The 109351-nt window shown below is 39.0% G+C and overlaps 3 protein-coding genes and 1 non-coding gene across 6 annotated transcripts; 1 reads left to right on the forward strand and 3 right to left on the reverse strand.

The window, feature by feature from the left end:
- Positions 1–16597: 16597 nt before the first annotated feature.
- ZBTB11 (zinc finger and BTB domain containing 11) lies at positions 16598–45446 on the reverse strand. The gene is made up of 11 exons (XM_069472561.1): positions 43353–45446; positions 35543–35778; positions 34623–34854; positions 24628–25460; positions 24216–24392; positions 22807–23052; positions 21033–21177; positions 20225–20342; positions 18252–18410; positions 17967–18142; positions 16598–17522 (listed from the first exon to the last, which is right to left on the reverse strand). Exons 1-11 carry the CDS (start codon positions 43660–43662, stop codon positions 17005–17007), a joined length of 3150 nt encoding a protein of 1049 aa, XP_069328662.1. The 5' UTR covers positions 43663–45446; the 3' UTR covers positions 16598–17004.
- LOC138388742 (U6 spliceosomal RNA) lies at positions 39420–39526 on the reverse strand. The gene has a single exon (XR_011234233.1). It is a non-coding gene; the product is annotated as a U6 spliceosomal RNA (small nuclear RNA).
- Positions 45447–47953: 2507 nt separating the features above from the next.
- Positions 47954–52797, reverse strand: RPL24 (ribosomal protein L24). The gene is made up of 6 exons (XM_069472562.1): positions 52723–52797; positions 52524–52599; positions 51853–51963; positions 49156–49292; positions 48693–48756; positions 47954–48073 (listed from the first exon to the last, which is right to left on the reverse strand). The coding sequence occupies exons 1-6, from the start codon at positions 52725–52727 to the stop codon at positions 47993–47995; spliced, it is 474 nt and encodes a 157-aa protein (XP_069328663.1). The 5' UTR covers positions 52728–52797; the 3' UTR covers positions 47954–47992.
- Positions 52798–67122: 14325 nt separating this feature from the next.
- Positions 67123–90947, forward strand: CEP97 (centrosomal protein 97). 3 transcript variants are annotated; one of them, XM_069472564.1, is made up of 11 exons: positions 67123–67165; positions 68963–69105; positions 69747–69905; positions 71252–71353; positions 73697–73810; positions 74362–74528; positions 81873–82037; positions 83005–83138; positions 83759–84356; positions 88191–88266; positions 90243–90947. In XM_069472564.1, the coding sequence occupies exons 1-11, from the start codon at positions 67123–67125 to the stop codon at positions 90945–90947; spliced, it is 2406 nt and encodes an 801-aa protein (XP_069328665.1). The 3 variants fall into 3 exon arrangements, with proteins under 3 accessions (XP_069328665.1, XP_069328664.1, XP_069328666.1); XM_069472563.1 differs by lacking the exon at positions 71252–71353 and having other exon boundaries at positions 83582–84356; XM_069472565.1 differs by lacking the exon at positions 71252–71353.
- Positions 90948–109351: the final 18404 nt, after the last annotated feature.

A 109351-nucleotide genomic window follows, 5' to 3' on the forward strand; every position in this document is an offset into this window, starting at 1 on the left:
TTAAATGTCTCCAATGTTTTACAATTAAGTAAGATGCTGGCTTCAGGACTAAGGTAAACATTTTATATTATTTATAAGTATCCACTGATTTCTATTTTTTAAGTTCTTTTATCAGGAATAGATGTTGAATTTTGTCAGAAGGATTTTCAGCATTGTATAAATGAGGGAAAACTACAGAATTGTTAACATGACAACTCTGAGGTGTAGCAGAGTGACCAATTGCAGGAAGAAACTACCTCCCGTAGGGCTGAGGGAACAAGTAAACAAGGAAAAGACTTAAAATCTTAGGGTAGGGGCCCAGAGGCTGAAATTCAGATTTTTGAGGAATAGGTTCGGCTGCTTCAGGAAAGACCAGCACACAAAGCTAACTCACCAAGATGAAGACAAATTTTGGAAACCACTGATTCAACCTCTGCATGAAAAAGCCCTGGTGATAACCTTCCATCTCCTTGGGAATCCATTTCATTTTCCTATATGTTCCAAATTTCCTACTTTGATTCTACATTAGTTTGATAACTGGGGAAATGTGTGGAGAGTACAGGTGTCGGCCGGGCATGATGGCTCACGCCTATAATCCTGGCACTCTGGGAGGCCGAGGCGGGAGGATCACTTGAGGTCAAGAATTCAAGACCAGCCTCAGCAAGAATGAGACCCTGTCTCTACTAAAAATAGAAAGAAATTAGCTGGGCGTGGTGGTGTGCGCCTGTACTGGGGAGGCTGAGGCAGAAGGATCACTTGAGCCCAGGAGTTTGAGGTTGCTGTGAGCTAGGCTGACGCCACGGTGCTCTACCCCGGCAACAGAATGAGACTCTCTCTCAAAAATAAAAAAAAAGAAAGAAAAAAGAGATTACAAGTGTCTCTAAATAAGGTGAATTAAGCTAGCTGTCATTCTAGGGCTTCAGATATGTTAGAACTAGAACTTACTCTGACCAAAGGCCTTGAGCCATATCACAAAAGGCATCCACTTAATTGTTGCACATAGAACTTTTTTTATTCATAACTGTTTCTTATGTAACATAATACAAATGTGCTGTTATCCTAAAACTTTGTTTTTTTCTAAGAATAAGTCCCCTTTGGGAGCATTTTATCTGCAATGTCTATCGAAATCACATTGCTAAGTATTTAGAAAAAAATAACAACTGTTGTGTATTATGTAAAGGATTAAGGATTACTTCTCTAACTTCAATGCAAGAAGAGTTACCTGAACTCTTGAAAACATGGGTCACTGACTACTGTGTGTGATCCAAATAAATTACAAATGAATTTCACTCAGAACCCAGCATTGTCCTGATATGCTAGTCATACACCTGGAGTTACTTATTTTATTCCTGCTATTAGAATTCCACATCTAACTTATAGTTGACATGAAACTGTGGATAGATCAGTAGAAACTATGAATTCACTCATGTAACGATGACTGAAACCTGACTATAAGGAAAAACAGAGATCATAACAAGAAGCTGAAAATTAAGTAATGCAAAGAAAGTGACATTCAAAGAATGCAAGTAATAGGTGTTGAAATATTTACAAATGATTAAAGCAAATCTAACTGAAGATGCAATTAAGAATGAAAATGAAGGTATGCAAATGTGGGGTCAGAGGGTATGGGAACGATGTACTTTCTGTTCAGTTTTGCTGTGAACCTGAAACTGTTCTAAAAAAAAAAAAAAGTTTATTAATTTTTTTAAAAAGTGTAAGCAATGGTTTGACTCAAAATATACAAGGTACTTCTCCTCACCATGAATATAAGTAATACTCAGTTGTATATAAAACTCCCAAAATATTCTGTTAACATTAACACTAACTACTGCAATGCTCTGTGTGGACATTAATCTGTGTCTAAAGACTCATATGTAAGTAATCACATCAAGGAATTTCCCCAAACAGGATTTAAGTATAGTCAATTATATTCTCATGGGAACACTTTGAGAAGAAAATGTCGTATTCCCAGCTGCTGCTGCTGGTGTTGCTGTTGTTTTTTTGTAGTGACTGAGGAAGTCTCTCAATGTTGCCCAGGCTAGTCTCAAACTCCTGGCCTCAAGGGATCCTCCTACCTCTCCTTCTGCCTCTGTCTCTCAAAGCACTGGAATTAGACATGAGCCATGGCACATGGCCCAGTTGATTTTAAATGCAGGTGTTTCTTCTCTTTCTATCCCATTTGAATTGTAGGCTAAGCATTTGCTATGTGATGCTCCAAGGGAGAGAATTGGGAAAGTTAAGTATGACTTTTATTAGATATCTTGCTTTCTCTAGTAGGAGTGATTTGAGAAGCAGCTGCTATTCTGTTAACTCTTACAATAATGGGGGGCTGGTAGTACCACAGCGATGAAATGGAGGATTGTGATAACAGCCATATACAAAGCTAGTGGTTTCTTTGTTATAGACATAGAACTATTATAGCTGGGGAATTCAAGCTGAAGGGTGGTTTCAAATAATCTGAAAATAGTGTGTGTAAAACAGAAAGGGGGGCATGGTGGCTTAACCCCTATAACCCTAGCATTTTGTAAGACCAAGGCTGGAGGATCATTTGGGGACAAGAGTTTGAGACCAGCCTGGGCAATATAGTGAGACCCCATCTCTGAAAACAAACAAACAAACAGGAGAGTAGGGCAAGTATTTTTTGTATGGTGTTGGATTCAGTTTGTTGAGTTTTGAGGATTTTTGCATCTATATTCGTGATATATTGGTCTGTACTTTTCTTGTAATGTCTTTGATTTGGGTATCAGGGTACTACTGGCCTTATAAAATGAGTTGAGAAGTGTCCCCTCCTCTTCTGTTTTTGGGAAGAATTTGTAAAGAATTGGAATTAATTTTAAAATGTTTTGTAGGCCGGGCGCGGTGGCTCACGCCTGTAATCCTAGCACTCTGGGAGGCCGAGGTGGGCAAATCGTTTGAGCTCAGGCATTCAAGGCCAGCCTGAGCAAGAGCGAGACCCCGTCTCTACTAAAAACAGAAAGAAATTATATGGACAGCTAAAAATATATATAGAAAAAAATTAGCCGGGCATGGTGGTGCATGCCTGTAGTCCCAGCTACTCGGGAGGCTGAGGCAGAAGGATTGCTAGAGCTCAGGAGTTTGAGGTTGCTGTGAGATAAGCTGATGCCAAGGCACGCTAGCCCTGGCAACAGAGCGAGACTGTCTCAAAAAAAAAAAAAAAAAAAAAAACCATCTAACACAAAACCTATTAAAAAAAAAATGTTTTGTAGTTCAGCAGTGAGTCATCAGGACGTGGGCTTCTCTTTATGAATAGTTTTTTTTTTTTTTTTTTAGACAGAGTCTAGCTCTTTTGCCCAGGCTAGAGTGCTCACAGCAACCTCAAACTTCTGGGCTTAAGCAATCCTTCTGCCTCAGCCTCCCGAGTTGCTGGGACTAAAGGCATGCACCACCATGCCCGGCTAATTTTTTCTACATATTTTTAGTTGTCCAGATAATTTCTTTCTATTTTTTAGTAGAGATGGGGGTCTTGCTCCTGCTCAAGCTGGTCTCGAACTCCTGACCTCGAACGATCCTCCCGCCTCAGCCTCGAGTCTTCTCTCTTTTTATCTTGGTCAATCTAGCTATAGATTTGTCAATTTTGTTGCACTTTTCAAAGAACCAGATTTTGGTTTCCTTGATTTTCTCAAAACAATGGTTATTTTATTCTTTTTTTTTTCCTTGAGGCAGAGTCTTGCTCTGTTGCCATGGCTAGAGTGTCATGGCATCAGCCTAGTTCATGGCAACCTCAAACTCCTGGGCTCAAGCAATCCTTCTGCCTCAGCCTCCCGAGTAGCTGGGACTACAGGCATGCACCACCACACCCAGCTAACTTTTTTGTATTGAGTGAATATTTTCTAATGTGGCATTTAAATTTCCTTAATGATTTTTGATGATATTTTTTGGTTTTGGTTTTGTTTTGTTTTTGATTGCACTAGGATTTATCAACATTTTAACTTACCAAAACCAGCTCCAGGCTTACACTAGCTTAATTTGTTATATATAAAAAAGTTGCACCAAAAGAGGCAAATTGAAATGGAGAGAAATGATCATCCCTGTGCTGATTATTTTGATAGTAAGTGCGTGGGTGTTTATACCCCAGTCAGTCACCAAGCGATGCAGGGGTCAGTGTGCACTGGCCCCTACACATCTGTACCCTTACCAATGTCTTAAACTTCTAGCCGTTATTTTTTCTCTTTTTCCATCAGGTAAAACCCCAATTGACCAAAGTATCACAGTAAGATTGCTGCAGTTTGCTGAGGGTCTACAGGAGATTGTAGATCATAAACCTCCACTTTGCTCAAATTTGGTCTCCCACCTCCCCCTTGTGCTATCACTTCATAGAGAAACTTGAAGCTATCACATGGGAAACCCTTAATCTCCAGCTACAAAAGCTGCAAGCCTTCCCTACACTTGTACCCATCTTAGCTTCCTTCTTCCTCTCCAAGGTCACTCGCTCCCCATGCTTTGGATCCCATCCCTTTCCACTCATAAATACCACACGCTAGCAGTCATCCTTGCTCTCTCATGTATAATCACCTATTCCTTCTCAGCACTTTGCCATGGCTTTTATTTTATTTTTTTATTTTTTATTTTATTTATTTATTTTTTTTGAGACAGAGTCTCACTCTGTTGTCCAGGCTAGAGTGAGTGCTGTGGCATCAGCCTACCTCACAGCAACCTCAAATTCCTGGGCTCAAGCGATCCTCCTGCCTCAGCCTCCTGAGTAGCTGGGACTACAGGCCTGTGCCACCGTGCCCGGCTAATTTTTTCTATATATAGTTTTAGCTGTCCATATAATTTCTTTTTATTTTTAGTAGAGACGGGGTCTCACTCTTGCCCAGGCTGGTCTTGAACTCCTGAGCTCAAAGGATCCTCCCGCCTCAGCCTCCCAGAGTGCTAGGATTACAGGTGTGAGCCACCGCGCCCGGCCTGCCATGGCTTTTAAACATGTTCGAGTCTCCCATCATGAAAGAAAGAAAAGAAAAAAGTCTCCCTTGACCCCACATTTCCCTTCAGTTTCCAGTTATTGTCCAATCCCTTATCCCCTTTGACAGGCAAACTTTAAAGAATTGCCCTATTCAATGCATCTATTCCCTGTCTCTCAGCCTCAACCAGTCTGGCCTCCCGCGTCATCTCTGCTAAAACCAAAACCACTAATCAGACATTTCCAGACCTCATCTTTGCTCAGTCTCAGCAACATTTGACACTACTTGCTCCCATCACTCTTAAAATACTGTCTTCCCTGGGCAAAAAAAAAAAAAAAGAAGAAGAAGAACAAAAGTAAAGCACCAATAGATGCTGGCATGGATGTAGAGAGAAGGGAAGGCTTACATGCTGTTGCTGGGACTGCAAATTAGTACAATCTCTATGGAAAACAGTATGGAGATTCTTCAAAGAAATAAATGTAGACCTATCACTCAATCCAGCAATCCCACTGCTGGGTACCTACCCAAAGGAAATGAAGCCATCTTATCAAAAAGACACTTGCACTCCAATGTTTATCACAGCACAATTCACAATTGCAAAGATGTGGAAGCAACCTAAGTGCCCTTCAATTCATGAGTGGATAAAGAAAATGTAACACTACTCAGCCATAAAAAGGAATGAATTAATGTTTTTTGCAGCAATGTGGAGCGAACTGGAGACCATTATCCTGAGTGGAGTATCTCAGGAATGGAAAACCAAACACCGTATCTTCTAACTAATAAGTTGGAGCAAGTAGCTGGGTACACACGAGCACAAAGTGATATAAAGGACATGAGAAACCAAGGAGTGGCGAGGGAAGGAAGGTGGATGTGGGATAAAAACTTACGTATGGGGTACAATGAACACTGTTCTGATGATGGGCACACCAAAAGCCCTAACTTCAGCATTACACAAGATAGCCATGTAATAAAAACACGTGTACCCCTTTAATATTTTGAAATAAAAAAAGACTGGATCTGTTTAACCGTTTGGGAAGAAAGTCTAATGGCAGTTAATGAGGGGAGGGCGTATATGCCCTCTGTCCTGTCATGGCTGGGAATTCAGTTTTAAGGTTTCTCTGGGGTGCCTGATATTTGTTCCCTCCAAATCTCATGCTGAAATTTGATCCCCAGTGTTGGAGATAAGGCCAGTGGGAGGTGTTTAGGTCATGGGGGTGGATCTCTCACCAATGGCTTGGTGCTATCCTCATAGTGAGTTCTGGTTCTATTAGTTCATGAAAAAGCTAGTTGTTTAAATATCCTGGCACCTCCCCTCTCTGTCTCTTGTTCCCTCTCTTGCCATGTGACCCGCCTGCCCCCCCTTCACCTTCTGCCTTGATTGGAAGGTCCCTGAAGCCCTCACCAGAAGCAGATGCTGGCACAATGCTTCTTGTACAGTCTGCAGAACGATGAGCCAAATAGACCTCTTCTCTTTATAGATTACCTGGCCTCAAGCATGCCCTTATAGCAATGCAAAATACAGTCCCCTTGGCCAAGAAGGGGACTTAAGGGGTTTAGGATTTTATTTTCATTTCTCACTCCTTTTGCTGTTTGCCCTTAGGTTCATCACCACAGGCTTTAAATGCTTGAGGTTTTGTTTTGTTTTGCTTTGTTTATAATTTTTACCAGTTCCACTGGGGAGCAGATCAGTGGAGCTCCTCATCTTTCATACCAGTCAATCTTCCAACTCATCTTAAAAATAATTTTATATTTAAAAATCAAACTACATGGCCGGGCACAGTGGCTCATGCCTGTAAGCCTAGCACTCTGGGAGGCCGAGGCGGAAGGATCATTCGAGGTCAGTTCAAGACCAGCCTGAGCAAGAGCGAGACCCCGTCTCTACTAAAAAATAGAAAGAAATTAACCGGACAACTAAAAATATATAGAAAAAGTTAGCCAGGCATGGTGGCGCATGCCTGTAGTCCCAGCTACTCGGGAGGCTGAGGCAGGAGGATTGCTTGAGCCCAGGAGTTTGAGGTTGCTGTGAGCTAGGCTGATGCCACGGCACTCACTCTAGCCTGGGCAAAAGAGCTAGACTCTGTCTCAAAAAAATAAAAATAAAAATAAAACTACCATCCATCCAGCAATTCTTGGTATATAACCTGAGGAAGTGAAATCAGTATCCAGCCTGATTCAAGTTTTTATAGTTTACTGAGCTACAGAAAGAAACAGGGGTTTGGGGCTGGCTCCATGGCTCACGCTTGTCATCCTAGCACTCTGGGAGGCCGAGCAGGAGGATAGCTTGAGCTCAGGAGTTCGAGATCACCCTGAGCAACAGCGAGACCAGTCTCTATTAAAAATAGAAAAATTGGCCGGGCGCGGTGGCTCATGCTTATAATCCCAGCACTTTGGGAGGCCGAGGCGGGTGAATCTTTGAGCTCAGGAGTTGAGACCAGCCTGAGCAAGAGCGAGACCCCGTCTCTACTAAAAATAGAAAGAAATTATCTGGCCAACTAAAAAATATATATAGAAAAAACTAGCCGGGCGTGGTGGCGCATGCCTGTAGTCCCAGGTACTCGGGAGGCTGAGGCAGGAGGATTGCTTGAGCCCAGGAGTTTGAGGTTGCTGTGAGCTAGGCTGACACCATGGCACTCTAGCCTGGGCAACAGAGTGAGACTCTGTCTCAAAACAAACAAACAAACAAACAAACAAACCGAAAAGAAAAATTAGCCGGGCATCCTGGTGCGCGCCTATAGTCCCAGCTACTGGAGAGGCTGAGGCAGGAGGATCCCTTGAGCCCAGGGGTTTGAAGTTGCTGTGAGCTAGGCTGATGTCAGGACACTTTACTCAGGGAAACAGAGTCTCAAAAAAAAAAAAAAAGAAAGAAAGAAAGAAAAAGAAAAACAAGAAAAAAGTCTTGGGGGAGGTGTTAACAGGTTATGGGAAGCTGAGGGAAGGAAATGCAGGGTGAACAAAGGCTGTCTTGTTATGCAAGTAACATCTTCCAGGCAGTAACCCTCAGAACAATAGGTGGGACTGACCTTTAGTTTTCCTGGGAGTTAACCTACTGTGATGAGATCCAGGGGGCATGACAATCGCATTCCTTCTGGAGGAAATTCTTTTAGTCACATGAGGGAACTTTAGAGAAAGCCTCTCCCTGTGCTTAGGGAGGGAAAGAAGGGGAGAGGCTGGAGGGAGGGAGAAGGTCAGAGAAATCTTGCTTCTCCTTTAGTTGAGAGCACTCAGCAAGCCAGAAATACCATACTTCGGGGCATCATTTTCTGAGTCCCAACAGTACCGTTTACAATTGTCTAAAAATACAAAATAACTAAAAATAAATCTAACAAAAAAAATTACACACAGATACTATAAAACACTGAGAAATTAAAAATGACGTGGCTGGACCAGGCGCCTCCCACCCCCACCCCACGCCCGGGGCACCCCTCTGGGCCTCCCCAGCGGCTCCGGGAACGTCCCTCTGCCCCGGTCGGCCGGGCGCGGCCCCCTCTCCTTTCCTCCCCACTGCCGCCCCCCCGCGGGCCTCCCGGGGTCGTCGGCCGGCGGGGGTCGTTGCGGGGAGCGGCCCGGGCCCTGCGGTCCCCACCCCGCCGCGAGCGCCGCCGGGCGGCCAGGGGCGTCCATGCGCGTTTAAAAAAAATGACCTACATAAGTGGAGAAATATACAATGTTCATGGAATAAAGAAGTCATATTATAAAGATATCCGTTCTCCCCAAATTGATTTATAGAGTTAACTCGATTTCAGTCAAAATCCAACGAGGTTTTTGTTTTGGAAATTGATAAACTGATTCTAAAATTCTAAAAGAATGCCCAAAATAAACTGAAATAAGAACAAAGTGGGAGGACGTACTCTATCAGATGTCCAAGTTGTTAAATCAAAAGCTGACATTCAGACAACGTGTTACCGGTTTAAGGCTACAGCAATGGAGTAAAGAGGCAGAATAGGGAGTCCAGAAAGAAACCCACGTTCATTATGTATGCACTCAATTTGTGACAAAGAGGGCATTGTTGAGCAGTGGGGATGTATCAGTATATTTAAAAAATTATGTGTGCATAATTGAGAATCTATATTAAAAAATAAAAAAAGAAGCTTGTCCTCTAGTTCTATTCCAGATGAATTATAGATCTAAATATAAAAGGCAAAATTATACTTTTTTTTTTTTTAATATACGGGGGTCTCACTCTGTCACCCAGCCTGGTGCAGGGCCCAGATCATAGCTTACTGTAACCTGGAATTCCTGGGCTCAAGTGATCCTCTCACTTCAGCCTCTTGAGTAGCTGGGATTCCAGGTGTACTCTGCCATGCCTAGCTAATTTTTTTTCAGAGACGGAGGTCTTGCTATGTTGCCCAGGTTGGTCTTGAACTCCGAGCAATTCTCCCACCGTGCCTTTCCAAAGTGCTAGGATTATAGGTGTGAGCCACCACACCTGACCCCCAAATTATAGTTTTTAAAAGATAAAATAAGGCCAGGCGTGGTGGCTCACCTAGTGTAATCCTAACACTCTGGGAGGCTGAGGTGGGCGGATCGTTTGAGCTCAGAAGTTCGAGACCAGCCTGAGCAAGAGTGAGATCCCATCTCTACTAAAAATAGAAAGAAATGATCTGGACAGCTAAAACTATATATATAGAAAAAAATTAGCCGGGCATGGTGGTGCATGCCTGTAGTCCCAACTACTCGGGAGGCTGAGGCAGGAGGATTGCTTGAGCCCAGGAGTTTGAGGTTGCTGTGAGCTAGGCTGATGCCACGGCACTCTAGCCCAGGCAACAGAGTGAGACTCTGCCTCAAAAAAAAAAAAAAAAAAACAAATAAAAGATAAAATAAGGAAAGATAATGAACTCTGGGGCAGGGAAAGACTCTAAAAAGGCACACATTTATAAATTGGGCTACATTAAAGACATTCATCGAAAAATACCATTAAGAGAATGAAGGCCCGGCGCAGTGGCTCATGTCTGTAATCCTAGCACTCTGGGAGGCTGAGGCGGTTGGATCGCTCGAGGTCAGGAGTTTGAGACCAGCCTGAGCAAGAGCGAGACCCCATCTCTACTAAAAAAATAGAAAGAAATTGTCTGGCCAACTAAAAATAGATATAGAAAAAAAAAAAATTAGCCGGGCATGGTGGCACATGCCTGTAGTCCCACCTACTCGGGAGGCTGAGGCAGTAGGATCACTTAAGCCCAGGAGTTTGAGGTTGCTGTGAGCTAGGCTGATGCCACGGCACTCACTCTAGCCCGGGCAACAAAGCAAGACTCTGTCTCAAAACAACAAAAAAAAAAGAGAATGAAAAGCCAGGCTCTGAAATGGGAGATGGAATTTGCAAAGCATAAATAACAGAAGACTTGTATTCAGAAAGAGAAAAAGATGTACAACCCCACTGAAAACAGGGTAAGATATTAAAAAACAATTATCTCACAAAAAGGATATCTAAATGGCCAATAAACATAGGAAAAAATTATTCAACTTTATCAATCATAAGGGAAATAAAACCACAATTGGATACGATCACACACCTCTCAGAGAGGCCAGTTAAGTAGGATTCACAGTACTTGGCGATCATACAAAGCAACCATGCAAAGCAACCACCACTGCTCAGAGTGTAATTGGCATAATTTCTTTGGGAAGTATTTTTGTATTTTCTGACAAAGTTGAACATTCACAAATCCAAATGACTCAGAAATCCCACTCTTAATTATGTGCCCAACAGAAATGTGTACACATATATAGCAAGACACGTGACAAAGATAAAAATGTTCTTTGCAGCATTCTTTGTGATAGCTCCAAACTGGAAATAACCCAAATGCCCATCAATGGTGTTATATGTTGTATATTCACACAATGTTTTAGCAGAGCATACAGAACAGACACAAGAATTAAAAATAAGCATAAGGAATTAAATCAGCAAGATAAGGTAAGATGAATGGAAATGGGAAGCAGGAATAAGCATCTATGAAGAACAAAGTGGAAATTCTAGTATAAAAATGCAATTTTTGAAATGAAGAATTCAACAGATAATTAAATAAAAAGTTAAAAAATCAGTGGCTCACGCTTGTAATACTTGCACTTTGGGAGGCTGAGGCAGGAGGATTGCTTGAGGCCAGGAGTTCAAGACCAGCCTGAGCACGATCAAGACTCCATCTTCACAAAAAAAAAAAAAAAGAACAATTAACCAGGTGTGGCAGCACAGGTCTGTAATCCCAGATATTCTACGAAGGCTGAGGCAGGAGCATCACTTGAGCCCAGGAGTTTGAGGTTGCAATGAGCTATGATGATGTCACTGTACTCTAGCCTGGGCAACAAGCAAGACCCTGTCTCAAAAAAAAAAAAAAAAATCAGCTTGGCCGGGCACAGTGGTTCATGCCTATAATCCTAGCATTCTGGGAGGCTGAGGCAGGAGGATCTCTTGAGGTCAGGAGTTAGAGATCAGCATGAACAAGAGCGAGACCCTGTCTCTACTAAAAATATGAAAAATTATCCGGGCATGTGGTGGTGTAGGTCTGTAGTCCCAGCTACTTGGGAAGCTGAGGTAGGAGGATTGCTCGAGCCTAGGAGTTTGAGGTTGCTGTGAGCTAGGCTGACGACACGGTACTCTAGCCTGGACGACAGAGTGAGGCTCTGTCTTTAAAAAAAAAAAAAAAAGAGAGAGAGTAACTAGATACTTTTAAAAACAGGCTAGTCCAATGCAGTGGTGTTTACAACTAATTGATCACAAGTTACAGATTTTACTGTTTCTTCTCCACTCCCACTGCTTCAAATTGTTAGCTAGATAGTGAGGGATTCTGGTTCTCCTAGGGACAAAGGCGGTGGCCAGTCTTGGTGCTGCTCCACCTTAATCTGGCCCCAAGCAACTGCCCCACGGTGGGGGCGGGGGAAGAGGAACCCCTGCTAATATGCAAAAGAACGCAGGGAATTCCCCAGCTGCACCTGGCAGCCCAGGCACAATAGGACCCGGAAGTGACCTAGAGTAAACTAAGGCTAATATCATGTCATTGACTGTATTAAAGTGGTTCAGTGGTGACTTCTGAACCCTGAGGAGGGCCCAATCCAGACACTATAAAAGAAGACCCCAGACCATTACCAGAGCCCTTTTGTTACAACAAGGGGTCCACATATCTGTGGCAAATGTATCTTGCTTTTGCTCTGTAAACCTATCTTGCCTTTCCCCACTAAATTTCGTTTCACGCTTGGCCTGCTTTTGGTGTGTCCAGTCATTCTTTGGCCAAGAGCACACCAAGAACTGAGAACAGACAACTAGGACTAGACAAAATGAACAGCTAAAAAATAAATAAAACAAAAACACTACGTGGTTTCCAGCATGTGGCAGACTAAAATACTTGAAAATCTCTGCTTTATAATATATAACAAATACCGTTTTAAAGTCAAGTTACTGAAGCTTTTGAGAAAGGCAATGTTGTATAAAAGGAAATAAGAGGAAACTAGTTGAAACTGTGGTAGTCTGTAGTAGATGAGATTGCCAATGTCAAAGGGCTGGCTTTGGACAGCCAATCCCAGGAAGGGATTAAGATTCCAGTCCACAAAAATTCAATCTGAGAACTGCACACAAAGCTGGGACCAGTGAAGAGCTATACCTTCAGTGAAAACACAAACCAGAAAAAAAATCGATTCACCAGCCCAGAGAGATAAGGGTATTTATGATAAGGGTATATTCTAAACTCCAGGTGGGCCAAAAGCCTCCCTTGAATATTTAGAATAGGCTTGTCCTCACACTGGTGTAGAGTTCAAATTTACAATTATTCATCTGTGAAACCATAGACAGAGAAGTTAATGTAAAAATAGGCTTTTGTAACGTAAAGAATCTAGCCATTGATAATCCTGGAAAAAACTGATCTGGAAGGAACCATCCTCAACCTAGATAGGTGGCATAGGATTCCCCAAAATGAGGCCCTGCCTTAGTCCCTTTGTGCTGCTGTAACAAAATAAAACAGACTAGGTATAATTTATAAACAACAGAAATTCATTTTTTCACAGTTCTGGAGACTGGGATGTCTTTAGATCAAGGTGCCAGTAGGTGCAGTGGTTGGCGAAGGCTGCTTTCTGCTTCCAGGATGGCATCTTGTTGCTGCATCCTCACATGGTAGAAGGGCAAAAGGGATAAAAAGGTGTTTAACTAGTACCTGCTCCAGCCCTTTTATAAGGCACTAATCTATTAACAAGGGCAAAGCCCTCAGACCTAATCTCTCCCCAAAGACCACACCTCTTAATACTGCCGCATTAGGGAGCAAATTTCAACATGCATTCCAGAGGGGACACACACATTCAAACCACAGTAGGCTCTATGGGAGATGAGCTCATACTCTAAAATTTACGAAACTCTGAGGAAAAATGTGAAACAGTAGTATTAAACTTCTAAACCTCAAATGGCTGGTCCAATTTACAACTAATTGATCACAATCAGTTACAGATTTCTTTGTTCCTTCTCCACTCCCACTGCTTCACTTGACTCGCCAAAAAGAAAAAAAAAAACCAACCCAAAAAACCACTTCAGATAATAGACTATAAGTACAGCATATTTAAAATGACTAAAGGCCGGGCGCGGTGGCTCACGCCTGTAATCCTAGCACTCTGGGAGGCCGAGGTGGGCGGATCGTTTGAGCTCAGGAGTTCGAGACCAGCCTGAGCAAGAGCGAGACCCCATCTCTACTAAAAATAGAAAGAAATTATATGAACAGCTAAAAATATATATAGAAAAAATTAGCCGGGCATGGTGGCACATGCCTGTAGTCCCAGCTACTCGGGAGGCTGAGACAGGAGGATCGCTTGAGCTCAGGAGTTTGAGGTTGCTGTGAGCTAGGCTGATGCCACGGCACTCACTCTAGCCTGGGCAACAGAGTGAGACTCTGTCTCAAAAAAAAAAAAAAAAAAAAAAAAAAGACTAAAGAAATTATGTATTTTTGCTCCATACTTAAAATTATTACGGATAAATTTATAGAATGGAGGAGACAAAGACTAACTTGTACTGTGTGTATTTCAAACATTAGAGATAAATGTTCCGTTAGGAACCTTCAAGGAGATTACAGGTTTGAAAGGAAAAATCATAAACAGAAAGCATCATGCAAAGATAGTTTATACCAATGCTATAATGATCACAATAAGAATAAAAACCTCCTGATGGTTTAGATTAGCTCTAACTCTGGTAGTTTAAGTAACCTGTGAAATTCTGCAAACAACTGCTGGCTTTTAATAAAATGAACAGATTAAAATTCATGTCAGAGAATTACTTGATTCATTTCTATTGACAATACATACATTTCAGTGACTAACAGCACTGATGCAAATTGTTTAATAACAGTAACAAGTGGGCAAAGGGCTTATAACCCTCAGACTTTTTTTTTTGAGACAGAGTCTCGCTCTGTTGCTCAGGCTACAGTGCCATGGCATCAGCCTAGCTCATGGCAACCTCAAACTCCTGGGCTCAAGCAATCCTCCTAACTCAGCCTCCCAAGTAGCTGGGACTACAGGCATGCGCCATCATGCCTGGTTAATTTTTTCTATTTTTAGTAGAGAAGGGGGTCTCACTCTTGCTCAGGCTGGTCTTGAACTCCTGACTTAAGTGATTCTCCCACCTCGGCCTCACAGAGTGCTAGGATTACAGGCATGAGCCACTGCACCTGGCCTAACCCTCAGATTTGATCACAAGACACCCACAGTTTTTGGAAGTCATCTGACAGTAACAAAACACTTTTGTGTTTCCAAAAAGGAATTTAAAAAATTTATTGTTTTAAAAAATATTTTTAGGCTGGTTTGAGACCAGGCTGAGCAAGAGCAAGACCCTGTCTTTACTAAAAATAGAAAGAAATTAGCTGGACAACTAAGAATATATATAGAAAAAATTAGCCGGGCATGGTAGCACATGCCTGTAGTCCCAGCTACTTGGGAGGCTGAGGCAGGAGGACTGCTTGAGGCCAGGAGTTTGAGGTTGCTGTGAGCTAGGCTGACACCACGGCACTCTAGCCTGAGCAACAGAGTGAGACTCTGTCTCAAAAAAATAAGTAAATAAATAAAAATATATATATATTTTTATATCAGGCAACACACACCTTATCCTCATCCACAGAATGAGTGTTCTCCTAAAAAGGAGTTGTTTTAAGTTAAATATAACAGTTTCCCCCATGGCAACATTAAAACTGTGCTGAATTTCTGGAACCTTCTTAACATTTGTTTTCACATGGAATTTACGTAATTCTACAACTTGAAATTATCCAAAGTTGACAGTTAATTGCACTGTAATTTTGTGATAAGATTGTATTTAAGAGTAAGAAGTTATATTATGAAGTGTTCCTCCAATAGTTATTTTTAATGTGTTCAATTCCTTTTCCCTTTAAAAACGGATTAACTTAATAACATACTTAATAATAGCAACTGATTTATGAATTAAAAATATTGGGAAAGCTGAACTCTAAAGCTTATGCTTTTAAACAAGATTCAATATCTTTTATTTACATATTTGTGACACACATCAATGGTCTTATACAATAATTAAATCTAATAACAATGGTAAGGATGAAACATAAAAGACAATTGCAAATTTTATTCCGGTTGAAATACTTTTTCACTAACTGAAAGATATAAACCAGCAGCCATTTTAAAGTTATCGGCTGTATGTCAATCCACTTCTTAAAATTGAAAGTCAGCCACACAGCTATTAAAACAATGGGAAATTTGCCAATGCAAATATTATATATACAAGTATAATGCATGCACAACTACCACATTTCTTTATCCTTAAAGCCATTTTTAAAGTAAACTGATATAAGCATTTAAATTAATATATGTACATCAAGGCACCTTCTTTTCTTGTGCTTTAGGAATGATTTACATGTGATCTGCCTATATCTTAATTTTATACCCTTATAACAGCTTCTAATACCTAAAAGCTTAATTTTAACGATTATAGCTTGAGTAATAGTTTCCTAGAGAGAAATGTGTCATCTCCCCATGGTTATTTTGAAAACCAGAAAACTGGATTGCTTAAAGAGGTGGGAATTGAAAAATCAAACACATAAATTAATATAATTTAGTTTTCAGGTAACTTTTAAAAATAAATTATCTTCAACAATTTGGTGGGACCATAATCAATTTCTTCAAGTATTACAATGAGGGGTGTACTGAAGAATTTCAATATTCTGAAATTACTTGACAATTATATGGTATCCACAAGACCACTGTAATGTTTATATTGCTATCCTATTTCTCAATTGCAGTTTTTCAACAAAATTAAACAATTAAACATGATACAAAAAATTAAACCATAGCAAACCTAACTTGTTCATTAACTTGTTCATTCTTCAGCAAAAGAATGAGATTTTTTTTTTTATTGTCCTACGTTATCAAGGAGAAATTTCCCATCAACAGTGTTTATTTAATAACGGTGTTCTTTTCTCATGGTCAAATTACTTGCCTTGAAGAGAGTATAGTAAGGCTTTAATAGGCATTTCATGCATTTTAATGGCATTTTAAAAATTAGCTATTCATTTATGGGCTCCCCATATAGATAAATATATTGTGCAAACTTGATTACAACATGTAACTCATTAAGTGCTTTAAAATAGAATAAAGAATCCCTGACTTAAAAGGGGTTAAAATAAATAGAAAGTCAAGAATCACAGATCTAAAGCATTTAAAAAGCATTAACATACCTATGTATCCTACTGAAATGCTTTATATTAGAATTTTTTAAATCCATAAACAGGGCAAATGAAATCACAGAATCTCTATATTTTGAGGAAAAAACAGAAGAAAAGCCAACTGGTGCAGCCTTTTAAACTCAAAATATATAATAAGATGTAAAAATGCAAATGGAAACTGTACAGTCTTAAATTTAGTACAGTCACGATAAACATTAATTCATAAAACGTATATCATGATAAGCCACTGCCATCAAATATATTTGTTTTCAATTTCTTTACAGTTAATGGACTTTTCTACAGAACCTATTGGCCAGACAAAAGGTTTGGAAATGTTACATCACCAAACAGGCCAGAGCTTTGACGTGTAAATGCTCAGTGGACAGTCACATGGTATTGTAAACAAATGTTCTGTGAGCTCAGTGTACATGAAATGTCACTTCTTTTTATCTTCATTACTATATTCATTCTGCTTCTGAAATATGTGCCACCTCTACTTCAACAGTTTGAATGGCTTCTGCAACTTCAGACAGCTTCTGTCCTTGCTGTTGTGCCAATACATAATTAACTACTTGCATAATACTTTGGTCAGAAAGCGTAGACACTGACGGGCACTCTTCAGTAGCTGCAACAGCCTCGAGAGCTTCAATAGTTTCTCCTGTCACTACCACAGTCTCAAGTTCTTGAGGGCAACTGCTTCCTTGATCCTGCATGTCTGCTGTTAAGATGCTAACAGCATGCTCCACTTGAGTTCCTTGGTTATGAAACTGAAGGGTATCTTTTTCCAGCATAATTTTGCAAGGCACATAGTCTCTGTGAAATTTAGTCATATGTTTCCGGAGTGTTCGAGCATCTATGTAGGCTTCGCTACACACAGGACAGACATAGGGCCGTTCACCAGTATGTGTTCTGACGTGGCGTTTTAGAGATCGGGCATCAGCCCAAGCTACTCCACATGTTAAGCACTCAAATGGCTTAACTCCTATTAAAAAGAAAGTACACATGTGGTGAGGTGCAAGTACCAAAATATATTTAAATTGTCAATTTTTAAAAATTTTAAAAAATACAGTAGCCCATAAGTCTTTCTATCTCGACTACGGATATCTTTTACTTATAACCTAATGGTTTTCCTTAGAATAAATAAGATTCTGAGCTATAATCTCTCTAACGACATTCCCATGGACAGAAGTTACTGAGAGACAAATTTTAGTTTCCATGCATAATTTCAGTTATTTCTTCACAGCAATTCTATAATCCTAGGGTAATGAAACAGAGGCTTCAAACAATTTAGTTCAGTATAACGATGTTAATATAGAAACATGAAATTAATTTCTTCTCAAGTAACGTAAGAGGGCTGGGGAAGGGAGAATCACTACTGGTTTGGCTTTTATTCTGTTTAGATACATACAATACTAAGTACACTCACCTTCATGGTTGTTCATGTGTCTTCTATACTCTCTTAGCTGAGTGAACTTTCTTCCACATTGTTCACATACCCGTTCCAGGTTTTGCTTTGCTCTCCCTTTTTTCCCATGGGTAGCTTTCTTTACATGCCTTCTGAACAAAGCTTTTTCATAAAATTCTTTACCACATATATTACACCTAAAATAGAGGAAAAGGTCAAATTATTTTTTCCCAAATCACCACAGCCATAAGAATCAATCAAAATACATATACATCTCAAGTTTAGATTCTTCTCAAATCTACCCACCTATAAGGCTCAGTGACAGAATGAGACTTCACATGGGAATACCAATCTTTCTTCCAACTATAGCACTTATCACAAAATTGGCACCGGAATGGCTTCACACCAAGATGTTTGTTCATGTGTTGGCGAAGATCTCTAGCTTCAAAGAAACTTTTTTCACATCTGCAATAAAGTTCAATTACCCAAATGGATCATCTTATTCCTTTAATACAGGTTTCCTAGAATTCAGTATGTTCTTAAGTTCCTAGAACTTCACAAGATGATCCCAATTTTAAACAAAAGAATTCCCGAATATTCCAATCATGCATCAAGGCTACAGAGTTTTAAGTTCTTTTATCTTTAGAGCACTAGAAATGTTTTAAAGAGAGCTATGCATAGGCAGGGTGTGGAGGCTCATGCCTATAATACCAGCACTTTGGGAGGCCAAGGCAAGAGGATTCTTTGAGGCCAGGAGTTCAAGACCAGCTTGGGTAACATGGCGAGACCCCCATCTCTACAAAAATTTTTTTTAAACAGTTAGCTGGGTGTGGTGGCGTGCGCCTGTAGTTCCAGTTACTCAGGAAGCTGAGGCTAGAGGATCGCCTAAGCCCAAGAGTTTGAGGTTACAGTGAGCTATAATCATGCCACTGTATTCCAGCCTGGGCAACAGAGTGAGTACAGAGGCATGTCTGTCCGTCTCAAACAAACAAAAGAATCATGCATAGTTCCCAAGAATTATTATAGAGGAAATCTGTGTGTCTCCCGTTCCCCCATCTGATCCCCTTTTTACAATCCCATTGCCCCCTCTCATTCTCTACGTATGGAGAGTAGGCTTTACTCTTGACCCTAGGGATGAAGCAACAACGCAGGCCTAAGTAAATCAGAGCACAGCATTCCTTTGGCCATAGTGACTGACCAAGGAATGACCAAATGACTTCTCTGGATGTAATCAGAGTGACTCTCAAGGCTTTTATAGGATCTACTAGAAAAGAAGCTTGACAATTTGGGATTTGAGAGGATATGAAGTTTAAACCACTGCCATTTTCTTGTCCATAAGAACCTGAGAAAAATCAAATGCTAATGAATCTAAACACAGTTTACATTAATCTACTCAGACTCCCAGACTTCAAGACCTGAAAAGACCCCAAGCTCTCACTTCTGGCTGACCTTCTGAATCTGCACAAACAGGAAGTGAAGGCTAAGTCAGAGCTGTAAACTGGCTGACTGTTGGAGGCATTCTGGCATTAGTGGTGATATTTACACAATACTGGGAATTTACTAAAAGCCCCTGAATTGTATATTTTAAAAATGATTAATTTTGTGTTATATGAATTTTATCTCACTTATAAAGAAGATTTTAAGAGGCTTCAGAAAATGAAAAGGGGGGACAAAGAAACTCTGGCTGGCAGTAGGACTCTTCTTTTTCTTTTTTTTTTTGAGACAGAGTCTCAACTCTGTTGCCAGGGCCAGAGTGCCATGGCATCAGCCTAGCTCACAGCAACCTCAAACTCCTAGGTTCAAGTGATCCTTCTGTCTCAGCCTCTCAAGTAGTTGGGACTACAGGCAAGCACCCTCATGCCTGGCTAATTTTTTCTATTTTAGTAGAGACAGGGTCTTACTCTTGCTCAGGCTGGTCTCAAACTCCTGAGTTCAAACGATCCTCCTGCCTCGGCCTCCCAGAGGGCTGGGATTACAGACGTGAGCCACTGTGCCCAGCCAGGACTCTTCTTTCCTACAGTTCCCACTCCCAGGTAAGTACCATTTGGAAAACCTTTTAAAATCACTCTAAATGAGTGATTTGTGTATGGTATATGCTTTATATCTCAAAAAATAGGAACACATAGGCCAAAAAAAAAAAAACCTGATTAAAATCAAGATTAAACTGAAATTACTATTTAATGTTAGCTTCAAATATTTTCTTTCTTTTCAAAACTTTCAAATAAACTGAATAAGAACATAATGAAATTAGTTGAATGCCTCACATATTAAACACTTACTGGGTGCAATGATAGCCTCGAACCTCAGGCTTTGGCTGGTGTTTCTTGAAGTGCTTGCTGAGTCCAGAGCCCCTATGAAAAGACTTTCCACAAACTGAGCAATGGTACTTGGACTCTCCTATAAAAACATAAAAACCATGTCACAAATCTAACGCTCAGTCTTCTTTTAACAGAATTCTTTAATGTCATATATCAGAAGTTATTTTATCAAGGAGATGTGGAAGCTATAACATTTAGCAGATATCTTCTAAGAATAACAATAAACCATGTCAAAATCCCTATTTTCTTCTCAACAACTATAGTACTAGCCAAGGCTGCTACCCAAAGAATGTGATATTCTTATATAACCTACGGTTTATAATCGTAATAGAAATGAATACAAGTTCTACAGCAGGTACATACCCTTCATTGGCCATTCCCACATTCCTGCTTTAAAGCATCTGAAAGTAAGTATGTGGGGACAAAAAAATAATAAAAGTATAAACCATCTACCATGCTGACATTTACATCTGCCTACCACTCAACTTTTTAAAAGCATGATCATTTCTTTGTGCCTGGATCTAAATTATGCATGATTTAACATTAAGTACACATTTTTCTATACTGAGGAAAACAATGAATATTTTTTATACAAATAACAGAGCTGTAACAAGATTTAAGAAAACCTTACAACTTTAAATACTGTCTCATTAATAAAAAACTGAACACACATATCAGCATATCAATTTCTGACATAATTACAGCATAATCAATGTAATAAGTTAATAGCATATAAAATCTAACTATGTCAATATAAATTTCTCATTACCTGTGTGAATACTCATATGTTCTTGAAGACTCCGTTTAGTAACAAATGACTTAACACATAGTTCACACTGGAACTGCTTTTGTGATTGATGGAGACTCTGATGTAATTTTAGACCATGTTTGTAGATAAAAGTCTTTCCACAGACCTAAGACAGAAAACAGGTGTTTAATTTAGTAAAACAAAAAGGGATCAGGTATATGCTATTTCTGAAGAATGAAGACAGAGAAAGTAGTTTAAGTAACTATTTAGTTATTTAACTAAAATTATAAACAAAATGACAACGTGAAAGTTTGAACCCCAAATGTCAAGGATATTAGCAAGCTAAACCCTCTTCTGATTCAGTACTTAACAAATATTGTTGCTACAAATTCATGTTATCACTGGAAGTGCTCAAAATAGCACAAATAAATGTTGTGCTATCCTTGACACTGGTAAACAGTACACCTTATATTTAAAGAGACACAGAAGCTTAACTTAGAACAATATACTATTTCCTGCTACATTAACAGTGCTTTTCAACTGTGATGAAGAACCAATTTTTTTCCTTTCCCCAATCCACTGGGGAAAAATTTTTGTTAAACGTGATACAAATGCTGTGACAAGGCCAGGCAAGGTGGCTCATGTCTGTAATTCTAGCACTTTGGGAGGCCAAGGCAGGATCGTTTGAGGCCAGGAGTTCAAGACCAGCCTGAGCAATAGCAAGACCCTGTGTCTACAAAAATAAAAATTAGCTGGGCGTGCCTGTAGTCCCAGCTACTCAGGAGGCTGAGGAAAGAGTAGTACTTCAGCCCAGAAGTTTGAGGTTGCAGTGAGCTATGACTATGCCACTGAATTCCAGCCTGGGTGATGGAGAGACCCTGTCTCAAAAAAAAAAAAAAAAAAAGTGTGACAACATCAAATTGCTATGAAACTTTCTACATGCTTCTTCTCTATTTTTGTACTTATCTTCTATGGACCACATATTTTGAGTAGTGCTATACTGGAAGACCAGAGGCTGAACTTATACTTGGTATTTAAATTTACGAATAAAATGATGCTTAGGACTTGGTTTCAAAGTAACTGGGGTGGGAGTAGGGTAGTGAGTCACAGTATACATAAAATACATCTGACCAAGAGCTGATAACTACTGAAGCTGGGTGAGGGTACATGAGGGTTCATCCCCTTCTAATATATTCCATTATTATATAATAAAAAGCTTCAGAAAAAGGAGAAATATTGAAAATCTCATTAGTTTCAAAACTGTTTAATAAAAATAGTGAGTCATGCTTATATGTAAGGCTACAGGTGCTCCTGGTAATTTTTCACTGTTCTAAATAGCCCAGAGCTGGCTAATCACAGGACTCTTTACCCAGAAGCCATATTTTGGCATTTAGCCATCCTCCATCTTCAGCTCTAGAGAAGGACACATAGCTCAGATGGGACTGTTACTGACCAAGGAGGATTAAGCCATGGGTTCCTTTCCAGTCCTGGTTGGTCCTACTGAAGGTTAAAGAATGATTAGGATGATAAATTGGTTATTCGTAGCCTGTACATCTTCTGGACCCTAGTAAGTTTCACAAACAACTTAATAAAGATTCCTTTCAAATTACAACTTCAGAGAACAAACTAAACACAAAGGCAAATCACCCTTGATCTAGGTAACAAACTAAAGTCATCAAATTTCTCTGATATCTTACAAGATGAAGGTGACTCTGGAATACCTAACCACCATTCTCATCCCCATAGTTAAGTTCTAATCTTCTTTAAGTAACAAACATAAACGTTATGGCTTTACCTGGCATGCATGTGGCTTTACACCTGTGTGCTTTAACATATGTATTCGAAGAGAATATAATTTAGGTAATGTCCTTCCGCATATGGAACATATAAATTCTCGTTTGGTTCGGCCCTTCTCAGATGATGTTCCTGATGCCTCATTAGATGTGGAATTGGATGAGGATGAACTGGGTGCATCTTTCCTGGCATGTCGAATAAGGTGTGCTCGTAAGGAGGCACTGTACTGAAACTGTTTTTTACACAACTAAAAGAAAAAGTAAACAAAATTCTGTCTAAATGTATTTCCATTACAAAATGTTAAGTGAAATTTGACTCATTTCAATTTTCCATTTCTGTTATAATTATAAAAATCAATGAACACATACTATGTAAAAGACAATATGCTAGGTACCAGATTATAGAAATGGAAGGGGCATGACTCAGGCCCTACTCTAGAGAGGCCTAAAATCTAACTACAGCACAGGATTTATATGTAAAAAGATGAAATATTTAAGAAGAGGGATAATCAGAGCAATGAGGAAAGGCAACATTAAGTATCATTAACAAGTTTGGGGCTTGAATTGTATCTTAAAGGAATAGGACACAGACAAAGAATAATACTATCATTAGTATTATTAGTGTAAGTAATAACAGTTGTTAGGTGGAGCAGAAATAGGGGTTGGAAAAAGTAGAAAGGTAAGACTGTGATGGTCCTTGGATTTTATCCTGTGGTTGGCTGGGGATTTATGAAAGCTTTTGTTCTTTTTGAAATCAAAGGAATATATGCTCACTATCTACAAAACCTATTTTTTGAAACAATAAATAAAACTGGTCTCCTGGCTCACCATCTCTACCATCTTTTGCTTTTAAAGTTAACTTTTTTTTTGATCCTCTCAATGCCTATCTTTGTAACTCTAAGTAACATGCATAATGAAGTTGATTCTCTCCTTCACAGCTCTACTCCCTGCACATATGTAAACAATTCCCATTACCCTACTTAATCCAAACAGTTACATTTTTGATTAGATCAATTTCAGTTGTTAGGTTTCAGTGCTTACATTACTAGGATGCAAATGCTGTTACAGCTGGACCATATATGATACACCATGATTCTTTTTCCTTTCTTGCTTTTTGTTTTATTAACTTATTTCTCTTTATATTTACTACTAATTCATCATCAAACCCTTCCCCCAGTTGTCTTCTGAGAGGAGATTCAAAACACATCACCTTATCTGAAATCTCCATCAAAACATGATGTCCTGTTGCAACCTGGGCAGGTTGTCCCCTAAGCTTGGTACATGCAGCTTCATCCCCAATCTCCCTTCACTATTGTCTTGAATGCAAGTGACATGATAACAACCTAGCAGGAAGATGCATTCTATTTATATGAGGTTAGAGCCATCTTCGACTAGCTTTCCAGATACTTACTGGACATTTATAATCTCTAGCTCTTTCATGTTTCAGTGTGTGCATTATAAGGGCATATCGTCTCTGAAAAACCATTCCACATTCCCCACATTTATGGGACGCTTCTTCAGTGTTCTCTTTAGCATCCCTTTTTGGCTGTTTTCTCTTTTTTCCTCTTTGAACTAACTTCTGGGCCACCTAATTAAGGGATAAAAAACAGAATATAAAAACATTAATTTTGATTTTTAAAGTTGAGTCATGTCTAATAAAACATTTCAAATTCACATTATCTTATTAATATTGGTATTTAAAACATTAAGTTGCTGTATCCATCTCCCCTCCCAAACAATGTTCACCATAGCTACAAGTTCATTAATAGAATGCTTTCAATCTAAGGCTAAAACTGCAAAGGTCAACCCTTTTTGCATCATACCTGCTGAACTGCTGACTTGGGAATGGCTTTCCGTTTCTGCAGCTTTTTCTCCATTCCTTTGTGAAGTCTGATATACCCTCCTTCATTAACAGAACGCTGTCGAAGCCTGCTTCTGTAAGAATCATTATCAGGGCCAACATCTGTCTTTGCTGTCGGTGCAACTAGATTTTCCTGATCTTTTAAAGATTGGCCAAGGTTTTGCCTATGTTTTGGAATGTCTTCAGCACGGATATCCTCAGCTGATACATGATTTCCCATATCACTGTTCTCTGGAGAGCTACTGATTACATTCTCTTTTGAAAGTTTAGGATGAACATTAGAAACAGTGCTGTTTGAAGTTTCTAGTTCTGTCTGGCTGTTTTCTGCCGTTAAATCAACAGACTCCGTTTCAGGAAGGGAATTAGTTATACATCCCACAGATGACAGGGCAGCTTCAGCCTCTGAAGAAACCTGGGGCTCAGACTGTCGTTCTAGCTCTCCATTCTGCTCAGTTGCTGGCAAATCTCCATTTACTAGTAGTACAAATTCACAACCACCAAGTTGAGGAGATAAAGTTGTTGTGGTTCCCTCATTGCTAGCCACAGGAAATGCTGTATCTCCATTATGTATTGGTATGTCCTGGGTAGAGGCGACTGTTTGAACTTCGCCCTTCTTATATACCGTTAGCTGCTTTTCTTCCATGAGTTTATGTACGCTTTCACAAATCTCTAGGACTTCTGACATGAAAAGATGACGAGCTAAGATGGCTACATCAGCCATGCTACAGAAGTCAAAACTTAGCACAGAAGTGTAGGCAAATTCTAGTAAAGGAAGGAAGCTTGCCTTACAAAAACCTATGTGAAACAAGAAAATGGGGACAAAAAAGTCAATCACCAAAGAAACACCTTATAAGAATACAGAATTATCACAATATAAAATATAATACAAAGGCAAACATGACCATTTGTTCTGTAATCACTCCTGGATTTGCTTTCTGTTCTGGTTGCTTGTTAAACCTTGACTAACTCACTTTTATGAGCCAAGTCTCTCAATATCTAATATAGAAAATAATATCAGACTTACTACCTCAAGAGTTGTTGTAAGGCAGCCATTTTCAAACTGTATTCCTTAGAACCCAGGGGGTTCCTCAAACTCCCCTCAAGAAACAGCTGCTGGAGAATGGAGGGTAAAAAAAAAAAAAAGAGGGAGGCAGGTGAGTAGGAGGGGTTCAATCAACCTGTCCCCTAAAACCTCACTTCAGTAAACACAGCTGTATTTTTTAATAGCAGTCCATATAAAAATTAGATTGAACAAAGTGTTCTATGACTAAAAGTAAAAAATCAAGATCTAAAACAAAGGTTGGCAAAACTTTTCTGTAAAGAGAGAATAAATAATGCAGGCCATAAGGTATCTTGCAACTATTCAGCTCTGCCATCGTAGCTGGAAAGCAGATGTACACCAACACGTATGGCTGTGTTCCAATACAACTTTCTTTACAAAAAGGGAAGGAAGGGATGATTAAGCCTATTGGGCCATAGTTGCTTATCCCAGATCTAAGGAGTGAAATTATTACTATATACATGAGGTATATAGTATTCTTATTTTATGTGGGAAAATAAGGTGAGTTTCTTTTTCTAAGTTCTCAATGCTTTATTTTCAAAAGCTATTTCTTAATATTCCCATGATAAAAAAATCAGAAAAGAGATTATACAGTGATAATTCTAACTATCTCTATAACCAGTATATTAGGAATTGATATAGTTTTTAGACTTTCTTTATATAATCAAGCAAATATTCTTACTCCCCCCTTCTTACACTAGGTGTCATATTACCCACAGTGTTCTGCACCTTGCTTTTCTCTAATAATTTATCTTAGAGATCTTTTTTTAAATATATAATTGAGCCAAAGCAACCTTTTAAAAACTCATATTTGCTATGTTTTTCAGTTTTGATTCAGAGTATGTAAAGTGTGTTCCTTTTACATAGGCAGATAGATGGGAGATGAACAAGCATACAGAGAAGCCTTAAACTGTGAGATGTTAGAAGTCAGGCTGAAAACTGAGAGGACCACACATCAACATCATCATCATGGCTGATTCAGCCATTCCTAGGAAAGCTGATAATTAAATAGTCTAAAACCACATTAATCCTGCTTCAAATTATGAGACCAAATTAAGCTTGAGGTAAGTAAGAATATTTCTTTCTTTTTTTTTTTTTTTTTTTTTGAGGCAGAGTCCTGCTTCTGTCACCCTGGCTAGAGTGCCGTGGCGTTAGCCTGGCTCACAGCGACCTCAAACTCCTGGGCTCAAGCAATCCTTCTGGCTCAGCCTCTCAAGTAGTTGGGACTACAGGCATGCGCCACCGTGCCTGGCTAATTTTTTCTATATATTTTCAGTTGTCCAGCTAATTTCTTTCTATTTTTTAGTAGAGATGGGGGTCTCGCTCTTGCTCAGGCTGCTTTTGAACTCCTGAGCTCAAAAAATCACATACCAACAAAATAATGTATTTTGGTCTGTTGCCCAATACCTTTTTAATTTCTAAGTTCAAAGTCGTAAGAAAAATTTCCCATGAAAAAATTAACACGTTTCTATCTAACATTTTAAATCATTATACCATTTTTAAATCACTTTAAACCATTTTTTTTCAAAGATATGACTCATGTTTATTGGAAAATACCATAAGACAAAAAGAAAATAAGAAACTAAAAAAAAATCACTTATAATCCTACTGTTGAGAATGGGCAGGTAATTTCATTATTTTGCTTTTACCTCTAACCTTTAGATATATACATACACACACTCCACAGAACAATTTAATCAAATTAAACAGACAGTTTTACAAGATGAAAAAGTTCTAGAGACCTATTACATGACAGTGTGAATGTAGTTACTACTACTGAACTGTATACTCAAGAAACTGTTAAGGAACTCGTATATACTGTTGGTAGGAATGTTAATTAGTATAGTCATTATGGAAAACAGTATGGAGCATTCTCAAAAAACTAAAAATAGAACTACCATGCGATCCAGAAATCCCAATATTGGGTATTTATCCAAAGGAAATCACCATATTAAAGAGATAGCTGAACCTCCATGTTTACTGCAGCATCATTCACAATAGCTAAGACATAAACCAACCTAAATGTCCACCAAGAGATGAATGGATATAGAAAATGTGGTATATATGCCATACATACACAACGGACTACTATTCAGTCATAACAAAACAATGAAATCTTGCCATTTGTGGCAATATGAATGAAGCTTGGAGGACATTATGTTAAATGAAATTAGTCAAGCACAGAAAGATAAATATTATATCACATGTTCTCACTCATATGTGGATGCTAAAAAAATTGAGCTCATAGAAATAGAGAGTAGAATTATCGTTATATAGTGCTCTACAGCACTGTAGGGTAAATATGGCTAATAGTAATCTATTGTGTATGTTCAAAATGCTAGAGGAGAGGATTTTGAATGTTCCAAACACAAAGAAATGACAAATGTTTGAGGTGATAGATATCCTAATTACCTTCATTTGATCATTACATATTGTAGACATGTATCAAAATACCATTCTGTACCCCATAAATATGTACGATTATTACGTGTCAACTAAAAATAAAAGGAAAAAAATAGTTAAGAGGATAAACTTTATATGTTTTTTAAACCACAATTTAAGAATTTTCAAAATCCTCCCCTCATCTTGAAATGGACAATTATCATAAATGGAAAAATTATGACAGGGACTTTACTTGCAGGAGTAAGGCAGACCAAGATACCTTCCCTGATTGACCCACTTACATAATTTTTTTTTTTTTTTGGCAACACAGTCTCTCTCTGTCACCCCCAGCTAGAATGCACTGGCATCATTATAGCTCACTGCACCCTCAAACTTCTGGGCTCAAGCGATCCTCCTGCCTCAGCCTCCCGGGTAGGGGGGACTACAGGCATGTGCCACTATGCTTGGCTAATTTTTTCTATATGTATTTTTAGTTGTCCATATAATTTCTATTTTTTTAATAGAGACGGGGTCTCGCTTTTGCTCAGGCTGGTCTCGAACTCCTGACCTCGAGTGATCCTCCTGCCTCGGCCTCCCAGAGTGCTAGGATTACAGGCGTGAGCCACCGCGCCCCGCCTCAGGCTGGTCTTGAACCCCTGAGCTCAAGATATTCTCCTGCCTTGGCCTCCCAGAGTTCTACAATATAGGCATGAGCCGCTGCACCTGGCCAATAAATATATTTTAAAACATTTAAAATATACTCAGTGCCACGGCACTGAGAAGAGGTACAATGGAGAAATCTTCCCTTAATATCCATGACCACAAACAAGGCTTCATTTGGTGTTTTTTTTTTTGTTGTTGTTGAATATACAGCACTATAACACTGAAACAAACCATGAGCTAGTGTTTAAAGTTGTTCTAGATTAAGTAATACCCTAATACCTAAGGAATCAAATGTTTTACCTGTTGAAAACATCTTTAACTCAGGACTCAAAGATTTTCCACAAAGTTCTAAAGAAGATGATTTTATTATACATAGATTAAAAAAAAAAACAAGGCACCATAAATAAGAGCTAGAAGAAACAAATAGCCCAAATCAAGTCTACAAAGATTTTAAGTATTGTTCTCATAAGGTATAGAAAATAAAGAATGGGTGGCACATAGTAAACAAAAATTATAAAAAATAGCTCCCCAAAGAGGGAGATAAAAAAAAAAAAACACTAAACCAAACCTCTAAAAATGGAAAACAAATTGGAATAAAAACCTCAGTAGATGAATTTCATAGCAAATTACACATAGCTAGAGTAAACCAGAACTTTCCAGAATAAATTACAAAGAAATAAAAACATATAAAAATTAAGAGACAGAAGATAAAGCAAGAATGACCATCTAATTTGAGTTTCACAAGGTAGAAGAGGCCGGTCGCAGTGGCTCATGACTGTATAATCCTAGCATTTTGTGAGGCCAAGGTGGGAGGACTGCTTGAGCTCTGGAGTTCGAGACCAGCCTGAGCAAGAATGAGTCCTCATCTCTACTAAAAATAGAAAAAATTAGCCGGGTGTGGTGGCATTTGCCTGTAGTTCCAGCTACTCAGGAGGCTGAGGCAGGAGGATCACCTGAGCCCAGGAGTTTGAGGTTGCAGTGAGCTATGATGATGCCACTGCACTCTAGCTGGAGTGACAGAGCAAGACTCTGTCTGAAAATAAAAATAAAAATAAAAAAAGGTAGAAGAGAGAATGAAATAGGCAATTTTTGAAATAGGTAAATTTTGGCTGAGAATTTTTCTCAGCTGATGAAAGACATCAATCCACATATTCAGGAAGTCCAACAATTTCTATGCAGGATAGTTAGAAGTCAAAGATTCTCATACTAGATTAAAAACAAAATCCAAAAATACAATGTTTAATGAGACATATAAAACATAAAGATACAAAGAGGTTGAATATAAAAGATGAAACAAAGATATCCCTAGGCAAATAGTAGCCAAAATATTATTCACATAGCTATATTAATAGTAGCCAAAAATAGACTTTAAAGTAGAAAGTATCACTAAAGAGGGTCATTACATCATAAAGGATGTTTTATCATAAATCCATAATTCTAAATGTATAATCATGTAATAACATAGCCTCAAGATACATCAAACAAAAATTGAAGAAACTCTGAGAAATAGATAAATGTATCACACTAGTTAATATTCAAAAGCACCTCCCTCTCAGTAACTGATAGATCAAGCACAGAAAATAATCAGTAAATAGAAGAATTAACAGTAAACAAGCTTCATCTAATACTGAACAGTGCATCCCAGTAAAATTTATAAGCCTAATTCTTAAATTGCATTATACTCACAGAAAAAAAAAAAAAAAAAGTTTGTCCAAATAAAGGAGGAAGATAATAAAAAGAGTAGAAATTAATGAAAGAAAACAATATTTGTTCTTCAAGAAAAATTAATCAAAGCTTAATAATCCATAAAAAGAATTATCAGATGTCCATTAAGAGGCTGAGCAGACACCACTGACTGCCTTCTATTGAGTATTTTACCACTATGTAAAAATTAACTTATAGAAAACTAATAGCAAATGCAAATGAACTCTGAACAACTGAGACGTTATTTCTATCAGAGTAGAAAAGATAATCCCCAAACTTACAGCCTATTATCCCAGGATATTAGTCAGTTTTATAGCTGTTAGTAAATTCATTTAAATATTCCTCTGGCCAAAAAACATCATAACTATTTTCTTCAAAATTCTATTAGAAGCAGTTTTAACATCGTAGTGGTTTCCTCAATCAATGATTTAAATAAAATCTTAGACTACATTTGCATGATAGGTTTTTAATATTAAAAAAACAGTTACGCTTTCGCACAGGGGTCAGGAAAGTTTTTCCGTAAAAAGCCAGAGACCAAATATTTTATGCTTTGTGGGTCATATGGCTTGTGATGCAACTATTCAATTCTGTCTTTGTAAGCTCCAAAGCAGCCACACATGACATGTAAATGAATGGGTGAAGCTGTGTTCCAATAAAACTTCATTTACAAAAACAGGTGCTGTAGTTTGCTAACTCCTGTTTTAGCAGGACTAAAAATAATGTCTGTAAACCTCTAGTAAGAAAGATTTAAAAAATAAGAATTTTTTCATTAAAATTATCAAGAATAAAAGAAATATATCTACAGTTACTGGAGACATTTAGAAGAGGACACTATGAAAAATTTTGTGCCAATAAACTTGAAAATTTAGATGAAATGGACAAATTCCTACAAAAATATAGCTTCCGGCCGGGCGCGGTGGCTCACGCCTGTAATCCTAGCACTCTGGGAGGCCGAGGTGGGCGGATCGTTTGAGCTCAGGAGTTCGAGACCAGCCTGAGCAAGAGCGAGACCCCATCTCTACTAAAAATAGAAAGAAATTATACAGACAGCTAAATATATATATAGAAAAAAAAATTAGCCGGGCATGGTGGCGCATGCCTGTAGTCCCAGCTACTCGGGAGGCTGAGGCAGGAGGATTGCTTGAGCCCAGGAGTTTGAGGTTGCTGTGAGCTAAGCTGACGCCACGGCACTCACGCTAGCCTGGGCAACAGAGTGAGACTCTGTCTCAAAAAAAAAAAATATATAGCTTCCTATAAATTAAGATAAAGTAGAAAATCTAAACAATTCCATAACCTTTAAACTTTTTAAAGTAGTAGTTAAAAAATCTTACCCCAAAGTCTACTACAGGTCCAGGCAATTTTAGCCACAATTTTACCACACGTTCAAGAAACAAATAATTCCAATCTTATAGTAACTATTTTAGTATACATAACAATTAGTGGGAACACACATTTTACAAGTCTGGAACTCATCAAAATCAGACAGAAACAATGTGAAAAAGGAAAACTACTCATGACTACAGATGCAAACATTCTAAACTGTATTAGCAAACCAAATGGTAACTTATACAATGGGATACATCATGACTAAACTGGATTTATCTCAGGAATGACAAAGTGGCTTAACATTAAAAAAAAATCAATGTAATTTCCTACATTAATAGAAGGAGAAAAATAAAGATGGTTTCAAGTGATACAGAAAAATTATGTGAGAAGTCAACATCCATTTCAGAGGGAATTTCCTTAATGCTAAACATTTACCAAATAACATACTTAATGGTTTGAATAGAAAAAAAAAAATTAAGCATCTTCTTCAGAACTAGGGATAAGTGAACCCTCTATCACCATTTCTACTCAATTGCCTTTTTTTTTTTGAGGTCCTGGCCAGCACGGTAAAGCAAGAACAAAAGATCAGAATATAAGGATTGGAAAGGGAGAAACAAAACCATTACTATTTGCAGATAATATATTTGTTTTATGCAGAAAATGATAAAGAATCTAAAAATGTTTGAATGGATAAGGGAATTAAGTAATATTACTGTATATGCAATGAGTATATACCAAAAATAAATTAGAAACTATACAATTTTAAGAAGGAAGAAAATCGTAATAGTACCAAAACGTATAAAGCACCTTGGGATAAATCTAACAAAAGACATGTAAGACTTTTACAGATAAATCCCTAAAAGTTTATTAATTCAATGTAATCCCTATCAAAATGCATTTTTTTTAGAAGTCAACAAGCTGATTTTAGTCTATATGTAAGAGCAAAGGGTTAGGAATAGCTAAGACCCACCTGAATAATAAAAGGTGGGCGACTTTCCTTATTATTATAATGCTAAAGGAATCAAGAACAAATGATAATAATGTAGGAAGAGACAAACAGAAATCTTTTGTAACAGAATGAGCACGGTCCATGGGTGGGAAGACGATGAAGTTTTCACTACCTGGTTCTAAGACAAGTAATGATCGACACAAGAAAAATAACTGAACACCTATCTCACACCAACAAAAGTAAATTCCAAATAGATTAAAAATTAAATGTAAAATAAAAACTATGAAACTTTAAAGAGACAAATTATGAAAATACCTTTATGATTTGGCACAGGGAAGAATTTTTTAAGCATAAACAACAAAAAGGAAAACAGTGATGAATTCAACTACATTAACTGGAAAATTAAGAAACAGATATACATTATATCATTGTTTTTTATACTTCACATATATTTTACAAATACTTAATATTTAAATCAAACATATTCTAAAAATAATGTCTTTTTCACCTGTGATTGGCTTACAGCATATTTGATGAACAATAAATAACAATAAGCACATAGAAGGAAGAATAAATGAAGTATTTTGTTGGGATACTAGAATGCTGTGCTGCCATTATTTCAGGCAGCCATTTCTTTTCATTTGCTATAAGCTGTTAAGCCGAAAAGAGCAACACTCACGCTCTCTCTTTCTGCTTCAGATGCATGAACTATAGGGGAAAAAAATTCCAAAGCTAACACATCAAACGACTATACCTATAATGAGTTTTATTATTCAGATGGCTCAGTATAAGACATATTTTCTCCTGTGTTACCAAACCCAGAAAAAAATACCACTGATCTAGAATGTAACGCAACTCTAAGCTACAAAAAGTTTTTGCTCACCAATGTATCCCCAGAGCTTAGGCTAATTCCTTGCACACAGTGTATGTTTAATAAATATTCTTCATAGAGAGAAAGCTATGGCTTCATATAAACATAAAGCTAAAGAAAAATGTATGTATTTGTCTTTGCAGAAAAGGTGAGCTTAAAAAATAAAGGGTTCTGTGGTTAAATGGTTAAGTATTTATATATCTGGGTAAAGTCACTTTTCTGTTTGGGAAAATGAAAACAATCATTTCATAAAGTGACGTCAGTAATTCAAAGATTACATCAAATTTATATTATCAGGAAATGTATAAGTTACTTTAATTCTAACTAAATTTTCATTTGTTGACTCATAAGCCAATATATAAATTCTAACGAGGCCAAAAGAAAAGTCAAACTATTCATTCACAGTAATAAAAAAACTCACCTGGAATTTTGATTTTTCTACAGTGACAGTTTGATTATTGAACTTAATGAATTCTAATGCTTAATCTTAAACAAAAACAACACACAACCAATTTTTATTTATTTATATTTATTTTTAGAGATAGGATCTCATTATGTTCCCCAGGATGGAGGGCAGTGGCTATTCACTGGTACCATCATTGCACACAACAGTCTAGAATTCCTGACTTCAAGAGATTCTTCTATCTCAGACTCCTGAGTAGCTGGGACTATAGGCATGCATCACTGCACCTAGCCTAAACACTCAATTTTTAAATATTATATTCATTCAGTAAAACCACACTGATGCAGTTGTGGATTTCTTTCAAACCACTTCTAACAGTTTACATCCCAGAAATAATTTTTCTGCTATAACAGAAGAAATGACAAGTCTTTTCCATAACTCTCCCACGGAAACCCTGCTAAAAAGAACCTTTTTGATTGAGCTTAGTTTGCTGCTATATAAGAGGGCTTCTCCTACTTTAGCATAAATTCTGACTTTGGAAGACACCCCTTCTAGAATGTAGTTATAACCAAAAAGCAAGAGTAATAGAAAATTCTTACCAGAAAGATCCACCACAGCCTCATGACTGGAAACAGCTCCTTTCTCGATAAAAAGATCTCGAAAATATTCGCTATTAGCTGACAAAACAGATTTATGAGCTTTGTACTCTTCTCCTTCAATTAACAAAGTAACATCACAGAACTGGTTGGAAAGTCTCTGTTCATTCAGCTGTTTTAAGACAGCCTGACAATGTTTTGGAGAAGTACGTCTTACCACTCCTTTGGTGTCAACCTACCAAAAGAAGTTTGAGATCAAGAATTGTATTATATATCATCTGTATTTTTTACCCTTAACAAGGCTTCGAAACAAGACACGCTAAAGGATTCCCTTTGAACAGATATGAAGAAATAATCTGATATTCTTTGTTACCTGTGTATTTAAATAAAAAGATATGTTGTCCCCACTTTTTCCTGCTATGTTCACTCTACTTGACCTAATGAAAACCTGTATCTCTCTTCTGGCTGTCTATTCTTACCAGTCAGAAATGTGATGATGCATGAAACTGAAGCAGGCAAAAAACAAAGAATTAGCCAGATTAACTTTATCTTGCTGCATGATCTAGAGACTGCTTCTAGAAATGTATTCTCTTCACCTGCACCAATATATCATTACAAAAGAAAGGAGGAGGAATAATTAACATTAAACCAACAGGTAACTAAGTTCATTCTGAAGAAAAGAAATAACAGGAACATGTATGATAAATGAAGAGGCAGTATAGCTTATACAGCAACATCCTACATTACCCATTTTGTCTGATTCAATAAGATCTACTTCAGGTCTATACCTCCTTAAATCTTCAATGTCATTGCCAATAGTCAAGCAGTCTTAATGGTCTGAGAAAAATAAAAGTCATCAAGACTGCAAATACTATTACACTAATAGCAACGAACGTTAAAGCTGAATGGAAAGTACCACTTACAAATACAAGTTCATGTCTGGATACTGGCTTCTTTTTTGAAGGCTTGGAGGCTGTAGTTGGAGGTGAAGTAAAGTTGCTCAGGTCATCTTCTGATTCATTACTTTCTTCTCCAGATTCAAGGTCTAGTCCCAATTCTTCCAACATTTCTGAAGCATCTGATATTGGACGGGAGCGATCCAGTTTCTCCTGGCATTTGCTACACTGTTTAATATAATCTTTGACTTGTTTTAATATACCTACAATGAAAATAAAAATTATCAATTTAAATATAATACTGTTCCTAATGGAAAATTGAAGAATATGGCATCTTAAAGTAAATAAAAAAATTGAAAAATATAGCATTATTTAGTCTGTATACACTAATGTATGTTCAAATATCTATGTGCAGACACACTTATGTCCTGTAAAGCTGTGGTCCCTAACCTCTGGGTGGTCCAAAGTCTGTTAGGGACTGGGCTGTAGGGCTCCGCCCACAACCCCCTCCAACCTGTAGAAAAACTGTCTTCCATGAAACCGGTCCCTGGTACCAAAAAGGTTGGGGACCACTGTTGTATGTGGAGTGAGTTCTTTAGAATGTAAAATATATTTTCAAAGACATAAGGTTACAAATGATGATTCATTTCCACACTGAGGTTCGCTGTCTTGTTGCTGCTTCCTAGTTATTCATTTCCCCTACCATAAGATGATTATATAGCCTCACCCTTTTACATATGAGATGAAAAGTATTAATTCATACAATAGAAACTATATGAAACTGCCAGGCCGGGCGTGGTGGCTCACGCCTGTAATCCTAGCACTCTGGGAGGCCGAGGTGGGCGGATCGTTTGAGCTCAGGAGTTCGAGACCAGCCTGAGCAAGAGCGAGACCCCATCTCTACTAAAAATAGAAAGAAATTATATGGACAGCTAAAAATATATATAGAAAAAATTAGCCGGGCATGGTGGCTCATGCCTGTAGTCCCAGCTACTCGGGAGGCTGAGACAGGAGGATCGCTTGAGCTCAGGAGTTTGAGGTTGCTGTGAGCTAGGCTGACGCCACAGCACTCACTCTAGCCTGGGCAACAAAGTGAGACTCTGTCTCAAAAAAAAAAAAAAGAAACTGCCAATATTCAACTGTTTTTGAATTTTTTTTTTTTTTTTTTTAAGACAGAGTCTCACTCTGTTGCCCAGGCTAGAGTGCTGTGGCGTCAGCTTAGTGCACAGCAACCTCAAACTCCTGGGCTCGAGCAATCCTTCTGCCTCAGCCTCCCGAGTAGCTGGGACTACAGGCATGCGCCACCATGCCCGGCTAATTTTTTCTATATATATTTTTAGTTGTCCAGCTAATTTCTTTCTATTTTTAGTAGAGATGGGGTCTCACTCTTGCTCAGGCTGGTCTCGAACTCCTGAGCTCAAACGATCACCCACCTCAGCCTCCCAGAGTGCTGGAATTACAGGCATGAGCCACCGCGCCCAGCCTATTCAACTGTTTTTGACCTACATAAATAACAATTTAATATGGCTCAAGTGAATACTTCTCCACCCCACTGTCGGCAGGCTTGACCATGCAATTTGCTTTGGCCAATGGAACATGAATGGATATGGCGGTGTGTATGGCCATGTCTGAACATAAATCTTTTATTTTTTTATTTTATTTTATTTTATTTTTTTTGGAGACAGAGTCTTGCTCTGTTGCCTGGGCTAGAGTACCGTGGCATCAGCCTAGCTCACAGCAACCTCAAACTCCTGGGCTCAAGCAATCCTTCTGCCTCAGTCTCCAAGTAGCTGGGACTACAGACACGCACCATCATGCCCGGCTAATTTTTTTCTATATATTTTTAGTAGTCCAGCTAATTTCTATTTTTAGTAGAGACGGGTCTCACTCTTGCTCAGGCTGGTCTTGAACTCCTGACCTCAAGCGATCCTCTGCCTTGGCCTCCCAGAGTGCTAGGATTACTATAGGCCTGAGCCACTGAGCCTGGCCTGAACATAAGTCTTAAGGGTGTTTCAACCCATTCTCTGATCTTTATCTCCTCTCCCAAAGAACAGCATGTCCCAGACGGATACTATCCTTTAACCTGAATTGCAGATGAAAAAAGCTGAAGCCAATCTGTAGCCTAGAACAGGACTATTACCAAAACTTATAATAATCAGATTTTGGCCAGGTACGGTGGCTCACATCTATAATCCCAGCACTTTCAGAGGCCGAGGAGGAAAGGTTGCTTGAGGCCAGCACTTGAAGAACAGCCTGGCAATATAGCAAGACCGCACCTCTAAAAAATATTTAAAAATTAGCTGGGCATGGTGGTGCTTGCCTGTAGTCCCAGCTACCTGGGAAGCTGAGGCAGACAGGAGGATTGCCTGAGCCCAGGCGTTGGAGGTTGCAGTGAACTATAATCAGGCCACTGCACTCCATCCTGGGTGACACAGTGAGATCCTGACAAAATAAAATAATAAAATATATTTTGTTTTTGAAAGTTATGAAATTTTAGGGTTGTGTGAAATAACAGCATGTATAATCTAACAAAAGTTGATTGTACACAGGCCACTCACAAAAGCCTACTTTGGATTTTAACTTCTAGCTCAGCATGCTGGGGTAGGAGTAAGGGGGAAGGGGAGGAAGGCTTTATATACATACACACCTGCTATCATCCTAGTAAGGCAAGAACAATTAATTCCCATTCTATAGAAGAGAACTAAACCCTAAGAGGTATGTAACTTGTCCAAAGTCACATCTAGTAAAATGGCAGAGCCAGGCCTCCAGAACCCATGTGATTTTCTGTATGTTAAGATACACAGGAACATGTTTGCTCATCCTTATGGCAGAAACTTGTCCCCCCCACTGCCTCCAAATAAATACAAATGAAAAAGTTTATTATTAACTAAAATGATACAGAGGTATGTTATTCCTGCAAAGAGTTCTAATATGTCAAATTGCACCAAGTTCCTTATACTCTCAATCTTCAGAAAGTACTCAAGCAAAATTCCCAAATTGTTTATGTCCTACACTTATTATAAAAGTATACACTGAAGTAATAAATTAAAAAAATTAAATTTTAGGTATATACAATGGGCATTATCATATGAGAAACTCTGACTTCTACCATAAAGAAACCTGTTTAACCTAGGCATTTGCCAAATTTATTGGTTCAAAGAAGACTTATTTTGGAAGGATTCAATAATGGGTCAGGGTTAAATAAAACTTATATAAGTAAAGCATTTACATGTACCCACTTTAGAGACCAACAGAAGTTATATTCTATTGTCTGAAAATATTAAAGTCAGTAACAAATCTATTTCTGTATGAGGTATAGTAACAGGTTTAAACAAATCAATAAAAAGGCAGAATAGATATACATTTTATATACAGTTAAAAGTAAATAGGATGATAAATTTCTGGAGATGAATAATGGTGATGGTTGCCCAACAATGTACTTAATGCCACTGAAATGTACACCTGAAATGTTAAATTGTGTTTGTATATTTTACCAAAATAAAACAGAATAAATGAGTATGTGAGAGGGAAATGAAATATGTAAACAAATACGTATTTGTGTGTACGTATATGTGTATATGTGTGTGTGCATATAGCGCTAGAGTGCAGTGGTGTCATCATAGCTCACTACAACCTCAAACACCTAGACTCAAAGCTATCCTCCTGCCTCAGCCTCCCCAGGAGCTGGGACTACAGGTGCACACCACCAAGCCCAGCTAATTTTTCTTTTTTTTTTTTTTTTTTGTAAAGACGGGGTCTTGCTCTTGCTCAGGCTGGTCTCAAACTCCTGACCTCAAGCGATCCTCCTGTCTCGGCTTCCCAGAGTGCTAGTATTTATTACACAGGTAAGCCATTGTGACCAGCCTATTTAAGTATATTTATTTTATTTTATTTATTTATTTATTTTAATATGGAACGCTTCACGAATTTGCGTGTCATCCTTGCGCAGGGGCCATGCTAATCTTCTCTGTATCGTTCCAATTTTAGTATATGTGCTGCCGAAGCGAGCACTAAGTATATTTCTAAGTGAGAAATACATTTAGAAAATAAGGAGTACTGCTATGGAAATTCCCACGTCCAAAATAAACAAGGACAAGATGAATCAGTTTTTCCTAGTTAATCTTGGATGTATTTATTTATTTTTAAGAAGCAGGGTCTTACTCTATTGCCTGGGCTGAAGTGCAGTGGTGCAATCATTGCTCATTGCAACCTTGAACTTCTGGGCTCAAGTAACCCTCCCACCCCAACCTCCTGAGCAGCTAGGACCACAGGCGTACACCACCACATCTGGCTTATTTATTTTTATTTTCATAGAAATAGGGTCTTGCTATATTGCCCAGGCTGGTCTTGAACTTCAGACCTTAAATGATCCTCCCACCTTGGCCTCCCAAAAGTGCTTGGATTACAGGCCACTGCATCTGGCCTTTTTAGATGTATTTCTGTGCATTTTATGATTCTACATATTAAGTATACTCTGGATACAACAGAGGTTTGATTAAAGTATTAACTGGCCGAGTTCAAATGGTATTGGAGAAACTACACAGAAAGCATTTGAACAAAGATGAAAAATAAATAAAAACTGCAGAAGAAATAATACAAATGTACAATAATCAACTGTCTCAAAAATCACCTTAGTATCACGGTTTATATCTTTTAAGTCAAGTGTTACTGTTTTGATGGGATCATCTTAAATATAGTTTTAGGGATTCAGAAATTTAGACCTCCTTAGTTCATCCAGAGTTGTGACTGATTCAAATTAACGACGCAAAAGATACTAATGTGTAAAAACAGTTACTTTACTATTTTAAGAGTGGGGAAATACTGCAAGAGGTTGAAATTATTTATGCAGAAAAGTGATTCACTAACTAGCTCTGTGACCATGGCGCCAAGTCACTGAACCTCTCACCTCTCTAAACCTCTTTGTGATCAACTGTAAAATGGAGATACAATATTATACTTACCTAATACCATGTAAATGCTATGTAAATAGTTGTTATAGTGTATCATTTAGGGAATAATGACAAGAAAAGAAAGTCTTTTCATGTTCATTACAGAAACAAGCATTCTTTTTTATACTTTCCATCTGTGATTGGTTGAATCCACGATATGGGAAACTCACAAATATGGAGGGCCAACTGTATATGCTTCTGCATTCCATCTATTGTCACATAAAATGTCATGTAGCTTCTAAAAAAGTACTGTAGTGATGGTTCTGACTTATGATGGTCTGATATACAGTATTTTCATTTTATGATGGTGTAAAAGCAATTCTTATTCAGTAGAAGCTGTACTTCAAGTACCCATACAATCATTCTGTTTTTCTCTTCAGCATAGCATTCAACAAATTACATGAGATACAACGTTCACCACTTTACGCTAAAATAGGTTTTGCGTGAAATGGGCCCAACTGTAGGCTAAGGTAAGTGCTTTGAGCACATTTAAAGTAGGCTAGGCTAAACTAGGATGTAGATTAGGTGTATTAAATGAATTTTCGACTTAACGATATACATAACCCCATCGTAAATTCAGAGAATGAGAGTGAAAAGACAAATAATGCTTTAGCTTTATAATGAAAGTAGTTTTAACCTTGTGGATACTCTGAAAGGATCTCAGGGGGCTCCCTCTTCCGGAGGTTCTTGCACGTTAACAACAGCTGCTCTAGATATTTAAGGATTTTGAATTTCTGCATAACTACAAATATATCTTTCACTTTTAAATTACGTTAACATAAACATCATCTCAGTGTTTTTCTGTCTTTTAAGGCTCTGCATGCTTAAAAAAAACACCCCAAACTAGATATCATCCATAGATAATTTACAGCAAGAAAATTCTGAATACTAAGCCCTATACAACATCATATAATAATGGTTAAGAAAAGTGTGAAATCACAAATGTGAGCTGTGTGACCTTTGTTGTATTATTTAATCTCCTGGTGCTTTTAGTTTTTCCTTCTGTAAAACAGAGATATAAATATTTTCACCTCACAAAGTTTTATGAAGATTAAATGAAAACAAAGTAGTTGCACAAAACTATGTGTGCATGTAAAAGGGTAACCAATGTTACCTGTATTTCCCAATAAAGCAATTATGCAAAAAAAAAAAAGAAAAAAAAAAACCTAAAGAGAAAAACCAATGTTACCTATAGTTATGTTAATAATTATCTTTAATATGTCCTAAAGTATTAAAACTGAGACATTTGTTCAACCAAACAGTATCAGATCAAACCAATCCTAACAAAATACAGCGATTACCCCATATTTTACTCTTCATAGTTGTGTCTCCTTAGAGGAATTTAATTCAAGTATTGGTTTAAACCAGAAAATGAATTAAAAGAAAGCATTTAAGAAAAATCTAGAACCGGACTGCTTTTGAAAACACAAAAGAATTCTCCAAGGCCGGGCGCGGTGGCTCACGCCTGTAATCCTAGCACTCTGGGAAGCAGAGGCAGGTGGATGGCTCGAGGTCAGGAGTTCGAGACCAGCCTGAGCAAGAGCGAGACCCCCATCTCTACTAAAAATAGAAAGAAATTAGCCAAACAACTAAAACTATATAGAAAAAATTAGCTGGGCATGGTGGCACATGCCTGTAGTCCCACCTACTCTGGAGGCTGAGGCAGTAGGATCGCTTAAGCCCAGGAGTTTGAGGTTGCTGTGAGCTAGGCTGATGCCACGGCACTCACTCTACCCGGGGCAACACAGTGAGACTCTGTCTCAAAAAAAAATAATAATAAAAATAAATAAAATAAATAAATTCTCCAAGGAACAAAAGGACCGTCAAACAGTTCGTAAATGAATAGGCTTGATGATAAAGTTTATAAACCAACAGGAACTTTAGAAACTGTTCAGTAGCCTACTATCTATATTCACAGATTAAGTAACCAAGACCCATGAATTAATTTCTCTGCAGCCATACAGAGTGTGGCAGAATCATTCCTAACAAAACTTCTTCTTATATGGGCCTGTAAGCTGCTAATTCTAAACCGAGCAGTGTGATTATTCGTCCACTTTGTGGAGAGTTAAGCAGACGGTTAAGCAACCAAAGGCACTTGCTCTCCTTCCCTAAACTAGTTCCCAAGGAGCCAAGAAACTTCAGAGCTGTATTTCCTGACAAAAAATGTCACGGTAAACCATTTTTCTTCTGGGTGTATACAGCGCCTCAGAGTTCCCAAAGCGCTTTTCACTGTATCAGGAGAAAGAATATTAAAACATTCAGAATTAGGAGTAACTTATCCTTTACGTTTAATTTTTGGTGTAAAAACGAGGTTCAAGACGAATGTTCACACAACCACTCCATATTACTTCTGCATGTAACTGTATTCCTCGCGCCCAAGTAGCAGAATTTGAGGGATACGGGCGAGGGGATGCAGAGAACCTCAAAGCTGCTCCTCAAGACCGGAGCCCGGCTTTGGGCGAACGAACTGTCCCTCCCCCAAACCGTCCGCACAAACAAGCCGCGCCTCCTCGGCCGCCTGCTAGAAGCTTCCTCCTGAGGAACGCGGTAACTGGCTCAAGGGCCGCGTAAGAAAGTGGGCCTGGCGCAGCTCAGGCGTCGGCCCCTCCCCGCCGCTGGCCCGGCCCCCGGGGAAGCCCCCTTGGCCCCACCCAGAGCCAGGGCCCGCCCCCAGTTCCCCTGGCCTCCTTCCTGTGGGAAGTGCGGCTCCCTTCGCGTCCCCCACCCTCTTGACTCCGCCTGGCAGCCGCTGCGCAGCCCAGCGCTAGCTGCCCGGCAAGGGGCGTCCGGGACCCTTGAATTCGTGAGTGCGCAATCAGGCCCCGCCAGCAAGCCTTGCGCCGGCAACAAGCCGCCGACCCGCCCTCTCGCCGCGGGCCAAGTCGTACCTCGCCACCAGTACGTCTTGGATAAGTCGTGCCAGGTCTGATGCCGGGTGTGGTGAGTGCCGCCCGGACCCAGGTGCGCCGCCTCGATGAGGTCCCGGCGCCGCTCCGGCTGCAGCACCACCTCTAGCTCCGCGAAGGTCTTGCGGTGCCGCTGCCGCCGCTGGTAATACAAAGTCCCGTCGCGCACCACGTAGCAAGCGGCAGCCTTGCGGATTTTACGCTTGACATTGCCCTCGGTGCCCGGGGCGTACGGCTCGCTCTCGTTTGTCAGGTAGCGCAGGATGGCCCGGTAGCTCTCCTCGCTTGACATCGCGGACGGCGGCACTGAGGGCGCCTGTCAGTGGCAGAGGAGGAAAAGAGCGCACCACCTCCAGGCGGATGCAACAGCACCGTAGGGAGGAACGGCTGCGCCTCTGGCGAGCGCTCTTAGACGGTGCTCGCAACACGAAGAGAGAACGGACGAGTCGGTAACCAGGGGGAACTGCACTTCTCAAGCGCGCGGGATCCACTGGCGACTGACAAAATGGCTGCTGCACCACCGGAAGTGACGCAAGTCAAGGGCGGGGACTGAGCCCTGATTGGAGCGTACTCGTTTTTTGGCTTGATGGAGCCGATAGAGTGACGTGAGGAATGCGGACGGACATTTTGGAAGTGGGTAGGCCCTTCCTGGGAAATCGAGGGTCTTTGGGCAGACATCTTAAGTCCTGGCAGTTTCCCTTTTCATTTTTCCCTTCTTTCCCACGCTAAGGAGCCACGTGTAGGAGGAGCCGGTGGGCAGTTGTGATGTCATTGGAGACACCCCAGGGGGTAAAGGAGTCTGTTTTTCCGTCTACCTTCTGAGACGCCAGACATCATAAAATAATCAGATTTTGAGGCTACTGTGAAAATGTTAGTCTTTGAACCCAGCAGCAAAGACAGCCCTATAGAAATTTAGGTTCCAGTTAACTAGCATTGTAAAATCTTAAGTCGTTCAATGATAGGAGTTATAGTTCCTAAACTTATCTGCTAGGTCCCAACTACCCAAGGAATAGTCGGGATTTTTCTGGAATGAGTAGCATAGTGAGGATTTTCTACAAAGGGCAATCATGTTGTAAAGGGGTGGGAAGGACTAACTAGTACCATCTTCTTAAAGCTTCATTTGCATGTATTTCTATATAAACGTAGGGGAAAGCGTTTTCCATTTTACACCCAATATGTTAAGAGCACAAGAGGCCAAGCCGACTAGAATTGCATTTCCCAATGTGCGCTAAGGTTTCTAATTCAGATATTTAACTGGCAGTCTGGAGCAGCGACCCGGGCGACCCTTCCCTGGGCTGAATCTGCAGTCTTTAAAAGAGCCCCAGACCAAGCATACTCTGTGGCGAGTGGGGTCAGACACTAATGCCGCTTTGCTGAAGCCGGAAAATTTCAGGCTTCCGCGCCCAAGGACTCTGGTTGCAAACACTGCCAACGCTCCCGTTTCCCACCAGGTAGTCTACAGTCTCTGGATGAGGCTCTTTGTCCCTTGTGGAGGCAGGTGAGGGGCAGACAACAGGTGAATACAGCAGACTCAAAAACAGAATGATGCATCCAGGCTCCATGGTTTTTGGGGCGCGCGCGCACACACTAATTCCTAGAGGGCCCAGAATCACAAGGAAATCACTGAAAGATTCCAGGTGTAGGGACTTGAACTCCCAAGGCCCAGAGAAAAAACAAAACTACCAGGCCTAGGATCTACTTTGGCTCAATCAATTTGCAGACTTTACGATCATAGCTGAAGAGGGAGGCATTAAAATGCGTGGTTGCCTCTCTCCACTAGTGGAGTGGGGCACTCAGAGAAGCCTAAATCCACCCTGTAAGGAGCTGGTCAACGTGTTGGGCCAGCCCCACCACTGGTTTCTGTTACCATGTTGATTCCTTTTAAAACTGAATTTAACATCAAGTGAGTAGATTTAAGTATAATTTAAAGCAAACAATACAGGTAGGAGTATACTGGCAAGAGTGGAAGTGACAAATACCACTTAAGAAAAGCTAAGTGAAAAAACATTTCTCCACCCAGTTGTTTCTGCCAAAACACAAGGCGTGAAAGCACTGAGAACCCCACTAATGCCTGGATTCCTCTTGGGACTAATAGAAAAATGTTTTCATTAAATGTTTCCTCGGTGGTCAGATTGTATTCCTGAGCAAAGCTAAAACTTGCTATACTATGAAAACGGGGACTTAGTATTTACTTCCTTCTGGGCCACAGGCTACCTAGGACTCAAGGATAATCAGAATCAGCAGTTACACTTTATTAAATGCCAACATTTAAACAAGAAAATACTTTTATTATGTCCAAAAATTAGCATTCATAGCTCTGCATCCAAGTTGGATATTTTCATTAGTTATTTTAAGCTTTCCTTGTTCACAGTGAAATTTTACTTTCCCTGTAATTTCATAAATAAAACATTGTCATTGCAATAAAAAAAGATTTTTTCCCCAAGCAAAATCTTAGGTTTTGACCTCCTGAGCAAAAGCCCGCACATTTCTTATATTGATTTTTACATATTTCAACTTTCGGGTTCCCAAAAAGAATGATTCATTTTGTTATCATCAGTACTTTTGAACAGTGCCTGAATTTAACATGCACTAGAAAGAAAAATTGCATTACCGTGGATAGAATGGGGATAAGAGGAAACGTTGCTATTGACTATACCTTCATTTAATATGCCTGTGTGTAAAAGCATGTTTCCCAAGAGGATTGTGGCTTATTCACTGTTGTATCCTTGCAAGAATCTTTCTGTACAAGCCTATTCTTTACATACATGATTATTTCTATATTCTAGATTCCTTATCCCATCTTATACACATACGTCTCTTCAATCAGCAGAATACTCAAGACACTTTTGCAATCTAACATGGCTCTGTCAAACCCCACAGAAGTTAGTTAAGGATACTTTGCTCAAGAAGCAGTGCTCTTCATTTAAGCTAACTTTCTGGGAGCAAGTTTTAAAAGGCATGTTCAACTCAGCTATCAGCTAATGGTAGGTGAGACACCAATGAACAGAAGGCAAACCCTATATATTAATAAAATCTATTAAAAATCATGGAAATGGGTACTTAAAAAAATCATTTAAAACATTTACTTTCTGCAAAGTACAGGTGGCTCCCAGGTTGCAAATGAGATGTGTTCCTGAGGATGTGTTTTTTAATTTTTTGAGACAGGGTCTCGCTCTCCCAGGCTAGAGTGCAGCAGTGTCATAGCTCACTGCAACTTCAAACTCCTGGGCTTAAAAGCAATCCTGCTGCTGCTTCCTAAGTTGCTGGGGCTGCACACGTGCACTGCCACACCCGGCTAGAAGAGGCAGAGTCTCCCAGTATTGTCCAGGCTGGTCTTGTACTCCTAGGCTCAAGGAATCCTCCTGCCAAGGGCTCCAAAAGTGTTGGGATTACAAGCGTGAACCCCCACACCTGCCCCCGAGTACATTTTTAGGTTGGATTTGTATGTAACCTAGATCCCTGATGAACATCACATATATGATGATACTACTAGTATAACGGCTCGTATGTGGTAATGATACAGTGTAATATTGTAACAGTAATAATACCCCTGTACTAAGTTACATAAACTTGTGTTCTTTTAAACAAAGTTTTGATAGAAATTTAAAAAAAAAATATTAAAGGTTAACACTCAGCTAATGTTGCATCAGCACTAGGCTAATAGGAATGTTATGCTTATTTTGATCTTCTAACCAAATCAGTAACCTTTCCATTTCAGTAACTAATCCACTACCTTGCTTAGTAATAATTGATGCTTTCACTGGAACACTGCCCTTGACATGTTCCATTGTTCTCACTTTATAATTGTTCTGATAGTAATGTCATCTGGCCTTTCTCTGAAAGGCTGAAGGCTTAATTATTTCTACTTCCGTTTCCATTGTAATCACCATTCTCTTTCGCTGCAGTCTCAATCTGGACTTTCACTGCAATCGCTTGCAGTGAAAGTGGACTTTCACTTTGGAGGCAGGGTCAGTCATAAGGGTAAACACACTCACAAAATCAAATTGATGTTGGGCTTACGTGACCATATAAACTGAGACTAGCCACAAACATAAAGATGCTGCGCCAACAAACCACTTATGTCATGTGAGCTTGCTTACATGTGTGGAAGAAACCAGTTCCCAAATCACTAATCTGATTAATTATTTCAGGATATTAATAATATCCTTATGGGGAGCCTTGGGAGGCTGTTAATTATGGAACGCTGTAAGTCAGGCTGTCCAGGTTGAATGTAACCCAGGGACTGCCTGCTTATCTTTTTACTAATCACTTGGATTAAATTTATGCAGCACCCTAGTACTTGCAGCCATTAAACCAAGAAGTTGACCACGCAGTCAGTCTGTGTCATGTGCCTGTACACCTCAGCTAAGCAAAGCCAACATTCAACCACATATATCTTATTTATTACATCATTTTGCTTAACATTTCTTGTACTAAGAGGCTTACTTTAGGGAGCATTATTCCTGAGAATGAACTTTAATAAAGGCCTACCTCTTACCTTCTCAACTCTATGAAGTCACCTAAGACCATGTAGGCCCACCATGCCTATTTTATGAGAGAAAAAAATCCAGCACAACCTAGAGTTAGAGTTGGATCTTTATTTAAAAACCTGATCTGTCAACTTAGCGTTTTCCACCAACTCGGGGAGCAGAAACCTTCACAGGCTTTACAATCTTTTGCTTAGGTGCTGCCTTTGTGGGTGCCTGTAAAAAGATGACATGTTATGTGACATCACTCCCCAAAAGTTTATTACCCTTCCCTTATGTCCAGATTCTTTATGTATCTTAGATCTTTATGTATCTTTCTTAATTTAACTACATTTCCAACACCAATCTTTTCATGTGAAACCCCCTAAAATATTAGAAGTCCGTCTTTATAATGAAAGATAAAGACTAAGATACTGTTACAGATTGAAGGAGTAAGGCGACACAACTTAGCGTGAAATTGCTGAATTTTATTAATAATGTTGGACAAATGTTAATTTTCCGGTTTTGAAAGTTTTACTATGGTTATCTAAACTAATAACTGAGAAAAACTGGGCAAACTGTGTACTGCTACTGAAAACCTTTCTAGTCTAAAATTATTTCAAAATACAGTTTAAAAGGCAAAAGCTACCCTCCCTTTCCCAATTCCTATCTAACATTAAGAAATGCTCTGGCTCCTGGAGAGGCCCTCTCTGGAGACCTATAACTGAAATCAGTTACAGTTCAGCCTTACACTAAATTTTTTAAAACCATGAAACTTTCTCATTTATCACAATTTGGATTAAAAATAAATTTTCCTGTTATATTATTTGAGAAATGCAAGAAATCTCATAATTACCTTAGCAGCAGCCATTGCAGTCTTTTTAGATGCTTGCTTAGCCTTTTTTGCTTCCTTTGCAGCCCTGTGGGGTTAAAAAATTAAGGCAAAGCACTTTACTCCTTAAGGGTATAGCTTATTAACAAGAAGCTAGAGAGTATTGCTCAAGTAGGACTATCATATTCCATCCGTCCCCATCTCCTTTTATTTATTTGTACGCTAAATCCAAGGGGTTTGTCAATAAGTTTCATTAACCCCCCCAATAAGCTTAACATATATATTATATGGTAACTTTAACTTCATACGGAATTTAAACATAATTAAACGATATTATAAACTGTTGTATTATTAAAACTAAATATTTATAACCAACAATCAAATTGCTTACTACAGATGCAAGTTTCAGAATCCTGAGCCTATAAATTCAAACATAACCTAAAATCCATCCCAATAGCTGAAATGGTCATAATGCAGTATGCCTCACCTGATAGCTTGTTCTCGTTGAGCCTTTCTAACTTCAGGTTTCTGATTTCGCTTGGCCATTATATCAGCAAGAGATGCACCAGTGATGGCCCTCTGGAACTTCACTGCACGGCGAGTTCGCTTCTTTTGAATTTCCTCCTACAAAGCAAAAAAATTGGGGTGGGGGGCAAACTTATGAACCCTCCTCCATGAAATAAAACATGCTTTCCACTTAGGGATTGTTGAAGCCACCTCTTACAAATCCTGGTCATTCTTTTTACTACCTTAAAAAGACAAAATACTGAACTGTAAAGAAAATGGCTGGTTATTTCATGAACTGGATGGTACTGTAAAACTGCCCCCCCCCCCCCCGGCCAACACACACACCTTTTGAGACAGAGTCTCGCTCTATTGCCCAGGCTAGAGCGCCCTCCCATCAGCCTAGCTCACAGCAACCTCAAACTCCTGGGCTCAAGCAATCCTTCTGCCTCAGCCTTCTAAGTAGCTGGGACTACAGGCATGCACTACCATGCCTGGCTAATTTTTTCTATTTTTAGTAGAGACGGGGTCTCACTTTTGCTCAGGCTGGTCTTGAACTCCTGACTTCAAGCAATCCTCCTGCCTTGGCCTCCCAGGGTGTGCTAGGATTACAGGCATGAGCCCCCTCGCCTGGCCTTAAAACTTATTTTAATAAGACTGTTTACACTTTTAATAATTTACTTATGGAAAAATAATCAGGCCTCAACTCACCTATTTTTAACTCAAAGGGCTGTCAATGGGAGAAATATTCAAGCTAAGGGAATGATTTATGACAGGAAAACCACCAAACTTTAGGGAATGTCCATGAGTCAAGACAAAGCAAAATTCAAACATTTCCTGCACATTCCCTATTGGAAACCTATGCTATAGTACTAGACCTTGACGTGTATCTCTCTAAGTCCAAGAACAATTAAAGTAAGTTTGTGGTTAAAACATACCCTCATTTTAAACTTTTCTGAAGGATAAATCTTACTGTAGAAAATGCCAGTATTTACCCGTTCCATTTTTCTTGTATCAGATCCATTTTTAAATATTTTCTTTTTTTTCTTTTTTTTTTTTTTTTGAGACAGAGTCTCACTCTGTTGCCCAGGCTAGAGTGAGTGCCGTGGCGTCAGCCTAGCTCACAGCAACCTCAAACTCCTGGGCTCAAGCGATCCTCCTGTCTCAGCCTCCCGAGTAGCTGGGACTACAGGCATGCACCACCATGCCCGGCTAATTTTTTCTATATATATATTTTAGCTGTCCATATAATTTCTTTCTATTTTTAGTAGAGATGGGGTCTCGCTCTTGCTCAGGCTGGTCTCAAACTCCTGAGCTCAAACGATCCGCCCACCTCGGCCTCCCAGAGTGCTAGGATTACAGGCGTGAGCCACCACGCCCGGCCGTAAATATTTTCTTATTGTGGTAAAATATATTAATTTGCCCCCTTTAACCCCCTTTTAGGTGTATAATTCAGTGACATTAAGTTCATTCACAATGTTGTTCAACCACCACCACCACCCATCTCTAGAACTTTTTCATCATTCCAAAATCTGCACTCATTAAACGATAAGCCCCCTATTTCTCCTTCCCAATAGCCTTTTGTAACCTCTATTCTACTTTCTGTCTATATGAATATGCGTATTCTATGGACCTTATGAAAGTGGAACCATGCAATATTTATCTTACTGTCAGGCTTATTTCACTGAGGATAAGGTCTTCAAGTTTCATCCAAGTTGGTTGGCTGTTAGCTTTTTAAAGCTGAATAAAATCCCATTTCATGTACATAATACATTTTGTTATCTATCCATCTACTCATGGACATTTGGATTGTTTTCACCTTTTGGCCATTGTGAGTAATGCTGCTGTGAACATTGGTGGAAATTATCCGAGTGCCTGCTTCCGGTTTTTTCAGATAAATAGCTACACCATGTAATCTTTATGTTTAACTTTTTAAGGAAACATCAATAGTTTTCCACAGCAGCTGCACTGTTTTATTATATTCAGCAATGCCCAAATGTTCCAATTTCCCCCTCCTCACCAACACCTGTAATTACTTTTTTAAATAACAGACACCCTAATGGGTGTGGCCAAAACCACTTTTAAATGAATTTCTCCTTCCTCTGAACTTCAACACATTTCATATCTTATGGTATTTATTTCCCACGATATCTAATGAAGTCTTTCATCCATGAAGTGCTCACTAAGTAGTCAGAAGCCTAAATATTCCAAGCCTCCCGAATACTAGTCCTAGTCCTACCAAGGTACTGGAACCTTCCAATTCCCTCATCCAGCTAAAATGGCACTTAAAAGAACGAGCACACAAAAAAATTCAGCTTAAGAATATACCAGTATATTGGAACTATGGTAGTCCTTCGTTATAATCAAAACCAAATTAACTACTCAATTTTGACCCACCGAACAATGCAAACCATTTCACAATGCCCTACTTAACACAAATGTGCTTAATTCAATCTGATTTGTACAAAGGGGTACTTCCAAATTTCAATTTGGCACCGCTATTATCCCAAAGTGTATAAGCAGACACTACATTTTCGTTTTCTTTTTACTGTTTGGTGTTCTACAGTTTTAAGAACACTTCTGCATATCGTCTCGTTTAATTACAATTTTACACAGCAGAAAACCAACGCTCAGAGCTTAAACTACTTAGCCGCAGAACATCAAAACATATTCCACTTACCGACTGTCCCTTTTTGTGCTTCCTTCTGTAGAGTACAGTCCAATTTATCTGCCGAGGATTTCTCTTAGAAAGGAACGCCGACTCGCATTTTGCATTCAGAAACTGAAAAACCTGGCGTGACAAATTCAAAGTAACTACCTACTCAGCTACAGAGAGTAGAAAACGCTGAGCTCGAAACCTTTGGAAATTAACATCTTTTCATTTTAAAAAATTGACAGTCACAAATACAAAAGGCTCATGTCACGTATCTGGCAGATAACTGGGTCTTTGCGTTTGGTCTTCTCTCGAGGGCAGGGAAACCTAAGCTCATAGCCAAGGAGAGGGTGGTATGTCAAATTCAGGGAGACATCCCGCTCTTGTCCCTCAAGGTGGGACTCCCAGAGAAGCTGGCGCCCATGAAACAGATACCTCGGTACTCCAGTTACTTCTCTTACACCGGGGCGTCAAAGTTACACAAACCCCTCCTCCTGTCCGAAGGGGCTCACAGAAGATCAAGGCTCGATGCAGATTTCATCGAGAGGTTTCTGATCCTAACAACCGTTCCACACAGGGTCCCCGAAGCTTGTCAGAGAACAAGGATGATGTGGGAAATGATCCCGCCTAGGCCGAATTAGACAGGCCTTCCATCCTCGGAGTACAAAAAGCTGCGTTAAGCCAACGCGGCCTTTTACCTTGCCGTCTGTCCTGGCGTAGCGTCTCCCGTGTCCGGGGTAGATCTTGTACCCGCTGAAACTGCACAGCTCGACCCTACAACAAAAAGTGAAAGCCCATTAGGTGGGGTGTCTACAGTAAAGGAAGCCATGCCCAGGACACCGAAGAGGCGCTTTGCCCCAGGATGGAAGCGGATTGGGAGCCACAGATCCTGCTTACTTCATGGCTACAGCTCCACTGAAAAAGGAAAGATGGCGAAGAGAAAGAGAGGATCATGGGAAGAGGCCTTATAAAATCGTGGGAGTAATCTCCTCCCCCAATTCCCTACGCTGAAGGCGCTTAGCGATGACGTTTCTCTGGGTAGGCGGCCTATCCTGGTTTGCGCAACTACCGACTTCCTCCGGAAGAATTCTGCTAGAGGCACTGAGGGCCAGAGGCGGGTGACAGCTATACTGGCAGTCAGGCTGTTTGTTTCTGAGTCATTCTGTCTCTCCTACTGTCAAGTGTTGTAGAGCCATGGTCTTGCTGCAGGGAATGTGAACTGAAGAGAAAAGTATCCTCTCTCCTCTCCCTCTTATAGAGACTCAAAGACGCATACTCCGCAGGTAAAAACTTACAGAAGTCACATTTTGCCTTCCATGTTGGCCCATTTCCTCAGCCAAACAAATTAAATTTTATTAGTTTAGCCCTTTGTAGGAAAGTAATGACATTTGAAGCGTTTCCCAAGCTGTACTTAATCGAACTGTGCACGATGGCGCTTAACATTCATGGAGCGCTTTCTCTGTGCCAGGAATTATTCTAAAGGCATTACATATATTAGCTCATTCAGTTTCCAAAATCCTGTTAAATATGTGCCAAAGCACCGCACTTCGGAGCTGCTGCCTAGTAAAACTTAGGGGCCATTACAACCCCACCTGGACGGCCAAGGCCTCAATTGCTTGAGCCCTTCTGTGATACTAGACACTTCATCTTTTGACCGGGAGTGGCAATAGGCAATCCTCAAATTCTGTGGGAAGCTGAAATAATGACTAGGAAACTGAAATGTAATGATTAATTTATGCTTTGTATATGAGCAACTAACCAAGGTTCTGTGAGATAATTGGTTGAAAAGATTTGGAATGCCCAAAAAAGTGGCTAGCTAATGTTAGCAATGCTGTGTAACCAGTCTCAAGAATGAGTTAGGAGGCTGGGTGCAGTGGCTCAGGCCTGTAATCTCAGCACTCTGGGAGGCCGAGGTGGGAGGATCACTAGAGCTCAGGAGTTCCAGACCAGCCTGAGCAAGAGCGAGACCCCGTCTCTACTAAAAATACAAAGAAATTAGCTGGACAACTAAAAATAGGTAGAAAAAAATTAGTCAGGAATGGTGGCGCATGTCTGTAGTCCCAGCTACTTGGGAGGCTGAGACAGGAGGATCACTTGAGCCCAGGAGTTTGAGGTTGCTGTGAGCTAGGCTGATGCCACGGCACTCTAGCCCAGGCAACAAAGTGAGACTCTGTCTCAAAAAAAAAAAAAAGAAAAGAAAAAGAAAGAAAGAAAAAGAAAAGAAAAGAAAGAAAGGAAGGAAGGAAGGGAGAGCTCTGCATAATTCAAAAGGTAGAGCAAAGAGGAGGAATTTGACAGCGTGACCAACTCTGACCAGCTGCTGAGAATACGTGGTATACTTGAAGATGTTCGCTTCCTCAGGCTTCCATGGCTTGATGAATTGAACCAACTCTGTTCTAAATCATGGCTGATTAAACAAATGTTTAATCATTAAAAAACCCAATTCTTTTTGAAATAACCCTGCTTCCACAAACTGTAATGCACAGCTGGGTTTGAGTAGGGGTTGGAGCCAAGATTCACCTGCAGGAATGTAGTTCTTTTTGCTCCACAGAACCTCAGAATTTATAGTCCCTTCCCAGCACTTTACAAATATTTTGTTTTATTGTTCTTTGAAATTACATTTGGCCTGACTAGTTTTGTGGAAGAAACTCAGGAAACTGGGTCTTAGGGATTTTAGCTGCATTTTACTCTTTACTAGAGGGCATTCTTGAGCTGGTATTTCGCAGTTCTTTATAGCACACTGTTATTACAATTTTAATTGTGCTCAAAATGCTCTTAGAATAGGAAGAAATTATATGGAAACCTCTAAATGAACTTATCTTATATAGTGTCATAAAGCACAGCTTTCAACACCATCCCTAAAGTTTTGCTGTCTTTATCCTTGCTTTTGTCTTTTATCACAGGCAAAAGTTTCAGCTGCACTCCATTCTTTTATTCATTTATGGAGAATTACTAAACCAAATTTGGTGCCCTTCTCTGTGTCTATACCTGCTGAGAACAGTGTTCTTCCCTTCACAACTTCTTTACCCATTTTTACGTATTTACCTGCTGTTTTAGTTTCTTATGGTTGCTGTGACAAATTACTATGAACTAGGTAGCTTAACACAACAGAAACCTATTCTCTCACAGTTCTGGAGGCCAAAAGTTCAAAATCAGTTATCACCAGGCTGAAATCAAGGTGTCTGTGTGGAGAATCTAGGGGAGAACATATTCCTTGCCTTTTTCAATTTCCACTCAGATAAGCCACTCTTAATTCCTTTTTTTTTTTTTTTTTTGAGATAGAGTCTCACTCTGTTGCCCTGAGTAGAGTGCTGTGGCATCAGCCTGGCTCACAGCAACCTCAAACTGCTGAGCTCGAGTGATCCTCCCACCTCAGCCTCCCAGAGTGCTAGGATTACAGGCGTGAGCCACCTCACCTGGCCTCTGGTTATGTTTTTTAACAAAGTTTTTATTGTTTTAAGATATATACTAAATATTTACAGATGGCATAACATTATGTCTGGGATTTGTCTTGAAATCTGAGGGAGGGGTTAATGGGCATGATGGTTAATCTTAGGTGTCATATTGACTGGATTGAGGGATGCCTAGATGGCTGGTGAAGCATGGTTTCTGGGTGTGTCTGTGTGGCTGTATCCAGAGGAGATTAATTTGTGAGTCAGAAGACTGAGAGAGGAAGACCCACCCTCAATGTGGGATGCTCAGCACTTGCTATTTCCTTTCTCTCCCTTCTGGATTGGAACACCTTTTTTCTTTTCCTGCCCTTGGAGATCAGACTCCAGATCCTTTGGCTTTTGGACTCTGGGACTTGTACCAGTAGCTTCTTGGAGACTCTGAGGCCTTTGGCCTCAGATTAGGGCCTGCACTGTTGGCTTCTCTGGTTCTGGGGCTTTCAGACTGAAACTGAGCCACGCTATTAGCTTCTCTGGTTCTCCAGCTTGCAGATGGCCTTTAGTGGGACTTAATCTTTATGATTGTTTGATCCCATTCCCCCTAATAAATCCCCTTTCATGTATGTATATCCTATTGGCTCTGGCCCTCTCGAGAGCCCTGTCTAATACAGTGGGTAAGGGCATGTGTGAAAAATGTTTGGCCAGGAGTGGATAATGGTTTAGGTTGGGTGTTAGGTACCAGGGTTCATCAGAATATTCTCTATATTCTTAATACTCTTTTAAATTATCTTCACATGATAAAAACTTTCAAATAATAATTATGTGCCTTGGGATTGAAAGACTTAAGTTCCACAATTCAGTCCTGAAAAATAGAGTAAACACTAAAATTATTTTGTAATTTACAAAATACTTTAAGAGGAAAAAAAACCACTCTTTATATAAGATTATTTATAGTGGCTTTATTCATAATAGACAAATACAGGAAACAGTCTAGGTGCCCATCAGTAGACGAATATATAAGCAAACTCTAATATATATTTATACAATGTATTATACCTCTAAACAATAAAGTGGAATGAACTTTGATTTACACAGTAATACGGATGAGTCTCAGACATTATGCTAGTTGAAAGAAGCCACACACTAAAAAGTACATACTTTATGATTCCATAGATGTCAAGTTCTACACCATGTGAAACTAACCTATGGTGGGGAAAAAAATAGTGGTTGGGGGATGGGGGAGGAGGGAACTTTTTTTGTTAATGGTTATGTTCTATATCTTGATGGATTTTAGATTAATTACAAAGTTTGTCAGAACTTGGGAAATGTTCATTTAAAATAGTTTACTTCAAAAGAAAGGAAACTATTGAGAACTAGCTAATGAAATACATTCTGAAGTATTTGGGAGAGGAGATACTGATCCATTAAAAAACAAGATTGATGGATGGATAGAGGAATAGCTAGATGGATAGATATGTGATAAAACAAATATAATCAAATGTTGGTTATAGAATCAAAGTGTAGGTATTCTTTGCAAAATTATTTGAATTTTTCTGTATTTTTGAAATTCATAATAGTTTTGGAAAATAAAGGGAGACATCTTCTGGAAGAAACTGGTATTACTGATTAACTAAAAAAGGCAAGTGCAACAAAGTATATGATTTGATATATAAAAATAGCCTATTCCTTTTCACATACCCTGTTGGTTCTCTCTGATGTGCCCAAGCTATCCTCTTTGATTTTTTTTTTTTCCTGCTTTGGTCCATTCTTTTGCAGAAAGAACAAGCTATCCTCTTTGGCTACAAAGTTTTCTTCCCTTCCACTGTCTAACTTCCCACTTGGATTTTACTTTCTGGGCTGGGCGTGGTTACTCATGCCTGTTATCCTAGCACTTTGGGAGCCTGAAGCAGGAGGATCAGTTGAGGCCAGGAATTTGATACCAGCCTGAGCAACATAGTGAGACCCCCTTCTCCACAAAAAATAGAAAAATTAGCCCAGTATGGTAATGTGCACCTGTAGTCCCTGCTACAGGGGATGCTGAGGCCGGAGGATCGCTTGAGCACAGGAGTTTGAGGTTTCAGTGAGCTATGATGACACCACTGCACTCTAGCCTGGGTGACAGAGTGAGACAGAGTGAGACTATCTCCATAACAAAAGGAAGCATCATCAAATGATCAAAATTTTCAAACTAACAAAAATGAATTCCATTCAGTTTTCAATAGAGTGGTTAAGAGAAATTCTCATTTAGAAAATTTGCAAAAAAAGAGGCCGGTCGCGGTGGCTCACGCCTGTAATCCTAGTACTTTGGGAGGCTGAGGTGGGCGGATCATTTGAGCTCAGGAGTTCGAGACCAGCCTGAGCAAGAGAGAGACCCCATCTCTACTAAAAATAGAAAGAAATTATATGGACAGCTAAAAAATATATATAGAAAAAATTAGACGGGCATGGTGGTGCATGCCTGTAGTCCCAGCTACTTGGGAGGCTGAGACAGGAGGATCCCTTGAGCTCAGGAGTTTGAGGTTGCTGTGAGCTAGGCTGACGCCATGGCACTCACTCTAGCCTGGGCAACAAAGTGAGACTCTGTCTCAAAAAAAAAAAAAAAATAAATAAATAAATAAAATAAAAAGAAAATTTTCAAAAAAAGAAAAAAAGAAAATTTGCAGTTTTGGTCCTGAGCTTAAAAAAATCACAATACAACATTTTCACTGCTAAGCCATCAAATGCTTTGTGGCAGGACAAATCAGGATATTCTGCTATTTTGACAAAAAATTCATGGACTGACAATGGTTAAGTCTGTGAGAGTGAATGCAGTTTATCATTGATATTGCTGATTCAGTAATATCTGTACATGGTAGATTTGAATGTTTTCCACAAGTTACTGTTGATTAATAGTACAATAATATTATAACCATAGGATATAAATGCCTTACATTTTCACAAGCATTGTAAGTCTGTCAAACTAAGCCTTTTTCTTACATCATAAGTTATAACACATCATAGCTGATTCTACTTCAGGTATACTAAATTAGTGTTTTCTCAGTGTCTTTAAAAATATTCTCAACTGTTTCATGCAGCAGCTATTCATGGAGGCCAATTCTTCAGTCAGTTCAAACATTAACTCCTTGAATAAACAGGAACAAATAAGCAGCATCAGTAACAACTCTCAACTTATTAAGAGCAAAGGAAAACCATTCAAAATCACTTGCCTTTTTTTTTTTTTTTTTTTTTTTTTTAAAGAGATGGGTCTCACTGTATTGCCCAGGCTATATTTGAACTCTTCAGTGGTCTTAGCCTCCCAAGTATCTGGGAGCATAGGCGTGGGCCACCTCAGGCAGCTAAGCTATTTCCTTTTTAAATTGACTATTGATGTTGTTCCTTGTGTCCTTAACACTTTCATCATCTATTCTCACCTAAAGGCTAAAGTTTTAAACAAGTTTTTTTCTCTGTGTGCATTTCTTCAGCCACTGCAATCAAACATCATTTAATTAATATGCCGTAAGTAAGTGACTTTCCTTGATTGGCTAACAAATGAAACATTGGGAAACTTACTTTGGTTGGAGCATCATTTTCATTTCTCATTTTTGTGAAGAAATTCTATAATGAGATGCTGTTTATTTTTTTAACTTAAAACTTTTTTACTTTAAAACTTTTTTTATTTTCTGTGATTTGGGAATGTTATGATGACTACCTAGTCTGGTAATGTCAACATATATAGTATTCTTTTAAGCATAGATATAGTTTCATTTGCATAATAAACACAATGCTTTGCCATCCAATTTGATAACAAAATAATCTTTTCACTGTACCTTAAATATGGGATATTTTAAGTTCACTTTTATTCCCCCCTCTTTTTGATCATGACACATATATGCTGGTAATAAAAATAAATAAAATGTCAAGATATGGCAATATACATGGCACTCGAAATGCTGTCAAGTTACAAATGTGTTACTGTGATTTGTAGTGCATAGCAGCAGTGCCAAATCATGAGGCCGCCACATATAGTCTAGAGGCATGAGTACTCTGTTGTAAAAGCAGCCATAGACAGTAGGTAAGTGAATAAGTATGGCTGTACTACAATAAAATTTTATTTATAGACACTGAAATTCAAGTTTCCTATAATTTGGGGTGTCAAGAAATGTTATTCTTTTGATTTTTTTCCCAGCCATTCAAAATGTAAAAATCATAATTAGCTGTGGGAAGTACAAAAGCAGGAGGCAGTCTGGATTTGGCCCTTAGGCCATAGTTGGTAAACCCTTGCTAGAGAACATCTGTATAAAGCACCCCTTTGAGTTTGTTCTTTAATTTGAGGGCATGGAAAGGAATAGTATTTTATTTATTTTTTATTTTATTATTATTATTTTTTGAGACAGAGTCTTGCTCTGTTGCCCTGGCTAGAGTGCTGTGGTATCAGCCTAGCTCACAGCAACCTCAAACTCCTGGGCTCAAGCAATCCTCCTGCCTCAGCCTCCCAAGTAGCTGGGAGTGCAAGTGCGTACCACCAAGCCTAGCTACTTTTTTCTATTTTTAGCAGAGACAGGGTCTTGTTCTTGCTCAGGTCAGTCTTGAACTGCTGAACTCAAGAGATCGTTCTGCCTTGGCCTCCCAGAGTGCTAGGATGACAGGCATGAGCCCCTGGGCCTGGCCAGGAATTAGTGTTTTAAAAGAAATTTTTATTCACATTCCTTCTGTGTTACAGATTTTGTATTGTGGGTAAATACAGAAATTTTAGTGATTTAAAAGTTTTAAAAGTCCAATTTCACAAGAAAAGTTTTGCATTCTTCAGTATATTAATATATTTTTGACTGGAAAGAAAGGAAAAGGTAAATTTTTAATAAGGGTATGAAATGACCAAAAATGGGTTACAGGAAAATGTTTAAAACACATTACTTGGAAATAGCAGTACCAAATCTTTGTGCAGTATGTATCCATTTTTGTTTAGACATATATGATGGGGAAGCACACCCAATCAATATATTCCCATCAATAAAAGACTGCAAGGAAACATTCCAACATAACAGTGACTGTCGCTGTGTAGTGGGTTTCCGGGAGATTTTTAATTTTTTCTTGTCTGTATTTTCTAAGATTTTTTTCAATAGCATTCTTTAAAAGAAACTAGGCTTCTATGACTTGGGCTATGTCAAAAAATAAAAATAAACAAACAAACAGAAAACTAGTAGCTAGGTACAGTGGCTAATGCCTATAATCCCAGCTGTGGGAGGCTGAGGCAAAAGAATCACTTGACCCCCGGAGTTTAACGTTATAGTGAGCTATGATCACACTACTGCACTTCTGCCTGGGCAACATATTTTTTCCTTGTATATTTTCTCATATTTAGTGTGTAATACCTACTAATAAAAAAGCATAGTTCTCCTAACCGGAACAATTGACTTTTCATTTTTATTGTGTTTTCTGATTGTATGAACAGTACATGAGTTTTTTTAAACATTCAGGAAAACAATATGTAAGATACAAGGTGAAAGTTTTGTTTTTTTTTTTTTTTTTTTTTTTTTGAGACAGAGTCTTGCTCTGTTGCCCTGGCTAGAGTGCTGTGGCATCAGCCTAGCTCACAGCAACCTCAAACTCCTAGGCTCAAGCGATCCTCCTGCCTCAGCCTCCTGAGTAGCTGGGACTCCAGGCATGCACCACCATGCCCGGCTAATTTTTTCTATATATATTTTTAGTTGTTTGGCTAATTTCTTTGTATTTTTAGTAGAGACGGGGTCTCGCTCTTGCTCAGGCTGGTCTTGAACTCCTGACCTTGACTGATCCTCCTGCCTCGGCCTCCCAGAGTGCTAGGATTACAGGCGTGAGCCACCGCGCCTGGCCAAGGTGAAAGTTTTGATAATCTTACCCCCTAGAGCTACATCGTCTAATATGGTAGCTATTGACCACATGTGGCTACTGAGTGCTTGAAATCTGGCTAGTTCACGTTGAGGTATGCTGTAAATGTAAAACACACATTGGATTTCAAAGATGTAGTTAAGAATGTAAAATATCTAATCAATATTTGTATGCTGTTTGTGTTTGACTACCAATATTTTGAATAAATTTTTTTTACTTTAAAAAAAGTAATAGCCATTTAAAATATGGCTATTATAAAAGTTAAAATTTCATATGAGATACTCATATTTCTATTGGGCAGTGCTACCTTAGTGGTAATAAAAAATGACTACATTTTATTGAGTGTTTACCACATTCCAGGCATGCTTTTGGGTTTCTAACATGATTTAATTGATTGAATTATCACAGTGGTGATATGCATTGGGAATTATTATTGCCATTTTTCAGAGGGCAGAGCCTAGTGTTTAAATTATAAATCCAAGATCACACAGCTGGTAAGTGGGTAAGTAACAACAGTGGAATTCATCCATGGTCTGGCTTTGGAACCCGGTGCTCATTGAGTGTTATATGCCTCTATGTTTGGGGTTTCCATGGTTCAGCCTTTGTTAAATTTTTCCATAGTTTTCCCCATATATAATTGTATTTCAAAACTGAGATCATAGTATACTTACTGTTTTGCAACTTGCTTAATAAAACAAAAACCAAAACCAAACTTTATGCCTCTACTATTGTTCCATTAACTAGGTGTGCTAGTTTGTGCCTAACAAAGCAACATCACCATTCCCATTCTGATTTAAACGTAATTGTTCACAAGCATTCGTCATCTTGTGGTCTTTTCCTATTGTCATGCATTTCAGCCTCTACTTTTCTTGGGCCTGTTTGTTAGCCATAGACTCCTGAACTGCTTAGAGTCTACCCATATTTTAATAGTAATAACGTCTTATCTGCTGTCATGGAAAACTGATTTAAAAATTTTTTTAATTTATTTTTTTAGAGATGAGAGCTCACTATTGTCAATCTTAAATGAGATTAAGAAAATATGATTAAGTATAAAGTTTATTCAAGGGCAAAGCTTGAGGATGGCCACCTGGGAAATAGAGACTCCAAAAGCATGGATCAATGTTCCAATGTGGGGAAGTTAAGGTTTCACTTATATAGGCAGTTAACAGGGTTGCAACACTTGTCATGCGAGGTCAGTACATACGTTATAGTGATTTGATTGGTTACAGCTTGCTACATTCCAAGAAAGATTGCTTTTTTAAATTTTTTCTTTCTTTTTTTCTTTTCTTTTCTTGGAAGAAAGCAAAGCAAAGGAAGATTGCTTTAACATGCCTTAAGAAGGGGTAGTGGTCTCCATGAGTCTTATCTCTGGCACCATTTGGTTTCTCTGACTTGAATGTGGCCACGTAGCCACATTCCTCTCAAGGCTCAAAATAATTTAAAATTCCAACAGCTTCAAGTTTGAATTATTTAAGTTTTCACTCTGTTGCCCAGGCTAAAGTACAGTGGGTATTCATAGGTGTGATCATAGTGCACCACAGCCTCAAACTCCTGGGCTTATGTAATTCTTCTGCCTCAGTCTTTGCAGTAGCTAGGACTGTAGGCACACACTTCTATGCCTGGCTTAGAAAATGGATTTTAATTTATTTTCTTATAAAATGTACTATTTTGAGGCTGGGTATGGTGGCTCATGCCTGTAATCCTAGCACTTTGGGAGGCCTGCGGGGGGGCGGGGGGTGGGTATTGCTTGAGCCCAGGAGTTCAAGACCAGTCTAGGTAATAGTGAGAAGCCTTCTCTACAAAAGATTAAAAAAAAAAAAAATGGGGTGGGGGGAAGTGGCCCTAGCTTGTAGCCCCAGCTACTTGGGAGGCTGAGGCAGGAGGATCACTTGAGCCCAGGAGTTGAGGTTGCAGTGAGTTATGATGATGCCACTGCACTCTAGCCTGGGCAACAGAGCAAGAGCCTGTCTCCAAAAATAAAATAAAATATACCATTTTGAATAGGCAATACATTGATATGATTAAAAATATTATGTAAATGTGTTCAGCAAAAAGTTTCTCCCCAACTCTGTCCCTCATCAATTCACTTCCCTTTCCCTCTTCTCTCAGGTAACTACTGTTAACAGTTTCTTGTGGATCTTTCCAGAATTCTTTCTAAACACACAGAAATGAGTATATTATATATATGTATACACACCTATTCATTAAGGCTATAACCAGAAAAATAAGATGTGCAGCTAATAATATTTTAAATCAATTATTGGAAATGTTAATATGTGGTTGCACATAGATTCAAAATTCTGTCTGTCCTTGAATAAATTATTTACCTGGTTAGGTTGCCAGAAATTAGCAAATTAAATACAAATGCAAATAAAAATGCAAATGAAAATACAAGATGCCCAGTTAGATTTGAATTTTGGATAAACAACATGTCTTTGTGTTGCTATAAAGAAGCACCTGAGGCTGGGTAATTTATAAAGAAAAGAGGTTTATTTGGCTCACAGTTCTGGCAGGCTGTACAAGAAGCATGATGCTAACATTTGTATCTGGTGCATGCCTCAGACTGCTTCCACTCATGGTAGAAGGCGAAGGGGAGCAGGCATCACATTCCAAGAGGAAGGAAGCAAGAGAGAGAGTAGAGAGGTGCCAGGCTCTCTTTAACAATCTGGTGTCTCTGGGAACCAACAGAAGGAGAACTCACTCATTATGGCAAGGGTGACACCAAGCCATTCATGAAGGATCCGCCCCCAAGACCCAAACACCTCCCACTACTCCCCACCTCTAACATTGGTAATCAAATTTCAACATGAGATTTGGAGGGAACAAATATCCAAATTATATCACAATATTTTTTTAGTATAAGTATGTCCTAAATGTTGCATGTAAGTATTGCATAAGATGTATATTGCAATATACATGAATATTTTGGACATAATTACACTAAAAAATTACTTATTTATCTGAAATTCAAATTTAACTTGGTGTCCTGTATTTTGTCTGGCAATCATAACATAACTACTTGGGTCTACTTGCAGGAATTTTGTGAAAATTAGAGGTAATATTAATATATATAAAGTAGTTATCACAAACTCTAGCACCCAGCAGGAGATAAATAATAATGAGGAAAGTTAATCTCATTTGGGGCTTCTGTGAATAGATATTTCATATTGGCCGTCTCTTCTTCCATGTCAGGTCATAGGTAAGGAAGCACGACCATAAGAGTCTACTAATGAACACTAACCAAGGAAGGAAATGTTTGATTTTATGTGCCTAAACCTTTGCATACAGATTTTTCGTTGTTTAAAAAATTGGCACATTTTCTAAATCTTTACAGTGCCAAAATTCTTTATATTAATAACTTCTTAGTTTTAAGATTCATGAAAACATCAAAGTTATATTTGCTTCTTTCAGATATAAGTTCAGTCCTAATTAGAAAACCATTTTCATTTTGTCAAGGTAAATTGCACCATCCACAGATGTTCCAGTTTCTTGTCTGCCCAGTCCCTTAACTTCATGTTACCTAAACTTCTTTATAAGACTCTCCTGAAACTTCTGTGTTGGAGGTTATCAACCACTATTACAATAGTTTCCTTCCTGCTACTATTCTACCTTTCAGTTCATCCTTGTTACAGGAGCTATCTAACCTTTCTAAAACACAAGTTTCATTGTGTCGATCCCTCAGTCAGAAACACCAAATGAAAACTAGTGGAATGAATGGTGGCACTTGAAAGTTGCATTTCAAGTGGTAAGTTTTTGAGGAGAGGATTAACACACTAAACTGCATAGTTTTACTTAGATCATGCCAGTAATAGTGGGCAGATGAATTGGAGATGGCAGAGATGAGTTAGGGCAACCAGCTATTGTCAGGATCAAGTATACTGTGCTGATAGAAAGGAAGTCTGTCCTGTTGCTCCTGGACCTGCCAAAGGAATACTACCTTACTGAGAGGTTCACAGTTTTAATCAGTAGAATCCTCTGATTTGGTCAGAGCTTGCAGGGTTTAACATATATACAAAATGAGGCAATTTAATTAAAGTGTAGCAATTTGGGCCGGCACAGTGGCTCATACTTGTAATCCTAGCACTTTGGGAGCCAAAGGTGGGAGGATTGCTTGAGCCCAGGAGTTCAAGACCAGCCTGAGCAACATAGTGAGAGCCCCCTCTCTACAAAAAAATAGAAAAATTTGCCAGATGTGGTGATGCATGCCTGTAGTCCCAGCTACTTGAGAGGCTGAGGCAGGAGGATTGCTTGAGCCCAGCAGTTTGAAGTTGCAGTGAGCTGTGATGACACCACTGCTTTCTAGCCCTGGTGACAGAGCAAGACCCTATCTCAAAAAAAAAAAAAAAAAAGGCAATTTGATTTTAGATGTAAAAGTTGTATTTGAAGCACAAAAAGTTTCTGTGCTGAGTTTAAAGGGTTGCTGGGTTACTTGGACATGGGGGACCTTGCCCCAGGAACATCTGGCCACTCTCTTAAACAATAATGACTATGCTTAGTTATCCCCATAAAAAGAAGTCCTTTGGTCCTTTCCTCAGGATCCCAGGGCAGACAAGCCAACAAAAACTTTGTTTCAGCTATTGCTGTGCTCAAGTACCCTCTTTGCTTCCAAGACCCCCTTCCAAGTCATTACCTTGTTAAATTGGAGAGAACTGTAAACCCTTTCTCCCTCTTTTAGCTGCATATTCTCAATCCTCATGGCCTATTCCAGAGGACAAGGGGGTTAGTCAGAGGCAGTGTTCAGGCTTGCTTTGTTCTTACACATATAGTAAGACTGTGTTCTCTATATAAGGGGGTCTCTTAGAGAAAAAGAATCCTACTATTAACTAATTTCCTCTTTAGAACTAGGAAATTTGTCTTTAGACTAAAACAGTGGGAAAGAAGAGTCAAGAGTTAAGGCAGGTGCAGTCAGAGATACAGAAAAACCCAAGAAGGAGGGAATGCTCACAGAATTAACTGCCTGGAAATCTAGAAGTGTAAATACTGCATTTTCCCCAAACAGAAATTATCAGAGATTTTGGAGATTTCTGTTTCAGAAAGAGAGTAGTTCAGAATAAAGGTTGCAAGAGGAAATGGAGGAGTTGGTAGTAGAAAGTGGAAGCTCTCTTTGTATATTCTGTGGTATGATCAGGTTAGTTTCTCACTTGATGTGAGCACAGCTTCATTACCACCTGCTTTCACCTGCAGTCTGTGCTCATGTCTTTTCATCTTCTACTCCTAAACTGCTTAGAGTCTACCCATATTTTAAGCCCTAGCTACAGTTCACTTCTTCAAAGTCTTCACTGAAGATTATAGTTTCCATTGCTTTCTTCATTCCCTGATATCTTAATGAGTTCAGTTACAATCACACCATTTAACATGTAATTGTTATATCAAAAGTGTGAGCCTGCTCCTTTCCAACTAGGTATTGTAATTCTTGAGTTTGGAGACTGTGTTTTAAAACTTCTTTTGAATACTCCTTGGAAAAACTCTGGGTTCATACTTATTAAATATACCCTCACATCAAAAGTTTTGTTAAATATTCAAGAACAACCACTTAAAAATACTCTATAAAAGTTTAACTGTATAAAAGTTATTATTTCAGTATGCTTTAAGTACTTTTACTTAATTAAAATTTCAAGTACAAGGTATCCATTTTGACTATCTCAACAAGATCGCTCTAGTCCTTCCTATAGCGGAGTTAAAAATTCAACTTATTCATAATTGTCAAAGGAAGGGGCAGCCCTCACAGAGACTTTCAGCAATGAGCTCTCAAATTCGGTCTGCGTTAAGCAGCATCCTTATCCTAACGGTAAAAGTGTCAAATTTCGCAAACTCCTGGACAAGGGAGTGAAACGATAATCTACAAAGCGGTTTGCTCATCTGTCAAATTAAGAGAGTGAACCAAGGTCTCCACCTCACCGCCACTCAGATTCTTACTCCGGTTTCTCCTGTTTAGGCTAGGCAGCCCATTGGGCAGTCTGGGCGCCGTGCATCCTGGGAGTTATAGTTTCCGGCTCCCTTTTCCAGCCCACAAGCTCCACAGAGCCGCCGGAGAACGGTTGCCTGGCATTAGCAAGCGGCAAGTATGGCGGTGGCGCGCGTGGACGCGGCTTTGCCTCCCGGAGAAGGTAAGGCGATCCCCACCCCTCGGCCCCAAGGTTTACTCCACGGAGCTGAATTAAAAAATAGTTGCCTGGAGAAAAGGAGAAGCTTGGGTTTAGAGATGCAGTTCTGGACCAGGTCTTTGAGGCGGAGCCCTGGGCATCGCCGAGTCGCGCGGCCTTCTGGGAGTTGTAGTTCTTTCGCGTTGCCCAGCTAGCTCTCCGGCGTCAGGGTGAGAACCGAGCGGAGGACTACAGTCCCCATAGACCTTCGCGCGGCCCGGCGCCCGGGATCCCGCGCCCCCCGCGGTTGGGTAGGCGGTGGGTTTCGGGCTGCTGTGACCTTGGCCATTATTTACTCTTGAGTTTCAGGTGCCCACGCGAAATTTCCAAGATCTCTCTCTTTCACTTCACGAATCCCACTTCCCCCTCGGTCCCTAGAACGTTCAGGAAACCTTCCCTCTGAGACCACTCGTTAGACTGGCTTTGACTCTTTCGTTGGAGGTGGCTGGTGGCCGTGATAAAATCTGGGGGGATGATCCAGAGCCCACAGTTCTCTACTCCTGCAGATAGGTCCTGGCATCGGGTTTGGTCGCTGTCCAGCAGAATGCGGGATATGGGTGCTTCTGTGGTCGGTAGATACTCCTTTGGGATGCTGGACGTGATCTCCTTTTGTTTTGGTTACGTCTGCAAGTGTTGGCAGCAGCCCTCTGAATCTGGGGTGGTTGCGGCCTGTCTCCATGGCTTAGACCTGAGGCTTATTTCCTTAGAGTCGTAAATCTGGGGGAGGAGTTGGTGGATAATTCTAAGAGGTCTGTCGACCCTTTGGAATTGTGCACAATTTTCTGAGACCACAGAGTTTTCATCAAATTCTCAGAGAGACCCATAACCCCTCACATGCTAAGAGCTGTTAGACAATGGGAAAATGTTGAAACCCTCTAGGAGAGCAATCTCGCATAATTATTTCCCGCAGTACTCCTATTCTGCGTGAAAATTTGAAATTGGCAGTTTCTCTGGCCCCGCCCCCTTTGATATCGGCTTTTCTTAAGCATCACCTCTCTAGCCCACCCAAGCTACTTAATGTGATTATAATAGCAGTTAACATTTAGAGAGCACTTTTTATGAGCCAGACGATATTTTGAGTGATTTTCTTACATTCTTACTTTCTCTGTAGACCAACATTTTTAAAGCAGGTATTATTATCTCCATTTTGCAGAGGAGAAAAATGAGTCCAAAAGAGATCAGTGACTTGCCCAGATACTGCAGTGGTTAACTGGTGGAGCCAGGGTTTGAAAGTCTGTTACACTAAACTGCTTTATTGAGTGCCTTGTGCCAGGAACGGGGCTGTTGCTCATATGGGTTCTCTTTTAATCATCACATCAACCTAGTGAAATAGGTGTATTATTCTATTTTATAGATGAATTAACTGAACTGTACTTTGATTTTCAAAATAGCTGGGGCACTTTAGGATATACTGATAGGTTGTAAGCAGGTTGATCTCTATGAAAAGTTTAGTTCCATTTAAAAAAATGTTCTCTTAGGCATAAAATATGGTAGTAATAGTTTATATTTACATATGAAGAATTGAAAGTATTATAGAAACTTGAATAGAGTATCATAAGTCTAGTTACTTCTGAGGAAAAGTTAATAATAATTCAATCTGGTCATCTAGAACTCAAGATTGCTTTAGCTTTAAAATCTTGCTATTTATTATGCTCTACTATTTTCTAACTTGAAATGTGTAGAGATTTTATGAGTATAATTTCATCCCCATGCTCAGCTGTTTTATTTGTGTTTTCTAACAAATTTCCTTCTCTTTTCAAGTATCAGTGGTCAATTGGTCAGGGCAAGGACTGCAGAAATTAGGTCCAAATTTACCTTGTGAAGCTGATATTCACACTTTGATTCTGGATAAAAATCAGATTATTAAACTGGAAAATCTGGAGAAATGCAAACGATTAATACAGGTAGGTATTAATTGCTATCTGGGAAATGGTTACATAGGACCAGTTTATTATTAAACAAAATAAAACAATAAAATTACCTGACAAAAAGTAATTCTGTAGGCTTGGAAAGCAGTAAATGTTGCCTTACATTTTTCCATGACAGTTTATTCTAAGGATGAACATATATGTGGTACATTTAAAATAAATTGGAAAAGGAAGCATTGTTAAAAAAAAAAAAAAGAAAGCATTTTATGTTGGCAAGGTATTATGTTGCTAAGATAACCTTTTACCTCATGATGATTCAAGAAATGTTTATTATCTCCCTCTTACGTGTCTGGCACTGTTTAGGTTTTGACTGAGAAAATGTAAGGAGTGTAAGTGTAGAGCTTACATTCTCAAGGTGTTGCTGTGTTATAAACATCTTTAGTAGTTGAAGGAATTCTGATGGTTCAGCTGTGTCTGTATTTCCTATTGCTTAGGAACAACAAAAAACAGCTAGTCATACTGTAGAATATTTAGACAACATGTGAAAACTACAAAACAGCCTTGTGTGTTTGGAAATGTTTGGCTGTCTAAACAAACCTTTATAACCACTGTAAGTCAAAGTAACATATATGTATATATTTTATTCCTAAAAATAATGCTATGTTTCCTTTTCACAGTTATCAGTGGCTAATAATCGGCTGGTGCGGATGATGGGTGTGGCAAAATTGACCCAACTCCGTGTACTAAATTTACCTCATAATAGCATTGGCTATGTGGAAGGACTAAAGGAACTAGTACATTTGGAATGGCTGAATTTGGCAGGAAATAATCTTAAGGTGAATGGTATTTTTTTTTTTTTTTTTAGTGAGTAGATTTTTTTTTTTAATTACAAAACTCTTCTCTGTAAAAAAGAAATTCAAGCAGTATAGAAATAAGTAGAAATAAAAAGCGAGAGTACCCACCTCGTAGGGATAATGTCTGTTAACATAAACTAAAAAAATCTCATTTTCAAACATATAATGCAGTAAAATACACTTTTAAATGTGGACAAAGAATCCATATTATACTTAGAAAAAAGTAGATCAAACCATACGACAGTTAGGAGGGAGACTATGTCATGATGATTAAGCTCTAAGTAAATGTTTAATGATATAATGGAGAACACACTGTTTTTTGTTTTTTTTTCTTTGAGACAGAATCTTGGGCTAGAGTGCCGTGGCGTCAGCCTAGCTCACAGCAACCTCAAACTTCTGGGCTCAAGCAATCCTACTGCCTCAGCCTCCCAAGTAGCTGAGACTACAAACATGAGCCACCATGCCTGGCTAATTTTTTTCTATATACATTTTTAGTTGTCCAGCTAATTTATTTCTATTTTTTTTAGTAGAGACAGGGTCTTGCTCCTGCTCAGGCTGGTCTTGAACTCCTGAGCTCAAATGAGCCACTGGCCTTGGCCTCCGGGAGTGCTAGGATTATAGGTGTGAGCCACCACGCCTGGCCTAACATACTGTTTTAAAAGTCAGGATATTGGGATTCTAGTGCTATTTCCACTACTTTGTAACTAGATAATTTTGAGTAAGTTAATAAGTAGCTTTGTGTCTTATAATTATTATTATTATTTTGGTATGCTAGGTGAGGGAACTAGATTAAATGATATTAATAGCCACCTTTTATTGAGCAATTAATTTATGCTAGGTAGTGTTTTAACCATTTATCTGTATTAACTCATTCAATCTCATGACATCTTATAAGGTAGGTATAGATGTTATGTTCATTATGTAGATGAGGAAGCACAGAGAAGTTAAATAGCTGCCCAAGGTCACACAGCCAGGAAGCTGCAGCACCAGGATTTAAATCCAGGCTGTGTGGCTTTAATCTAAACTTGTAAACTCTGTTCTATACATATGACATACTGTCATATGTCATCTCTAAGGTTTCTTCAAGCTGTAAATATCTGGAATGGTATGAATCACTTGGTAGCCCTCTACTCATAGAGGGATAATGAAGGTGGAAGCTTGCAACTAAATTCTGTTAGTACTATGTCTTCTTTCTCTTGTTAAGCTCTGCTGCTCTGCTTTCAATAATGAGAGGTGGCAAGAGACTTTTTTAGCTACAGGGAGCTAGGGAAGAATTTCACTTTTTGATTTTGTTTGCATTAAATAATATGATACTTTTCTTGTGATAGGCCATGGAACAAATCAATAGCTGCACAGCTCTACAACACCTTGACTTATCAGATAATAACATACCCCAGATAGGTGATCTGTCAAAATTGGTATCCCTGAAGGTAAGCTTGTTTTCTATGTCATTTGTGAAACTTTATAACAGAATACCAAGAGAAAATGATCTGACTGGCCTAAAATCAACCTGCCATATATGAACAGGTTATTTTCATTGTGATAAGAATTCTGTTAGAATACCAGAAATAAGGTATGGAACTTTTTGTTGTTAGTTTCTTTTTCTTCTTCTTCTTCTTTTTTTTTTTTGAGACAGAGTCTGGCTCTGCTGCCTGGGCTAGAGTGCCATGGCATCAGCTTAGCTCACAGCAACATCAAACTCCTGGGCTCTTGCAATCCTTCTGCCTCAGCCTCCCAAGTAGTTGGGACTACAGGCATGTGCCACCACGCCTGGCTAATTTTTTCTATATATTTTTAGTTGTCCGGCTAATTTCTTTCTACATTTTTTAGTAGAGACGGGTCTTGCTCTTCCTCAGGCTGGTCTCGAACGCCTGAGCTCAAACGATCCACCGGCCTCGGCCTCCCAAAGTGCTAGGATTACAGATGTGAGCCACCATGCGTGGCCTTTGTTGTTAGTTTCTATAACTAATTTATTTTATGTGAAACTGGTCATTGTAGTTAAGGTTAATTCTTATTTATCATTCTCTGAACGTGATGAAATTCCCTTCATAACCCAACCATGCAATGCTAGTAGCTTTAGTTACATAGCACATAACATGTTGGTAAGGTTGAGAGTAATCAATTTTGAACTTGAGTCTGGTTTATTTTTTTTTTTGACACTCAGGATTGCTTTTTTTTTCTTTTTTAGTAAAGGTATAACTTAATTATCAAAATTTTTTCATGTTAAAAAATAAACACGTAGCATATATTACTTTTTATGGTGAGGTATGTATCATGTAATCAAATAAGTAACAGTTGGAATCACAGCTTTGAATAACATGTAGGGCTTTTTCTATATTTTTGCTTCATTGGATATTATTAGCATCATATGGATTCATTAAGCCTTAGAAGCAGTATCTTAGCTCAGTTTTTCATAGGTTGTTGGCAGAAATCATTTTTAGCAACAATTAGTCTAAACAATTTGATGCAGGCAAATGCTGTCCTGATAGATGCTAAGGGAATTCAAATGAACTAAAGATGATTGAATATTTTGTTTTATTGTTTTCTGGAATGGAGGCATGATTATCTGATCAGAATTCTGCATGTTCAGAGTCTTGGGTTTGTTCTTGATTGTTGCTGACTTAATGTGAGTTAGCTTCATCTGCAAGCAGCACATTCTACCTTCCTTTAGCTTTCAGCTACCAAGAGAGTACAATTGCAGATTATGGGTTGTGGGTTATGTCTCTGTCTCTTTTTTGGAAAATTTGCATTTTTTTTTTTTTTTTTTGTGAGACAGAGTCTCACTCTGTTGCCTGGGTTAGAGTGCTGTGGTGTCAGCCTAGCTCACAGCAACCTCAAACTCCTGCCTCAGCCTCCTGAGTAGCTGGGACTACAGGCATGCACCACCATGCCTGGCTAATTTTTTCCATATATTTTTAGTTGTCCAGCTAATTTCTTTCTGTTTATAGTAGAGACGGGGGTCTCACTCTTGCTCAGGCTGGTCTCGAACTCCTGACCTCGAGCGATCCTCCCACCTCGGCCTCCCAGAGTGCTAGGATCATAGGTGTGAGTGACCTCGCCCAGCCAGCAAAATTTGCTTTATAATTGTTTTGATCATTTTTTCCCCCTACTCTTCTCACCTTGTATTTTGATGTTTTAAAAGGAAATGAACAAATGTGTTAGAAATTGCTCAATGTCTAATAACTTAAGTCTCATTGCATGCCTAGTTACTATGCTAAGCATATGCTCTTGGACAAGTCTTTTTTTTTTTTTTTTTTTTTTTGAGACAGTGTCTTATTCTATCTGTCATCTGGGCTAGAGTACAACAGCATCATCATAACTTACTGCAACCTCAAACTCCTGGGCTTAAGCAATCTTCTTGCCTCAGCCTCTCAAGTAGCTGGGACTACTCGTGCATGCCACCATGCCTGGCTGATTTTTATATTTTTTTGTAGAGATGGGGCCTTGCTATGTTGCTCAGGCTGGTCTTGAACTCCTGACTTCAAGCAGTCCTCCCATCTTGGCCTCCTAAAGTGCTAGGATTACAGAGGTGAGCTACTGTGCCTGGCACATATCTTTAAACTTTATTGAGCTTAGGATGTTGGCATAAAAAGAAGGAGTTAGACCAGAAGATCACCTGGGACCATTCTACCATTAACAATCTTTCATTTGTGTATGATGAGAAGTATAAAAAAATAGATCTCTATTCATACACACCATTTTGGATGTTGTCACAATAGATCAACTTAATTGTAATCTTTTCATTTGTAATTCATACTGTTTTTACTTTCAAGACCCTGCTTTTACATGGAAACATCATCACCTCTCTTAGAATGGCACCTGCTTATCTACCCAGAAGTCTTGCTATACTTTCTTTGGCAGAAAATGAAATCCGAGACTTAAATGAGGTAAAATTTGAGGGTATTCTGTGGGACCCAGGAAACTGGAAAGTCTAGGAGAGACACAGGAGAGGGTTGTGAGCTTACTTTCGGACTGTGAACATCTTGGGAGAAATTGCCATTCAGATGAGACACTTGGCTCTAGATGATCATTAGTTTTCTTTCTACTTTTCCTTAGTGTCAGTAGGTCATTAAGGCTTATTTTCATTTGTGATGCTACAATTGTTATTCCATTGGGAGGTGACTAGGGGTAGGGGGACATCTACATTACAGTGGTTAATAAGGTACCCTATCCACCTTGCTGCTATTATATTTTCAAAATAGAGTTCTCTCTGCTAGGAAACAGTGTTATACTTTCCAAGGGATTTTGTGTAGCAGGGACAAATGGCTATATTGTTAGAATTTTGGAAGTCAGTGGATAATAGAAGATACTTGTCGGTTTTCAGAACAAGAGGGAAATTGTTGCATTCTCAAATGCTGCCAAAGATGTGTAATCAGCGGAAGCCCTGTGCTTGACACGGAATAGTCCATTTGTTCAACAAAGATATCTTTTGTTCCAGATCTCTTTTTTGGCATCCTTAACTGAATTGGAACAGTTGTCGATCATGAACAATCCTTGTGTGATGGCAACACCTTCCATTCCCGGGTTTGACTATCGGCCGTACATTGTCAGCTGGTGCTTAAACCTCAGAGTCCTAGATGGATACGTGATTTCTCAAAAGGAAAGGTGAACATGATCTCTTTAACGTTACATTAATCATAGAAGTTACTGAAAAGACCGTTTCTAGTTTACTGCAGATTAATAAATTGAACAATTTTTAAAATGTGCATTTTAGAAATTAAGAGCATTAGTGTAGACTGTGTACTGATCATTTAGGATTTTTTGTCCTTTCTAAAAAAGAATAGGAAATATTAGCCCCAGAAGTTGGGGCTAGTGAGTGTAACTTAGTACCCAACATAAAACAATTTGATTTCTAAAAATTCTTTTGTTAATCATTTGTTTGGAGCTTGGAACACTTTTGCATATACACCATGTTTTTGTTTGTTTGTTTTTTTTTTTTTTTTTTTTTTTTTTGAGACAGAGTCTCACTCTGTTGCCCAGGCTAGAGTGAGTGCCGTGGCGTCAGCCTAGCTCACAGCAACCTCAAACTCCTGAGCTCAAGCAATCCTCCTGTCTCAGCCTCCCGAGTAGCTGGGACTACAGGCATGCGCCACCATGCCCGGCTAATTTTTTCTATATATATTTTTAGCTGTCCATATAATTTCTTTCTATTTTTAGTAGAGGTGGGGTCTCGCTCTTGCTCAGGCTGGTCTCGAACTCCTGAGCTCAAATGATCCGCCCACCTCGGCCTCCCAGAGTGCTAGGATTACAGGCGTGAGCCACCGCGCCCGGCCTACACCATGTTTTTGATTCTGTGTAGGCTGTCAGATCAATCCCACAAAAGCTTGTAATCTATCATATATGTAAGGCAGTATTAATAATATCTTAGAATTATCCAATTATTCTTTATAAAGGTAACTCTGGGAAAACACACATGGAGAACTGGTAGCATACGTGGTGATTGGTCCTCTCTTTTCATACCTGTGAAGCAGCAGAAGTGAGAACTCCCACATCTTTAGATTATTGGTAGTTTCTGTAGCTTGGAGCTGAGACCCCTGTGGAATGGGGTCTTCTGAACACTGCCACAGGATCAGTGGCAACAGAGCTTCAGGGGAGGGAAGGAACTAAGATATGGATAACGGGGTGGAGTTAGAGGGGCTAGTGATAGTCGAGATGATCTTATTCTCTTTACTGTACCTCATTTCACTTTCTCCTAAGTACATACACACGTGCATTCATGGACTCAGTACACACATTCTCTCTCACTTTTTTTGTCCCTTTCTACTAGAGACTGGTAGTAATTACTTGAGGAGTTTCTTGATGGGTAGATGAGTGGCAGATTACAGACAGTGTCTCCCTTTTGTGCCTTCCTGCTGTTTTGTGTAGTTCCTGGGTAGAGCAGGGGGCAGTGAGGAGTGGCACGCAGGAGCTAGATAGTCGTGGTGCTGGTGTAGGGGCAGTGAGGAGTGGCAAGCAGGAGCTAGATAGTCGTGGTGCTGGTGTAGGGGCAGTGAGGAGTGGCAAGCAGGAGCTAGATAGTCGTGGTGCTGGTGTAGGGTGAAGGACATATGTCCCGTCTAGTTTGCCTATAAAAAAATGTGGCTTTTCCTTTTTACTGCAATAAAAATGGCACTGAGAAGAAACCTTATTTTGTTTTAAACCATGACTAGTTCTCAAGCTGAAATATGGGTTTACTTGGATAATCTTCTCTATGGTTGTTGGATTTTTCTTTCTTTTTTTTTTTTTTTTTTTTTGTGACAACTCTTGCTATGTCGCTCAGGCTGGAATGTAGTGGCCCAAACATATCTCACTGTAGCCTCAAACTCCTGGGCTCAAGCAATCCTCCTTCCTCAGCCTCCTGAGTAAGTGGGACTATAGGCATGCATCACCATGCTCAGCTAATTTTTAAATTTTTTTTGTAGAGATGGGGGTCTTGCTATGTTGCCCAGGATGGTCTTGAACTCCTGGCCTCAAGCAATCCTCCTGCCTTGGCCTCTAAAAGTGCTAGGATTACCTAGGATTACCATGGTAGCTCATGCCTGACCTGGTTGTTGGATTTTTCTGTGGGAGTTGGACTGGTGACGTTTTCATGGCTGAGAGGAAGGCAGAGATAAAGGTTTGATGTAAAGAGAGACCTGGGAAGAGAGATGAGACCTGGTTAGGAGAGATAAGGGAAGGTGTCACATCTTTCCTTGCCACCTATTAGCTGTGTGGCTGTGGCAAGTTCCTTGGCACCTTTTAGAGCCTAAGTTTCTTCATCTGTAAAATGTGAATAATAGTACTACCTAGCTTTCAAAATGTTAGGATTAAGGATAATGTATGGGCCGGGCGCGGTGGCTCACGCCTGTAATCCTAGCACTCTGGGAGGCCGAGGTGGGCGGATCGTTTGAGCTCAGGAGTTCGAGACCAGCCTGAGCAAGAGCGAGACCCCATCTCTACTAAAAATAGAAAGAAATTATATGGACAGCTAAAAATATATATATAGAAAAAATTAGCCGGGCATGGTGGTGCATGCCTGTAGTCCCAGCTACTCGGGAGGCTGAGACAGGAGGATCGCTTGAGCTCAGGAGTTTGAGGTTGCTGTGAGCTAGGCTGACGCCACAGCACTCACTCTAGCCTGGGCAACAGAGTGAGACTCTGTCTCAAAAAAAAAAAAAAAAAAAAAAAAAAAAAAAAAGGATAATGTATGTACCATGACACTGGTCATATTGTAGGTGTTTAATAAATGATAATTATTATATAAGGGTAGAGACTAGGGGTTGAAAAAGTTTGTTGAAACTAAAGAGTGTTAAAGAAGGCAGAAAATATTTGTTGAATGGGTGAATAATGCGAAGTCTATGTTTCTGTACTGTGGAAATGGTTTTAATACAAGTGACTTTAAGGTGAATTTGAATTTTCTTTGAGCTTTCTCTATAATGTTTTGCAAACATTTAATTTTATAGACTTCAGGAGGCAGGGAGGAGTGGGCTCCCATCTCTGGTAGCCTCTCTCTCTGTGGGGTTGTCCTGTACTAAAGAAGTATGAGAAGAAGAAAGAGGTGAGAGAGTGTCTCAAGAACAACCCCTTTTCAGACATATTCTTAAAAATTGCAAAATATCACATAATTCAGGTATAGTTTTGAAATACCCTTATAATCACTACTAAGAATAAGAATAGAACATAACCAGCATTCCAGAGATCCCCTTTGCCTCACTCTCATCATAACTCCCCTCCTCGCTAGAAGTAACCACTATACTTTTTTTTTGAGACAGGGTCTTGCTCTTTTGCCCAGGCTGGGATGCAGTGGTTTGATCATAGCTCACTGTAACCTTGAGCTCCTGGACTCAAGCAATCCTCCTGCCTCAGCCTCTCAAAGTGCTGGGCTTACAGCTGAGACCCAATGCGTCCAGCCTATACTAACTTTTTGATAATTTGGAAGATTTTTTTTCCTGGTTATTATGGAGTCTGCAAGCCAACCAGCTTCTACTAGAATAATTACAAATAAAAGGACTGACAATACTAAGTGTTGCTGAGGATATGGAGCAATTAGAACTTTCACACTGTGCTCTAGGAGTATAAATGGTACAACCACTTTGAAAAACTGAAATTATCTGCTGAAGCTAAACATACATGTACCCTATATTGTAGTAATTTTATTTCTGGTATATATGCTATAGAGATAAGTGCTTAGGTGTACTAAAAGACATGTACGTGAATGTTCATAATAGCCTTATGCATAATAGCTCAAAACTGTAAATAACCCAAATGTCATTTCATATAAGAATTGATAGATAGAATTATATTCAAACTAAGGAACCTAGATCATTGATGTCATACTAGAGAAAAAATACAATTTCAGTTGTTGATACAACTCTGTAGTCTGTAAACAGTGCTCACATATTTTAAGACAGTTCTGGAAGTATTCTGTTCAGGAGAGAAGAATTATTCTAAAGGAAAGCTATTGCCTTAATGATCGATTGCAGTGTTGAAAACATTTTCCTGGTCAAAGTTGGGAATTGTCCTGTAGGACAGGAAGGAATGTTCAGTGTTTTAAATCTACCCAGCCTAACTTTTATTTGCCAAGAACATCGAGATTAAAATTCTCTTCTAGTATGAAAAGCATCCTAGATTCTTTGGTAACTTCAGGTAGCCAGATCTTGAGTGTATGTGTGTTACCCAGAAGAGTAACTTGAGCAGTAACCCAACCTTCTGGTGCTTGGCCTTAGTGGTTTCTCAGAGTTAAGCACTCCTGTGAAAAGACCAGCACCTTTGTGTAGCATGTTAGTATTTGGAGTTCTGTCTGAATTTCTAAAGATCTCTGTTTTACAGGACATGTACCAAGCTATACTTCTGTTGCTTTGTTAGAGATCTTATGGGAGCAGAACTCTGGAAAAATCTAGTATTCCCTTTTTAAAGAATGATTCAAATATATAAAAGGGAAGAGAGGCTAACATAATGAATACTTATGTGCCCACCATGCAACAGTTATCAACATTTTGCCAGTCTTGTTTCATCTTTTTTTGTTGGAGTATTTTAAAAGCAAATATCAGATATCATTTCATTCAATACTCCTTTATTTAGGAGAAAGAGCAGATTGTTTTAAATTCTCTTTCTTAATAGTTTGTTACTCTGTTGTTTTAAATGAACTATTCCTTCAATTTCAAGAGAAGAATCATAGTCTAATGATTTGAAATTAAGATGTTAGAACTGAATGAATTTTAATTTTTTTTTTATTTCAGCATATTATAGGGGTACAAAAAGTTTAGGTTACATATATTGCCCTTCCCCCCCCCCCATTAATTGTGTTTTTCTTTGAATTGGCAATGGTATTTTAATTGGCAGGAAGGTTTTTTTTACTTAGCAGAATATTTTATGGATTTAATAACACTTGTGTAATGATATGTTTATTGATGAATTCATGTGAAACAAAGTGGAAAAACAGATCTTATAGTGATGATCTGCAGTTTTTGGTTTTTCTCACAAAAACTTAAACTGTGGAATATTCAAGCTTGATCCTTCTCTTCTATCCTCTTACTTTCACTTTTCCTTCCTCCTAAACTACAAACCATCCACAACCTAGAAATGCTGCTTGCTGGCTAATATTAAAAGTTGGTGAATATCCTCTATTCTGGACCTTTTTTTTTTTTTGGGTACAGCTTTTCAACAGGCCATTTACTTGGCAGGAGAACTTACAGAATCTTAAAGCAGATTTCATGAAGATTCTCAATGATTTTGATTTAGTCTATAGGAAGGTTTCCATGAAAGGAATACTTCTAATTATTTTTATTAAATAAACACATTTTTATTGTTAGCCTAAGATTGGGATTACTTCAGTTAATCAGCTTGGTGCACCTCATCTCTCAATGTTAGAAACCAGTTTTTCCTTTCTTGGGACACTGGTAAATCACAGAAGACTAAACTCATTATATTTTATTACACTATGAGTCTTTTGCATGACTTAAATAGTTATCAAAAGGATCAGTTTCTTTTTAGTCTGTAATACAACCTTGGGTGACAGCTTTGGACTTTATAGTTTGTATGATGTGCATAACTTCCCTTATATGAAGGTCCATAAAGCGGTTGTGGATTGGAAGCAATTCTCAAACTATTTGCAATGGTAAGCTAATGGTATAAAAACAGAGAAATAAAGTATTCCAAAATGATCCAACCTCAATCTTATGTTGAGGGGCAGATTTAAGAATGGTAAAATTGACCCACTGGCACATCAGTTAAAAATTTCAAACAGGACAGGCACAGTGGCTCATCCTGTAATATAGCACTTTGGTAGGCTGAGGCAGAAGGATTGCTTGAGGCTAGGTGTTTGAGACCAGCCTGAGCAACATAGCGAGACCCCATCTCTACAGAAAATAGAAAAATTAGCTGGTCATGGTGGCACTCCTGTAGTCTCAGCTACTGGGGAGGCTGAGGCAGGAGGCCAGGTGTCTGCGGTTGCAATGGGCTATGATAGTGCCACTGTACTCCAGCCTGGGCAACAGAGCAAGACCCTGTCTCAAAAAAAAAAATTCAAACATATACAAAGGTAAACAGAATAGGATGATGACCTCTTATGAATCCATCACCCAACTTCATGACCAACCTTGCTTCATCTATACCTTCACTCACTCCCCCTTTTTATGTATTATTTTGTAGCATATCTCAGATTACTCATCATTTCCTCTGTGAATATTTCAGTATATATCTCTAAAAGAGAAGAGCTTTTAAAGAAATAATTACATGCTATTACCACATCTCAAAAAAATTAACAATAATGCCTTAGTAACATCAGATATTCAGTCAGTGCTTACATTTCCAATAATCCTTATGAATGGTGTTTTTGGAAAGAGGATTCAAATAAGGCCATATATTGCAGTTGGTTGGTATAGCTCTTAAATTTCTTTCTTGCTCTCTTTTTAGTATCTTAAAAGATGAATTTATTATTACTGCATGCTCTGTAGGTTGGCTATGCTGACTGAGTAGTTCTCACTTGGGGTCTCATGGGCTTGCAGTCAGGTCACAGTCAGATCACACATGGGGCAAGAGTCATCTGAAAGCTTGTCTTGGCTGGATGTTCAAGATGATTCTCTTAAATCTCTCAATCTGTCAGTTTCTTTTCTCTTTCATTTTTGTTGCTTTCTTTTCTCTTTTTTTGTGAGGGGGGGAGGGTTGTTGAAGAAATGAGATTATTGTCCTGTAGAGTTTCCCATTGTCTACTCGTTTTGCCGATTACATCTGTATGTCCTTTGACATGTTTCTCTCCTATTATTTCCTGTAAATGGGATGTGGAGGTTTGATCAGATTCAGCTTTAATTTTTTTGAGGGGAGGATTACTTGTGGGTTTTATTGGGAGACATACAATGTCTAGTTGTCTCTTGTGTTATTAGTAGTAGCTATTAATATTTTTGGTTAATGCCTGAATTCATTAGAAGTTGCAGAATGGTGAAATTCTAACTCTATTATTTATTTTCTTAGTCTGGAGACTATGAAGTAACTATTTGGTTATCCATTGGTATAGTTTGTAGAGGAAAGATAGAATTAATAATATTTAATTCTCACCCTTTATTTACCAGTTTTTAAAAATGAATTGGTGGCTCATTAGCATCCTCCAACGGCAACCAGTTAGTTAGCTTTTTTTTTAAATTGTCATTATGAACTGATGGATTTAAATGCAAGTGATATATTTAGGTACTTCAGTTTGACAGAGCGAGTGGAGAGAATACTTATTCTTTGAAAATAATTTGAAATTATTAGGTACCATTAGTGTAGCTCTATGGAAGTGCCCCTGAGCAAGAAAAAGGGTTACAACATTATTAGAGTGAGGGAAATAAGTAAGAAGGAAGGATAGGTTTTTTTTGCAAACTTGAGTGAATTTTATTTATGAGAAACATCCAACGGTGCTACAAAGGTAGATTAAGAAGAAAGACCATTGTTGCTTGACAATGTATCTTGACTACACTGGTGCCATCCCCTTTTCTTTATTTCCCTCAATTCCAGTTTGAAAGCTGAATGGCTGTATAGTCAAGGCAAGGGGAGAGCATATCGGCCTGGCCAGCACATCCAGCTTGTCCAGTATCTGGCTACAGTCTGTCCTCTCACTTCTACACTGGGTCTTCAAACTGCAGAGGATGCCAAACTAGAGAAGATTCTGAGCAAACAGAGGTAAGCCCATTTATTTTTAATAGCTGATGAATTCACAAGTGAAAATACCTTTGAGAGTCTTTCCTAAGTGATATAATCGTTAGCCTGAGGCAAGTGCTGGGGTCCACATTTCTTGGCACTTAGGCCCATTGTCACTGCAGGGAAGCTGAACCACACAGTGCAGTCCAGCTTGCTCCATCGCAACTGTATATTTAATCACTTCTTGAGCAGAGAGAGCCTAGTAGTATGGCACGGGAGAATGGGATTTTAAAAAAATGTGTGTGGTCTTTAATGTAGGTGTTTCATATGGGTTTTTATATACTAACATTAAGAAGTGTAGCTAGAAGCATTTAGTAGTTACTTCTTTCATCAGAGATCCCACCTTTAAATCTTTGTGCATGTATTAATATATATGTGTGTATATGTGAATGTATGTCTATGCAATTTTTTTTTTTTTTTTTGAGACAAGGTCTCATTCTGTTGCCCAGGCTAAAGTTAAGAAGTTAACTAATCACTAATCCCTTTTCTCTAAGTCATTTGATTTGTTGAGTATCAATATAGCTCACTGCAACCTCACACTACTGGACTCAAGCAGACCTCCTGCCCGAGTCTCCCCAGTACCTGGACTACAGCCGTGTGCCGTGATGCCTGGCTCATTTTTGTTTTTTTGTACAGAAGGTGGGTCTCCCTGTGTTGCTCAGGTTCGTCTCTAACTCCTGGCCTCAGGTAATCCTCCAGCCTCAGCCTCCCAAAAGTGCTGGGATTACAGATCTGAGCCACTGTGTCTGGCGCATATGCAATTTAAAAATAAGTTTCTTAACTTTTTCTATGCAACGCTTTCAAATGAGACTTTATAATTTGGCAGTGATTAAAGGTACTTACTTTGAAAACTTGTAAACTTGTACTTTTTGACATTGTTACTCAGGAAGCAGAAAAGCTTATTGTTTTTGGTTTGTGTTAAGTCACATCAGATGTTACTGATTTTTAGGTTTCATCAGAGACAGTTAATGAACCAAAGCCAAAAAGAAGAGTTGTCTCCTCTGGCTCCTACTGAAACAAGGGCACCCCTTATACCTGAGCATTCAAGCCCTATTCAAGATTGCCAGATAGTTCAAGAAAGCGGTAAGAAGTTAATTGATCATTGATCCTTTTTCTCTAAGTCATTTGATTTGTTGGGTATCATAAGACAGAAAAAAGTACATATTTTTATAATTTTGTATAGCTTTTGTTAACCTTAGTGATCATTTAGATCGTATATTTTATATATATGTATGTATACATACATATGTGTATGTATATTATAATTGTTATATTTCTAATTTTTAAAAACATTTCAAGAGCTGCTATCTTTTATATAGACCTGATGTTTTGATTATTCCTATGATTATGACAAGAATTCATTTTGCTAAAAATGTTTGTTTTGATGTTTTAGGCATATTGGAGGAAGTCACTGAATGTATTTTATTGCATTTTACTATATTTCAGGGATTAGATTTCATTAAAAGGATACAATTAAACTTTTTAAATATCTAGTGGTTTAAATGACACTCTGTTGATTCTTCTAGAACCTGTCATCCAAGTCAATTCTTGGGTTGGGATAAGCAGTAATGATGATCAATTATATGCTGTTAAGAATAATTTTCCAGCCTCTGTACACACTACAAGATATTCTCGAAATGACCTGCACCTGGAAGACATACAGACAGATGAGGACAAGTTAAATTGTAGTCTTCTCTCTTCAGAGTCTACTTTTATGCCAGTTGCATCAGGACTATCTCCAGTGTCCCCTACAGTTGAGCTGAGGCTGCAGGACATTAACTTGGGCCCAGAAGATGATGGTGTTGCAGATGAATCTGTGAAAGGGCTGGAAAACCAGGTCTTGGATAAGGAAGAGGAAAAGCCTTTATGGGCTGCAAATGAGAATTCTGTTCAAATGATGAAAAGTGAGATCATTACGGAGGTAAATGAGAAAGCTGGGCTATTACCGTGTCCTGAGCCAACAATAGTCAGCACTATCTTGAAGGATGATAACCACAGTCTTACATCTTTTCCTGAGACAGCTGGACACGATGTCTCTCATACACAGCCAGATGATCAAGAAACCATGTCTCAAACAGCTTCAGAGAAACTTCCCTGCAGGATTTTAACCCAGAGATCTGTTGCTTTGGGACATGATAAAGTTGCCCTTCAGAAATTGAATGAAGCAGCCACCAAGCTTCAGGCCTGTTGGCGGGGCTTTTATACCAGGAACTACAACCCTCAAGCCAAAGATGTGCGTTATGAAATCCGGCTACGCAGAATGCAGGAGCACATTGTCTGCTTAACTGATGAAATCAGGAGGTGGGTCAAAAGTCCTGTGGAGGTGCTATTTTGTTGACTTAGGGGTGCCAGATTCTTACAGTTGATTCAGAATACTGTGCTGCTGTGATCATAACATTTTTTATATCGTGTAGCCACTGTTGGTTTACCTGTTTATCTCCTACAATATACGGAAAGCATCTGGAGAGCAGAGACTGTTATGTCCGTCTCCACCCCCAGCAAAGAAATTGGTACATAGATGCAGTGTAGCAGTAAATGTTGAATGAATGTGAGCTTTATAGTCATCTATAATTCTAAACATAGAAAGGTACAGAAAATGTAGAAAAACTGAATGAGTATAAAAATGAGAAGAAGAGAAAGTCTACACAGAACTCAGTAAGTGACATAAAAACTAAAGAAAATATAAGGGATTCAAAAGGGGCTACGGTAGGAATTATTCCTTAATTCCATGGCTCCATGTTTTACTGACTGCTGACTCAGGAAAATTAGGATTTTATTAGTATTGCAACTAGTGATATTTATTAATATTATCAGATAGAGTAGGAGGAGGCAGCAAAAGTGACTGAGAAGGGGCAGCTGGAGTGGTAGAGAAACTAGGAGAGTCCCAACTCCAATGGGGAAGGTGTTTCAGGAGATATGAGAGGTGCCACAGGGAGAACAGAGAACTTATACATTAGATTTGGCAGCTGGAGGTTATTGGTGACTGTGTTGGGAATCCCCAAGACTATCCGCAGTTTCGATGATGAACTGAAAGGACTCAGAACTCAGGGAAATTGTTCTGTTAATGGTTATAGTTTATTATAACAAAAGATACAGATTAAGATCAGCAAACAGAAAACGTGAATAGGGCACAGTCCAAGAGAGACCACGTATAAGCTTCCAGTTGTACTCTTAGAGTGGAGTCATGCAGATGGCTTAATTCTCATAGCAGTGATGTGTGACAACACATACAAAGTATTGCCAACTGGAGAAGATCACCAGAGCCTTGGTGTCTAGAGTTTTCATTGGGGGTCAGTTGCATAGGCATTGAGTGCCCATGTGACTGACCTTAACTACTCAGACCTCAGGCCCCCTAGAAGTCAAACTGATACACCATGGCCCAGGGCCCCAGGTGAACAAAGCAGGTGTTCACTAGAAATCACATTGATCGCATAAACTATCTGGTGTGGACCAAGACCTCAGGTGTACAAAGAAACTTTTTTCAGGCAGAATATTCTAAGGGCTTAGAAGTTATCTCTCAGGAGCCAGTTAGGGCCTGACAATCTCTCTGAGGGCAACTTCAGTGGTGTGAGGGATGAAGACCAGCTTGGAATGGGTCAAATAGTGAATGGGAGGTAAAAGTTTAAAAGATGAGCATAGCCAACTCTTGGGAAATGTTTTGAGGAGATGAGAGTAGGTAGCTCCTGGAGGAGAATCTGGAGTTAGGGAAGATTCTCTTTTAAAGATGGTAAATATAGAGTGTGTTTATGTGTTGATGGGAATGATTCAATAAGGAGAGAAAAAGAGATGGTAGAGAGAAAAGAAGGGAGAAGTGCAGGATTGAAGTTCTTGAGAAGGTGAGAGAAGAAGGGACCCAGGGCATAAGTAGAGGAAGTGGCCTGAGGTAGGAGCAGGAGCAGGTAAGGTGATATGTTTGGTGGGTGGGAGGAGGGGAAGTCCTGTCTGGTGCTTTTCCCTTTTCAGTAATGTATAAGATGTGGTCAACACCTGAAAATGAGGAGAGAGATAAAGGAGGTGTAAGGAGATAAGTATGAGGTATGGGGTAGTCATCTTAAAAATGAACTTAAGAGGAGAATGGAAGAAGCTTGCTGGATAATGTGAGGGAAAAAAAGTGCAAAACAATAGGTTATGTTGTATGATTTTTTTTTTTTTTTGAGACAGGGTCTTGCTCTGTCACCCAGGCTAGAGTACAGTGGCGTCATTATGGCTCCCTGCAACTTCAAACTCTTGGGCTCAAGTACTTCTCCTGCCTCAGCCTCCTGAGTAGCTAGGACTATAGGTGCACACCATCACACCCAGCTAATTTTTTCTATTTTTATTAGAGATGGGGTCTCACTCTTGCTCAGGCTGGGTTGTGTGATTTTCATCAGCAATTCTCAGCTGTTTGTTCTGAATCAGCATGATTAATTTGGTTCAGGCAGGATTTTTTTCCTAGGTGAATAAGGCAGAAAGAGAGGGAAGGGCAAGGGAGCAAAGATATTTTAGAGGGGATAATAATGATGGATCTTGGCCGGGCACGGTGGCTCACGCCTGTAATCCTAGCACCCTGGGAGGCCGAGGTGGGAGGATCTTTTGAGCTCAGGAGTTTGAGACCAGCCTGAGCAAGAGCGAGACCCTGTCTCTACTAAAAATAGAAAGAAATTAACTGGATAACTAAAAATATATAGAAAAAATTAGCCGGGCATGGTGGCACATGCCTGTAGTCCCAGCTACTTGGGAGGCTGAGGCAGAAGGATTGCTTGAGCCTAGAAGTTTGAGGTTGCACTAAGCTAGGCTGATGCCACGGCATGCTAGCCTGGGCAACAGAGTGAGACTCTGTCTCAAAAAAAATAATAGTGGAATTTAGGATTTAATTAAGGTAAAAAGGAAGTGAAGGCAGGAGGAAAAGGTCATTGGGTTGGAGGTTTAGATTGTTGCAGTGAGATGCAACAGCAAATGAACTGGGAGGACAGGAAGATAGTGGTTGGTGTTAGGGTGCTTGGAATCATTTTTGAAAGTGGTGTAGTCAAAATGTTTTGGTCTAGGGTGAGATTATGAAAATGGGGGACTGACACGGAGTGGATTATTGTTAGGTAGAACATCCATGTGAAATGTTGAAGTCTCCAAAAATGACCGGAATGGGGTAGAGAGAAAGACTCGTGCTGAGACTTCAGTGATTGGGGGCGGATAACGGGAGGTCAGTACTTGACACAGTGAGTTTTGAGAAATTTAACAGGATGGCAGGAGTTAAAGGCGGAAGGTAAAGAATTATTTGAAAACAGCGGTGAGAAGTAGTCTTCTAACCCTTTTGTATAAGAGAAGAAAGTAGCTTCCACTTGAGAGAGCTATAGTGCTCTGAGAAGTTGGGTCCACTTTGGCCAAGGAAAAGTTCAGAGAGAGGTTGAGTATATAAGGGAGTTTGCTGGTTACAATTCAGTCCCAGATGGCACAGGAGAAGGGCTTGGAGGGGGCTGGAGAAAATGAAGGATTGGGTCAGAAGTTTGGAACAAAATACTTGTGACAGTTTGGGTGATAATGGATAACTAAAGAAGCCTTAGGTTTGTGATAGATATGGAGAGAGCAGCAGTGTACCCAGAGTTAAGACTGTAATGAATGAGGGGGAGTGATGGATGGGAGGTCTGTTAGCAAGGAGTATGTCAGGGACTGGGGCAAACAGGGAAGTGAAGTTTGACGGGATTAGTCCTGCTAGTCCCTTAGAGAGAGTGTTTCCTGTGGGTGATCATGAGTACTCGACTCCACTGTGATCCTTAATTGTTTTGGAGGCTTTGAATAACCACTTCTTTCTGCATCTACTGTCCCTTTGGTGGGTTTGGATGGAAAATTGAAGCCAGATAAAGAGTCATTTAATGTTTTATCTTATTTTTTATCTCTGGCAATACTTTGTAGAACTAATGTCTGAATTTCAGTCACATCTCATTTGACTTTTACTTTGACTTATAGTTCCAAATTAAGGTTTCATAGCTTTTGATTTAAAGTGAGAAAGAAAAAAATTAACTTTTCTGTTTAGATCTTCTAAAAGTGGAAAGGACTATTGTTAAATTATTAATCTCTATATAATCCATGTGCTATTAGTCGTAACAGGAAGTACAAGTCAAAACAGCCTTACTTGTGTCAATAATGTATTTTGAATTGTAGATTAAGAAAAGAAAGGGATGATGAACGTGTTAAAAAATTTGTGCAAGAAGAGGCTGTCAAATTCCTTTGGAACCAGGTAAACCCCCTTCTGCTGATTTACCTAACATATGAACAAAGAAAAATTCTAGATTCATTGACATAGAGTAGTCAGGCATATTAAGCCTTCTTTTTCAAGGTTAAGGGTGTGGTTTATGCTCTTTGCCACTAACTCTGAACTAGGACAGTGAATTTTGTTACCTTTTATTTAATCTGATGAAGGAAGGGGGCTTAATTGAAGAATGTTGTTATAACTTTCGAATAGATATAAAAAACCCAATTTGAAATTTTATATAGCTATCTATCTGTTTTTATCTTTTGGGAATATTTGAATGAAAGGTGACAAAGACGGTATATAATGGCTACAATATGCATGTCCTAAAAAGTATATGTGTCTACTTAGGAGAGGAAATTTGAATCCCCTTATAGCACACTTTCAGGGCAGTTTAAGCAGTTGGTTTTACTAGTATTGTATTGTATCAAATACTTCTTGATAATTTATTGGAAATATTTTTATAAAAAATTTTGTTATAACAGGATTTGACCCATAAAATTAAAATATAATTACTGATTTTTAAGGTATCGTAATTACAAAAAGTAGGGGAATGATTACATAAATTATAGAATAGTAATACTATGGAACAGTTAAAAAGAGTAAGGTAACAGTACGGACTGCTAAGGAAAGATCTCCAAAATAACACTTTTTAGTGAAAAACAGCAAGATGCAGAACTTAGGGTTCCACTTGGTTTTAAAAACTCCCTGTGTATTTTTTATTTTTAGAGATGAGGATCTTGCTTTGTTGCCCAAGCTGGAGTGCAGTTGCTATTCACAGTACAATCATGACACACTATAGCCTGGAACTCCTGGGCTCAAGTGATCCTCCTCTCTTATCCTCCTGAGTGACAGGGACTAACAAGTGCATGCCACTGTGCCAGGCTTCCCTGTGTATTTGGAAACACTACATCGAAAAAAGTCTGTCTGCCGGGTGCGGTGGCTCACGCCTGTAATCGTAGCACTCTGGGAGGCCGAGGCGAGTGGATCATTTGAGCTCAGGAGTTCGAGACCAGCCTGAGCAAGAGCAAGACCCCGTCTCTACTAAAAAAATAGAAAGAAATTATGTGGACAACTAAAAATATATCTATATATGAAAAAAAAATTAGCTGGGCATGGTGGTGCATGCCTGTAGTCCCAGCTACTCTGGAGGCTGAGACAGGAGGATTGCTTGAGCCCAGGAGTTTGAGGTTGCTGTGAGCTAGGCTGACGCCACAGCACTCTAGCCTGGGCAACAGAGTGAGACTCTGTCTCAAAAAAAATAAAGTCTGTCATCGAACTGCTGTCAGTGATTATCTTACAAAGTGGTCAGAGGAAAACTAAAATTCTGTATATTGCTTTCTTGCCTGCAGTTTTTACAGTAAAATTTTTTGAAATTTTAATTATACTTTTAAATGTAAAGGTCATATCAAGAATTTGGTATGTTTTAGGTATTTTAGGAAGTTGCATATACTGTATGATTAGATGATATATAAAAACTTATGTATCATCTACATGAATATCTAAAATGAGACTTATTTTAGAGGATCTACTTTTATCAGTGAGCTCTAATTTGTCTTTGAATAGACCTCAGTGCATATTGAGTACATTGTAGACCCCTTAGTCAGCTATACATATACTGTTGTGCTTCTATTTTTCTAGTAGAAGCAGGGGAATTACTTTGGCCCATCCTCCTGATGAGGGCCTTTTTTTGTTTGTTTTGTTCTGTTTTTTGAGATGAAGTCTAGCTGTGTTGCCCAGACTGGCCTCTTGGTGAGGGCCTTTTGTCACCAAGGACTCGTACCACTTGTGCTAGCCAGGGTTAGGCTGGGGGTGCTATGGAAAGAATAAGGGGAATCAGGCAATTTCCAACTCCAGTTCTACCATTTACCAACTTCATGACTGCTGGAAGAAAAGCTCAAAGGACAATTATAAAACAGCTATGGTTTTTATTTTATAATAAAACTATATCCTCTGGTTTATAGGTAAGGTCTCTACAAGCTTGGCAAGAGACAGTGGACCAGCGTCTAAGTTCCTGGCATACCGATGTTCCTCCTTTATCAAGTACTCTGGCGCCATCTAAACCTCCATCATTTACTCAAAGTCAGGAGCCCCCTTCTGATAAAAATTCTGATTGGTTCATTGCTCCTGATGAAGCTCCTCAAGAGAAATCATTTCCAGAATTTCCAGACTCTGGTTTTCATTCCTCCTTAACAGAACAAGTTCACTGTTTGCAGGATTCTTTGGATTTTGAAAAAAGTTCCACAGAAGTTAGTGAAAGCTCCATAATGGGGAATTCCATTGACACAGTCAAATATGGCAAAGAGTCAGATTTAGGGGATATTAGTGAAGAACATGGTGAATGGAGTAAGGAAAGCTCGCATAATGAGCAGGATAATAGTCTGCTTGAACAGTATTTAACTTCAGTTCAACAGCTAGAAGAGGCTGATGAGAGGACAAACTTTGATGAAGGGTCAGGAGGTGGTAAGCGTCACATAGCTTGTTCCCTGGAAAAGTTAGATACCTTGTCTGTCAGTGCTTCTGCAGATGAGACTCATGGCATATCTCCTACCTTGCAAGATGAAATCAGCCAAACACCAGAGAATTGTAAATTAAATACAGAAGTTCAAGGGCAACAGCCAGAATGTGATTCTGCATTTCAGGTATTACATGTTGGTGTTACTGTGTAGCGTATCTGGTCTCTTGGGAAGCTGAAATTCACTTAACTTTTCTTAAAATATTTTCAGTTGCCTTTTTTTTTTAATGGAAGTACTCTGCCCACCCTCCCCAATTTTGTTACTATTTATATAGAATTTATATTTTTGTCTCATATTTTCCAGATTCTAGATAATGAACTGAGTCTTCATTTTGGTTTTGCTAGTTTTTTACTTAGCAGTAATGTACCAAACTATGTCTATTGAAAGCTATATGCACTTTATTTCTTAATAACTGAATTGCATCAACAATGTTCCCGTTTCTTTCATGTACTCATTTCCTTTAAAAAATAAACTAGAATAATTAAAGAAAACAGAAAAATTTACCTTAAAGATAAAAGAATTTTGATTTTTCTGTATCTGAGGAAATTAATTATATAGTGATGAATGCAATTTGTTAAAGAAAATATAAATGATAAATATGAGAACTGTGAATTATTGGAATTTGCTAGTCTCCTTGGAGTAAGAATATTTTTTTTAAGACTTTTTCCCCCCTCCCTTCAAATCAGAGAAAGGCTTTACATAAGCAAATTTAGGAAGAAAAGATTATAGGATTTCTCAGTGGGGATGCTTAAATTGTCTCATGGAAAACTTTAATGTGATGTATCAGTTTTAATGTATGAAGTAAAATGTTCCATCCAGCATTAAAATCAAGCTTACTTAGAAAGGCAATGCAATATTTCACTTAGGAAGAAAGGAGATACTATAGTCACTTGGAATAATGTCACAGCATACATTTATTTTTTCAGTAAGCGCTTTGTTACCCTATACATAAACATTTATGTGCCAATATATTGTCAGCAAATTAATGTATGTTAATCATCTATGTTCTGCTTATATTTAATTACGTATTTCAGCAGAAATTCCATGGCCATTCACTTCACTTTTGACCTCTGCCCCATAGTGATGAACATTTAAAGTAATACTAGTGGTAGAATATGAATGAGTTTTTTTTTTTTTTTTAAGAACTATTTTCTATATAATCTCTGAAAAAGTGCCACATTGGAAGACAGTTTAATGGTGGTTAAGAAAAATAAACTTCACTTACTTATTAAACACAATACGTATCTATAATGTTAGGAAGAAATAAGATTGGGTTTGAATGTTGTAGGTAGATGCATATGTAAATAAAGGATAATTTTGGAAGCTTGGTATTTTAATCTTTGAGAATGTTCTAATATCATTGAACAACACCTATTTGATTTTCCCCACCTATGGACATACAACTATTTACTACTATGGCAATACTTAAGTGTTCTCTAAATTTAGGTGCTAAATATCTATTCATTATTCTGTTATAGTCATTGGGTCCCCTTCTTTGAAGTTATATAAAAAATACAAACTTCTGATCCTTCAAGAATAAAGTAGAGGATCACATGGTACATGGTATTTGTTGATAGTCATAAACATTTCTCTAGTATGGTAAGATGTATTTCTCTTGGTTTATGGATATATAGCACTCAGGTTGAGAAGACTTGCATTTCATTCTCAGAAATTCAGAATCCCTTGAAAAAGAAATGTTTTCTATCTCTTATAAGCAAAACAGCAGTCCTACCTTCAAAAGGAATTTTCCCTAGTGAAACGTGTAACATTAAATAAAAATTGGATTTTTTACTTTTTGAATAATGCTGGTTATCTTTTATTAATGATTTTGAATGTCTTCTTAAATATACCCTATTTTTCTATTGAACAGTTAAGTGCCTCATTTGCTGCCCATAGTTAGACAAAGAAAAACCAATTTGCACTGTACTAGTACCAAAATCCTGCTTCCTGGTACATTAAGTTTTCATAAAAGCTGTTGGAATGTCATGGTTCAGTATTACCTATGTAGGTTTCCGCTAACATCCTCTGCCGCCTATCTTTTTTTAAGTAATGGCAAAACACAACTAAATTCATTTGATCATCAGCATTTGTCAGCAGGATTTCCTTTTTTACCTTTGCCTTGTTTTCCTAGCTCATAAATAATGTTTAGCATACTTTATTAAAAATTTGGCAGAATATGATAATTATTCATAATCTACTCTTTGTCTGTATTTTATTTAACTTTTACTAGTATTTAGAAGTACCAGAATATTAAATAGCTCCTTTCTTAAGTGTGTAGATTATCTTAAATGTAAATAGAATGAAAATGATGTAAAATAAAATGTAGTAAAACTGTGGCATAGGCTTAGTATATTTTGATGGGTTTACAATATAATTTAAAAGTAATTTATGTAACTAAGATATTTGGTTTTAACTTGATGGGCTATTCATTGGTCTGGCTGAAGAGGGAATGGGTCTGATAAGGTTAGGGAAGTAGAGCTTTGAACATGGTATTTGTGTTTTTTTCTAACAGGAGAGGTTTAGTTCAGCTGTGCTATTTTAGTTTACATCAGTTCTTTTGATTTATGGTAGATTCAGTTTTTCAATTAAGAATTTCTGCAGAAGCACAGAATCATACCATGTGATAGTGGGAAGAAAACTTAGAGATTTCTATTCTAATCGCTTTGTTTTAAAGATGAAACTAAGGCACAGAGAAATCAAATGACTTGTCTAAGGTTATAGCTAGTTAGTAATAAGTAAATAAACCATGAAAACTTATGTGTTACTGTGTTCCAAAACTCTAGTATACCTTCTCAATTAATGTTTACATTTAGTGAGTCAGTAAGGAAATCTCCGCATATTTTTCATTCTCTTTGAAAGAAGAAAAAACTTCTAAGAGAGCTACAGTTCTACCACTCAAGGCAAAGGTGCTTGTAGAAAACAATTAATTCTTTCAGAACCTTGAGTGAATCTTCTCCAAGAAATGTGTGACTTGATTAAAATGTTTTTTAAAGAGAAGAATAACTGCATTTTAGAGTCCATTTGTTGGATGACAGGCAGTATGACAGGTTGCTGAGATATATAAAATTCTCTAATGAAATGCTAGAGTTTGGTTACATTTTATCTTCAGTTTTACAGAACAACAGATGTTAAAGTTGTAACTCTCCTGGTGTGCATAAAGCTCTAATCATGACAGTTGATAATATACAATTTAGTTTGGTTTTATAAGTTTAATTATGGAAGATTCCACATATGCATGTTTTAGGAAAATGTTCATTGATCTAGCCACTTAATTGTTTGTGTGTGTAGATATATATATGAAAATAACTTTATTCTTGCATAATGTGGGTGCCATTTTTAAGTGTGTGTTTTTATTTGCTTTGGATTATTTTAAATATACAAACACCATGATAGTGTATTTTCCTGATATATATTATACTTAAGACAATTCTAGTTCCACTTTTTATAAATATTTTCAGAAAAACGTAGGCTTAAGATATACTATCTCTCTTGGTACTTTTCTTGTGTAAAGTCTTAGAATTGGATTTTTTTTTTTTTTTTTTTTGAGACAGAGTCTCACTCTGTTGCCTGGGCCAGAGTGCTCTGTTGCCCGGGCTAGAGTGCCGTGGCGTCAGCCTAGCTCACAGCAACCTCAAACTCCTGGGCTCAAGCGATCCTTCTGCCTCAGCCTTCCCAGTAGCTAGGACTACAGGCATGTGCCACTGTGCCCGGCTAATTTTTTTTATATATTTTTAGCTGTCCAGATCGTTTCTTTCTATTTTTAGTAGAGACGGGGTCTTGCTCTTGCTCAGGCTGATCTCGAACTCCTGACCTCGAGAGATCCTCCCGTCTCGGCCTCCCAGAGTGCTAGGATTACAGGCGTGAGCCACCTCGCCCGGCCTTAGAATTGGATTTAAAACATTAATAATATAAAATATAAAATTTTTTTTCCTGGAGAATTAAGACACAGTAAAAAGAGAAAAAAATAGAATGAATCTGATCAATTTTCCATTCATAAAAAAACAGAGACTTCATTGCTTATTGTGTATTTCTATTTTGCTACAATACCTTATTAAAAGGTACTTATTGTATTGTACTGTTTTAAATTTTACAATTTTACTTTTTTTTTTTTTTTGAGATGGGATCTCATATGTTGCCCAGGGCAGCCTCTAAGAACTCCTGGGCTCAAGCAATCCTCCCACCTCAACCTCTGGAGTAGCTGGAACTATAGGCGTGTGCCTCTGCTCCGGCTTAAGTTTCAAATATATGGTACCCTCATTCGTGAAGTGAACCAGAGAGGGTCTGTAAGGAACATTGTAAACATTTTTAATGATATTGCTTTCACTGATCAAGCCTACTGTGCCATATTAAAATTACAAGTGAAGTGTAAACAAAGCAAATCCACACAGCCTTGAAAAGAAATAGATAATTGTCTTTTTTAAATGAGGTACTTTTTTTTATCTATGAATGAATAGAAATCACACTAAATTTTAATTATTGATCTTAGAGGATAGCAGGAATCACTCTGTAGTGGTTTTGTTCATTTTCTAATTAAATTTCTTTTAATGTTTTGTAATAATTTTAGTGTTAGTAAGAGTTTAAAATAATTTGATTTTTGACTATTTTTAGATTGCTCTTTAATGTAGAAATAGATGATTTGGTAATAGTGGTTATGGTCTGGTTTATGAAGGCTTCATATTTTATATTGTACTTATTTAATTTGTATTTGAGTCTCTCTAATTTTAAATAAAAGGTTTATACATTTGAGTTCTTCATCTGTTTTTTTTAGTGATTAGTAGTAATGGTTGTTATTCATTGTGCTTTTAATTAATGGGTAAAGTTCAGAACAAGTTGCAAATAAAACTCTACTAAGGAAGATCCAGAGTATTGTCATTATATAAATGAATTTACAATAAAAGTCCTAGCCTTATGAAAATGGATATCAAGTGAAAGGAATTGGGCCAGGCGAGGTGGCTCACACCTATAATCCTCTAGCATTCTGGGAGGTTGAGGCGAGAGGATTGCTTGAGCTCAGGAATTCACAACCAGCCTGAGCAAGAGCAAGACCCCTTCTCTACTAAAAATAGAAAAATCAGCTGGATGTGGTGGCACTCGCCTGTAGTCCCAGCTACTTGGGAGGCTGAGGCAAGAGGATTGCTTGAGCCCAGCAGTTTGAGGTTACAGTGAACTATGATGATACCAATGCACTCTACCCAGGGTGACAGAGTGAGTCTCTCTCTCAAAAACAAACAACAACAACAACAACAACAACAACAAAGGAATGCTAATTTAGTTCTATTCAGTATGGATTTCATTACCTCCAGGATACTCACTGGAATTCTCTGGGTAGATAAGAGCAGATATTATTATCCCTCAAAGAGCACCGAGGACATTGTCAGGTGCTGTTGAAGATAGTGGGTCCTGAAAGCATTAGTTGGTGAGTAAATAAGTTAAGTAGAAGCCCTCTCATTTGACACAATTATTAATAGGAACTGTAGTTGGTGAATCAAAAAATTAGAGCAGGGAATCATAAAAAATGAGATATATACCATAAAGTTTAAAATACCTTTATTGAGATATAATTGACATACAGTAAACTGTACATATTTAAAGAGGGCAATTTGATAAATTTTGACACATATATGTGTCCATAAAACCATCACAACAATCAAGATAAGAAACATTACCCCTAAGAGACTTCTCATACCTTTCACCTATCTCTGTTTTGTCTGGTTTCTTTTACTTAGCATAATTATTTTGAGATTTATCTGATTCCTTTTTATGGCTGAGAAGTATTTCATTGTAAGCAATTGCCATAATTTGTTTATCCATTTGTCTACTGATGGACATTTGGGTTGTTTCCAGTTTTTGACTATTACAACTGACGCTGCTATGGACATTTGTGGATAAGTCTTTGTATGGACAGACATTTTCATTTCTCTTGAGTAAATACCTAGGAGTGGAATGGCCACATCTTAGGTATATGTCTAACTTTTTAAGAAACTGCCAAACCAGTTTTGTTTTCCAAAGTGGTTGTAGCATTTTGAATTGCCATCAGCAGTATAGGATGGTTCCAGTTTTTCTACATCCTCAATAACATTTGGTATGGTCAGTCTTTTTAATTCTGGCCATTCTAGTGGAAGTATAGTTGTATTTCAATGTGGTTTTAATTTACATTTCCTAATGATGTTGAGTATCTTTTGTTTATTTTCCATCTGTATATCTTCTTTGGTTAAGTGTCCCAAAGTTTGAAGTATTAAAAAAATTTGCCCATTTAAAAAATTGGGTTGTTTGTCTCATTTTGAGTTGTAAGAGTTTTTATATAGTCTACAAATCCTTGGATAATTATCAGATATTATGTCCCAGTCTGTGGGTTGCCTTTTCATGTTCATAGTCATGCTTTTGGAAGAGAAAAAGGTTAAAATTTTGAAGTCCAATGTATTGATTTTTAAAAATAGTTCCTGCCTTTTTGTTTTGTATTTAAGAAATCTTTGCCATACCCAAGGTCATGAAAATATTTGAAGTTTTATAGTTTTATCTCTTACATTAAAGACTATGATCCATATCATGTTAATTTTGGCATATGGTATGAGAGAAAAGTTTGACGTTTCTTTAATTTTTTTACATATGATTATTGCAGTGTCCAGCACCATTTGTTGAAAAGATTGTTCTTTCCCTGTCTTGGCACCTTTGCAAAAATCAACTGACCATAAATGTATGAGTCCATTTCTGGATTCTCTTCTATTCTATCGATTTATTTGCTTATATCTCAATACTACATTGTTTTCATTACTATAGCTTTATACTAAGTCTTTTTTTTTTTTTATTGGAGACAGAGTCTAGCTCTGTTGCCCTGGCTAGAATGCAGTGGCATTATCATAACTCACTGCAACCTCCAACTCCTGGGCTCAAGTGATCCTTCTGCCTCAGCCTCCTGAGTAGGTGGGACTACAGGCATGCCACCACACCGGGCTAATTTTTTCTATTTATAGTAGAGATGGGGTCTCGCTCTTGCTTAGGCTGGTCTCAAATCCCTGACCTCGAGGGAGCCTTCCACCTCGGCCTCCCAGAATGCTAGGATTATAGGCATAAGCCACCTCACCCGGCCTATATTAAGTCTTGAAATCAGGTACTGTTTAAGTCCTTTTTTTTTTTTTTTAATGTTTTCTTTGAGTATAGATGCTCTATAGTTCTGTGTACAAATTTTACCTGTAATGCACAATTTCAGTTTTTAGTTTCTTTAAAGTGAGAACTTAAAAACATTTATAAAGCCATCTTGAATGTAGAATACTTCCAGATTTTTATAATTTCTCCCTCTAATCTTTGATGATTTTCTTGCCTTACTTAATAGCAGCATTTTTGTTTTACCCTTTTAAGCAGTTCGTTTTTTTTTTTTTTTTTTTTTGAGACAGAGTCTCGCTCTATTGCCTGGGCTAGAGTGTTGTGCTGTGGCATCAGCCTAGCTCACAGCAACCTCAAACTCCTGGGCTCAAGCAATCCTTCTGCCTCAGCCTCTCAAGTAGCTGAGACTACAGGCATGTGCCACTGTGCCCGGCTAATTTTTTCTATATATTTTTAGCTGTCCAGATCATTTTTTTCTATTTTTAGTAGAGACGGGGTCTCACTCTTGCTTGGGCTGGTCTCGAACTCCTGACCTTGAGTGATCCTCCTGCCTCAGCCTCCCAGAGTGCTAGGATTACAGGCGTGAGCCACCATGGCTGGCCAGTTCACTTTTGAATCTTTCCAAAGCATTCAACTTTGTTTTCCTTGAATGTTTTATCTTTTTACACTTGATTTCAAAGGATCATATAATAGGTAATTAGATGATATGATTACAATAACATTATAACTGGCATAAAACAGTTTAGAAAAGTACAACTCAAATTGGTTGGAGTGGAAGTCCACATTGGAGAGAGGACAAAAAGCAGGAAAACAAAGCTTTTCTTGTATTTTCCCATCTATCTTTGAAGGAAAAGAAAATCTTTTTGCACCTCAAACAATATTCTTCCAAATTTAGACAATTTAACATACAGAGCTGAGAGGATATATCCCTTTTAAAGTGCATCTAAATTGAAGCCGACTCCCAGTTTGGTGATGAAGTGAATGTTGGTGCTTCATCAGATAGTATCTGAATTACTAAGAGTAATGGTTCCCAAACTTTCTGGTAAACAAAACCTTGGGAGTACATAGTGTATGACTCTATTTATATGGCATTCTGGAAAAGGCAACACCATAGGGAGAAAAAACAGATTAGTGGTTGCCAGGGATTGAGAAATGGATTGACAGCAAAGGGGCTGCAGGTGGGAATTTTTAGGGTGATGAAAATACTCTATATGGTACTGATTGTGGATACATGAATCTATGCATTTGTCAAAATCCATAGAACAGTACTACCCAAAGACTAAACTTTATGCAAGTTTTGCCAAAAAAAAAAAAAAAAATCTCAATAAGAATGTCAGGGGATCTCAGAACGGAATGTGGACTACGACAAATGACATTAACAGTATTACAAATGTATGACAACCTCACTGAAGGAGGTGAAGAAAAAGGAATTGATCTAAGTAACTTTGTAAAAATTGTTTTGACTGGATAAAGTAAACCTGAAGACAAAAAGAACTGTACAGGAACACTGTACCCTGGTTGGTAAATTTGTTTCTTATGAGGGAAGGGGTTATCCATTCTGTAACTGCATATATACTAGAGCTGAACACATAAGTAAATATATTACAGATAATGATAGCCAGGTATCTCACTGTTAGAGAAAAAAGTTACAAATAAGCAAAGGGAAATGCTAGAATGAAACTTGTGATGCTGGATTGGAGTTGGAGATAGCAATATGAACTCATGTTTATACAGACAGCTATGGAAATATAGATACGTGTTTATACATGGGTTAGTATGCACACATACATTTCTAGCTCTGTACATTTTGAGGGCTTAGAAAGAATGACACTCCAGTTGCAACAAGCACCTAACACTCAGATCTTGGTCCTTACCATTGTTGACTTAAAGGAAACAGACCTCTTTGGAGGAATAGTTGATTCCAGCGGTGGAACAAGGAAAAAACAAAATGAGCCCAGGTCATCTTATGGTGTCAGCAAGTAAGAACATGATAAACAATGATGAGGCATGCCAAAAAGATGCAGGAGCCAAACTGAAAGAGCTCCCAGTGGCCAAAGCTGGAACAATTTGAGCAACAAAATAACAATAGTATTAGATTATAAATCAAGGAATAAAATAAATATCCATGAGTGCACCCAGATGTAAACAAACTATTGCATAAATAAGTGGGGAAGAAGGGAGAACTCCTTTTTGTTTTATAGATTTCCAAATAATAAATGGAGAAGGAATGAGGGAAATAGAAAAATCACCATTAGAAAACCACAAAAATAATTGCTACGGCAGTCATCCATTGATGAATGCTATAATTAGTGGGCAAAACTTTGAGAGTATATTTGCATAGCTTTGAAGCATCTTTCCTTAAATATATATTGATTATTATTATGGTTTTAACATATACCCACAAATTCTTTGATACTCCTCCCTTTAAAAGGTAAAGTGTAATATCCCTTTCATAAGTGTGGGCTGGATTTAGTGACTCGATTCAAACAAATAGAGTATGGAGATGAAAAACTAGAGACTCAACTGTGGAAAAACCTAGCAGATACCACATCAGCCAAGTGATGAAGGTTAACACCACCACTAATAAATCATGTTAATATCATATGGTTCCTGATCTGATGCAATGAGAAGGACACTTCACTCTGTATTCTTCCCCCAAATACAAAACCCAACCTAATCATGACAGACACAAGACAAACACAAATTGAGGGACAGTCTATAAAATGCCTTAATATTGTTCAAAAGTTTTAAGGTCATGATAAACAAAGAAAGACTGAAGAAACTGTCACTGATTGGAAAAGATTAAGGACACAAGATAATTAAATGCAACATGGTATTCTGGATTAGATTCTGGATCAGAAAAAGAACATTATTGGAACAACTGGTGAAATCCAAATAAACCCTATAGTTTATAGCATTGTATTAGCATTGCTTAATTTTGGTAATTGTACCACTGTTATATAACATGTTAACATTAAGGGAAGTTTGGTGACCTTTCCATATACAGGAACTCATTTCACTGTACCTTTAAAGTTAATGGAATAATTTTAAGATAAGTCTTTGAAAATCTGAAGAGCTTTACAAGATGTGGATTTCAGGTACTCCTGCCCTTGGGACTCTGACTCAGCAAGTTGGGGGTAGGGCTCAGAATCCCTATTTTTAAAAAAGCTACTAATGTTATTCTGATTATCAGTGGAGTTTCACTCGAGGACTACTGAGGGAAATCAAGAGTAGTGGAAAAAATTGATCTCATTTCCCCCTAAAGAATACATATGGGATTAACCATCACCAATTATGAATTTAAAATAAGGACTATCTGCCCATTAATTTGAGGGCATGGACCAAGGCAGTATTGGCACTAACTACCTTTCCCCTTTAGTCTCCTACCCTTGGCAGCATCCTCTAACAGACCATGGTGTATTTGGAATAAGGTGGTTGGTACTTAATGTGATGGCAGTCATTAAATTTTGAGTAAGTTGACCATCCTTGGGGCTCAGATTTCAGTCACTTGTTCAAAGGGAGGAAGCAAAGAAACTGAATCATTAACTGACTCAGGCTCAGACATGGTTGTGTCCCAAGCTTCTGCCATCAGAGATGGAGCCAGATTTTCTGGTGAATGTCCTCCAAATTAGCTGCATCATAAACAGGTTTAATATGCTTATACTTATCTACCCTGAAGATCCATGCTTTGTTTTGTTTAGGGAAATAAAATTTAGCATTAATAAACACTAGCATCTAAACCATTTTTGCAGACAGGTCAGAAGTGACCAGTTCCTTTGGTTTCATATTATCATATAAACCTTTCTTTCTTCCTTTTTTTCGTTTCTTTTTCCCTTCCCTTCCCTTCTCTTCCCTTCCCTTCCTTTCCTCCTTTCTTCTTTATTTTTCTTTCTTTCTTTCCTCTTTCTTTCTTTTTTTTTCTCAAGGTGAGATTATCATAAATGGAACATTTAGAAATTCCTTATGCCATGTCATAATAGGATATTAAAGAGGAAGAGATTTGGGACAACAGGCTAGGTGCTTTTGCTTTGTCATCTCATGTATTCCTAAGTGCAAGTGGTGTTTCCTCTAATTTACAATAGAGGAAATGAGCTCAGAGAGGAAAGTTAAGTAATTTGCCTGGGAGGGCACTGCTAGTAAGAAGCAAAGCTTTGGTCCAGGCCCTGACAGGCCAGATCCAAAGTGCATATTCTTTGCATGATGGTATTCTGCATTGAATGTGCTGAGTTGGGAGTGTGGTGACTTTGCAGTGAGAAATCTTTTAAAAATCTGGTAGTGTTGGATAGGCCTCTGATCCAGACTGCTGTTGTTTGTAGCTATGATTGTAAAATATAGGTAAGATCATTTAAATGCCTCAGGGTTATGAGCGCTTGGGGGAGAATGGGGTAATGAGGTCCAAAACCATGACCTAGAAGTCATCATGTCCTGCCTAAGTATTTGCCACTTGTTAGCCAAATGGTGAAGACAGGGGGTTGGGGGTCCACCTACTGGGAGATAAAGCTTAATCAGAGAAGTCGTCTAGCAGGTATGGGGCTCTTCTTCATTAGGCACAGAGGCATAGAAGCTACCTTTTATGATGACAAAAGGCCCTGGAATGCTGTATTTCCTGCTGTATAAAGAAGGAGCATGAAATGGTTCCTCCAAATGAGACTGATTTATGGCAGAAATTCCCTTTATTCCATTCATGTGCCTGGTTGCTCATGCATGCAGGCCGGTCATGAAAACATCTGAATGAGCACACACAGTCCATTGTGGTCAAGAAATACAAAAATAATTAATGTCAGTTGTAATTTATACTAATTCTTCTTCTTCAGTCTTGAGATAATAGTCTGGGGGCAAGTCTACCTTTGGGGCCTGTGTTTTGCTCTGGTTAATTCTGTTAACTCCACTGTGCTCCAAGCGCTGAGAAACAGAACAGCCAGTGATCTTTTCCGGTTTTTTGAGCAAGTGCTGTTTTCTAGGACTCCTTTGAGTTCATGAATTTCAGCTAACTGCTACCGACGTTTTGCCAGACAGAAGAATGTATAAAATTGAATAAGCCATAATTGGGGTGGGGAGGAGGTATTCTGGCATTTTTGCCAGGAGACCCATATCACGTACAGTAAGAATAAAAGGAACGGGCTGTTTTGTAGGCGAATAGAAGTCAATTAATTGCAAAGCAAGGAGAGATTCAAGGACCTGGATCTCCGTGCGCGTGCTTGGCAAATCCCATTTCTCGGTTCAAGGAACAATAAATTGTACCACCGCACAGGAAAGACCGCTCAAGTAGGAGCAACTCCAGTTGTGCACTTTGGCTGACACGAGAAAAGACTTAAGGCGGATGCTCGCAGGGCAACTCTGATGTCCGAAGGTCGCGAGGAGCTGGATCGCGAGAGGGGCCAGACCCCAGACCGGCATGCGGGAGCTGCAGCGCCTAGCCGCGCGCCAGGAGCCCGGTGGCGCTGAGCGCCAGCGGTACCAACTTCGCGAGCTAGGCTCGGAGCTCCGCTCGGCGCGCGCGGCTGTCAGTCAAAGTCCTCGGCCCGCCCCCCCGGTCTCCACCAATCGTAGCCGGGGTCGGCGGTGAGGAGACGACGCCGGGAAGCTCGGGGCGAGCGGCCTGGCGCAGCGGCGACAGATCAGGCGCCAGGGTTCCCCGGCCACCCGAGCGCCAAAGCCGGGCAGGCGGACCCGGAGGTGAGTGCGGGGATGAGGGCTGTGTGCGGGTGCTGCGCCGGGCCCTTGCGGTCGGAGCGACCCATGGCCGGGTTCCTCACGCGCGCCCGTTGGCTGCAAAGCCCCGCCCTCCGCGCCCCTGCTCCGGGGTCCCCAGCCCTGCGCAGGGGAGCTGCAGCCCCGGGGGTCATGGCCGGGGGCGCTGGGGCCAGGGAAGGGAGGCTCTCTCTGGTCGAAGGCGGGGACAGAGTTGGAGCCCCAGGCTGCTACAGCCTGAGGCCCGAGGAGCCCGAGCCGAGGCAGGTCCCGGCGGGGCTGGGCACGAGCATCTCCATCCTCAGTTCTCTGGACTTACTGCTGCGTCGCGGCGCGGCGGCGCGGCAGGGCCCGGACTTTCAGGCCGCAGCTGATGACCCCACTCTCCTTGGCACCTCCCCTAACCCGGTGCGGTGCGCTTGGCGACTCCTCCCTGTCCATACCCTATCTCCCAACTCACCTCTGCTCTGGGCACCCGTTGCCTCTTGCCTGGCGACTGTCACATGTTGGACTGTTCTGGCCTTCTTGAGCTGCCGTTTTGGGACATCAGATTCAAGTCGTATGAGGAGAAACGAGTATGACTTGACAAGGTGTGATGTGGAGACCCTGGCCTGTCGTCCATCTCTACCTGATGGAAGGCCCTCTGGGGGGCTGCTAAGAGGGGTCCTCAGGCAGAATTTATACCAAATTTGTGTGAAATTGTCTGTAAAGTTTTCCTTGCTTTTTATTATTTACTCTAAAGGAGAATTGTTGCCACATTTCCTAAAGATAAAGAATCACACTGCTCTGGTGGGCCTCTCCCCTCCTCACTGCGGTTTATTATCATTTGGAACATCAGGATGTGTTTGAAGATGGCAGTACTCCCAGACCCTGATAATGAATTGATTTCATGCAGTGGTGGCAGCAGCATATATTCCTCCATCGTGTTTGGCTCCTGCTTTTCTTTGACTTTGTTTAGTATCTTCTTTCCATGTCTGTTATACTCAGAAGCTCTCTGGGACTGTTAAAGTGCTGCAGTTTGTTACAGATAAGGGAAACGAAGGAATAGATCACTGAAGTGGGGTTGGCTCTCCCCATTCCCTGGAATTGGGTTGTCTTGAGGGGACAGAGTAAGTTACAATTCAAACATTTCAGAAATGCTATCCTTTGCCAACTGATACATCCCCTGGCCACCCTGTACTAGCAGTTCTCCTACTTGGCTGTATATTATAATCATATGGGACCTTTTTAAAAAAAGCTGTTACTTGAGCCTACTACCACAGATTCTGATTTAATTGGTTGGGTGGGGCCCAGGCATTGGTGTTTTTAAAGCTTCCATAATGATCATTAATGCACATGCAGGGTTGAGTATAACAACCTATCAATGTGCCCGATTTTTTTTTTTTATTATTAGAGCACTTAGTACTATGTGACTTATTTAACTGGCTTGATTACTTCACCTGCCATTTAATCTCCATGAACGCATGGGCCCTGCTTTGGAAGAAGGAAAAGGGAAGGTTTGGTTAAAGTCGGCACTTTGGGCATGTGAGGTTGGGGGACATGAAAGAAAAATGGCATCTGTAGAAACAGGTCCTGCAGACTACTGTCCCTGCTTCATTTTTGTTCAAGGATTGACCTTATTTTGTTGATCCATCATTTTCATAGCCTTGGATGGGTCTCCAGTTCTTCTTTCTATAGATCCTCCCTTGTTAGGTTTCAAGGTCTTAACTTAGCACTCTATGAAATACAGCTGCTCTTTAGAAAGTTGGAAATAATAACATTTAAGTTTAGATATATTCCATGTAAATCTGTACTTTTGTCTACTATTTAGGGGAACATATGTACTGAATTAAAAATCCATGGCCGGGCGCGGTGGCTCACGCCTGTAATCCTAGCACTCTGGGAGGCCGAGGTGGGCGGATCGTTTGAGCTCAGGAGTTCGAGACCAGCCTGAGCAAGAGCGAGACCCCATTTCTACTAAAAATAGAAAGAAATTATATGGACAGCTAAAAATATATATAGAAAAAATTAGCCGGACATGGTGGCGCATGCCTGTAGTCCCAGCTACTCGGGAGGCTGAGACAGGAGGATCCCTTGAGCTCAGGAGGTTGAGGTTGCTGTGAGCTAGGCTGATGCCACGGCACTCTAGCCTGGGCAACAGAGTGAGACTCTGTCTCAAAAAAAAAAAAAAAAATCCAGGCACTTCCTCTGACTCATACAATACATTTATGTGGATAACAAGTCAGAATATTTAGGATAGGGACTGTCCCAGACACTGGACAGTTTGTGTGTGGTTGATATATTGTCTTTGTGAAATGGTTGTCTGAGAACATCAGCTCCTCAGAGGATGAGGTTGCTGTCTAATTTTCTTTGTTTAGTGCAGAACTCAGGTTTCATTTGTGTTCCTGACAATTGTAATTCCAAGTGATGTAAGCAACCACTTTGTAATTCTCTGTGATATGGGAGTAGGAAGTCAGGTACCTAATGGCATTCTGGGGTTATTGCCACAGGCTTAACGAAGTTAGATCGACCAGTACATGTCTTGGGCTTGGAGGTAGGCTTAATCAAAATTTGGCAGAACGGTTCTAACAAATAGTGGACCCCACATTGCAAGACAGACCATACCTTTAACTTTTTGTTTGTCCTTTGCCCATAAAAATAAAGCATAAATAAGTGGTGGTCTGACTCTTCACAAACAATTTGAAAACAAGACTGCTCAAATTCCTTGAATCATAACTTTTAGATCTATACAGATGCCTTTTGTTTTCCTCTTGTTTCCATAGTGGAAAATAAGATCATTAGATCATTGAACTACATGATTATGATAGCCTTTAAGGAAAATAACAATTGGAGCTTTTATCTTTATATATGTACACAGATTTTTTTTGAAACGGGGGTCTTGCCATATTGCCCAGGATGGTCTTGAACTCTTTTTTAAAAAAAATTTTTATTTTTTAATTTTTATTGCTTTTGCTTTTTTATTATTATTATTATTAATAATGTACTGGTATTATGGAACTCTTGCGCTCAAGTGATCTTCATGCCTCAGCCTCTGGAGTAACTGGGACTACATGCATGTGCCACTGTGCCCAGCTTGGTTTAAATTTCTTCCAGTTATATTGCTGTTTATAAAGTTTTGACTTTCAGCTAAGGTCCGAGAGTGATTTACCAGGTTGGAGTTAATGTGTTTACATAGCCAGATACTGTTTTTTATCAGTAGGAAAAGGACATGTTCCTATCTCCCACTATGTTATACTTGTATGTATAACTCTCTGCCTATAAAATTGTTCTTTTAATTTCTAATTTTTTTACTTCATTTTCAATATCTTTAACTTTTATATCATTTGCATATTTCTATTGCAGCAGAAATGGTATAAAAATGAAAAAACATTAATGTGTGCTTCAAATGTGGCAAGAAAAGAATAAGGGCCAGTAGTCTCAATTACCTGAGTTCAGGATTTCATGCTGGAAGGAAATTTAGCTGTAAACTCTACTTGGTTAGTTCCAGTAAACATCTTTTCCTGGGACATTTCTAAAAAAGGTAAATTACATTGAATTTATATATATGTTTTTTGGTTGATCTGAGGAACTTTTTTCTAGAGTCATTCCCATCTAGCACTATTCTTACTTGTTTCTAAGGCTAGTTGAGATACCAAATGATATTTTCTTGCTCCCTTTGCAAATAGCTTTCTTGTTATAATGTCTAGGTTTTATATTTATAGGAAAATACCATAAATCTGTTACAGGTTTCTTCTTTTCATTTAGAAATCTTTCATTTTAAACAGAACTATTTCCCCAAATATGATTTAATACCTTGTTTCTCCTTATGTCTCATCTTTAATTTTTACTTTTGGGAATCAGCTTTATTTTTTATATCTGTGATTTTTATTTCCAGAAGAAAAATTAGGACATATAGATAAAGGAGAAAACAAAACTACCCAGAAGTGACAACTATTAACATGTTAGTAGATATCTTTTCAAAGAGAGGTTTATCTAGTGTGCCTCAGGCAACATCTACTTAAGTGTACAAATGGGTCTCTCAAATATCAGTGCTCTACTTATAGTATAAAGTCAAGTCTTTTCCTGGCATGGCCCTCCATAATTATTGCCAGTAGGAGTCTGTAGCCATGAGGGGCTACTTGCATTGCTGCCTGTAACTTTGTAGTGTAGCTTTGGAATCTGCTGCCTTTGCTATCCTTCTGCACCACTGACTGCTGCTGTGCTGCTGCTAACTGGCTCTGAGCCACACTGACATCCTTTAAATGGCTGGTATCCATACAGCCCACAGACCGTGCCTGCCATAGTGCAGCTAAATTCCTGTGGACTACCATCTTTGGTCTTCTCCCTCTCTGGCCATCAGGGAAATCCATGATTTTTACATCCATCTCTTTGAGAAGGGTTTATATAGCAGAACAGCTGGGGCCTTGGTGAAATAGTTATTCTCTGTTTTACAGCCATTTCCTTTCCAGAATTTTCAGGCACTTTGGGGTGGGTGAGTGCCTGGGTATTGGAGAGACGTGGTGTTGGGGGGACATGAGATGGTTTAGTACAGTCTTTCACAGTGCCTGGCATCCCTGTGGAGGTAGCTAGGAGTGGCGGATTTATTCCTTTTAAAGAAGGGAGTGACATCTTTTCGGATATGAGTATAAGCTTTTCAAGGGGAATTTTTGGCACTTAGTGCAGTCTGTGGTACAGAGTAAGCCTCCATAATCATTTTTTGCATGGGTTGTTGAAGCAAGGTATACCATGTAAAGAACTAAGTACTGTGAGTAAATCAGAAAAGTATGATACTTTATCATTAAGTTGCTTTTTTTCTGGTATATGGTTTCTGTTTTTTAAAATATAGTCATAATTAGTGTAGTCTAGTTGGAGAGATAAAAACATATGTGACTAGAGACCAGCTGAGAAGTGAAAATGATAAATGCTATGGAATGCTCTCAGGATGGAGAGCATGTTGGGATAGCTCAGCCTTCTTTCCTTTCTGAAGCTGCTTTCGGGAAGGGTTGGTGTGGTCGTTGTGGTATGGGAATGGTTCAGACAGGTTAAGCAGAGGGGAGAGAGAATGGGGGCTTGCCAAGTCCAGCACAAAGCTGAGGGGAGTGTGGATGCAGCTGACCTCTTCTGAGGTACTCTGCACCTTGATTACATACCCTTTTCCACCTTTACCTCTATACCCTACCCTCCATGGAAAGCCTGTCTGGGGACAAAATATTAGGACCTTCTCTGTTAACCTATATCAAAATAGCAACTGGAGAGAGCATTTTGAATTCGTTACATGAGAGAAGAGCTAGAAGTGGCTGCCTCTGAAGTCCTCTGCTTCTAGCAGGCGTGATAAAGGATTTGTGGGTCTTGTTACGCACTCATTAAGCTTAACTTCCCCCCCTCACATCTTCAGGGCAGGTGTCCTCCTATGCCTTGTTGCTGTGATGAGGGAGCATCAGGACCACGTATGTGGTGGGGAGAGCTGGAAACTCAAAGAGTGTTTCCTGTCTCTTGCCATACAGAGAGGGGTGGCACTCCTTGTGTTTTAGAATGTCAGGATGTTTTGCACAATATCGCAGAGCTCTTCATAGAAACACAAAGTTTCCTCCTAATATTCTTTAAATATAATTAATATGGCAATGTTACATAACTTAAACTATAAGGAAAAGGAAGTGATTTTATTTACTGAGAACTCTGTAGAAATTTGTTACTTTTATTTTGTAATTTTTTGAGTTTAAAGACATTCTCCTTTGCTGTCTTAAATGTTAAAACCTAAATAGACAATAGGGGAAATATTACTGTAT

This window comes from Eulemur rufifrons, chromosome 7, assembly GCF_041146395.1.
Source record: "Eulemur rufifrons isolate Redbay chromosome 7, OSU_ERuf_1, whole genome shotgun sequence".
NCBI classification, from domain to species: Eukaryota; Metazoa; Chordata; class Mammalia; order Primates; family Lemuridae; genus Eulemur; species Eulemur rufifrons.

Coding starts and splice junctions, on each gene's coding strand:
- ZBTB11 (XM_069472561.1), bottom strand. CDS start 43,662: ATGTCAAGCGAGGAGAGCTACCGGGCCATCCTGCGCTACCTGACAAAC. Junction 25,461..34,622: donor GGCTGTGGTGGATCTTTCTG/GTAAGAATTTTC, acceptor TGTTTCACATAG/GTTTTTGTAAGGCAAGCTTC. Junction 21,178..22,806: donor TAAAGCCACATGCATGCCAG/GTAAAGCCATAA, acceptor TTTCTGTCTTAG/GTCTGTGGAAAGACTTTTAT.
- RPL24 (XM_069472562.1), bottom strand. Junction 48,757..49,155: donor CAACGAGAACAAGCTATCAG/GTGAGGCATACT, acceptor TTAACCCCACAG/GGCTGCAAAGGAAGCAAAAA. Junction 48,074..48,692: donor CTGCAATGGCTGCTGCTAAG/GTAATTATGAGA, acceptor ATCTTTTTACAG/GCACCCACAAAGGCAGCACC.
- CEP97 (XM_069472563.1), top strand. CDS start 67,123: ATGGCGGTGGCGCGCGTGGACGCGGCTTTGCCTCCCGGAGAAG. Junction 74,529..81,872: donor GTGATTTCTCAAAAGGAAAG/GTGAACATGATC, acceptor CCTCAATTCCAG/TTTGAAAGCTGAATGGCTGT. Junction 82,038..83,004: donor AAGATTCTGAGCAAACAGAG/GTAAGCCCATTT, acceptor ACTGATTTTTAG/GTTTCATCAGAGACAGTTAA.